The sequence below is a fragment of the Papio anubis genome, chromosome 5 (assembly GCF_008728515.1).
Source record: "Papio anubis isolate 15944 chromosome 5, Panubis1.0, whole genome shotgun sequence".
Classification (NCBI taxonomy): Eukaryota; Metazoa; Chordata; class Mammalia; order Primates; family Cercopithecidae; genus Papio; species Papio anubis.
The window spans coordinates 31445547-31567442 of record NC_044980.1 but is presented as its reverse complement, the minus strand read 5'-3'; the positions used below and the strand labels follow the sequence as shown (position 1 = coordinate 31567442).

At 44.8% G+C, this 121896-nt stretch overlaps 1 protein-coding gene, 1 non-coding gene and 1 pseudogene across 2 annotated transcripts; 2 read left to right on the top strand and 1 right to left on the bottom strand.

Annotated features, from left to right (window-relative positions):
* Positions 1 to 8226: 8226 nt before the first annotated feature.
* On the top strand, positions 8227 to 95688 carry MTMR12 (myotubularin related protein 12). Its single transcript, XM_003899536.3, has 16 exons — positions 8227 to 8473; positions 45971 to 46031; positions 48589 to 48731; positions 50487 to 50559; positions 51448 to 51578; positions 53589 to 53682; positions 59143 to 59272; positions 67714 to 67789; positions 74830 to 74936; positions 75584 to 75708; positions 80772 to 80850; positions 82235 to 82305; positions 85184 to 85356; positions 89610 to 89777; positions 91100 to 91261; positions 94647 to 95688. Exons 1-16 carry the CDS (start codon positions 8393 to 8395, stop codon positions 95214 to 95216), a joined length of 2244 nt encoding a protein of 747 aa, XP_003899585.1. The 5' UTR covers positions 8227 to 8392; the 3' UTR covers positions 95217 to 95688.
* LOC116275047 lies at positions 11471 to 11577 on the bottom strand. The gene has a single exon (XR_004184021.1). It is a non-coding gene; the product is annotated as a U6 spliceosomal RNA (small nuclear RNA).
* On the top strand, positions 89856 to 89968 carry LOC116275070 (annotated as a pseudogene).
* Positions 95689 to 121896: the final 26208 nt, after the last annotated feature.

The window sequence follows — 121896 nt, the reverse complement described above, 5'->3', positions numbered from 1 at the left end:
CTGCAAGGGCCATCAAAAGGCATCAGATCCCATGGCTCAGGGCAATGCTTATGCTGATAAGGCAGCTAAAGATGCAGCTAGTGTTCCAACTTCTGTCCCTCATGGCCAGTTTTTCTCCTTCTCATTGGTTGCTCCTATTTACTCTCCTACTGAAGTTTCCACATATCAATCCCTCTCCACTCAAGGCAGATGGTTCTTAGACCAAACAAAAAATATCTCCATCCAGCCTCACAGGCCCATTCTATTCTGTCGTCATTTCATAACCTTTTCCATGTAAGTTACAAGCCGTTAGCCCACCTCTTAAAACCTCTCATTTCCTTTCCATCGTGAAAATCTATCCCCAGTCCACCACTCTTGACTCCCTCTTAGAGTGAATAGATGATCTTTGCTAACAGGACACACTCCAATACTTTCACTCTGACGAAGCCCTATTCTTTGCTTTAATACTCACTCTTATTCTCGTTCCCGTTCTTATGCCTCCCTCTACCTCTCCCCAGCTATCTCCACCACACTATCGATCTCACTCACTCTCTCCTAGCCGTTTCTAATCCTTATTGCTGGCTTTGCATTTCTCTTTCTTCCAAAATTGCCAAGGACCTGACTCACTCACTGCTAAAAAAACGGGACTATATTTTTAAATGAAGAGTGTTGTTTTTCTCTAAATCAATCTGGCCTGGTATATGACAACATAAAAAAACTCAAGGATAGAGCCCAAAAACTCACCAGCCAAGCAAATAATTATGCTGAACCCCCTTGGACACTCTTTAACTGGATGTCCTGGGTACTCCCAATTCTTAATACTTTAATACCTGTTTTTCTCCTTCTTTTATTCGGGCCTTGTGTCTACCATTTAGTTTCTCAATTCATACAAAACTGCATCCAGGGCATCACCAATAATTCCATACGACAAATACTCCTTCTAACAACCCCCACAATATTACCCTTACCCCAAAATCTTTTTTCAGTTTAATCTCTCCCACTGTAGGTTCGCACACCGCCCCAATCCCACTTGAAGCAGCCCTGAGAAACATCACCCATTATCTCTCCATACCACCCCCAAAAATTTTCACCGCCCCAACACTTCACCACTATTTTTTTTTGTTTTTCTTAATATAAGAAGACAGGAATGTCAGGCCTCTGAGCCTAAACTAAGCCATCATATCCCCTGTGACCTGCACATATACATCCAGATGGCCTGAAGCAACTGAAGATCCACAAAAGAAGTGAAAATAGTCTTAACTGATGACATTCCACCATTGTGATTTGTTCCTGCCCCACCCTAACTGATGCCTCCCCCGCCCTTAAGAAGGTACTTTGTAATATTCTCCCCCACCCTTAAGAAGATACTTTGTAATATTCCTCCCTCCACCCCCAGTTAAGAATGTATGTATGCCAATCCCAAACCTAGAACTAATGATAATCCCACCACCCTTTGCTGACTCCTTTTTCGGACTCAGCCCGCTGGCACCCAGGTGAAATAAACAGCCTTGTTGCTCACACAAAGCCTGTTTGGTGGACTGTCTTCACACCGATGCATGTGACACTGCCAAATGGTGGTGCTAAAATAGCTGTAACACAAATAGGGCTGAAACATGCCCCTTACCATATTGTGGGCCACAGGGAGGAGAGAAGAGAGAAGGAGAGAAGAGCTGTGGCCCTTTAGGGAGCCTAGACCTGGGAGCTACCCAAGCCAGGGCTGTACTGTGACTCCTGCTTTGGGGCCCAGTGGTTCCTGGAGCCTCCAAGCTTCTGGGCACCACCGCATTCCCTGGTGCTAGCTATGGAAGCTGTTTGCGGTGCACCTGGTTCAGCTGCAGCCTCATAGTGAGCTGGCACGTGGAGCTGCCTGCCCCACTGCAGCAGCCAGCATGCCTGACTGTGCACAGTGGCTGGATCCCGTGTTCACTCACTCACACACCCCTGGCCACTCTGCTCCAGTCTTTTTGAAGGCATGGGATCCAGGCTAGTAGTGCGAGCCTCAAACAGTCTGCCAGGATGAGTGGGCACAGGGGCCCTGAACCGAACTCAGGCAAAGGTGCCACCAGCCACAGAGGCTTCTGGCCAGAAAAGCGACACGTCCAAGGATCCCATAATAGTGTCAAGTTATCAGAATCATGGCGTTGCAAACTAACCTGACCACAAATGGATGCTGAAAGTCAGGATAATTATATACCACAGGATGATCTGAAAGATGGTAAATTTGGTGTGGTGAATTAGAAATTTGAACTCTAGGACTGGGCATGGTGGCTTACACCTGTAATCCCAGCACTTTGGAAGGCAGAGGCAAGAGGATCACTTGAGTCAAGGAGTTTGAGACCAGCCTGGGCAACATAGTGAGACCTCATTTCTACAAAAAAAAAAAAAAAAAAAATTAGCTGGGCGTGGTACCATGTGCCTATAGTCCCAGCTACTTGAGAAACTGAGACAGGAGGATCTTTACCTGAGCCCAGGAGGCTGATGCTTCAGTGAGCCGTGATTGCACCACTGCACTCCAGCTGGGGCAGTAGAGTAAGACATTGTCTCAAAAACAAGAACAGGCCAGGCGCGGTGGCTCACGCCTGTAATCCCAGCACTTTGGGAGGCCGAGGCAGGTGGATCATGAGGTCAGGAGATTGAGACCATCCTGGCTAACACGGTGAAACCCCGTCTCTACTAAAAATACAAAAAATTAGCTGGGTGTGGTGGCAGGCGCCTGTAGTCCCAGCTACTCGAGAGGCTGGGGCAGGAGAATGGCATGAACCCAAGAGGCAGAGCTTGCAGTGAGCCGAGATTGTGCCACTGAACTCCAGCCTGGGCGACAGAGTGAGACTCTGTCTCAAAAAACAACAAAAAAACAAAAGCAAACAAAACCATGAAATTAGAAATCTAGTCCAATGTTCGGGCCAGAAGTTAAAAACAAAGACAAACAAACATCTTTCTTTAACAAAGTCCCATAGTTAATTAGCAGGGAGGAGTCACTTTGCTTTTCCTTCTATAATCCCTGAAACTGAGCAAGTTACGTTCTACTTGGTGAGATTATACAGAGGATAGCCATCACCTATTTAGTTCTTGCTGTATACCAGACATCACCTGAATCAACTTGTTTAATCTTCCAAACAGTCCCTGTGATGGTTAATACTGAGTGTCAACTTGATTGGACTGAAGGATACAAAGTATTGATCCTGGGTGTGTTTGTGAGGGTGTTGCCAAAGGAGATAACATTTGAGTCAGTGGACTGGGAACGGCAGACCCACCCTTCATCTGGATGGGCGAAATCTAGTTAGCTGCCAGCGCAGCTAGAATATAAGCAGGCAGGAAAATGTGAAAAGAGAGACTGGCCTAGCTTCCCAGTGTACATCCTTCTCCTGTGCTGGATGCGTCCTGTCCTTGAACATCGGATTCCAGGTTCTTCAGTTTTGGAGCTCGGACAGGCTCTCCTTGCTCCTCAGCTTGAAGATGGCCTATTGTGGGACCTTGTGATCGAGTGAGTTAATACTTAATAAACTGCTCTTTATATATATGTATATATTTATATATATTGCATTAGTTCTGTCCCTCTAGAGAACCTAATACAGTCCCCTGTATTAGTGAATACAGGGGACTACACCAGTGTAATACAGTGAAGTAGTTATTATTGTTGTTGTCACCCTCATTTTAAGGTGAGGAAATAGAGGCACAGAGAGAGGAAGTACTTTACCCAAGGACATAGAGATAAGACAGAGAACAGGCTGCACTGGCTGCATCATTTTCAGGGCCAAGCACAAAATGAGAATGTGGCGCTCTGGCCAGGGGGTGGGGAAGTCAACTCTCCTTCTCGTACTGGATGGGTAACCCCTAAGGGATGGTTGCTTCTGCTACCCAGGCCATATTTGGTACCTGGATGGGGGTGGGCGGAAGGCCCTGCCAGTCGCTGAGGCACTGTCAATCTAGGGCAGGGATAGCTGCCACCTTAACCCGGAGATACCAGAGAGGGTTGGGGAGCTATGCCTCACCCTGATCCTCTGCGAGACGGTGCCCAGGCACCTACTGGGAGGATGGATGGCGACGGCGGGACAGGAGACTCCACCCGCCCACACTCCTGGGCAATGAGACCTGGTTGCTGCCCTGGGTAGAAGTGGGCAGCAGTTGTGGAGTTGGCTAGGGAGAGCCACAGTGCAATGGGGTAGCAGGCACCCAAGAGGAGGGAGGAGGGGCGGGGAGGTGGGGCTGTGCATGAGCTGAGGCGCCAAGACCCGTTGTGTGTGCTCCATTGCTCATCAACCATTAATCTTCACTTAAAACACACACTCAAAGATAAAATTACTAAGAAGCTCAAGTCCGGCCAGGCACAGTGGCTCACGCCTGAAATCTCAGCGCTTTGGGAGGCCAAGGTGGGTGGATCACGAGGTCAGGGGTTCAAGACCAGCCTGGCCAAGATGGTGCAACCCCATCTCTACTAAAAATACAAAAATAAGCTGGGCATGGTAGCAGGCGCCTGTAATCCCAGCTACTCAGGAAGCTGAGGCAGGAGAATCACTTGAACCCGGGCGGCAGAGGTTGCAGTGAGCTGAGACCACGCCACTGCACTCCAGCCTGGGCAACAGAGTGAGACTCTATCCCCACCCCCCAGGAAAAAAAAAAAAGAAGCTCAAGCCAAAACTATAAAGGATTAAACTCCAAGCCCCTCTCCTTCCTTTTTTTTTTTTTTTTGAGACAGGGTCTTGCTCTGTCACCCAGGCTGAAGTGAGTGGCGTAATCATGGCTCACTGCTGCCTCCAGAGCTCAAGTGATCCTCCCACCTCAGCCACCCAAGTAGCTGAGACTGGGACTACAGGTGCATACCACCATGCCAGGCTAATTCTTTGTACTTTTTGTAGAGACCGAGTCTCCCTATGGTGCCCAGTCTGGCTTCAAACTCCTGGACTCAAGTGATCTGCCTGCCTTGAATTCTGAAAGTGCTGAGATTACAGGTGTCATCCCACTGCACTCGGCCTCTGAGCCTTCTTAAGTGTGAGATTCTGTGTGACTGCACTAGTTTCATGTCCAAAGAAGCCAGCCTTGGACACAGTCACATTTACTAACAACTATGGTGAAAGGTCATGGAAATTCAAAATACTTTGAAAAGTGAGAAAGGAAACATTTGCTCAGTGTCTAAAAATCTGCCCTGCCATTCTACTTCGAAAAGTGAAGACTGCTGCAAAATATAGTGATATTAGTCTTGACAATGAAATGTATTCTTTAACACTCCCATGAGGAATATCTTTTTTTATGAAGCCTTACTTTGTAACCATAATAGGTTTGTTGCCCAATGCACTGGACAAGTCAATACACCAAGACACCAGGTTACAGCAGTAAAAGAGGTTTAATTGTAGGGTTGCTGGATGAGGAGACAGGAGGAAACCTCAAATTCATCTCTCTGAAGAGTCAAGGAGTTTGGGGCTACGTGTTTTTTTTTTTTTTTTTTTTTTTTTTTGGTGACAGGATATTGCTTTGTCACCTAGGCTGGAGTGCAGTGACATATCAGCTCACTGTAACCTCTAACTCCTGGGGTCAAGCAATCTTTCCACCTCAACCTCCTGAGTACCTTGGACTACAGGCTTGCACCACCATGCCCAACTAATTTTTTAATGTTTCGTAGAGACAGGGCCTCACTATGTTGTCTGGGCTGGTCTTGAACTCCTGAACGCAAGTGAGCCTCCTACTTTGGCCTTTGAAAGTGCTGAGATGACAGGTGTGAGCTACTGCACCCTGCCTGGGGCTAGGGTATTTAAGGGTTTTGAAGTGGACCAAAGTGTGGAGATCATTGATTGGTTGAAAAGTGCAGGGCGAAGTCATGAGACAGAGAGATGAAGAAATTGTATTTTCACACTGCTTCGGTTTGCGTGTGTGTGTGTGTGTGTGTGTGTGTGTGTGTGTTGGGGTGGGGGCGGTCTTTAAACTGGTTGATGTCGGCTATTCTGCTGGAACTTAGGATCTGCCTAAGCAATTCTTAAACAAAACTCTTATGATTCCAGAGCCAGAAATCCTACCTATTGAAACAACAGGCATGCAAATGATCAGTACCTACTTGTTACCTGAAGTCGAGTTATCAATACGAAGAAGCAGGCCAAACTGCAGCCTGACTAACGCTTACTTACAATTCTATTTCTGTGCAGAATTCTCAACTTTGTAAGGATGGCTTCAACTTGGTCTTCCCAAATACAATTGACCACACTTTCATTGTGCTCCTTTCTAATTTGTGTAATTATAATGTTAAGAACTTGGGATTTCGAATGAGACAAACCTGGGTTGAAATCCCAGCTCTCTCGGTGACTAGTTGTGAGACCTGGGCAAATTACTTGCATCTCTGTTTTGTCACCTGGAAACAGGGATAAGGAAACTCAGTGGCGGCTGCAGCACAGTCATACCAAATAGGCTTACAAGTGGCAATCTAGCTGGAAAGGGAGCTGCAGGACTTGTGTTGAAACTATGTTTGCAAAAGAAGGCACATTTGTTTTCACTAAGATTTTATATTTATTTGAAGTGTATTTGGGAAGGGGGAGCACATGGAGATTAAGAGGGTAAAAATCAAGGTCACCAATGAGAGTACTTAGCACAGTGCCTGACACCTAAAAAATTAACTGCAAATTTTTATCAATTTTTTTCCACTAGATTGAATTTCTTAAGAGCTGGATTCTATCTTATTTATCTGCAACCAACAACGCTTGGCACCAAATGTAGAATTGAAATGAATTTTCTTTACAATCTTGACTAAAAAATGAGGGTTTTTTAAGATCAAGAAATCCACCCGCCTCGGTCTCCCAAAGTGCTGGGATTAGAAGCGTGAGTCACCATTTGTCTCATTTTTGTTTACATTTAATTTTTTTTTTTAATTTTTTTTTTTTTTTGAGACGGAGTCTCGCTCTGTCTCTCTGTCGCCTAGGCTGGAGTGCAGTGGCCGGATCTCAGCTCACTGCAAGCTCTGTCTCCTGGGTTTATGCCATTCTCCTACCTCAGCCTCCCGAGCAGCTGGGACTACAGGCGCCTGCCACCTCGCCCGGCTAGTTTTTTGTATTTTTTAGTAGAGACGGGGTTTCACCGGGTTAGCCAGGATGGTCTCGATCTCCTGACCTCGTGATCCGCCCGCCTCGGCCTCCCAAAGTGCTGGGATTACAGACTTGAGCCACCGCGCCCGGCCTCATTTTTGTTTACATTTAAAATAATAAACCTTGAGGTCGGGCGCGGTGGCTCACGCCTGTAATTTCAGCCCTTCGGGAGGCCGAAGCGGGTGGATCATCTGAAGTCAGGAGTTTGAGACCAGCCTGGCCAACATGGTGAAACGCCCGTCTCTATTAAAAATACAAAAATTAGCAGCCAGGCGCGGTGGCTCACGCCTCTAGTATTAACACTTTGGGAGGCCGAGACGGGCGGATCACGAGGTTAGGGGTTTGAGACCAGCCTGGCAAACATGGTGAAACCCCGTCTCTACTAAAAATACAAAAATTAGCCGGGTGTGATTATAGGCGCCTATAATCCCAGCTACTCGGGAGGCTGAGGCAGGAGAATCGCTTGAACCCGGGAGGCGGAGGTTGCAGCGAGCCGATGGTACGCCATTGCACTCCAACCTAGGCGACAGAACGACCAAAGAAAGAAAAAAATTAGCTGGATGTAGTGGCGGGAGCCTGTAATCCCAGCTACCCGGGAGGCTGAGGCAAGAGAATCGCTTGAACCTGGAAGGCGGAGGTTGCAATGAGCCGAGATCGCGCCATTGCACTCCAGCCTAGGCGACAAGAGCAAAACTCCGTCTCAAAAGTAAATAATAATAAAATAAAATAAAAAACCTTGAACGTCATCGATGTAAGTTGGGAACTCCTATAGCAAGATTCCACACAACCCATTTTTTGACGTTTTATTCCAAAGACACAAGCAAGAGGAAGAAAACGACTGCCGTGAACCACTGCTAACGACAACTTGGTGACTGCACGATCATTGGACGACGGTTATATCCTCGCCACCCAATCGTCGGAAAGTCCGGAGAGAAACCTCTCTGGATTGGTTAGAGGAAACATCTCTCCAAACTCACTCAAGAAGGGGTTGGGCGTGGGGGTTCGGCCGGCAACGCCTCTGGCCAGTCAGAGAAAGCATGAGGGCGGGCTTTGCCGCAGGAAGGTGGTGAATCTCCGCGGGTCAGACCCTCCTGCGGGAGGGTGGGCGTGGCCTCCAGTAGCGGTCTCCTGGCTCTGTGGGCCAGAGCGCGGGGTGGGCGGGGCCCACGGGCCTGGGCGGGGCGAGCGGTGTCAGCGGCGGAGCCGGATGCGGGCGGCACCGCGGCGGTCGCGGCCCTGGGGATGGGCGGAGCCCCAGCCGCTAGTGCTGGTGGCCGCCGCTGCTGCCCCAGCTGGAGCCCGAGCCGCCACCTCTGCGTCCGCGCGGCGCTGCTTCCCAGGGCGGCGGTATGCTGGGGAAAGGAGTAGTCGGCGGTGGCGGCGGCACCAAGGCCCCCAAGCCCTCCTTCGTGTCGTACGTACGCCCTGAGGTGAGGGGGCGCCGCGCAGGCGGGGCGTGGGGCAGGGGCGGCCCGGGAGAGGGGCGCCGGGAGCCCCTTCCCTGCCGCGGGGAGTGCCGCGGAGCGCTTCCTGCCCTTGTGCCGGGCGATGGGGCAGCCAGGCGGGCTGAGGCCGCAGGGGCGCGCTGGGGCCTCCACGCGGGCCAGAGTGGGGACCCTGGCGCAGGCAGGCAGGTGCCCGAGCGCAGGGCCCGGCCGCTGGAGGCTGGTGGAGGGGCCCGAGCCGAGAAGGGATTGCGGCCCGGAACGCCCCTGGGGATTCTGGCCAGGACCTGGGGTTGTGGGCACTGCTGGGAGGGGTAGGGCCAGGGGTCGGAGCCCCTAACGGGGCCTGCTCGGAGCCCGCGTGGGTCCGTCCTGCCTCTGGACTTTCTCAGTGAGCCCGGAGCCCGCCGGCCTCCGCTGCCGGCCTCTGAGTGCCTCGGGTGCCGCTGGCGGGATGTCTTGCACCTACGTCCGCCTCCCGTCAGCTCTGCGAGGAGAAACGGGGGTCGGCCTGGCCCCGGCCAGTCTCTGCCTCTCGCTTGGGAATTCTCCGATGTCGCTTCTTTCTCCTCATCCCCTCACCATCATCCTTTCCACCCACTTCTTACTGTTCTGAATCTTCAGGTCAAGAAGTTTGTTCATTCATTCAGATAATACTTCTTGAGCTCCTACTATGTGTCAGGCACTAAGTGATTGTGATAGACATCAGTGAACAAGACAGAGATCTCTGCTCTCCTGGAACTTATTTGAGGGGGAGAGGAGAAACAGGGTGAATTATAGATATTTAAGTAAATTATACTGTGTAGTAGGAGGCGATAAATATCGTGGTAAAGGAAAGAAATCTTTTTCCTCCGCGCAAAGGTGGCATTTGAGCCGAGACTTGAAGATGTGAGGGGTCTGAGAGAAGAGTCATCCAGGTAGAGAGAACAGCCCCCGGGAAGGTTGTGAGGTGGGAGTGTGTCTGAAGGGTTGGCAGAGCGTCAAGGAAGCCAGCATGGCAGAGGCCCATGGACAAGGGGGACAGTCCTAGGAGAGGAGGTTAGAGAGATCAGAACTTGTAGGCCTTGCTCAGGGCATCTTGAGTAATAGTTCTTAATCCAAATGCCTAATGAGATGCCTTCTCATTTTGGATCTGTGAAGGTTTTTTTCTGCTCTTCTCTCCAGCAGAAGTGCAGAATCACCGCCAAATTTGTTGCAGATGTCTTCCCACTTCTGTAATGCAGAAGCACATGGGCTGTGGATGAGAGATCTGATCAGGGACTGCTTCTGTAAGACCACCTGGGGCCTGAGGCATTTGCATATGTATCTTTAAAATCAAGATATGTGTGTTTTCTCCAGGGGAGAGTGCTCTTAAAATTGGTCTTATTTTTAGTCCTAGTTGTAAAATACAAACCATTTCCTCTGTTAGCACTTGACGTGGAGTCAGGGTCATCTTACAGTTTCAGCAGGCTTCCCTTGTAGTATCACATGTAAATAATATGGTCAGTTTCTCTCTGTGTCTTTTTAAAACATTTAAAATTAAAAAAAATTTTTGTGGGTATAGTAGGTGTATATATTTAATGGAATACATGAACTATTTGGGCTGGGCGTGGTGGCTGACACCTGTAATCCCAGCACTTTGGGTGGCTGAGGTGTGTGGATCACCTGAGGTCAGAAGTTCGAGACCAGCCTGGCCAACATGGTGAAACCCCGAAATTAGCCAGACGTGGTGGTGCACACCTGTAATCCCAGTTACTTGGGAGGCTGAGGCAGGAGAATCGCTTGAACGCAGGAGGCGGAGGCTGCAGTGAGCTGAGATCACACCACTGCACTACAGCTTGGGCGACAGAGTAAGACTCCATCTCAAAAAAAAAAAAAAGAAAAATCTTTGGATACAGGCATATAATGCATGAATGGAGTATCCATCACTGCAAGCATTTATCCTTCCTTTGTGTTACATACTATCCAATTATACTCTTTAAGTTATTGTAAAATATAAAATAAATTATTGTTGACTGTAGTCACCCTGTTGTGCTGTCACTTACTAGATCTTATTCTGTTTTTTTTGTACCCATTAAACATCCCCACTTTCCCCTTCCTAGCATTTGGTAACCATCGTTCTGCTATCTCCATGAGTTCAATTGTTTTAATTTTTAGCTCCCACAAATAAGTGAGGACATGCAAAGTTTGTCTTTCTCTGCCTGAGGTAGTTCACTTAACATAATGACCTCCATTTCTATTCATTGTTGCAAATGACAGGATCTTATTCTTTTTTATGGCTGAATAGTACTCCCTTGTGTATATGTACCACATTTTCTTCATCTATTCATTTGTTGATGATGGACACTTTGGTTACTTCCAAATCTTGGCTATGGTGAATAGTGTTGTAATAAACATGGGAGTGCAGATTTCTCTTCCATATACTGATTTCCTTTCTTTGTTTCTTCCTTCCTTTTTTAGAGACGGGATATTGCTTTGTTGCTTAGGTTGAAGTACAGTGGCATGGTCACAGCTCACTGTAGCCTCCACCTCCTGTACTCAAGCGATTTTCCCAGGTAGCTGGGACTACAGGTGCATGCCAGAGCACCTGGCTAATTTTAAAATTTTTAGTAGAGGTGATGTCTTGCTGTCTTGCCCGCCTGGGGAAACTCCTGCTGCTCTCAAACTCCTGGGCTCAAGCAATCCTTCTGCCTCAGCCTCCCAAAGTGCTGGGATTGTAGGCGTAAGCCACCACGCCTGGCCCTGATTTCCTTTCTTTTGGGTGTATACCTAGCAGTGGGCTTGCCGGATCATATGCTAGCTGTATTTTTAGTTTTTGAGGAACCTCCATACTGTTTTCCACAGTGGTTGTATTGATTTACGTTCCTACCAACAGTGTATGAGGATTCCCTTCTCTCCACGCCCTTACCAGCGTTCGTTATTGCTTATCTTTTGGATATAAGCCATTTTAACTGGGATAAAATGATATCTCATAATTTTTTTTTTAACATTTAAAGATTTGTTAAAAATATGAAGCGCTTCATGAATTTGCATGTCATCATTGCACAGGGGCCATGCTAATCTTCTCTGTGTCCTTCCAATTTTAGTATATGTGATGCCAAAGTGAGCACTCATTGTAATTTTGATTTGCATTTCTCTGGTGATCAATGATGTTAAGCACATTTTCATATACCTTTTTTGGCCATTTGTATATCTTCTTTTGAGAAATGTGTATTCAGATCTTTTGTCCATTTTTAAGTGGATTATTAGATTTTTTCCTATTGAGTTGTTTGAGCTTCTTACATATTCTTGTTAATAATCCCCTGTCAGATAGACAGTTTATAAATATTTTCTGCCATTCAGTGGGTTATCTCTTCATTTTGTTGATAGTTTCCTTTGCTGTGCAGAAGCTTTTTAACTTGATGTGATCCCATTTGTTCATTTTTGCTTTGATTGCCTATCGTTGTCGGGTATTCTTTGTGTCTTTTTTTTGATAGAGCCCTGGTTGAAGTGCAACTGATCCTTAAACTTTTCAGTGAAATTAAATTACAAGTGGAAAGTCTTCTGAAATGTGGCCAGAGTTCAAGAATGTTCAAATTCTTCATCCACCAAGTGCACATGTTGTAATTAGACATGTTTCCCTCTTAGCCTACAGTGCCTGATACATTTCCTTTGAGGGATAATTAGGGAAGGGGAGTGGTTCAGCTCCAAAATAAGCCTGAAGTGGTCACATTTTTCAGATCCTTGTAGTTGGCAGTTTTGTTTTCTTGCATTAAAATAATGCTGTGCAGACACTATGTCTCTTTGTTGTAGTCTGACTCTAAACATGTTTTGTAACGGAGGATAAGGCTCTGCCCTAAATTGTGGATGGTGTTTTAAAAGGTAAGGGTTAGGCCGGGCGCGGTGGCTCAAGCCTGTAATCCCAGCACTTTGGGAGGCCGAGGCAGGTGGATCACGAGGTCAGGAGATCGAGACTATCCTGGCTAACATGGTGAAACCCCGTCTCTACTAAAAATACAAAAAACTAGCCGGGCGTGGTGGCGGGTGCCTGTAGTCTCAGTTACTTGGGAGGCTGAGGTGGGAGAATGGCGTGAACCCGGGAGGCGGAGCTTGCAGTGAGCCGAGATCACGCCACTGCACTACAGCCCTGGAGAACGGCGAGGCACCAACTCAAAATCTAAAAACAAAAAAAAAAAAGATAAGGGTAGGAAGGGGTGAGAAGGCAATGTATTTTTAAGTATATAGATTTTGCCAGGTAATCATATGATGGGAAATGCAGGTGAGCAGCATCAAGGCATGGCTTATGTGCTTCTGAGAGCCCTGGGTCTGGTAACTTTCTCTTGGCTTACCCAGTGGGAGGAGTTCCTCAGGACACTTTTCTGAACTGTCCTCTCCTATTTCTACCCTGCTTTCCCTCATGTTGCCTTTCTCTGAACTGCCTTGGTGTATGTCATGCTGTTGCTTATTTCTTTTTTCTTTTTTTCTTTTTTTCTTTTTTTGAGATGGAGCCTCATTCTGTCACCCAGGCTGGAGTGTAGTGGCATGCTCTTGGCTCACTGCAACCTCCGCTTCCCAGGTTCAGGCAATTCTCCTGCCTCAGCCTCCCAAGTAGCTGGGACTACAGGCGCGCACTACCACGCGTGGCTAATTTTTGTATTTTTAGTAGAGATAGGGTTTCACCATATTGGCCAGGCTGATCTCGAACTCCTGACCTTGTGATACACCTGCCTCGGCCTCCCAGAGTGCTGGGATTACAGGCGTGAGCCACCCTGCCCGGCCAACTGTTGCTTATTTCTTTGTCTGGGTTTTGGTAGCTGGGAAATCTCAGTTTCTTAGACACCTGTTGCTGGTGGATGACTGAGCTGCCAGAACAACCTTTACACCTTATGATGTAATGATACCTGTACCTGGTGATAAGCTTGTTCTTGGCTGATGAGATAGGTTCAGCAGTGGTGACCTTCAGTATGCTAGAGAATCTGTCAAGAGTCAGCACTTTGTGTTAGAAACAAAAGTGCTTAACTGGATAAAGTATTTTAAGATTATGCTTTTAAACATGGTGAGCTTATTTTTTTTTCCTTGTGATCAGAAAGGACTGGCATCGGACAGCATAAAATGAGGACTGGTAGTTAACTCTGACTTTTAAAATTGGATTGCTGCCAGAGTAAAATGGATTCTTCTATCCTTGATTATTCTAAATCAGTGAATGTGACAGTTAAAACCTTAAACCATAATTTAGGACCTTTGATTATGTTTTGAAAACTCTGCTCAGAGGGTTACAAATTGGTAAAGCTAGTTAAGTGGGCAACTGATGGCTCTGAAAGTTGAGATGAACAAGAGGGAGGGATCTGGGGCCATCTTGATGGTACCTGATGACTGATACCTAAAAACATCACAGTACCCCCACTCCAGCCCAGCTCCAGACACAGGGTGCAAAGGATGTTGTTGCCTCTGGGGGACCTGCTGGGTGCTGAGCTCTGCTCTAGGGAGGGATATGGTTATCGTTTGGGCACCAAATCCATCTTTCTTGTTAAATAAAACACCTGTTTGAATTATTTCAGAAGCCATAAGCATTCTTTGTAGAAAAATAAGGTACAGGTAAGCAAAAACATTTTTTAAAGAAAGATTATAAACAACTAGGAGTGTATTCTGTACACTTTAAGCAGATATATGGGTAGGTATATATATATTTTTTAATCAAATTGGGATTAATATTGCTGATCATATTTTGTAATCTGCCTTTTTCACCAAAAATGTGTATTGTAAACATCTTTCCATGTCAGTTGCTATCCCACAATGGCATTTAAAATTAGACCTTTGAAACTGGCCAGGCAAAATTTAGCTTTCAGAGGGTGGTTGTACTTGTACCCATTTTGTGGATTTTCCAGATAGGGCTAAAATGTACTTTCTAAGAGTTTAGGTCAGTGTTTGACCTGAATGAACTAGTAATAGTTAATGGGCACTTATTTGTGGATTTTTAGCTTTGGAAGAGAATTTAAAGATAATATACTCTGCCTCCATTATACTCACCCTCCATTATACAGATGTGGAAACTGAGGCCCTGTAAAGTTTAATATCTTACCCACAGTTACAGTGTTATTGCAGAACAGAGATAAAAACTCTCTCCTAATAGCCAGCAGTGCCAGTACTAAACAAGGGTCGCAGGAGCTCAGGAATGGTTTTATATAGATGTGGGAAGAAAAGTCAAGAGAGATGAAGATTGAGAAGAGTAAAAAAATATATATATGGTGTTAATAGCTATTTTTTTATTTTTTCACTTATCCCTCAGGAAAAAATGCATTCTGTTGCCTAGTTCTTATTTAAGGCCATTTCTTTTGGTCAGGAGAAGTGAATATATGATCCTGTAGTCTTCCCAGAGATATGACTGTGGGTATATACAAAATAAAAATGAATAATTACTAGTATTTATTAGGTACTTCTGGGTTCCAGGAACTATGCATATCTCATTTTCCCCTTTCAGCAAGTTTCATGAAGGGAATATTACTATTACCCATCTTTTTTGTTTTTAGATATGGAAACAGACTCAGAGAAGTTAAGTACTTTGTTTAAGGTCATGGAGTATGTGCCAGGATTTAAACTAGAGCAGTCTGACCTCGGGGCCCATTCTGTTATCCTTACATTTATGAACGTAAGGAATATTACTAGTGAAACATGCTTATATCATGAGTAGCCTTTGCACACTAGAGTCGTTCCTTAGTAGTGTTCTCTAGTAGCAATTTCTTTTTTGGCTATTGCTAGATTGTCAACCAGGTAACTGCCAAACAGATACAGGGATCTCTTGGTGGTTTTTGTCTCTAGAGCTGGTGTTTTCGAAAGATATAATTAATTTAGTTCAGCACATATTTACTCAGCACTTGCGGTATCCCAGATTTTTTATTTTATTATTATTATTTTTTGAGACAGAGTTTTGCTCTTGTTTCCCAGGCTGGAGTGCAATGGCGCAATCTCAACTCACCACAACCTCTGCCTCCCGGTTTCCAGCGATTCTCCTGCCTCAGCCTCCTGAGTAGCTGGGATTAGAGGCATGTGCCACCACGCCCTGCTGATTTTGTATTTTTAGTAGAGACAGGGTTTCTCCATCTTGGTCAGGCTGGTCTTGAACTCCGGACCTCAGATGATCCACCTGCCTTGGCCTCCCAAAGTGCTGGGATTACAGGCATGAGCCATTGCACCCGGCCGTGGTATCCCAGATATGGTTCTAGGTATTGAGTGGGGATACATCAATTTACAGAACAGATGAAATTATTGGGATGATTTTTGTTGGACCACTAACTTTGATGTCTGGCAGATAGATGATAATAAGAAGAGATTAACTTGTCTTAAACAGATCTCCTGCCTTAGTCCTAGCAGGAAAAATAACTTCAAAAACAAAGTCTAGATCCTTTGCCTTCTCTTTTTAGGAATTCATTACCTGGCCGGGAGTGGTGACTCATGCGTAATCCCATCACTTTGGGAGGCCGAGGCGGGTGGATCACAAGGTCAGCAGTTTGAGACCAGCCTGGCCAATACAGTGAAACCCTGTCTCTACTAAAAATACAGAAATTAGCCAGGCGTGGGGGCAGACACCTGTAATCCCAGCTACTCAGGAGGCCGAGGCAGGAGAATTGCTTGAACCCAGGAGGCGGAGATTGCAGTGAGCTGAGATCATGCCATTGCATTCCAGGCTGGGCTACAGAGCAAGACTCCGTCTCAGGAAAAAGAAAAAAAAAAAAGAATTCATAACCTTTTCTCCATTCTCAACTAATTTTTTTAAATCTTCCAGAACTCACCCAGCTAATTTCTTAATTGCAGAATTTTCTCCTTGAGCTTGGATGTCATTGGTAGGCCATCAGAAGACATTAAAAGTCCCTCCTGAAATGGTCACTTTCTTAGCTGTGGCTTTAGCCTGATGATCTCTCCAAAGCTTCTGCTTTTTCTCTCCTGCCTGTGCTTCCTGCAGCATCTCCCTGAGTCTTATCCAACACCACACAATTTCTGCAGATGGAGCCTCAGAAAGCATCATGAGGCTCTGTCAAGCAGCACTTCCTGCAGCCTGATCAAACAGCTTCCACATGGACAGCCACTGTCTAAGAGCAGATACTTCTGCACCCTACTTCCAGCTCGAACGTTAAAATCAGGGCTGCCATCAGAATTTCAGGCTGTGGGGACTCCATATTTAGAAGTTTAAAGTTCTGGATCTTTCTCTAAACATCCTCAACAGGATGTTTAATGTTCTTCCATATTAAACCACCCTATGTGATGGTATGCTTTAGAGAAAATTCCAGTGTCATAGGGGCTAAAAAACTTTCTATTGCTACAAAAAAATGTATACCTTATTATGATAAAGACAATATAGTAAAGTGCAGAGTTTGGAAGTTAGAAAAATGAAAGTGCCAATGATGGTACCTTAACCAAAGCAATGATTCCATTTTTAAGTATGTCTGTGTTCGTGAGTGTGCACCTCATGTGGCTGCATTTCTTTTCTTTCTTTTTTTTTTTTTTTTGGAGACGGAGTCTCACTCTGTTGCCCAGGCTGGAGTGTAATGGTGTGATCTTGGCTCACTGCAATGTCTACCTCCTGGGTTCAAGCTATTCTCCTGCCTTAGCCTCCTGAGTAGCTGGGACTACAGGCATGCACCACCACATTTGGCTAATTTTTGCATTTTTAGTAGAGATGGGATTTTACCGTCTTAGTCAGGATGGTCTTGATCTCCTGACCTCGTGATCCGCCCACCTCAACTCCCAAAGTGCTGGAATTACAGGCATGAGCTACTGCGCCCGGCCTATGGTTGCATTTGTAATTGTGTAAAAATTTATAGCCTACATGTGGTTGTCATGTGTGAAGATGTTATGCTTGATCCATATTGGTAGATTATATAGGTTAAGTTGTTTTTCTAGTAAATACGCACTCTTAGTTTCTCATCAAGTTGAGCTTGTGACTTCTCATTTGTTTTTTTTTTTTTCTTTGGGATGACAAAGAGGGCAGTGGGTTTGCAGCCATTGATAAGAGAACATGCAGGTTCTGAAAAGGGCTCAAGCTGAGGTGTTGGCTTTGTTAGGATGATGCCCATAGTTGCCACCTGTGGGGGCCTACATGAGGTTTATAAAAAAGCAGCAGTAGACATCCCTGGTAGATGGAGTTTTGATCAACTACAAATTCAGCAACATTGATAAGCCAAAGTTGTCTCAGCCTAGCACCCTGAGTTTATTCTCACTGAATCAAGTTTATGATGGATGAGTGCTATGTAAAAATGTCTTGTAAACTTTCAAAATGAATCGTTTGAAGTAAACCTCTTGAGATTGAACTGAAATACTTCTTTTAACCTCTAATCCCCTGTTGGCTTTAGGAGGAAGAATCGGGGAGGTGGATATAGAGAGGGATTCTGGGAGGGAGTACAGTGCTGGGAGAGATGGAAAGGCACCAGGGCTTCACCCTTCCTTTAGTCTCCTTTGCTTAGCTCCTGTATTGCAACTCTAAGGAAAGCAAGAGCTTGTCAGTAGCTCTTCATACTAGCTGTAATGCCAGTTCCTTTAAGCTTCCTTATGTTTCTACCTCGAAAATGGGAATAATGATATGTCCATGTTATATAATAGACATGTATGAACATTTATTAATATCAGATGCCATTATGCATGTAAAGCCCTTAGTACAGGATACTTAGCATGTAGTTAACCTTTAAGAGATGTGGGTCGTTATTGTTGTTACTCAGAAGTTTCGTCAGAGCCACTTGGATGGTTTCAGAAAGTTCTTAATCATTAATCTTAAGAGTGCATAAATCTCTCCCAGCTAAGGTATTAATAAAAGGGGAGTATTTTGTTGTGATTGTTGCCATGTTGTCATGCCAGGAATGACAGGAAAGTTCACTGTGTGGTAACTCTTTCTTAGAAAATTTTTCACTATCAAAGTTTCTTTTCCTTGTTCCTTTATACATTTGCAAAAGATTTGGTTATATTTAAAATTCCAGGCCGGGCGCGGTGGCTCAAGCCTGTAATCCCAGCACTTTGGGAGGCCGAGACGGGCGGATCACGAGGTCAGGAGATCGAGACCATCCTGGCTAACACGGTGAAACCCCGTCTCTACTAAAAAATACAAAAAAAAAAACCTAGCCGGGCGAGGTGGCGGGCGCCTGTAGTCCCGGCTACTCGGGAGGCTGAGGCAGGAGAATGGCGGGAACCCGGGGAGGCCAGGCTGCAGTGAGCTGAGATAGGGCCACAGCACTCCAGCCTGGGTGACAGAGGAGACTCCGTCTCAAAAAAAATAAAATAAAATAAAATACAAAAAAATTAGCGAGGCGGTGGCGGGCCTGTAGTCCCAGCTACCGGGGAGAGGCGCTGAGGCAGGAGAGTAAGCGTGAACCGGAGGCGGGGGCTTGCAGTGAGCTGAGATCCGGCCCTGCACTCCAGCCTGACATGAAGGCCAGACTCGTCTCAAAAAAAAAAAAAAAAAATTCCCAACCTAATGAGAAGATTTAGTTGTTGACTTTTTTCATTATTAACATTTGGCTTTTGACATTTTGCTGAACTACCATTTGTGTGGGAGTTGTCTGATCAGGTTCAGTCGTTCTGCCTTAGCCTCTCCGGTAGCTGGGATTGCAGGCTCGTGCCACCAAGCCCAGCTGGTACATGACACAGTAGAGATAGGGTTTCACCATGTTGGTCAGGCTGGGCTCGAACTTCTGACCTTGTGATTCACCTGCCTTGGCCTCCCAAAGTACAGGGATTACAGGTGCGAGCCACTGTACCCAGCCCCTGTTTCCTAATTTCTAATGGTCTCTCTTCAAAGGTTCAATTTTGTCCATTTATCACATCTCTTTAGTGGTTCATTTAAGATATGAGTAAATCCGACCGGGCACGGTGGCTCACACCTGTAATCCCAGCACTTTGGGAGGCCGAGGTGGGTGGATCTCGAGGTCAGGAGATCAAGACCATCCTGGCTAACACAGTGAAACCCCATCTCTACTAAAGAATACAGAAAATTAGCCGGGCGTGGTGGCAAGCGCCTATAGTCCCAGCTACTCAGGAGGCTGAGGCAGGAGAATAGCGTGAACCCCAGAGGCGGAGGTTACAGTGAGCCAAGATTGTGCCACTGCACTCCAGCCTGGGCAACAGAGCAAGACTCCGTCTCAAAAAAAAAGAAAAAAAAGGATATGAGTAAATCAAATCAAGTAAAATCATAACTAGCATAAATAAAATCGAATTGTCTCTGAAACTAATACTCTTATGTATTTCAAAGGCAGTTATAAAACCATGCTGTTTTGATTTCACATTTAAATACTTTTCCTAAAATAATAGCCATTGCTTTTCCCTCTCATACCCTGTCCTTCATTTCCTGTAGATCTGGCTGGTGCACAGGCTTTCAGAGGTGGCATGTGAAACCTCAGTTGTTCTGGGAAGGGAGGGATTTCAGCCGTAAGATAGGGCTTATGTATGAGTGGGGGCAAGGGAAGCCCTGGCCACAATGATGAAATATGTTGAAGATGACCTTCGTCTTGTGACAGATTGCCAGCTTCTGTTTCAGACGATGTTTTTTGTTTTTGTTTTTGTTTGCTTTTGCTGAGAGTTTTGTTTTTGTTTTTTGTTTATTTTTTTGAGATGGAGTCTGCTCTGTCATCCAGGCTGGAGTGCTGTGGCACAGTCTCCACCTCCCAGTTGCAAGCGATTTTTGTGTTGTCTCAGCCTCCTGAGTAGCTAGGGTTACAGGCGTGCACCACCATGCCCGGCTAATTTTTGTATTTTTAGTGGAGACAGGGTTTCGCCATGTTGGCCAGACTGGTCTCAAACTCCTGATCCACCTACCTTGGCCTCCCAAAGTGCTGGGATTACAGGCATGAGCCACCGCGCCTGGCCTTTGCTAAGAGTATTGAAGTACTTGAAAATACTTGAAGTGAATGAGCCCTGGTTTTCAAATAAAAAAATCTATGTTCCTCCAAACATAAAATTGAATCTCTTGAGATTAACTTCCCAATGTGTCCCTGTACTTGGGAGCAGTAATGATTCTCTTTCACTCTTGGTCTCCCCATGAATATTTGCCTCCTGTCTATGCAAACCACTGGGAATAACACTTTCCCTAGGTGGTCAGTCAGTCTGTAGTATTGGGTATCTTGTTAGTTAAAGAGAGGAATCTGGGACCCAGATCCCAGGGATGAGTTGTTTGGCATCAGCAGGTATGCTGTTTTATCTCTGAGGGATTCCTGGGCTGGCCTCAGTGTTTATACTTTGTGCCTTCTCCTTTGATGCCCCAGTGTATTCTCTTGGCCCCTCTTTTTCTCACTCTTTACCTACCTACTTACCTGTCATCTGTCTGCAGCCCCCAGCTTGCCTAGTTTAGCTTCAAGATTGCCCTACAAATCTCTCTTTTTTTTTTTTTTTGAGATGGAGTCTTGCTCTGTTACCCAGGCTACAGTGCAGTGGCAAGATCTCAGCTCACTGCATACTCCACCTCCCAGGCTCAGGTGATTCTCCTGCCTCAGCCTCCTGAGTAGCTGGGACTACAGGCGCCCACCACCACACTTGGCTAATTTTTGTGTTTTTAGTAGAGACGGGGTTTCACCATGTCAGCCAAGCTAATCTTGAACTTCTGACCTCAGGTGATCTGCCTGTCTCGGCCTCTCAAAGTGCTGGGATTACAGGTGTGAGCCACTGTGCCTGGCCCCTACAAATCTCTTTATGCAGCTTTATGTTCTGGAGAAGAGAAGTGGCTGCTTTTTCCCTTTTTGTTTTAATGGTCACTTTCTGCTACCTGCTGAATAAAGATGATCCATGCTAAAAGGGTGACAGGAAGAACCTGGTGTACCTATAAGTAGTACCCGAGGAGTGCAGTAAGTATGGCAGATGCAATCTGGGTGGCAGACAGAGAAGGGATATGGGAGCTCTGGGGTGCATGAGAGAGGCCCTCAGTGTGGTGTGGTGTGGCTGTCCTGTCTGGTCTTGTTACAGAGGAGCAGCTGAGGAATAAACCAACCGCAATAGGAGTTTGAGGATGGGAACAAGGTGCATTGTGGAAGAGACTTTGATTTTGGAAAGTTCTGATCCAGACTCAGCCACTTGATGGTGACCTTAGACATGTAACTTTGCCTATCTGAGGCTTCCTTTTCTTATCTATAACATGTATAGGTGTCTTCCCTGCAGGCTTATTTTGAGGATGAGAAAAAATAAACCATATAAACCCAGCTAAGGACCTGACACGTGGCAGATACTCAACAATGGCTAGATGCTTTTATTATTAATAACTTGAACTGGAAGATTTGTTATTTAAGCAACATTTTTATGTAGCTACCATTTGCTAAGCACTATTAAAATTAGGAATGCAGAGAAACAGTCTGTGCACTCAGGAGCTTCACGTTCTGTTGGGGAGATGGCTGGGGTTCTCTGCACAGAAGTTGGAGCTGCCTACTTACGAGGGAGGCATGCCCAGGTGCTCTGGGGGCACAGAGCAAGACCCACTGCAGAACATGAGGCAGCATCCGCTCTTATGCAAAAGCTGTGTAGGTCTTGGAAAGGTCGACATTAAAGTGAGATTTGGTGTGGGGAGGAGGGGAATAATGTAGCAGGCAGGCAAGAGGGGTGTGAAAGGCTCATAGCTGTGTTGGGACTGGGTGGCATCTTTCCCCATCCCTTGTGTAAGGTGTGTGCACACGTGTGTGACGGTGAGAGAGAAGTCTTGAGGAATAGAATCCAAGGGGCGCTGCTAGGACCTGCAGGAGTATCTCCAAGACTCTATGAGGATTCCTTCTTTCTGTGACATGCTGCTGTACCATAGATCAGTCTGGCCCTTAGTGAGCCTGTGGGCACCTGTCATCTGTCTCTGGTTCCTCTTGCCTTCTTCCTGCTCCAAGCCTTTTAACTTCTCCCAGCTCTTCCCCTAACTTAATGTTTATAGAGCAGTTTTGGAGGCGGTGGTAGTAGGGGAGACACAGATGGCAATGCCATGTGTCTTTGCAGCTGCTGTCAGTCACATCCGTTAGCTTAAATCATAAAGCAGTGACAGCCCCATAACTGCCACCTGACACCTTTTTTCTGGCACTTGCACATATCCCAACACAACAATCTTTACTTTCAGTATAATGTGGTAGTTAAGAGCATGGCGGCGGGCACGCCTGTAATCCCAGCACTCTGGGAAGCCAAGGTGGGCAGATCACAAGGTCAGGAGATCGAGACCATCCTGGCTAATACAGTGAAACCCTGTCTATACTAAAAAATACAAGAAATTAGCCGGGCATAGTGGTGGGTGCCTGTAGTCCCAGCTACGCAGGAGGCTGAGGCAGGAGAACGGTGTGAACCCGGGAGGTGGAGCTTGCAGTAAGCAGAGATGGTGCCACTGCACTCCAGCACTCCAGCCTGGGTAACAGAGCAAAACTCCGTCTCAAAAAAAAAAAAAAAAAAAAAAAGCATGGCTTTGGTGTCACACAGAGCTTTGCTACTTGCTAATGGTGAATTTGGGCCGGGTGTTTAACTTCTCTGAGCCCCAGTTTTCTGATCTGTGAAATGGGAATAAAATAAAAGTATCTAGCCCATAAGGTTGCTGTTAGTCTTAAGTGATGCAATCTATGGAAAGCTGTTTACACAGTACCTGGCATGTAGTGAATATTTATTAAATGTTATTTAGTTGCTATTATTCCTCACCACCCCAGAAGCTGCAGCTGTGTGTGTGTGTGTGTGTGTGTGTGTGTGTGTGTGTTTTCACTTTCATGTGTGTGTTCTTTGGGCCACCAGTGCAGGTCCTGATTGTGGCAAGACTTGACCTCATTTCCTTCCAGCATTGTTCTTCCCCAGCACTCTTAAGTGTGTGTCTGGAGCCAGGCATGCTGTCCCTCTTATAGGACTGTGCCGTACCCACCATGGGTACATTTACAGTCTACCTAGAGGACCTCCCTTCCTGCACAGTTTTCTTTTTCAGTGAATTGTTTCATGGACTTCCTTTCTGTCCTGTAACAGTATCTTCATCTGTCTCAAAGGCTTCTAGGAGGACTTGGGGTTTGGGCAGTATGTTAAGTCCAGAGCTTAATGCCTGCGGTTCAGCTTGGCTTCCCTCTCCTTTCAAGTGAGCCTTCCCAGCTTCTGCCAACAGCACCCTTCTTTCCCTAGTCACTCATATGCCAAACCAGTCACAGCCCCCACTGTGCCCTTTGTGGGGCCCTCTGTGGTGATCTCTCTGTATTTCCATGGCCACCTTCTGTCTAGCATTTCCTGGTGCCTGCAACCACGTACCACAAGAGCTTGACTGGCCGTTCCACTTCCCACTGCTCCCCATCTGCACCACCCCCAGAGGCCCACACAGCACAGCCAGCCTTCTGCTGAATGCGGCCTTCATGGTGTCATCTTCCCATTTAAGAGCCCTCCACACTCCTTGCCCCTTCCACTGATCCAAATCCTAACCAGCTTTCAAGGTGCAGCCAAGATCCTGCCTGCTTCTGGTTCTGTTGAAGGAGCATTAGCTTGGATTTGGGAGGCCCCTGGCTCTAGCCATTTCTTTTCTGTGTGACCTTTTGCTTCCTGAGGCAGGTCCTTATCCCATCAAGCTTGCCGACCCCCTCTGGGAATGGTTCACAGATAATAAGAGAACCAAACCAGTTAGCTGTTTGGTGAGATCAGGTCTGTGGGGTCTGAGGCTTATATTGGTGTTTGGGTCTTAACATTTATTTTCTAATGTTAGTTTTAATTAATTAATTTATTTATTTATTAGGGAGAGTTTAATGAGGTGTTGGGATTGTTTAAAGGCCTAGCGAATGCCTGGTGAGAGTGATCCTTGCTAAGAATCATAAATGAGTAATGCTTTCACTGTGCTTCAAGAAATGATGAGCTGTCAAAACAGAGTGAAGAATTTAGTTTGCATCTTAATGAGCAGATACTCTCTTCCTTAAAACAAAAATAAAAACAAAAAACCCTGAGGTCAGGAAAAAATCTGTTTCTAAATGTGAAGAAAATGATTTAGAATGGCCAAATGAATAAGTATTTCTTAGCTGTTGGTAATGAATTGTCCAAGGTCATTGCTTGTTCCCCTGCCCTGGAGACTTGTTACAACTGAAAGGACATTTGTAGGTATTACTTTGTAATAGGAAAAAAGTTGAAGATTTGTGGTTGCCTAGGGTTAGGGGTACAATGTAAACAGAGGGATTAAGTGGGGAATAACAGGTCAGCTTTGGTATGAGGTGCTTTGCCTTAGAATATTCCTTTCGGGATGATGAAAATGAGCTAAAATTGATTGTGGTGATGATTGTACAACTCTGAATGTACTGAATACCATTTCAATACTTTATATTGTTAAACATTATATTAAATACTTTGGTGAATTATATGGTTGGTAAATTGCATCTTTTTTTTTTTTTTTTTTTTAAAGAGACAATGTTTCCCTCTGTCACCCAGGCTGGAGTGCAGTAACATGATCATAGGTCACTGGAACCTTCAACACCTGGGCTCAAGGGATCCTCCCACCTCAGCCTCCTGAGTAGCTGAGTCTACAGGCACATGTCATTGTCCCTAAGTTTTTTTTTTTTGGTAGGGACAGGGTTTCACTATGTTGCCCAGGCTAGTCTCAAACTCATGGCCTCAAGCAATCCCCACTCCTCCACCACCTCACCCTCCCAAAGTACTGGGATTACAGGCAAAGTGTAAATTGCCATGCCCAGCCAATTATACCATTTTTTTCCTTTCTTTTTTTGGAGACAAGATCTTGCTCCGTTGCCCAGACTGTAATGCAGTGGTGTGATCTCAGCTCACTCCAGCCGCAACCTTCCTACCTTAGCCCTCCAAGTAGCTGGAACTACAGGTACACACACCACGCCCAGGTAGTTTTGTTCATTTTTTGTAGAAACAAGGTCTCACTATGTTACCCAGGCTGATCTCGAACTCCTGGGCTCAAGAGATCCTCCTGCCCTCGGCCTCCCAAAATGTTGAGATTACAGACGTTAGCCACTGTGTCTGACCTCAATTATATCTTAATAACTTTTTTTTTTTTTTGAGACAGTCTTACCTCGTCGCCCAGGCTGGAGTGCAATGGCGTGATCTCAGCTAACTGCAATCTCTGCCTCCTGGGTTCAAGCAATTCTCCTGCCTCAGCCTCCCCGGTAGCTGGGATTACAAGCGTGTGCCACCATGCCCGGCTAAATTTTTTTGTATTTTTAGTAGAGACGGGGTTTCACCATATTGGCCAGGCTGGTCTCGAACTCCAGACCTCAGGTGATCTTCCTGCCTTGGCCTCCCAAAATGCTGGGATTACAGGAATGAGCCACCATGCCCGTCCTTAATAAAGCTTTTACAAAGACAGAGTTTAAAGTTCAAAAGTACTAAGCCTGGTGTCAGAACTGATACTGAGTTCTGGCGTTACCATCTATTTAGTTCTGTGAACCTGGGTTTATTATTTAAACCCTTAGCACTTCATTGGCTGTATCTGTAAAGTGGGGATGAAAATACCATACAGATTGTTGTCAAGATGAGTGACATAGGACATTGAAAGTGGACATAGTAAGCTCCAATGACATATTTTTATGTATTTAATTTAGGCATATATCATTGTGGATAATAGATGCTTAGTCTGAAATGTTTTGTGGAGTTTCCAAGTAGCCCTCTGAAATGAATACAGGTTGAGTATTTCTAATCTGAAAATCCAAAATCCATTCCTTTTGAGTGTCATGTTTGGATTAAGAATATTCAACCTGTATGTTTTAGGACTGAGAACTGATTTGCATAATGCGTAAACAGCAGAATACTGAAAGACCAGGTACCTATTTGGGTTTGTGTATGTGGTTTGTTACCTTGAGACCAGACGTTGCAAGATAGCCTCTTACTGCATGTCTGCCTCCCTGGCTTCAGATGCTGTTCTCTTGGTTTGTTGTCAGAGTAATTGTTGCTTGTAACTGCCAAAAGTACATAGCTAGTGGAATAGAGCTGTGGTCAGCAGCAAAGCTGCCTCCTGTCATGCTTTCAGAAGCATGGGGAATGAGCCTGCTAGTCTGGCCCGCTTGGAGGGAGCCAAGCCCTCTGGCCAGGAGTGGGGTACCAGCAGCCCTGGGAATCAGCTTCAGGAAACAAATCCTGTTTTGGTTTTTAGCTTCCTACGGCTGGATAGTGGATGGATCCATTCAGTCTTTAGTCTGTATTCTCAGTGAGAAGACTCCAAATTAAAAGTCTGACCTTGACTATGCCCCTACTCTTATTAGTGAGACCAGAATGTATTTCCGGAAGCCAGCTAAGGGAAGAATGTGACAATAGTTCAGTGATACTTGGCACTAATACACTTAGGTAGGAATTTTTAATAGAGCAGTTTCTTTAACTTCACAAGAGCTGTGCATAGGATTGAGGAATATTATCAGGATCAAGAATTATTGTCTCTATATGTTTTTATGTGTCCGTTCTTTCAGGAGACTTACTGACAATTTACTGTCTGTCAGGAATTATATGCTAGGAGTTGAGGCTAAAAATCCATAAAGGTACAGCCTCAGCCCTCAGTTTGTATCATTGGTTGGCAAGACAGACAAGGTAAGAGACTCTTGCAGTTCAACGTGAAAAGTGCTATGCTTGGCTGGATGTGGTGGCTCACGCCTGTACTCCCAGCACTGTGGGAGGCCGAGGAGGGCAGATTACTGGAGGTAAGGAGTTTGAGACCAGTCTAGCCAACATGGTGAAACCCCGTCTCTACTTAAAAAAAAAAAAGAAAAAAAAAATTAACCAGATGTGATGGTGGGCACCTGTAATCCCAGCTACTAAGGAGGCTCAGGAATGAGAATCTCTTGAACCTGGGAGGCAGAAGTTGCAGTGAGCCAAGATCGTGCCACCGAACTCCTGCATGGGTGACAGAGGGAGACTCTGTCTTTAAAAAAAAAAAAAAAAAATGGATAAGTGCTGTTCTGGAGGCATATACAGAGTATGGTTTGGGTATCCAGCAAAGGGGCACCTCAGTGTTCTGATGGAGAGAGTTTGGACCACAGAAAGCCTCACAGGACCTGAACTGTGTGGACAGTGGATTGGACAGTGAGTTGGATGGACAGGAGTGGAGACAGTGGGTTGGGTGGTCCCAGTGCATGCAGTAGGTGCCAGTTGGAGGCAGTGTGACTGGCAGTCGGGAGCATGCGAGCTAGGAAATGATGGTGGCTCAAAGTCAGAGTGACCACAGGGATGAATAGACATGGGTGATTTGGAGCTATTAAGAAAGCAGAGCACAGGGTGTGAGAGGTAGGGAGTAGGTAAGAGTGACTCCCAGGTTTCTGGTGTGGCCAGCTGGGTGGCTGGTCCTGAACCAGAGCTCAGAGGAGCAGATTTGGCAAGGGGTGGTTATGAGCTGATTTTGAAATGTCAATTTGAAGGATCTGAGGGACATATTCTGGTGCAGGTGGCCAGGAGGCTGTTGAGGTGTCCACGCCTGGAGCTCTGAAGGCAGATCTCGAGTGAAATACCACTTGGGGGTCATCAGCCTATACTGTTGAAACACCTTTGAGTGGGAGAGCTCATCCAGGGAACACAGGGTTTGTGAGGAAGTAAGAGGACCCTGCCCGGAAAGGAGACTTGACCAAGAGGAGTCCAAGAAAGTGAATGTTGGCCTGTATTAGGATTCCCTAGAGGGACAGAACTAATAGGAGATATATGTATATGTCTCCTATATATATCTGGAGTTTGTTAAGTATCAACTTACATGATCACAAGGTCCCACAATAGGCTATCTGCAAGTTTGAGGAGCAAGGAGAGCCAGTCAGAGTCTCAAAACTGAAGAACTTGGAATCAGATGTTTCAGGGCATGAGGCATCCAGCATGGGAGAAAGATGTAGGCTGGGAGGATAGGCCAGTCTCGCCTTTTCACCTTTTTTGTGCCTGCTTTATATTCACTGGTAGCTAATTAGATCATGGTCACCAGATTAAAAGTGGGTCTGCCTTTCCCAGCCCACTGACTCAAATGTTAATTTCCTTTGGCAATACCTTCACAACCACACCCAGGATCAATATTTTGTATCTTAAATTCAATCAAGTTGACACTCAGTATTAACCATCACAAGTCCACCCCTTGTCAACTTGAACCCATACACATCTCCTGAGATCATACATAATCTTCAAATAAAGACAATAATAAGGTCATAATTACACCTAACATAATACAACTATCCTTCATACAACTGGAAACTCACCAATCTCCAACCCAAATACCATTACAGAAAGTTAACAATACTTAAATGCTAATATGAAGTCAATAAATCTTATGTCACATGATAAAGGAAAAGGAAATAAATGTATATATGCACAAACATGTTTGTAACAAAAGAAGGAGGAAATACTCATGACAATTACCATTCTCATTTCTGCAGTTGGTCACGTAGTCGTAGCTGGTATTGATGACTACCTTCTTCTACTACTTATTCTGTATTCCTTTTGCCTTCAGCAAACACCTCAGCAGGTTGTGGTTTTTTCCCTAGTGGAGTTAACCAAACCTTTATTCCTGAGTGGTCTGGACTGTTTGTAGTCCTGCCTGGATTGGGCTGTTGTAGTTTCCCATTGACCTTAATCATAGGGCATGGTAATACTAAGAGACACCCTAATGGATCTCCTGTATTCCATGCATACTCTTCCTTACCTCCATTATGGAGAGTAGACTGATTTCATTTTGATAGTCCAGGTCAGTCAGCTGGGCCAACACTGTAACTCCCTTCTTAGCCTATTGACTTAAAGGTAGGGGGAGCCCAAAGTGTCCAGGTAGCAATCTCAACTTCCAGTTTAATGGAATTGTTGTGTCTCCTGGTGGCGGTGTTCCTCCCTCTGGAACTAAGACCTCTAGACCAGCAGAATATAATGTCGTGGGAACAGGAAGCAAAAATTTTGCTAGTGGATCACTAGGGGTGATGGTGAGTGGTGCCATTTCCACTTCTAACCTTTAATTCCTGGACCCGTGAATCCTGGCTATGGGATAAAGAATACCATATATTGAAAGCTGATTCTGAGCATACATGGCCTTCTAGAGAACTTTGCCCCAGCCCTGCAAATTATTGTCACCTAGTTGGCATTGTAATTGTGACTTCAAAAGACCATTACACCATTCTGTCAATCCAGCTGCTTCAGGATGATGGGGAACATGGTAAGACCAGTGAATTCCATGAGTATGAACCCACTGCTGCACTTCTTTAGCTGCAAAGTGAGTGCCTTGGTCAGAGGCAATGCTGTGTGAAATACCATGATGGTGGATAAGGCATACTGTGAGTCCACGGGTGGTAGTCTTGGCAGAAGCATTGTGTACAGGATAGGCAAACCCATATCCAGCGTGTATATTCCAGTGAAGACAAGCCTTTGCCCTTTCAATGATAGAAGAGGTCCAGTATAATCAACCGACCACCAGGTAGCTGGCTGATTGCCCTGAGGAATAGTGCCGTATCGAGGGCTCAGTGTTGGTCTCTGCTGCTGGAAAATTGGGCCAGTGGCCATAGCCAGGTCAGCCTTGGTGAGTGGAAGTCCATGTTGCTGAGCCCAGGCGTAACCTCCATCCCTGCCACCCTGGCCACTTTGTTTATGGACCCATTGGGTGATGACAGGGGTGACTGGGGAAAGAGGCTGAGTGGTGTCCACAGAATGAGTCATCGTATCCACTTGATGATTAAAATGCTCCTCTCCTGAGGTCACCCATTGGTGAGTACTCACATGAAGATACAAATATCTTCACAGTTTTTGACCACTCAGAGAGGACCATCCACATACCTCTTCCCCAAATTTCTTTGTCACCAATTTTCCGATCATGCTTCTTCCAAGTCCCTGAACATCCAGCCAGACCATTGGCTACAGCCTATGAATCAGTATATAATCGGACATCTGGCCATTTCTCTTTCCATGCAAAGTGCACAACCAGGTGCACTGCTCAAAGTTCTGTCCACTGGGAAGGTTTCCCTTCACTGTTGTCCTTCAGGGATGTCCTAGAAAGGGTCTGTAGTACTGCAGCTGTCCACTTGCGGTGGTGCCTGCATATCGTGCAGAACCATCTGTGAACCAGGCCCTAGTCTTCTCTTCCTGTCCAAGTCATGAGACTCCCAGCAGGGTCTGGTGCAGGCTGGGAGAGGCAGGAGTGGCAGGAAGTGAAGACCATGGGTATTTGAGCCACTTCCTCCATGTAACTGCGCCAGGACCTGTTCGAGCCCAATCACATCATAGCCATCGTGGAGACCATGGTGTGAGCCACTTCCTCATGTAACTTGTGCTGGGACCTGTTCAAGCCCAATCGCGTCCACCATCATTGGAGACCATGAATTATTTTAGGCCACTTCCTCCGTAGCTTGTGCCTTCAGGACCTGTTCAAGCCCAATCACGTATATACCACTTCCATCTGATGATGGAATGCTGCTGTGCACGACCCACTTTATGGCTAGATGGGTCAGAAAGTACCCAATTCATGATGGGCAGTTCAGGTCGCATGGTGACTTGACCCATAGTCAAACATTCAGTTTCTACCAAAGCCCAGTAACGGGCCAAGAGCTGTCTTTCAAAAGGAGAGTTGTTATCTGCAGAAGGTGGCAAGGCCTTGCTCCAAAGTCCTGGAGGCCTCCACTGTGATTCACCTATGGGGGCCTGCCAAAGGTTCCAAACAGCATCCCTATCTGCCACTGACACCTCAAGCACTATTGGATCAGCTGGGTTTTATGGCCCAAGTGGCAGAGCAGCTTGCACAGCAGCCTGGACTTGTTGCAGAGCCATCTGCTTTTCTGGACCCCACTCAAAACTTCCAGCCTTTTGGGTCACTCAATAAATAGGCTGGGTGGAGTAACACACTCAAATGAGGAATATGTTTCTTCCAAAATACAAATAGGCCCACTAGGCATTGTTCCTCTTTCTTGGTTGTAGGAGGGACCAAATGTAGCAACTTATCCTTCATCTTAGAAGGACTATCTCGACAGGCCCCACACCTAAAAATTTTACTGAGGTAGAAATTCCCTAAATTTTAGTTGGATTTATTTCCCATCCTCTGGCATGAAAATGGCTCACCAATAAGTCCAGTGTGTTTGCTGCTTCTTGGATAATGTCATCAATGTAATGGACCAGTGTGATACCTTGTGGAAGCAAAAAGCGATCAAGGTCTCTTCGAATAAGATTATGACACAAAGCTGGAGAGTTGATATGCCCCTGAGGTAGGACAGTGAAGGTATATTGTTGGTCTTGCCAGCTGAAGGCAAGTTGCTTCTGGTGGGCCTTACGGACAGGAGTGGAGAAAAAGACATTTGCCAAGTCAATGGCTGCTTACCAGGGACCAGGAGATGTGTTAATTTGCTCAAGCAATGAAACCACATGTGGTACAGCAGCTGCAACTGGAATCACCTCTTGGTTAGGCTTATGAGAATCCACTGTCATTCTCCAAGATCCATCTGTCTTCTGCACAGCCCAAATAGGAGGGTTGAATGGGGATGTGGGAATCACCACCCCTGCATCTTTCAGGTCCTTGATGGTGGCGTTAATCTCTGCAGTCCCTCCAGGGATGCAATATTGTTTTCGATTTACTATTTTTCTAGGTAGAGGTAGCTCTAACGGCTTCTGTTAAGCCTTTCCCACCATAATAGCCCTCACCCGACCAGTCAGGGAGCCAGTGTGGGGGTTCTGCCAGCTGCTAAGTATGTCTATGCCAATTATACATTCTGGCACTGGGAAAATAACAGCATGATTCTGGGGACCCACTGAACCCACTGTAAGTCAGACCTAAGCTAAAACTCCATTAATTTCCTGACCTCCATAAGCCTCTACTTTAACTGGAAGACCACAGTGACATTTTGGGTACCCTGGAATCATCAGCTCAGAACCAGTGTCCGTTAGTCCCTGAAATGTCTGATCATTTCCCTGTCCCTAGTGCACACTTACCCTGGTAAAGAGGTCTCCTTGGGGAAGGATGAGAAAGTCACTGAGTCGGTAATGTAGTGGGGTCCTTCCTCAAGGGGACCCGGCCTCCCCTTCCTTCAAGGGGTTCTGGGTCTGTAAACTGGCTCAAGTCTGGAAATTTATTGAGGGGCCATGATTCTCTGTTTTTATAATTCAAACTAGTCTTTTGTCCATTTGACCTGGAAGTTTTCTGTTTATATAAATTAAGTAGGAATGCAATAGACTTCCTATCAGTTTCACTTCTAGGAAGAGCATGGTTAATTAGCCAATGCTAGAGCTCTACACGAGTCAGACTATTCTGATTGCTGCTTTGTCTCTGCTGTCCATTACAGTAGCTGCGGGACACCTTGTCTTTGACAGTTGAGTGCTGCCACTTGGCCCCTGCCACCTCGGCATCCAGTTATTCCCATTGTATTTAAATTTTATAGTTGAGTGATTGCAGTTCCCACTGTTAGATCTGACATACAGAGAAGAGCAATTACAGGGCTCTTCAAAGATGCAGGTGCTGCCCTCACAAATCTGTTTTGCAAAGCATTGGTCAAGGATATATCTTCTGGACCCTCCCAGCTGGGATGAGTAGGTCTAAAGTGACTAATCCACTCCACCATCCCAATCTCCCTAAGCCTTTGGATCCCTTCCTCTACATTAAACCAAGGGAGATCAGGCATTTCCAGCTCACTCATAGTGGGCCATCTTTTAATCCATATTTCAGCTAACCAAGCAAATAAACTATTAGAACCTTTTTTAACTCCCTGAGCTGCAACATTAAAAGCAGAGTCCCTGCTTAGTGGGCTCAAATCAATAAATTTAGCCTGCTCCAAATCTATGCTTCTTCTACCATTATCCTATACCCTTAATATCCATTCCCATGCCTATTCTCCAGATTTCTGTTTATATAAATTAGAGAACTCAAGCAGTTATTTTCAAGTGTGCACCTCATCACGGGTCACAGTCTCAACCTCACCTCACCCGCTGGGACTTTAGTTATAGATCTAGAAACAAACAAGGGTGTTGGGGGTGGGTCCTGAGGAGAATCAACATTATCTTGCCTGGCATCTGCCTCAGGGGAGGCCATCAGTGTTGCCTCAGGCAGTGCAGAGTTTATCTCAGACAAAGGTGGAAAGGCTGATGGCAGTATGGGTCGGGGAGGGGATGTTGCCACTACTGGGGATGGGAAGCTGTTCCTTCTGGCAAAAAAACGTTCATCAGAGTTTACAAGCTCAGTGTCCCCAACTTCATCAGGGTCCTCCCACACATTCCCATTCCAGGTTGCAGGATCCCATTCTTTTCCCATGAACGCCTTCACTTTAGCAGTAGACACCTGGTGAGGCTGTGCATGCACCCTTCGTTGCAGGTCAGCCACTCCCATGGTAAGAGCTTGTGTCTGTTTTTCCACAATTTCAGCTCTTTCTCTGCCAGAGATGAGACTCTCACTCAGGACAGTCTTAGCAGATTGGAGGCTCAGTATCTGCTTCTGAAGCTGGGAGATAGAATCACTGAGTTCATCATTTTCTTTCATCACTTTGTCCACTGAACTTGGGAACAACCAACCAGCTTCATTATGTTCCTTGGTTCTCCACGTATGGTCAAAGGTATCATATATAGAGTCATTGAACTCCTTGCCTTTCATGAGCGATGAATCAGAAGTGTCAAATGCATTTGTTTTGCATAACTTTCTAAACAGTTCATGCCAAGGACTATCAGTGTTCTCTACTTCCATTAGCAGTAGAGTCCTTAGCATTTTGGGGTCTAATCATATTAAGCAGCCAACTCCCGAAACCCCACTACGAATGAAAGAACGCCATCCTTGATATTCTGTCTTCTAGAACCACTCCTGGTACCAAAATCTGTATTAGGGTTCCTAGCTGGACAGAACTAACAGGATATATGTATGCATGTGTATATATATAAAGGGGAGTTTATTACATATTAAATTACATGATCACAAGGTCCCACAATAGGCTATCTGCAAGCCTGAGGATCAAGGAGAGCCAGTCGAAGTCTCAAAACTGAAGAACTTGGAGTCTGATGTTTGAGGCCAGGAAACATCCAGCACAGCAGAAAGATGTAGGCTGGGAAGCTAGGCCAGTCTCACCTTTTCATGTTTTTCTGCCTGCTGTATATTCACTGGTAGCTGATTAGATTGTGCCCACCAGATTAAGGCTGGGTCTGCCTTTCCCAGCCCACTGACTCAAATGTTCTGCAAGATCAATATTTTGCATCCTTTAATCAAGTTGACACTCAGTATTAACCATCACATGGCCATTCTGCCTGGAACTAATTTCTGTTCATTTTCAGGTCTCTATAAATGACACTTCCTGAGTGCAGCAGTCTTGTTTGACCCTTTCTGAATGTAGTTCAGTGTTTCAAAGTGTTCCCATTGTACCCTGTATTTCCTCTAACATAGCATGTTTCTATCAAGGCTGTCAGACTCCTGTGTTCTCTGGGGACTTAGGTGCTGTGTGTTGTGTTCATTCCTGTGTTTGCTGTGTGTGGAAGAGAGCAGGTGCATAAGAGATGATCATTCAGTAAATAAAAGAGCATGTGAACTCAAGGAGAGGAGCAGTGCCCAGGAGGAGGAGGCATGGTCGGCAGCGGGAGGCAGGTTGTATTGTGGTTGAGAGTACAACCCTCGTCAGATGAACCCTTGTCAAGTAAAGCCTTTTGGGTAAAGGCTTGAGACCCACTTCTCTTTACCTGGCTTAGTCTCATTTTCCCCATCTCTAAAATGAAACAATAATAGTAGTTAACTAAGCTCTGAGGAATAAATGAGATGATGTGTAGAGATAGAATCTTTTGTAGGTTTCTAGTACTTACAGCACCCATTACTCAGTATTTATTCAGTATTCTAGTTATTTTTTGTCATCTGAATTTCATGAGGGCAAAAGTCAATCTTTTTTTTTTTTTTTAAGATAGGGTCTCACTTTGTCGCCCAGGCTGGAGTACAGTGGCACAATCATGGCTCCCTGCAGCCTCAACTTTCAACCAATCCTTCCATGTCAGCCTCCTGAGTAGCTGGGATAAGTGTGTGCCACCATGCCTGGCTAATAAAAGTCAATTCTTATTCATCATCTTATTACTTATTTTTTGGAGACAGAGTCTTACTCTGTCACCCACACTGGAGTGCAGTGGCATAATCACAGCTCACTGCAGCCTCCACCTCCTCAGGTTCAAGGTGATCCTCCTACTTCAGCCTCCTGAGTAGCTGGGACTATAGGTGCATGCCACCATGCCCTGCTAATTTTTATATTTTTTATAGAAACAAGGCTTCGCCATGTTGCCCAAGCTGGTCTTGAACTCTTGGGCTCAAGTGAGCTACTTGCCTTGGGCCTCCCAGAGTGCTGGGATTATAGACATGAGCCACTATGCCTGGCCTTATTCATCATTTTATCCTTAGTGTTTGGTACTTAACATGTTCAGGAGCTATTTGTTGAAATGAATTGGTATATATTAGAGATGGGTCATTTGCAACTCTGAGTAACCAGATACACAACTTAAGTATTGACTGAGGCCCACTGGAGCCCTTGATTTTGGGCCACTCCTCAGAAACATAGTTCTGAGAAGAGATCAGGTTGGCAACTTTTTTGATGCTGTACCAGCTGTGTGATACGGGTTCCAGTAGGTGTGTCTCCTTTGGGCCATAAGCTTGCTAAAGAATGGGTGGCAGTTCTCAAATTCTCATCTCTTGTCTGGCCTAGACATTGCCAGAATGGGAGTGCTTGTGGCTCAGCATGGGCGAGGTTCTTAGATGATGTGAGGGTAGTCGCAGCTGTGGATTCTGGGAATTGCTGATACTGACAGTGGGATCCAGAACAGATGTAGCCAGTTTCTTTTGATCTGTAGGGGAAAACTTGCAGAAACTGGAATACTTATTTTTCATGTCTTCATCTTTTTTTAAAAATTAAAATAAACAAATAAAAAGTAGCCTTAACATTGGAGTAAATGTTGAAATAAGGAATTAACAGTGGCCGGGCAGGGTGGCTCATACCTGTAACCCCAGCACTTTGGGAGGCTAAGGCAGAAGGATCACTTGAGGCTGTCATGCTTCTGTTCTGTTTTTTTTTTTGAAATGGAATCTCGCTCTGTCACCCAGGCTGAAGTGCAGTGGCATGCTCTCGGCTCACTACAACCTCCGTCTCCCAGGTTCAAGCAATTCTTCTGCCTCAGCCTCCCGAGTAGCTGGGATTACAGGTGTATGCCACCACACCCGTCTAATTTTTGTAATTTTAGTAGAGATGGGGTTTCACTATATTGGCCAGGCTGGCATTGAACTCCTGACCTCAAGTGATCCACCTGCCTTGGTCTCCCAAAGTGCTGGGATTACAGGCGTGAGCCACTGTGCCCAGCCCATGCTTCTGTTCTAATTGAATTTAAGCCCCACTGAGATATTCTAGTTTAGAAAACCTGGACGTGCTGTGATCCTGGTGCCAGCAGTTTTTGCCTTTCCTTTGTGCCACAATGGCAAGCTTTGTTCAGATTCAAATGGAGTAGCAAGAGGTGCTATACAAAGCACGTAGACCATTTTTAACTAATGCATTTGTTGAAAATTTGCATAATTTTCAGAGTTAGTTTTTTAAGAAAAGTCTGTCAGCCTAACCAGTAGAACCAGTTCTGCTTGAGTATTAAAGAACTATACCTTTTCTGCCTTTTTGCTGCACATTGAACATGATAGTTTATGGAATCAGTGAGGAATGTTACCTCATGTTTTACAGCTGCAGAAGTAAGGTTGTCAACATCTGCTAACTAGGCAGTTGGTAGGGAGTGTCAGAGGTCAAGGCACAGAGGCTTAAGGGCAACTCTGGGCCCTTCTCTAAAACTGGTTTACGGTTTAAGAAGCTCCCACCACCCCAAAGAACAGGGATAGTACACAGGCAGCTCTCACTGGATGCTGGTTGAATTGGCTGTTAGATCCTGTGATGTGCTGGGCCTTTCCACTGCTCTCTCTGAACAGGCTCCACGAGTTATAGTCTTTCCATTAAGCGTTAGAGGAATCCTCCCTTTTCCAGTATATTGCAATATGAGTAGAACATTTGGTGATGCCATCCATATTAGTGGCTAAGCCTAGCTATTGTTTCTTTTCTATTCTTTTTTTTTTTTTTTTTTTTTTGAGACAGGGTCTTGCTCTGTCACCCAGGCTGGAGCGCAGTGGTGCAATCATGGCTCACTGTAGCCTTGACCTCCCAGGCTGAGGTGATTCTCCCACCCCAGCCTTCTGAGTAGCTGGGACTACAGGCGCATGCCACCATGCCTGGCTAATTTAAAAAAATAATAATAAAAATTTGTGGAAATGGGGTTTGGCCGTGTTGCCCAGGCTGGTCTCGAATTCTTAAGCTCAAGTAATCAGGTCGATCCACCTCAGCCTCCGACAGTGCTAGGATTACAGGCATAAGCTACTGCACCTGGCCAAGATTATATACTCTTGAAAGGAAGCAAGAATTGCTCAGGCATACATACCAGTGTTATTCATGGTTAGAGCCTTTCCTGGAGTCCCACTGAACTCTCGAGTCGGTTGGGATGAAAATTAGAGACTCATGCCTCAGAGGACCAGTGGAGTGAGTCCTAAGAGGTAACTCTTTCAGTAGGCGTTGAGGAGCCTCAAGGTTCTTCTCCATGCAACTGGCCAGTGTCACTTAGGTTGGTTGTAGGTGTCTTTTGTTCTTTTCCCTTTAGCTTCCTTTGGCCTCTCTATAACTCTCATTTGAGGCTTTCCCTGGTGACTTTGTGTTGCTCGCTTTGACCTGGTTTCAGGTGGATCTAGCAGGTACTTCACTGATCATTCTGCCTTGTTCTTCCTTTTTCCTTTCATTCCTTCTTTCCACATGACAGTGTGGCATCGAATAAGAACGCAGACTGGGCCAGGATACCTGGGTTTGACTTTCACCTGTGCCACATACTAGCAGGGTGTCTTCATCTATAAAATGGAGACAATCATGGGTATAATAACTCTATCGCAGAGGTTTGCTGTGAGGATCAAATGAGTTAATAAATAAATATAAAGCTTTTTAGACAGTAGCTGGCACTTACAGCCCGAGAAATGTTTGTTGTTATTCACTTCTCAGCCTCAGTAAGGGCTGGCCCAGTACCCACTTTGGAAAAAGGAACAGTAGACTTTGACATTCACAGATTGGACATCTGTGATTTCTACAGTACGCAAGTGACTCTTGGTCACAGTGTAGTAATTTGTAATGCTACTAAGGAAGAGATTATATTTACTCATTCAGTTATAAAGGTTGGACAGCCTTTAATCACTCGTCCAACAAATTTGCCAACGAAGACAACAGTTTATACACATTCAGAATACAGCATGGTTAGGAGTAGGATGCACATAGGGGAATTCAAGGGGAACCCACTCCAAGATCCACATGTAGGACTCAGCACATCCAGATGCAGGTGCTCCTGTACCTTGTTGGTATCCACCTCTCCTCTCCTTCATTCAACTATGTTCATTCTCGTGGGATCAACAAGCAAAGAATGGTACATCTGTTTTCTCCTAAGAATATTGAAATATGTTAGCTCCATATTTGTCAGTTCTTTCTTTGTTTTTCTTGTGGAGTTCAAAAAGCAATTGTGAAATATAGGGATGAAGAGACTATAGACATTGCCAGTGAATACGCTCTATTCCGTCCTTCCTACCCACCCGAACAGGTAACTTCTGAAAACCAAATTCAAAGAAAAACTCCAATTAAATATATTTTTGAGGAGAGGATTTCTTTATGATTCTTATTTGTATACCCTGATTTTTTGGAGTCCTCTAGGTTATTTCTTTTCTTGGGACTGGTATGGATTTTTGTTTGCGAGGGGAAGCAGTCGATAGTGGTGATGATGGTATTTGTTTTTTTCCTGAGTTGATTTATCTGTAAGAATTGCATAGTGTATATTTATAATTTTTTGAAGTATTAATCAGAGAAGGATTAGATACTCGTGATGGTTTTTTTTTTTTTTTTTTTTTTTTGAGACGAAGTCTCGCTCTGTCACCAAGGCTGGAGTGCAGTTTTGTGATCTCGGCTCACTGCAGGCTCCACCTCCTGGGTTCACGCCATTCTCCTGCTTCAGCCTCCAGAGTAACTCGGACTACAGGCACCCGCCACCACACCTGGCTAATTTTTTGTATTTTTAGTAGAGACGGGGTTTCACCATGTTAGCCAGGACGGTCTCGATCTCCTGACTTCGTGATCTGCTCGCCTCGCCCTCCCAAAGTGCTGGGATTACAGGCGTGAGCCACCGCGCCTGGCCTGATACTCTTGATGACTGAGTACAGTGTGGCACTTTAAATTCCAGTGCTCCAGTGCTTATATAGGTTTCTATTCTCAATTTGTTACCACCTTTTTGCAGCTTGATCTACTGTCAACAAAATTAATAGCTGAGAAAGCTTTTTTGTGTGTGCATGCCCAAGCAAGTCCTTCCTCGGATGTGGTCTCTTTTTTTTTTTGAGACGGAGTTTCACTCTGTCTCCTAGGTTGGAGTGCAATGGTATGATCTTGGCTCACTGCAACCTCCACCTCCTGGGTTCAAGTGATTCTCCTGCCTCAGCCTCCTGAGTAGCTGGGATTACAGGCATGCTGGTACCACCATGCCCGGTTAATTTTTATATTTTCAGTAGAGATGGGGTTTCAGCATGTTGGTCAGGCTGGTCTCGAACTCCTCACCTTGTGATCCACCTGCCTCAGCCTCCCAAAGTGCTGGGATTACAGCCACCACGCCCGGCCCGGATGTGGTTTTTTAAGAACCATTGTTCTACCCTTTTGGTCTTGTAGAGGGTTCAAAGTGCCTTCTATTGCGAAAGATAAGATGCATAATGACCAGACATAAATCATGGTGTGCTGCTAGAAGATAAATCCTATTAATAGAAAAATACTATTTCCTTTTCCATGGCTTTGGATATTCCTAATGTAGTTAAAGTCTTACAGGTTGAGGGCCAACTTCAGTGTTGCTAATTTCAGGAATTCCTGATCCACAGAAAAAAGAATTGCGAGACCTCCTGAGTAGAGTCAATTTAGTTTAATATGGGAAACAGGTTTGGGAGAAAAGTAGAAGTTATTGGTCTCATGTAACAGATTTTTTTTTTTTTTTTTAATGATAGAGTCTCCTTCTGTTGCCCAGGCTGGAATGTAGTGGCGCAATCTCAGCTCACTGCAACCTCCACCTCCCGGGTTCAAGCTATTTTCGTGCCTCAGCCTCCCGAGTAGCTGGGATTACAGGCATACGCCGCCACACCTGACCAATTTTTGTATTTTCAGTAGAGATGTGGTTTTACCCTGTTGGCCAGGCTGTTCTCAAACTCCTGGCCTCAAGTGATCACCTCAGTCTCCCAAAGTGTGTGTGAGCCACCACACCCTGCCAACAGATTCTTGAATAATTCCCCCGCTCTTTGTTTACTCATGAAAGGAAATCAAGCAGAAGCACAGATCCTGCTACCCCAGACAACTATAACAAATTACATTACCCAGTACCTGTGTCAGGAAGTTGAAGTGATGTATGTATCTCTTAAAGCTCTCATGCTAGGTAGTATTGTTTCCATTTTATTATACTGGAGGAAAGTGAAACTGACGCTCAGTTAATTTAAATGACTTGACCAAAGTCATGTCTGTGGATGCCAGAGCCATGTTTGGGCTGTGGCCCCAGGTCAGTATTCTGTTTTTAGCGCATGCACAGAGAAAATATTGGAGAAACATACAGAAAGACAAAAACTTAAATTATTAGTACTATGCTGCATAAAAAATACAACTTTCTACTTTAAAAAATTTTGTTTTAAGATATACATGGATACCTACCTAATATGTAGATGCAAATTCATTTTCTCCCTCAGATTTTCTACTTAGCTGGAAAAAATGAGTATTAAGTGTTCATTCTAGAAAAGTAGGGTAATTTTTAGGAAATGAAATGTCTGTGTTATGTCCTTTTAGCACTTTGGTGTCAAATGCAATGGAAATAAATTGTTTTGGAACCTTTAGAGATGTTGCTTCTTAGAATTTGTCCCTCTGGCTAGATAAAATTAATCTGAGAACAACAATTTCAGTTTTTGATTTAAAGCTGATAGGAGCATTTCTAAGCATTTTGACCTATGAGAGCTTCATTGTACCCCCACACACCGCACCCCAGTTCTTTTCTACCTCTCCTAAGGTGCCCCAGGATCATCACACATTTGAGATGATGTGCACTCTGAATGTGAACTTGGTAAGAATCCAAAGAATTGGCTTTTCAAGAACCAGTGAAGTAAAAACCACCAGACTGCCTCTCAGCAAGTCCTCAGGAGTGGCAGTTGACTTTAACGTCCATATGCTTTTGTCCTGTATGTCCCCAACCCCCAGACTGTGGACTGGTACTAGTCTGTGGCAGCACTGCAGGAGGTGAATGTAGGAGTAGGGGGCAGCAGCTTTACCTCCTGAGCTCCACCTCCTGTGAGATCAGTGGCAGCCTTAGTTTCTCATAGGAGCGTGAACTCTATTGTGAACTGCACATGCAAGGGATCTAGGTTGCACACTCCTTATGAGAATATAAGTAATGTCTAATGATCTGAGGTAGAACAGTTTCATCCCAAAATCATCACCTGCCCCCCTGCCAGCAACCCCAGGTGCGTGGAAAGATTGTCTTCTGTGAAACCAATCCCTAGCTCCAAAAAGGTTGGGGACTGCTGCTGTGTGTGACAGATCCTTGAACGTGAAGTACAGTTCTCCTAACGGAATTTTTCTTACTTGTTCTGATCAATTTTGTAGTAAGAGTTTCCTTTACAAGCAATGGATGCTACACTGATTTTCTCTTTTGCAATGGGAAACTGGAGACCATGTTTGTTAGAATGGTACATAGCAGTGAAGAGTGTAGGCCGTGAGTTTAATGGGGCTTGCAGATCCTTGGTTAGTAACTTTTTTTGAGATAGGGTCTTGCTCTGTTTCCCAGGCTGGAATGCAGTGGTGCAGTCATGGCTCACTGCAGCCTTGACCTCCTGGCCTCAAGTGATCTTTTAACCTCAGCCTCCCAGGTACCTGGGACTTCAGGCTTTTGTACTACCATGCCTGGATATTTTAATTTTTTTGTTTGTTTTGTAGAGACGAGTCTCACTGTATTTCCTAAGCCCGTCTCAAACTCCTAGGCTCAAGCAGTCCTCCCACCTCAGCCTCCCGAAGTGTTGGGATTATAGGTGTGAGTTGCTGTGCCCAGCCATAACTTGTTTTTTTTTTTTTTTTTTTTTTTTTGAGACAGAGTTTCGCTCTTGTTGTCCAGGCCGGAGTGCAATGGCGCAGTCTCGGCTCACTGCAACCTCCGCCTCCCAGGTTCAAGCGATTCTCCTGCCTCAGCCTCCCGAGTAGGTGGGATTACAGACATGTACCACCACCCCAGCTAATTTTGTATTTTTAGTAGAGATGGGGTTTCTCCATGTTGGTCAGGCTGGTCTGGAACTCCTGACCTCAGGTGATCTTCCTGCCTCAGCCTTCCAAAGTGCTGGGATTACAGTCGTGAGCCACCACGCCCAGCAAGCCTAGCTCTACTAAAAATACAAAAATTAGCTGGGCTTGGTGGCAGGTGCCTGTAATCCCAGCTACTTGGGAGACTAAAGCAGGAAAATCACTTGAACCCAGGAGGCAGAGGTTGCAGGGAGCCGAGATCACACCACGCCAGCCTGGACAGCAGAGCAAGACTGCATCTCAAAAAACTAAAAATAAATAAAAATAAAATTGTGCTTTGCTGGCTGCAGTGGCTCACACCTGTAATCCCAGCACTTTGGGAGGCCAAGTGGGTGGATCACCTGAGGTCGGGAGTTCGAGGCCAGCCTGGCCAACATGGAGAAACCCCGTCTCTACTAAAACTACAAAATTAGCCGGGCATGGTGGTGCATGCCTGTAATCCCAGCTACCTGGGAGGCTGAGGCAGGAGAATCCCTTGAACCCAGAAGGCGGAGGTTGCCGTGAGCTGAGATTGCACCATTGCACTCCAGCCTGGGCAACAAGAACGAAACTCCGTCTCAAAAAAAAAAAAAAAAAAAAAAAAGATGTGCTTTAATTTAGTTCTTTGTCAGTAACATGAGGAAAACTCTCAATGATAATTTTTTTTTTTTTTTTTTTTTTTTGAGACCAGGTCTCGCTTTTGTCGCTCAGGCTGGAGTGCAGTGGCACGATCTTGGCTCACTGCAACCTCTGCCTCTGGGTTCAAGCAATTCTCCTGCTTCAGCCTCCCGAGCAGCTGGGATTACAGGTGCCCGTCACCATGCCCGGCTAATTTTTTGTATTTTTAGTAGAGACGGGGTTTTGCCATGTTGGCCATGCTGGTCTCAAACTCCTGACCTCAGGTAATCTGCCCACCTAGGCCTCCTAAAGTGCCGGGATTACAGGCATGAGCCACCACACCTGGCCAAGAATTTTTAAATTACCAAAACACTCATCGCTTTTAACACGCAACAATAATTCCTCTTGCTTAAGCTCCAGACCAATACCTCAGAATCATCTGGGGAGCTTTTTACAAAATCAGAGGGCCAGCCTGCATCCCTGCCCTGTAAGTCCGCAGGCTTATGGGTGCCGGAGAGTGTTTACATAACAAGCTCCCCATGTGATCTGACCACACTGCCTCAGATGGACTTGGTTTATTGGCATCTTATCACCTCCAATTTACACGATGCTCAAAAATGGGTTCTCAGGAAAAGCCATAACATTCTTCTTCAACCTCAGGATAGGCTGTACCCAAGTTTCTTCTAATGCCATATTTCAGTCTGAATTAACAAATTCAGAAAACTTCCCACCCAGGGCCTTCTACCAAAAAAAAGGAAAAAAAATCTGATTTTATTTGTTGACAAAACTGGTTGTGTCTTTTAGAATTTTCCACAATCAGAATTTGACTGATTATATCCCCACTATTATTTAACATGTTTCTCTGTCCCAGTGTTTCTGATATATTGGCTGATTGCCATGGAAGTTCAAAGAGATTGAGGTTAGATATTTTGGCAAGAACGCTTCATGGATGGTGCGGTACACTTTATTAGGAGGCCTATGGTGCCTCTCTTTGTTATGTTAACAGCCATATATGATCATTGCTTTGGTCTATTCATTCATGTTTGTAATTAATTATCTTTGAATATCCAATAAATACTGAGCCCCAAATAGAGGCACTTGAATATATTTTTACTGAGAAGCAGTGACACAGAACCTGGCCTTGATTCTCTATTAGAAATGATTATATCTCTTGGCACTGTCTTGTGGTTTTAGGTAACTTTGAAGGGACAAAGAATGTTCCAGCTCTCTTTACTGAGCCCTGGTGTGCTATAGATTAGCTGGATCAATACTGACTCAATACATTCATGTTTTCCTATTTTTACCTTTGGGCCTTATTCATATGTCCATATTCTCTCAAGAACACATCATCTTTTGCTTTCAACCCTTGATCCTCACTGGGAGGAGAGGAGATCATGCTGTGGCATGTTGTCTCCTTTCTTTCTTTTCTTTTTTTTTTGAGACAGAGTCTCACTGTTACCCAGGCGGGAGTACAGTGACATAATCTCGACTCACTGCAACCTCTGCCCCCGGGATTCAAGTGTTTCTCCTACCCCAGCCTCCCAAGTAGCTGGGATTACAGGTGCCCGCCACCATGCCTGGCTAATTTTTGTATTTTTAGTAGAGTCGAGGTTTTGCCATGTTGGCCAGGCTGGTTTCAAACTCCTGACCTCAAGTGATCTGCCCATTTCGGCCGCCCAAAGTGCTGGGATTACAGGTTGAGCCACCACGCCGGGCCATCTCTTTTCTTTTCTTTTCTTTTTTTTTTTTTTTTTTTGATGCAGTCTGGCTCTGCCGCGCAGGCTGGAGTGCAGTGGCGCGATCTTGGCTCACTGCAAGCTCCGCCTCCCGGGTTCACGCCATTCTCCTGCCTCAGGCTCCTGAGTGGCTGGGACTACAGGCGCCCTCCACCACCCTGGCTAATTTTTTGTATTTTTAGTTTCAGTAGAGACGGGGTTTGACTGTGTTAGCCAGGATGGTCTCCATCTCCTGACCTGGTGATCCACACGCCTCGGCCTTGCAAAGTGCTGGGATTATAGGCGTGAGTCACCACGCCCGGCCGTTGCCATCTCTTTTGTTTGTGATTCTGCGTTTGAGGAACCTTGCTTTGCTGTGTGACACTTCAAGTTGTTCCTTAGATAAGGAGAGATAAGAAGCGCCCGCCTTTCCACCTCTACTTGGGACAGCTACTAGTTATCGGTCCTAAATAATTAGTTTAATACATTAAATATCCATAACTTGGAGTTTTCTGTCTTCCTTTAGTTAAAAACGTTTTTAAAAAGTATTTAGCTTGGGCCCGGCATGGTGGCTCACACCTGTAATCCCAGCACTTTGGGAGGCCGAGGCTGGCAGATCACAAGGTCAAGAAATCAAGACCATCCTCTCCAACAAGGTAAAACCCTGTCTCCACTAAAAATACAAAAAGTTAGCTGGGCGTGGTGGCACACACCTGTAGTCCCAGCTACTCGGGAAGCTGAGACAGGAGAATCACTTGAACCTGGGAGGCAGATGTTGCAGTGAGCTGAGATCGCACCACTGCACTCTAGCCTGGCGACGGAGTGAGACTCTGTCTCAAAAAAAAAAAAAAAGAAAAAAAAGTAGCTTGTAACATAAAGGAAAAGTTCCTGAGGATATGTGATATTTTAGTGTGTATTCTGAAAGCACAGCTTAATGTTATTCATTTTAAACCCTTAAACAAAGAAAAATATCCTTTGCTCTTCTCTTTTAGGAAATTCACACAAACGAAAAGGAAGTAACAGAGAAGGAAGTAACTCTTCACTTGTTGCCAGGTAACTGTCATGTTAGCATAGTAACTCCTATGCAAGGCAAGGCCAATGATAAATTACATCATCCCTAGCCTTGCTATATTTAAACTCCTTTGTTTTCATCCTCCCACATATAACAGTAATGAATTGAACAAACATATCAAGGTTTTTAGTTCAGTAACTACACACCTGGGTCTGAGTGTTACAACATCTGCAAATAATTTTTCTTGTTTCCTCTTCCCCCAAGCTGATGAAAATAAACCTGGGATATTCTCACTGCTTTCACAATCTAATGTGGCCTTTTTCAGGCCATTTTAATATGGCCTTTTCCAGTATGCTGATCCCCAATCTGTAGGAAATTGAGGAAAACAATTCAACTGCCATGGCCTCCCAAGGCAACTATTGGTGGGTGACTTTACCTTTTGGTCCATACCTACTTGTGCATGTGAGCACGTGTACTGGGGATGCTGGGGTTTACCAGCCCTGGGGCTGCCAGCACTTCACCCTGCAGTCATTGTGAAGGAGCCTGGATTGGTTGAATATTTTTGAGATAGAGGACAGTGACTTTAGCTTAAGTTAAGTTTTAATCATTTCCATGTTCAGGAATAGAAACTACTTGGTGGTGTATCCTCTCCATATATGGGATATTCTGTGATCCATGTATTTAATTCTTTTTCTACTTTCTTTTTCCTAATTCAAAATAGCTTTTTCAAAATAAGTTTTTTTAGGTACATTTCCCCAAAACAATACAGGCTTTATTCTGCTGCTTTTTATTTTATTCCAGTTTATTGAGGGGATATAAATCTGTGCAAGTTTCTGACTGATCTACCTTATTTGCTAAAAGAATTCTGTAACTTTTTTTGATGTTTTTAAATGTCAAAGACTTTTTTTCTATAATGATGACTTAAGCCGTCATCATTAAAAAAAATCTCCTCTTGTTTTGCCTCTTCTTGGGGTTATAGATTTGGAAATTTTATTTTTAGCTTAGCATTATGCATATTCTCCCCTCCCCTGAATTACTTCACAGTCTTATCTAGGTGTAGGTGTGCAGTGGTGAGTTCAGAGTTAACTTCTCTGAGTCTAGTTTCGTAAACTAGACAAAGATCATTTCTAGCTCCCAACTCTTGTGCTTCTAGACTCTGATCTGGTATAAACCAGCTGATTATGGCACAGCATGCTATGTTTGCAGAGGGCCTCACCAGGAATGTTGTATTAGCTAGTGCATGCTAATTTCTGGTCTCTAGTACATGAGCATGGGATGGGGCTGGCCTGGTCTTGGGGAGAGCCTCACCATTAAAAGGTGTTTCATGTTGGGAGTTGAAAGCACAGGAAACCTTGCTCACATGTCTTCTCCCATGGACTTGGCAGAGACACTTTTTCTGGGACTATTTTAAACCCTAATGAGGCCCTGTCTTCATTATTTCCTTCAAACTGTGATCTCTCGAGAGGCTGACCTAGTGACTGAACCATCTTCCGGTGTTTCCTTAGTGTTTCAGCCCGAGGTAATTAACCCCTTGAAAGATGAGGGAACAACACCATAATATGTGTCCCTTCTGAGTGTCTGAAACTGTTCGTTTTCATATTGAAAGATAGACTAAATAAATTTTGAGCTAAAAAGTAAATTTAAAGACCTTGAAGGAGCTATCAAGAGGGAGATTCCAAGGAGAAGATGGTTGTCTGTTGCATGAGAAGAAAAATCTTTAGGTTTTTTTTGTTGTTGTTGTTGTTACACAACATTTATACTTAGTTTTTCATTTCCCCCATAGTCTTCTCTTTGGCTCCTCTGCCTCCAGGTGGCAGAGAATACTGACCTATTCCCTAATCCTCATCTTTTTGACTGCAAGGAGGGATACTTTCTGTCTCCAGGGACTGCAGTTTCTCATATCAGCTGGGTGCTGCAGATGGAGCAGGAGAGGTGACGCATTGAAAGGAAATACGCTTAACTAAGAAAGAGAGGAAACACGTTTTTTCCCCACAAACCTCTGACCTCTGTTTTCCTCCCAGCGTGGAGCCAGAACAAGGGTGGTCATGCTGTGGAAGGCTGCAGCACCTTTTGGATCTATAGAAGCTGCCTGGAAGCCCCATGGCCAGGAAGGCACTGCCAGTCTCTCTCAGCACTTCCAGTATTAGAAGCCGCCCCCTTTCACAGGAAAGTGGGCTTGGGATCTGTGTTTTTTAGGGCAGATTAGGGCAAGGCCATCTGTGTTCACTTAGGGTATTGCTTCTGTGGAACATCTGCTTGGGTCAAGTAATGAAAACACTAAGATTTCTGCATGAAAGTGCAGCTCAGATCATTAGTACCTATTTGGACATTTCCATTATTCCCAGTGAGAAGATAGAAATGTCCTGCATGGAGGTGTATCTGAGCCATTTCAATTTCACTTCTTGGTGGTTTCCACTCTGCCTCATCTTCTCTCCTATGTTTTTGCAGCTCCTGCCATGCTGAAAAGTGTAAAGTTCTGAAGCCCCGTGTTGTATTGTGTGTTTGTCCATATGTAAATAGGGCTGGAAAGCCTTCAGTGTTTACATGTTGTGTGTTCCCTGAGAACTCTTAAGGAGGACCTGTTTTGGCTTCCATCAGGTGAACAGCTGCTTTGTGAAGCCAGCACAGTACTGAAGTATGTCCAGGAAGATTCCTGTCAGCATGGCGTCTATGGGAGGCTTGTCTGCACAGACTTCAAGATTGCCTTCTTGGGCGATGATGAATCTGCATTGGATAATGATGTATGTATGGGCTGCATTTGGCAGAGTTTGCGGGCAACAGTGCAGTTGTGGTTCTGTTGTCTTTTTCTCCCAGCTTCTCAATTACTCTACCCCCTAACACACATAAACACAAAGAACAGAAATCCTGCATGTATGAACTGCATCTGGTGAAGTTTGCGGGGAATAGTACAGTTGTAGCTCTGTTGTCTTTTTTCCCCCTAGCTACTCAGTTACTCCACTTCCCACCATGCGCACCCTCCCCACCGCCCCACATAAATAAACACAAAGGACAGAGTCCTTCTCATCACTGGCCTGCTCTCTGTCTTTCAGGATCTCCTTTCAGTGGCAGGACCGTTTAGAAATTTCTCACCTGTGCCTCATGTCATACTGGCTTGCTTTTGACTTCATATGTTGACACTGTCAATTTTTAATTTTATTCTGTATTTCAGTGCAATATATACCACTCACTGGAATAACATCTTCCAAATGTACTAGTTCCCCAACGTTTTCTCTATACTAAGCTCTTCCTTAAACCTAGGAACTGAGTCAGTAATGAAACCGATGGTGAATGTAGCCTTTGAACTTAGGTTCACTCTGTTTTTGTTGTGTTTTTAAATTTTTTTTTTTGAGACAGGATCTCACTCTGTCACTCAGGTTGGAGTGCAGTGGCACAGTCATGGCTCCAATAATCCTCCCACCTCAGTCTCCTGAGTAGCTAGGACCATAGGCGTGTGTCATCACGCCTGGCTAATTTTGTTATTTTTGGTAGAGGCAGGGTTTTGCCATGTTGCCTGTGCTGGTCTCGAAGTTCTGAGCTCAAGAAATCCACCTGGTTTGGCCTCCCAAAATGCTGGGATTACAGGCATGAGCCGCCTTACCCAGCTCACCTTATGTTAAATCTGAACCTGTAGCAGTGGCCTTGTGAAATTTGTTCCTACTCATGAAGAATGAGCAATTAAGTAAGGAGAGAACTGCCCATACCACTAGGAGAGCACCATATGTTAGTGGAAACCCAGCCAAGGCACGTCCTGGTCCCAGTGTGCCAACTGTCCCAGATCACCCTTGGTTTTTAAAAAGTAGCACCAGTGCTGCCTCTTCCATCTGGCCTTGGGCTTGGTTCATAGTCCTGTACAAAGAGCATTCACCAGAAACTTGAATCTCTTGTTCTTCCTGAAGCTGACTTCAGGTAGCTCTGTCAATCCCCTATTCACATTTGTGTGGAGAAATGTTAACCTGTACATAACTTCCCCACACTTCTCAAAGTGATTGTGTGTGGCTTGGTGGGTTTGCCTAGGAGGAGCCCAGAGATGGCATATTCTGGTCCAGGCGCGGTGGCTCTTGCCTGTAATCTCAGCACTTTGGGAGGCTGAGGCAGGTGGATTGCTTGAGCTCAGGAGTTCGAGCCTAGCCTGGGCAACATGCCAAACTCATGTCTCTAAAAAACCACAAAAATTAGCTGAGAGAGGTGGTGTGTGCCTGTAGTCCCAGCTACTCAGGAGGCTGAGGTGCAAAGTTAACTTGAGCCCAAGAAGTGGAGGTTACAGTAAGCCAAGATCGCCCCAGTGCACTCTCGCCTAGCCTGAGTGACAGAGCTAAACCCTGTCTCAGGATGAATCTCAGGAGCTTTTCTCACACACTTCATTGTCCCTTTTTTAGGAATGTCGCTGCATTTCCCCATTTTTCTTAATATCCAGATAGAGAATGGTGATTTACTCTGCCTACAAATGTCTAACAGTATGCAGAGGAGTCACAGTTGTTTCCTTTTGAATCTTCTAGGAAACTCAATTTAAGAATAAGGTTGTAGGAGAAAATGACATTACACTCCACTGTGTTGATCAGATTTATGGAGGTAAGTATCTGTTTTCCCTTGGGGTGTTGGCAACCTTTGAGAGTATAGCTGATAATGATGATAATATTTTTATGACCATTTATAATTAAAAAAAATTTTTTCACATATATCATCTTGTTTAAATCTGTTTTATAGATGCTAAAATTGAGATGTATAGTGGTTTATATAGGGTCACTTAGCTAGAGGAGCTTGGATTTGAACTTGGAACCTGTTCTTTCTAATATTTCACACGATGCCATTATATGCTAGATGTTGATCAGACTTTCTGAAATCAGAGTTAGCTGTATAGGTTTTACTTTATAGGCTGCTGTGATTAAAAGGTCTGTTGTATTGCATTAGGATGTCTTTTCTGCTGACTAAACAAGCCTCTCCTGCCAAGCCTCTCTCTGTTCCACTTCTCTATTTTTGTATTCGGGGCATCTTCAGAAATCGTTCAGTGATCATTTATGATATTCTCAAGACTACTAGGTGCTGAGTGGGTCCAAATTCTAGGACAGTGAGGGGGTCTTAGGAGGGGTCCTAGCTGTAAACCCAGGAGCTGACTGTCATGAAAGCATGTCTCTAGTCATTTCCCTTTCATCTTTTATAAGATCAGCTTTCATAGTGGGTTTTCTTTGGGCCACTGGATTCAGTTCTGCCAACAGTGGCCAGTCTGTTCGTTCTTGTGCTTACTCCAGAGGAGTGAAGCACCCTGACTGCTCTCAGAGAGCCAGGGCCCCTGCTGGAAGAGATTGGGCTTCCTTTGGCAGTCACTTAAAAGGCAGGCAGCACATTTCCTCTCATTCTTGGGAAGTATCCCTAGAAATTGATCATCGACTTCGTTTCTTTAGCATTCACTTATTGCTGTGTAACATAATTTCCCTTCCTGATTTCATTGCTGATCTGTAGTGTTTGATGAGAAAAAGAAAACTCTCTTTGGACAACTGAAGAAATACCCTGAGAAGCTCATTATCCACTGCAAAGACCTTCGAGTGTTCCAGTTTTGTCTGAGGTACACAAAGGAAGAGGAAGTCAAAAGGGTAACTAGTTGCATGTGTTTTTAGGTTTTATTTCCCATCAGGTTTTCCCCACTAGCTCTAGTTTTTGCTTACGTTGCATGAAGGTTAAAGGGAGGCTTTCACTCTGTGAACTTGAAATTGGTTGTAATCCCATATTCTTTGATTAGAATGTGAAAGGTAGTTTGATAAAGCATGCCTGTGTATCATCTTGGCACATGGTACCTTTAATACTTCAATTCATAATGTTTTTATTCCTGGAGCCACTAAATGGTGGGAGGTGGTAAACCAGGTCAAGAGGCGGTAGGGGAAAATGAAGGAAGGATGAGACAGCTAAAAGTTTATCCCTATTCTCCCACTTATGACAGTCTTTCCACAAGACAGTAGTGATGGAGAATTCCAACTTCTATGAGTAAATGAGTTTACCTGTGGGAGGTAGTGGTTGTGCATGGAAAGAAGGAAGTATACAGGTCAGATGAGCAAAGCCAAATAATCAGATATGCTTTTGGAGACTAAGTAAACTTAATATCCTGGTTGCCACAGCAAGTTGAGATATGCAGCTGGGTGAACTCAGAAAGTAGTTGTATCAATTTGATATTTGTTGTAATTTCTAAGATTTTTTTTTTTTTTTGGAGACTGAGTCTCTATCACCCAGGCTGAAGTGCAGTGGTATCCAAGATTTCTCTTATTAAGATATTGATCTCAGACTTTTCCCTCTGATGGTATAAATACATCAGGGGAAACCTAGCAGGAGGCCTATTCATGTATATTGTCTTGGCCACAGTGAGTTTGCACACTTAGTGGTAACTCCTTAATTTTCTTTAAGAGAGTGTGGTAGTTCAGTTAGAATAATAAACATGACTGGTATCTATTCTGAGCAAGAAAAGAATAGTATAGATACAGAAAATTTCCTGAGAAGACAGGAACTTCAGTTCGAACAATGGTTTTAGTCACTTTTCCAAATACACTTTAGTTTCACATGGTAGACAAACAAAGTGTGATAGATTGATTTCTTTCCCTTATCTTCCATAAGAAGGTCCTAAAGGCCTCAACAATGGATCAGAACAGCTGTGTCTTGGTTATCATCCGATATCAGTTGTAAGTCTTTGACATGTCAGAGTTTTGGAGTATCTGACTTAATGTGGCACTTATCTTTTTTAGCACTTTGTTTTTGAGAAATTAGACTATGTTTTAAAATTTTCCCTAGAAATTAAGAGTTCTTAGAAAACCTGACAAACGGGGCTGGGCACGCTGGCCAATGCTTGCAATCCCAGTACTTTGGGAGGCCAAGGTGGGTGGATCACCTGAGGTTGGGTGTTCGAGACCAGCCTGACCAACATGGCGAAACCCTGTCTCTACTAAAAATACAAAAAACTAGCTGGCATGGTAGCACATGCCTGTCTTTGCAGCTACTCAAGAGGCTGAGGTGGAAGAATCGCTTGAACCCAGGAGGCGGAGGTTGCAATAAGCAACAAGAGTGAAACTCTGTCTCAAAAATAATAATAACAATAATAGGCCAGGCAGGGTGGTTCACGCCTGTAATTCCAGCACTTTGGTAGGCTGAGGCAGGTAGATCAGTTGAGGTCAGGAGTTCGAGACCAGCCTGGCCAACATGGCGAAACCCCGTCTCTAAAAATACAAAGATTAGTCGAGCATGATGATGCAGACCTGTAATCCCAGCTACTCTAGGTGAGGCAGGAGAATTGCTTGAACCCAGGAGGTGTAGGTTGCAATGAGCCAAGATCGTGCCACTGCACTCCAGCCTGGAGCAGAGTGAGACTCTGTCTCAGAAAAAAGAAAAAAATAAATAATAAAAATTTTTAAAAAAGAAAGAAAACCTGACAAAATGGTAGCGTCCTGTTGATTTGGCATTATTCCAAAAACTAATGTCATAGATACAGATCTCAAATGAGAATTAATGTGTGATCCATTGGAACCCCTTTGGCATGACTGAGAACCTAGACACCTTGACTCTTGTCTCTTAGTGTTTATCTGTCAAAAGCATAACTATATCCATTGTTCAATTTTTTTTAGATTGTCAGTGGCATAATTCATCATACCCAGGCTCCTAAACTGCTTAAACGATTGTTTCTGTTTTCCTATGCGACTGCTGCACAAAACAATACAGGTAAATATCTTCTGGGTTCTAATTTGAGGGTAAGCAGAAGCCTTCCAATTCCCACCTGAAGCCAGTGGGGGAAAACCGATCTATGGGTTGTTTTGTTTTTTCGTGTCTCCTCTACCAGTTGGTCACCCCTTGCTTGAGTGATTCATTCAGATATCTACATTTTCTTTCCTGTGATTTTCTTTTTTTTTTTTAAAGATGGAGTCTTGCTTTGTAGCCCAGGCTGGAGTGCAATGGCGTGATTTCCGCCCACTGCAATCTCTACCTCCCAGGTTCAAGCAGTTCTCATGCCTCAGCCTCCTGAATAACTGGGATTACAGATGCCCACCACCATGACTGACTAATTTTTATATTTTTAGTAGAGATGGGGTTTTTCCATGTTGGCCGGGCTGGTTCCAAACTCCTGACCTCAAGTGATCCATCCACCTTGGCCTCCCAAAGTACTGAGATTACAGGTGTGAACCACTGGGCCAGGCCTCCTGTGATCTTTGTTTACCTTCTTTTAGGTTTGTTTGCTTGCTTTTTGCAAGGGATTGTTTGATTGGTTACATCTTAAGAAAGATTAGATCAAGGTCTGGGTACAGTGGCTCACACCTATAATCCCAGCCCTTTGGGAAGCTGAGGTGGGGGGATCATGAGGTCAGGAGATGAAGACCATCCTGGCCAACATGGTGAAACCCTGTCTCTACTAAAAATACAAAAATCAACTGGGCATGGTGGCGTGGGCTTGTAATCCCAGCTACTTGAGAGACTGAGGCAGGAGACTCGCTTGAACCTGGGAGATGGAGGTTGCAGTGTGCCAAGATTGTACCACTGCACTCCAGCCTGGCAATAGAACGAGACTCCGTCTCAAAAAAAAAAAGAAAAATAAGATCAATATATTATAACTAGGAATATGAGACTATAGGGAAACAAAATTGAGAAACGTTTAAAATAACCATGTTTGTCCCTGGTTTCTTTTTTCTATTTAAATATACTTGATTTTATTTCATAAGACTATAGAGAATTTCTTGCATTCTAGGAAGTTTTTAAACAACCAGAGCATACTTTATAGCAAATATTTTAGGGGGAATGGGACAGTTATACATAAGAAAAGCACATCCAGCAACTAATTTAGTAAGACAAAACTTAAAGTTCCCAGTGTTTTTCATTCAGTTTGGTGAAAAAGAGAGCAATCTTTTAAGAACAAAACTCTGGGTCATCTGAATTAGCCATTAACAATGCCTAGCATTGGATGTGTTTTCACAGATGTCTGTTTTCTTCTTGTTCTTTCACCTCAGTCTGTTCACTTGTTCTGTCCATTATTCTTTTTTTTTTTTTTTTTGAGATGGAGTCTCCCACTGTCGCCCAGGCTGGAGTACAGTGGCGTGATCTTGGCTCACTGCAACCTCCGCCTTATGGATTCAAGCAGTTCTCCCACAACAGCCTCCCAAGGAGCTGGGATTACAAGCACACACCACCACGCCCGGCTAATTTTTGTATTTTTAGTAGAGACAGGGTTTCACCTTGTTGGCCAGGATGGTCTTGAACTCCTCACCTCAGGTGATCCACCCACCTCAGCCTCCCAAAGTGATGGGATTACAGGTTCAAGGACCTGTTCGTTATTCCTTTTTTTTTTTTCTTCAAGACAGGGTCTTCCTCTGTCGCCCAGGCTGGAGTGTGCTGGCATGATCTTGGCTCACTACAACCTCTGCCTCCCAGGTTCAAGCAATTCTCCTGCCTCAGCCTCCTGAGTAGCTGGGATTACAGGTGTGTGCCACCACACCCAGCTAAGTTTTTTGTATTTTTAGTAGAGATGGCGTTTCACCATGTTGGCCAGGCTGGTCTCGAACTCCTGACCTTGTAATCCTCCTGCCTTGGCCCTCCAAAGTGCTGGGATTACAGGTGTGAGCCACCTCGCCCGGCTCCTTCCATTACTGTTAACATGAAGTTGATGTTGAATGATCCTGAGTCCTATGTAGTTTTTGTCAGGGAAGTGGCAGCGTTTTTTTTTTGTTGTTGGTTTTTTTTTTTTTTTTTTTTTGAGACAAGTCTCACACTGTCACCCAGGCTGGAGTGCAGTGACGGGATCTCAGGTCACTGCAACCTCCACCTCGCAGGTTCAAGTGATTCTCCTGCCTCAGCCTCCTGAGTAGCTAGGATTATAGGCACATGCCACTACGCCTGGCAAATTTTTGTATTTTTGGTAGAGACAGGGTTTCACTATGTGGGCCAGGCTGGTTTCGAACTCCTGACCTCAAGTGATCTGCCTGCCTTGGCCTCCCAAAGTGCTGGGATTACAAGCATGAGCCACCATGCCCAGCCTAGCAGTTTCTTTTAAAAGCACACAAGGCTTTGTCATAAGGCTTTCTGGGTAAGGTAGAGTTGCTTTGTCACTATCCGTTCTTTTAGTAAATATGTATTGACTGCTTGCTGTGAGCCAAGCTCTGTGGGTATATGGAGATAAACAGGACTAAATCCCTGCCCTCAAGAAGTGTAAAGTAAAAAAAAAAAAAAAAAAAAAGCGTAAAGTCATATAGGAGAGGAAGCTGAGTGATGTGTCCTCTGTGGAGGCACCCACCCTCTGGGGGTGGGTGGACTATTGGGGGAGAAGCCTGGGCCTTAGTAGATAGTGGAGCATCTGGTAGGCTTAAAGGAGTATTTTGGGCAGAAGGATTGGCGTGTACAGAGATGTAGCTATCTCATAGAGCATGCTGCATTTTGGGAGCTATGGTGATATCATAGAAAAGGTATAGATAGGTTTTGGTGTCCATTTGACCTGTGTTCAAATCCTGGCCTTGCTGCTTTCTAGCTGTGTGATCCTGGGGATGACACTTAACTCTGTTAAGATAAGAAAACCTCTGCTTTATTTTAAAAATAGCAGCATTAAGTCTTGTGAGAACTATAAATTGTTAATGGATGGCACATAAAGTGCAGTCATTAATTGGGAGTTAATTGAGAGTAAAACTGCATATTACTGAGGACGGATTATGCTCAGAGAATTAACACTGACATAAAATACACTTCCCAGTAATTTTAGGTTGAACATAAAATTTGTCCCTTAATTCATTAAGTTTATCTTTGTGAATGACAGATTTTTACTGTAGTTATGTAAACAAGTGCTGATTAACTGGGTGCTGACTTAGAGTTTGTGGCAGTAAGACATATACAAAGATGACTTGTTGATTACTATAATTTGTATAAACATTTATTGAGTGCAAATTTGCAAAATCATGTTCTCCTTTCAGGAATTCTGATTTTCCTTGTATCCTGATTTTTGTTCTGTACCCAGCATAGGACACTTTCTCAGCCTGCCAACGTATGTGGATCAGCATGCCAAAACCCTTACCTCGATCGACCTTGGCAGTTTCATTACTTTCTGGTGGCTTTTTGCGCCAGAGGCCCAGGACATGTATTAATAGCATCTTTCATTCTGATTTAGTTCCACTCTTCTACTTCCTTCCAGTCCTCATTTTTTTTGAGAAGTAAAGGTTATAACTCATAGATGCTAATTGACCAAATAGCTTTTTCATTGAATAGGGGTTTGTAGAGGTGGGTGCTTTGCAATTTGATGCCTTTAATTATTCCCTGGCTTCATAATTCACAAATGTGTTTAGGTTGGAAGGTCCTAAATGCTTATGACATGGCATTTTAGGGAAGGACTTGCTTGTATTGCCTAGAAGATGGCCTACTGTGGTAAATGGGAATGTGATTACTACTTTATATCCATGGGGAATTTTTTTTTTTTTTTTTTGGTGGGATTTGGAGGGGCAGGATTAGAACTTCACAGAAATTTCTTCTATAGTTTCCTGGGTTTGAATCCCAGTTCCATTACTGCCTAGCTTTGTGACATAGGCAAGTTACTTGACCTTTCTGCACCATATCTGTAAAATGGAGGAAATGATCATACCTGTCGTATTATCTATTCTATAGGGTTGTGAGGATTGAGTTAATGAAATGTAATATAGGCTGGGCACAGTGGCGCATGCCTGTAATCCCAGCACTTTGGGAGGGCGAGGTGGGTGGATCATGAGGTCAGGAGTTCAAGACCAGCCCTACCAAAATGGGGAAACCCCCGCCTCTACTAAAAATACAAAAATTAGCCAGGCGTGTTGGTGGGTGCCTGTAATCCCAGCTACTCAGGAGGCTGAGGCAGGAGAATCGCTTGAACGTGGGAGGCAGAGGTTGCAGTGAGCCGAGATCGCACCACTGCACTCCAGCCTGAGCGAAAGAACGAGACTCCGTCGCGAAAAAAAAAAAGGTGTTATGTTCAGAACAGTACCTAGTAAGTGCTATATAAGCACTATTATCATCATCATCATTATTCTTATTTTTGCTATGATCTGGTTTTATTAAAAGGAGCTGGGGTAATTTTTGTAAACGCTTTGTTTTTCCCAGAAGGCTTGGTTTTTTAGATGTGCAAAGACTTGAACTATTTGTGATAGAAGTTGTGTATATACTCAAGACTATTGTGGTACATGTGTAAATACCCAGCAAGCAGTGCTGTGGCTTGGGAGAAGACCAAGGACAGTCTGCTAGTCTGCAAGAGCAGTGTTCCAGGGCATTTTATCCTAGTAGGTAGTGGCAGGGCTGGGTTGGGGATAGAAGTATGTGCCCATAACCATGATTCAGCCCTTGGCTAGCAGGCCCTGATCCTCACCATGGCTATCATCTGTTTATGACCTTCAGTGACCAGTTGTCACACTAGACAAATCCTCTTACAAGCAGTGCATCTTCAAACTGAAGGAGGATTTACATTGAAGAGCCTGAGATACTATTCAAATTAGTTGGCCATCTTATGCACACATTGGCAGGGCTAAAAATATTTTGTCACTTTAGCATTTGTGCCAAGCCTATATTTTAGTGCTTCACATAATCTTCTTGTGTTATATAAATTAACTCATGATCAGATGACTAGAAATGGAGCTATAAATTACTTTTCCAAGGAGTGGAACTCAGTTCCTACAATGTAAAAAGACTGAGCTGGTCAGGTGTGATGGCTCACTCCTGTAATCCCAGCACTTGGGGAGGCTGAGGCAGGTGGATCACTTGAGGTCAGGAGTTTGAGACCAACCTGGCCAACATGGTGAAACCGCATCTCTACTAAAAATACAAAAATTAGCCATATGTGGTGGTGCGTGCCTGTAGTCCCAGCTGCTCAGGAGGCTGAGGCAGGAGAATCACTTTAACCCAGGAGGAGGAGGTTGCAGTGAGCCAAGATGGCGCCACCGGCCACTGCACTCCGGCAGGGGCAATAGAGTAAGACTCCATCTCAAAAAAAAAAAAAAAAGACAGAGACTCAGTCATAATTTTGGAGTCATGACAAAAAATGGAACAAGGTTGGGATTAAGCAATCAATTTATTCTGCTTGGATAAAAATGGGCTTAGTGGAGGAAACCAAAACCTAAGGAGGGACTGTCACATAATGAAAATACCAGTGCTTCATGGAAGGATTTTATTGTCTTTTACATTGTGTTCTTTTAGTCACTGATCCCAAGAACCATACCATAATGTTTGACACACTTAAGGACTGGTGTTGGGAACTGGAACGGACCAAAGGCAACATGAAATACAAAGCAGTGAGTGTCAACGAAGGCTATAAAGTCTGTGAGAGGTAAGCTTTCCATGCTGGGCACATGCTGTACAATTCACCCATTGAAAGTGTTCATTGTTTTTTAGTATATTCAGAGTTGTGCAGTCATTACCACAGTCAGTTTAGAACATTTTCATCATCCCAAAAAGGAACTCCATACCCATTGTCTGTCACTCCCCATTTTCCCTGAATGCCTCTCTGTTCCTCCCCAGCCCTAGACAACCACTAATCTACTTTCTGTCACTATAAACTTGCCTATTGTGAACATTTCATATAAATGGAATCATATCATATGTGATCTTTTGTGACTTGCTTCTTTCACTTAGCATGATGTTTTCCAAGTTTATTTATTTTGCAGCTTGTTATCAGAATTTCATTCTTTTTTATTCCTAATATTCCATACTGTGGATATATTTAATTTATCCATCTATTAGTTGATGGACAATTGGGTTATTTTCACTTTTTGCCTCTTTGAATAACGTGTTTTGGTTTTTTGTTTTTGTTTAAGACAGGGTCTCGCTCTGACACCCATGCTGCATCATGCTGGAGTGCAGTGGTGCCATCTCAGCTCACTGGAACCTCTGCCTCTGCTCAAGTGATTCTCCTACCTCAGCCTCCTGAGTAGCTGGGACCATAGGCGTGCACCACCATGCCTGTCTAATTTTTCTGTTTATTGTAGAGATGGGGTTTCACTGTGTTCCCCAGGCTGGTTTTGAACTCCTGGGCTCAAGCGATCCTCTTACCTCGGCCTCCCAAACTTCTAGACTTACAGGCACGAGCCATCGTGCCTGGCCATGAATGATATTAATATGAACATTCAATTACAGATTTTTGTGTAGATGTATGTTTTTATTTTTCTTGGGTATACTACCTAGAAGTGGACTGCCAGATCCTGTGGAAATTTGTGTTTACCCTTTTGAGGAACTTACAGACTTTTTCACAGAGACGGTGCCATTTTACATTCCTACCAACAGTGTATGAGAGTTTATTTCTCCACATCAATACTAGCTTTTTATTACGTACTTATTTATTTATTCATTTTAAGACAGGGTCTCTCTCTGTCCCCCAGGCTGGAGTGCAGTGGCGTGATCACAGCTCACTGCAGCCTCTACCTCCTGGTATCAAATGATCCTTGCACTTCAGCCCCCTGAGTATCTGGGACTACAGGTGTGCACTACCAAACCCGGGCTAATTTTTGTATTTTTTGCAGAGACTGGGATCTCGATATGTTGTCCAGTCTGGTCTCAAACTCCTGGACTCAAACCATCCTCCCACCTCAGGCTCCCAAAGTGCTGGGATTACAGGCATGAGCTACTGTGCCCAGCCATTCTAGGTTTTTAAAGAAAATCTTAAAGTGTCTCTTAAATACTCAAAAATGAATTTGTATATTTGTATCTTTTTATTGTTGTTGCCATTATTGTATCTCTAAGTGTAAAACTTAAAAAAAGCATGTCTGAATTTATATTGTATATTTTCTTCCCTGTTTTTTTTTTTTTGAGACGGAGTCTTGTTCTGTCACCCAGGTTGGAATGCAGTGGTGCGATCTCAGCTCCCTGCAAGCTCCGCCACCTGGGTTCACACCATTCTCCTGCCTCAGCCTCCCGAGTAGCTGAGACTACAGGCGCCCGCCACCACGCCCGGCTAATTTTTTGTATTTTTAGTAGAGACGGGGTTTCACCGTGGTCTCGATCTCCTGATCTTGTGATCCACCCACCTTGGCCTCCCAAAGTGTTGAGATTGCAGGCGTGAGCCACCGTGCCCTACCTTTTTTTTTTTTTTTTTTTTTCGGAGATGGAGTCTTGCTCTGTCACCCAGGCTGGGGTGCAGTGGCGCAATCTCAGCCCACTGGAAGCTCTGTCTCCCGGGTTCACGCCATTCTCCTGCCTCTGCTTTCTGAGTAGCTGGGACTACAGGCGCCTGCCACCACACCTGGCTAATTTTTTGTATTTTTGGTAGAGACAGGTTTTCACCCTATTAGCCAGGATGGTCTTGATCTCCTGACCTCGTGATCCGCCCTCCTCGGCCTCCCAAAGTGCCAGGATTACAGACGTGAGCCATTGCACCCGGCCTTTTTCTTCCCTTTTATTGAGCACTTCTTTTATTCATTCAACAAAAATTTTTGAGTGCCTACCATGTACTTGGCAGTGTCCTAGCTATTAGAGATGGCAGCAATCAACAGGGCACCTGAAAACCTCTGCCCTCCTAGAGCTATCATTCTGGAGGGAGGAAGATGATGGTAGAATAAAGAAGTAAATTATAACATGTTAAAAGATAAGTGCTGTGGAGAAAAACAGATCCAGCACTTGGTTAGGGAGTGCTGGAGGTGATGATGGGAGGGTCAGTCGGGAAGGTTTTGCATGGTGGGAGTAAGGTTTTGCGTGGTAGCTCGTGAGCATAGGAAAGTGAAGGAAGTGAAAGGCTGAGTCAGAGGACACCCGAGGGAGGAGCATTCCAAGTGAAGGGAGGAATAAGGGCAAAGGCCTGTGTGAGGAACAGCAAGTAGCCCAGGGGTGGAAGAGGAGCAAGCAAAGGAGAGGAGTGGGAGATAATGGGTCCAGAGACTTTGTTGGGAGGACAGTGAGAGGGAGGCTGAGCAGAGGCAGATATGATCTGACCTACATTTTTTGTTTGTTTGTTTTTAAGACTAGAGTCTCGCTCTGTCACCCAGGCTGAAGTGCAGTGGCGCGATCTCGGCTCACTACAACCTCTGCCTCCTGGGTTCAAGTGATTCTCCTGCCTCAGCCTCTTGAGTAGCTGAGATTACAGGCACCTGCCACCATGCCCCGTTAATTTTTGTATTTTTAGTAGAGACGGGGTTTCACCATGTTGGCCAGGCTGATCTTGAACTCCTGACCTCAACTGATCTGCCTGCCTCGGCCTCCCAAAGTGCTGGGATTACACGTGTGAGCCACTGCGCCTGGCTGACCTACATTTTTAAAGCATGACTGTATAATCTGTTTTCAGAAGCTTGAATATTATCATTTTGGAACATACTCCCTAACACCCTATTAACAGATTCATACAACTTTATATTTTTGTGGAGCTCTTTGTATTATGGTTCTGATAGGCCTCTTCAGTAATCAGTTTTGATTTTGATCATTCTCAACATTTACAAGGTTGCTGCCACTGGCCCCCCTCGCCGCTGCCCTGCAGTCCCTTCACAATGTGAGCTGTGGTGATGGTGGGGAAGGGCCTGCCAGGGTCCTGACCCCCACCAAGGACCTCATTATCAGCCACACCCTGTTCTTTTCTCTTTGCCGGTTTTAAAGCTTGAAAGGATAAAGCTAGCCCTTGCTCAGAAAGAAGTTAGAAACCCCTGCTCCTAGGAGATAATAGTTTGTAATAAGATGTTGATACTAACATAAGTTCCCAGAATTGTTTTTAAAAAACATCCTGGCACATACTAATTAGTTGGCGTTTGCATAGGTGTTAGCATGTTAGAAATATACAGGAAAAGCTCTGTGATTTGTTTCCCCCTGGACCACTGTAGTCTCTGCTCCATGGTGTCCCCCATCCACTGGTGCTCCAGCATCCATTCTCCATGTCGCATGCCAAGCAGGCTACTCCACACACCTCTCATGGCACTTGTCCCCAGCTTCAGTGGCTTCCTGCTGTTCTTGGTATAGAACAGAGCCCTCAACAAGCACTCTCAAGGCCCCTCATGGTTTGACTGCAGCTTTGTGTCCCACCCCTCTGGCCATACTGACCTCCCTGCCACAAGTCTTGCCCGCAGGCTCCTGTCTGGAAGTCCTTTTTGCTTCTAGCTGCACAAGTATAATTAACTCCACTTCATCAGTTGGATCTTACCCCAGCTACCACTTTTTTTTTTTTTTTTTTTTTTTTTTTTTTGGAGACTGAGTCTCACTCTGTCACCCAGGCTGGAGTACAGTGGTATGATCTCGGCTCACTGCAACCTCCGCTTCCCAGGTTCAAGCGATTCTCCTGCCTCAGCCTCCTGAGTATCTGGGATTATAGGCGTGTGCCACCATGCCCAGCTAATTTTTGTATTTTTAGTAGAGATGGGGTTTCACCATGTTGGCCAGGCTGGTTTTGAACTCCTGACCTCAAGTGATCTGCCCGCCTCAGCCTCCCAAAGTGCTGGGATTACAGGCTTGAGCCACTGTGCCCAGCCCCAGGTACCACTTTCTTTGCGAGCTTTCCCAAGACTAAGTCAGATGTCCTTCTGAGTTTTCATTGCTCTGTCTGCCCCTCTTCACAGCACTCCCTGCAATGGCAAGTTTGTTGTTATTTTGTATCATTTGGTTAATGTGAGTTTCTGCAGCCTACAGCTCTGTGAAGTTAAAGGATGCTGTTTTTGCACATTGTTATATCCTCAGTACCCAGCCCGGTGGCTGGCTTCTAAGAGGAGCTCAATAAATAGGAGAAAGAAGGAAAAGCCCTCTTTGTGTTTAGAGGGGGACCTGCAGTCAGTCTGGGTAAGAACAAGGAACTATCTACTTCACTTTCCCACAAGGTCAGAGCTGGCTATTTCGGTGCCACAGGTGTCTTCTCTTTCTCATTCTTCTCCTAACCGTTCTCTCATCCCACTTCCCTGTAAACGCATAGGATGGTATGTGGCCTTGTGGAGTGTGTACCACACAGAGGGACCTAGGAAGTGTTTGCAGGCACAGGAAGACATTGCTGTTCTGGGAGGTTGTGCCTGAGTAGATACACAACTTTCCATGAATAAAGTCATCTTGTATTTGCAGGGACTGTTTACTTTGTGTTCTAAACTCATCTTAATGACTGAAATGACTGCTTTCCAAGGAGGGAGGATTAATTGCTTTATCCAATGGGAATCTCACAGTGGGGACTCCATGGAATCCACCTGGAATTAAGTAGTCAGGAGAGGACACCTTCCACACCCCTCACTGACTGCAGGATTCTTCGTTTCTCTACAGCCTTCTCTGCTGGGTGATGAATGGGATATTTGCCAATACATTTGGTTCTTTTTTTTTTTTTGGTGAAAGACTATCTGTAAGAAAACCAACCACTGAACTAATAGTTTAAAATATTCAACCTCACTAGTTGGGGAAGACATGGAAATTTTTTTAAAACCGTGGGGCCCCAGTCCAGCTTTGTAGCATGAGCCACTGAGGAAGGAGCTCAGGATCTGGTTTGAACAACTGCACAGTTGACTGTCCTGAAAAGGTTGAGAAACAGTGGCCTGTTTGTAAGTTACCATCTAGAGCAGTGTGTCTCCGTTTAATGTGTATCTAATCACTGGAGGCTCCTGTCTAATATTCAGAATCTGACTCAGTAGGTTGAGGGAGGCTGGAGCGTCTGCAGTCCTCATCAGCTTCCAGGTCATGCTGCTGAAACTATGAGTAGCAGGATCTTCTGGAACAACAGTGTTCATCCCAACTGCTTACCTGGAGAGCTTTTAAGCTTCTGATTTAATAGTTCTTGGATGGAGCCTGGACATTGGTAATCTTTTAATCTTCCCACTTGATTTGAATGAGCAGCCCGAGTTTTAAGAGCGGTTGATCTGTGGAGAGGTTTTTACTTCAGTGACTACACCTGAAAAAGGGATGCCTTACCAGTCACCCATTCAGGCAGACTTACAATAAATATTTCAAGTGCTTCAGAACTTCAGAAGGCAAACATTCTTCACAGTTTTGATGGTTTGAAGTGTCTTAGTGACCATTAGTTCCCAAACCTGGTTTTCCATCACAATCTTATTGGAACTTTTTTCTTCATTAATTACTTTTAAGATTTCTTGGTTTTGGATTTTTTTTTTGAGACAAGGTCTCGCTGTGTCACCCAGGCTGGAGTGTAGTAGCACAATCTCTGCTCACTGTAACCTCTGCCCCCTGGGCTCAAGTGATTCTCCCGCCTCAGTCTCCTTAGTAGCTGGGACCATAGGTGCCCGCCACTATGCCCGGCTCAATTTTTTATATTTTATATGACTATAAAAAATTTATATCTATATTTTATTTATATTTGTATTTTTATATTTTTAGTAGTGAGGGGGGTTTTGCCATGTTACCTAGGCTGGTCTTGAACTCCTCAACTCAGGTGATCCACATTCTGGGATTACAATGTGAGCTACTATGCATGCCCAGCCCAAGGTTTTTTTTTTTTTAGACAGAGTTTTGCTCTGTTGCCCAGGCTAGAGTGCAGTGGCACAATCTTGGCTCACCGCAACCTCCATCTCCTGGGTTTGAGCGATTCTTCTGCCTCAGCCTCTCAAATAGCTGGGATTACAGGCGCCCACTACCATGCCCGGCTAATTTTTGTATTTTTAGTAGAAACGAGGTTTCACCATCTTGGCCAGGCTGGTCTCAAACTCCTCACCTTGTGATCCACCCACCTCAGCCTCCCAAAGTACTGGGATTACAGGCGTGAGCCACCACACCCAGCCGATGTTTTTTTAAATGCAAAATTTCAAGCAGTATAAAAGGAAAGAAGATATGATGAATTCCCATTTACCCTAAAGTACCCAGACTCAACCGTTATCAACTGATGGCCAATTTTGTTTTCTCTATACCCCCACCTCCTTCACCTTCTCTTGGATTATCTTGTTTTAATTTTTTAAAGACAGGGTCACCCAGGCTTAAGTGCAGTGGCACAGTGATGGCTCATTGCAGCCTTGAATTCCTGGAGGCTCAAGTGATCCTCCCAAGTAGCTGGGACTACAGGTATGTGCCACCATGTCCAGCTAATTTTTTTTTCTTTTTTTGTGGAGGTGGGGTCTCACTATGTTGCCAAGGCTCATCTCAAGCTCCTGGCCTCAAGCAGCCCTCCCACCTTGGCCCCCAAACTGTTGGGATTATAGGCGTGAGCCACCATGCCCAGCCAGGATTATTTTGAAATAAATTCCAAAGTTTGTGGCATTTCATTCACAAATATTTCAGTATATATTTCTAAGAATTAAGGACTCTTTATAAATATAACCATAAGACCATTACCACACCTTTCAAATGTCCCATTAATTTTTTAATATCCAGTTACTGTTCAGATTTTCCCCAGTGTCTTACAATTTTTTTTTTTTTTGAGACAGAGTCTTGCTCTGTTGCCCAGGCTGGAGTGCAGTGGCGCGATCTCAGCTTACTGTAAGCCCCACCTCCCAGGTTTACACCATTTTCCTGCCTCAGCCTCCGGAGTAGCTGGGTCTACAGGCGCCTGCCGCCACCTCCAGCTAATTTTTTGTATTTTTAGTAGAGACAGAGTTTCACCATGTTAGCCAGGATAGTCTCAATCTCCTGACCTCATGATCTGCCTGCCTCGGCCTCCCAAAGTGCTAGATTACAGGCGTGAGCCACTGTGTTCAGCCGTGTCTTACAGATTTTTAAACCATTTCTCTGTCATCTTTTTAATCTTTTTTAAAATTAAGATTCAGTGAGATTGGTAGGTTTGGTAAATTGCTTCATCTGTAGATTTTCAAACCATCATATTTTTCTTGCAATGTGTTGAAGAAACTAGACTGATAGTTTTCCACACCTTAGGTTTTGATGATCACAGCCCCATGGTAATATTTATTTGTTGCTCCATCTCCTATGAACTGATCTACATCACACATGCAGCTTGTATGCAAACGCCATTATTTTCCACTGTAACTTAACACCATAAGCACCTTACTTCTTGTGAGTCTTTATTTCAAGCTTTTTGAGGGAAAGATGCTTACAGATTCTTACAGATTCACAGTGATAGAAACTTAGGCAGTTTTCTTATTAACAGAAACCTGCATCTGCTGCCTAAGAGATGATGTCCCCATGTAACTTTGATCTTTCATTCTGCCATGTCCTACTACTTAACAAGTTGGTTCTTTTTAGAGACTAAATTTTCTCCTATAGAAGTTGAAGTCCCACTGCTTGGGTTCAGGTCCCTGCTTCACTGTATGCTAACTAGTTGTGTGACCAGGGGAGAGTCTTAGCAGCATTGTGTCTCAGTTTCTTTATCTGTAAGATGGAAATAATATTACATATCTCATAGAATTGTTGGGAGGATTAAATGGATAATGTTAAGTAATTAGAACAGTGGTTGGTACACAGTAGCACTTAAATGTTCTTGTCAGAGCACTTGATAAAATGTCTGGGCAGCAACCATCATAATTACTGTTTTTCCTATTAGTTTAACTGAAAACAACACAGATGCTTATTCGGCTACTATATGATGAGAATAATACTCCCAATTTCATAATTCTATGCTTTTAGGTATCGTATTTTCCTATCCCTTCATTTCTGAACAAGGAAACAGACCCAGAGAGGTAGAATAACTTACCTGGGGTTGTACAGAGTCACAGGCAGAGCCACAGTTTGGACTTAGATTCCCCACTGATTTGTCCAGAGTGCTTTATGCCACACCGAGAGCAGCAGTTCCTCTGAGCTGGTTCTCAACAGGGAAATATGGTCCCGTCTGCTTAACGCTTTGCTTGTATTCATCGTATTCATTGAAATTGAGCTTTCCTATTTTGTGAATTAAGTGTTGTACTAAAACTTGATGACGTTTCTTTTTTCTAGATTGCCAGCATACTTTGTTGTCCCCACCCCTCTTCCTGAAGAGAATGTGCAGCGCTTTCAAGGTCACGGCATACCAGTAAGTGCATCTGGGAACCCTAAGAGATGTGGGTCGTGCATTGGTCTATCCTGGCAAAAATGATCCTACTGAAAGCCCGTGGCTTTGGTTCTAGAGTTTGTTTTCAGTCCAAGAGCAATCCAAAAATATCTTAGGGACTCCCTAGAGGAGTCTCTTAAACGTGATTGGGACAGAGTTCTAAAGTTTTCACAAATGCACTTGAGTTTTTAGAAGAGACATTAATGGAGCTTTAAGAGGATCATAGATCTGTCTGGTGTTGAAAGCAAGCCTGGTTTAACACCTAAGTCATTTTGAACCTGAGCCAAACCACACCAAGGGTAGTAGGATTTAAGCTTCTTTTGGCCCACGCCATTAATCTTTGTTCGGGCATGGTGGTGTTTTCTCCCAGAGAAAACATGGAGTGCTTCTTAGTTTTCACAGAATTGAGTGGGATTGGAGCCATATTTAATGTGTCACTGATCAAAGAAAGCAAGACTCTGGCAGTTACTCCAGTTTCTAATTGGCAGTTGGGAATTGCCAGACCTGCAGGGTATTTAGTAAGGAATGAGAATTATAAATAAATGCTGTGCTGTGCGCACAGCTGGTTCACCAAAAGGGTCACTCCCATATGGGTGGAGGTATGGTTAAGCAGGGTCACATGCCCAGAAGCCCTTGGAGGCCACGCAGGTAATGAGTATGACCTTGCAGTGAACCAGAGGCCCTCTGCCTGGTCTAGGGGGACATCTCTTCAGTGCCAGCCAGTATGTGCCACATGGGAATATGAGCCAAGTGTTGCCAGATGTCCTGATTTTTCAGGAGAAGCCGTAGATAACAGATTCTTTTTTTTTTTTAAACGAAGTTTCACTCCTGTTGCCCAGGCTGGAGTGCAGTGGCCCAATCTCCGCTCACTGCAGCCTCCGCCTCCCAAGTTCAAGCAGTTCTCCTGCCTCAATTCTCCTGCTTAACACTCTGCTTGTATTCATCATATTCATTGAAATTGAGCTTTCATATATTGTGAATTAAGTGTTGTACTAAAACTTGATGACATTTCTTTCTTCTAGATCGTCAGCATACTTTGTTGCTGTAATCCCTGAGTAGCTGGGATTACTGGCGCCCACCACTAGGCCTGGCTAATTTTTTGTGTTTTTAGTAGAGACAGGGTTTCGCCATGTTGACCAGGCTGGTCTCGAACTCCGGGCCTCAGGTGATCTGCCTGCCTCAGCATCCCAAAGTGCTGGGATTATAGGCGTGAGCCACCACGCCTTGCCTAGGTACAGATTTTAATGAATATATGCCAGATTCAGATGTTTAAAAGCATGTTTTTGGGCCAGAGTTGGTCACAATGAATAAAATTCATAATTTTTGGTTCTTTATTAAGGACATTCTCAAGTGAAACTTGTTTTCTGCTGGTGTGGCAGTAAAGAATACAGTGAGCATCAGTACAGTTGAGTGGCCCTGCCTTGATTGGTACTCTCACCAGCAATTTTACCACCACTGCTTTTGTACCATCAGTACAAAAGTCACCATGGTACATATGACAAAATTATATCTTAGTATTATTATGAAAATATCTGTGGCCTCTCAGACCACCTGATAGGATCTTGAGACCTCCCAGGGTAGTGTATACTACACTTTGAAAACGAATGCGTTAGAGGAATGAAAATAAGAGTCTCTGTCTTTCAGTCTTTCATAGAGGGATCTAGAAAAGATAGTTTGCTTGCTGGGCAAGGTGGCTCATGCCTGTAATCCCAGCACTTTGGGAGGTCGAGGCGGGCAGATCACGAGGTCAGGAGATTGAGACCAGCCTGGCTAATACAGCGAAACCCCGTCTCTACTGAAAATATAAAAAAAATTAGCCAAGCGTGGTGGCGGGCATCTGTAGTCCCAGCTACTCGGGAGGCTGAGGCAGGAGAATGGTGTGAACCCAGGAGCTGGAGGTTGCAGTGAGCCGAGATCACGCCACTGCACTCCAGCCTGGGCGACAGAGCGAGACTCCATCTCAAAAAGAAAAAAAAGAAAAGAGGGTATGCTCTGTGGGAAGAAACAGAGGTGAATTGTTCACATATATAAGAATAGGCTGCTTCTCCATCCCTGCAGTGTGTGAAATGTAGATGCTCTGCATTCTAGTGAGGCCTTGGGCCTGAGAAGTAGCAAGTGTTCTGATAAGATTTGAGTGAGGAGCCTGAGGCATTACTTTGATAGAAACTGTGGCATGTACAGGGCACAGTGACTCACGCCTATAATCGCAGCACTTTGGGAGGCCAAAGCAGGCAGATTGCTTGAACCCAGGAGTTTGAGACCAGCCTGGGCGACAGAGTGAGACTCCGTCTCAAAAAAAAAAAAAAAAAAAAAAAATTAGTCTGGTAAGGTGTCACATGCCCATAGTCCCAACTACTCTGGAGACTGAGGTGGGAGGATCCCTTGAGCCAGGAGTTCGAAGCTGCAGTGAACTGTGATCGTTCCACTGCACTCTAGCCTGGGCAACAGAGTAAGACTCTGTCTCAAAAAGAAAAGAAAAGAAACTGTGAGAAGGTGTTCTGATTTCATTAGTTATTCCTATATTTATACGTCCCAAAAGTTACAGTGGAGTTTGTGTGAATGGACGGCAAAAAAGTATTACACAAGATGGAATTTGTACATCTACCCAGGAAACATAGAGCCCCCAATCTCTCTCTTTCTCCCTCTCTTTTCTTTTAACATAAAATTTTCATTTGACTGGAACATGAAGATCACCAGAAATGGTCTTAAGCAAATAAAAAGATAATTTATTTTATATTTGGAATGGGTGAAATTACCTACCTTAACCTAGAATACTCAATCCTTTTAAATGTACACAGTACCTCTTTAGCCTCTTGTTTTTAGTTTTGTTTAAGACAGGGTTTCTCAACCTAGGCACTATTGATATTTTAGGCCAGATAATTCTTTGTTGTGGGGGCCATTAAATTCTTTGTTGTGGGGGCCATTATTGTAGAATATATAGCATCAGTACTGCCAGTAGCGTTTTCTGAGGTGCCAGTAGCACCCCTGCCCTGTGAGTTGTGACAACCAACAAATATGTTCAGACATTGCCAAATGTCTCCCCTTGTGGGTGGGGTGGGGGGTACAAAATGCAGGTTGAAAACCCCTGCTTTAGGTGATCTGGACTGTTTTCTGTTTAGCATATGTCTCCTCTGACTCTTAAGAGACTTACAGAAAATGTGACAACTAGGTAATGTGAGTGTCTGTAAGCCCCTCTGTGGCTTGGTCTTTACCTGTTCTTCTTTCTGTCATTCCTATTGAACCTACTCGTATTTACACTTATTCTCCATGCTTATTTTTATTGTTAAGCAGGTAAGAACATCCAACTATTTTCTCTTAAACCATATGTTTAAGAGATTTGCAAAAACACAAAACAATGCCGTTTATCTTCCTATATGTTTTTGGTTGGAAAATGTTATTTACAGTAACAGGTAATTGGTAATTACTGTTTTAAAATGAATTAGTATTTTAAAAGTTTCTCAGTTTTAATTTCTAATGTGGTAAATATCAATAGCTATAGCTTATGTAGACACAAGCTCTTCAGGGTCCTCTATAATTTTTAAGAACATAAAGGGATCTAAGACCAAAAAGTTTGAGAACCACTGATCTGCAAGATTGCACATACATATATTTTCTCTAGGACCTGGCATATAAGCACTCAAATCAATAGTAACAGGTAATTTGCCGTAGGTGAATAGGAAGCTAAGATTGAAGAGATAGTTTGGGGCTAGATTATGAATGATCGATCTTTCGTTCACAGAATCTTTAAAAATTGTGGTAAAATACACGTAACATAAAATTTCCCATAGTGACATTTAGTATATTCTCAATGTGTTGCAACCATTACCACAGTCTGTTCCAGAACATTTCCACGTCTCCATGCTGTCTACCCTGGCTTTTCACCCAGTCTATTCTTTCCTGCCTTCACTTCTTTTCAGGGAAGACCTGTATAATTTGTCAGTTTATTCATGTCCTTGCTGCTATTCTAAAGGCTTTGGCTGCTGTTCTTCAACCCTGAGTATCGTATTTTTTTTTCCTCTGGGGCAAATGAACATTGCTATGGATTATTCAGACCAAACAGCAAACTGTGCTTAACGGGACCTGTGAAAACCACTGGTGATGCTTTGTCCTGCCCAGCAGTATGCTATTTAACTGCTTTTGGTTCCTGTATCATTGTTCTCTGCGTGAACAGGTTTTCATCCTCTTTAAGTTTTTTGTATCATTCTTAACTTCCAGTGACGACCTTTCCCCTAGTCCAGCGGGATCCAGGACAGCGACAAGAACTCCCTCAGCTTCCTTCTATTCAGCCTCCTGTTGTTACTCTCTGGGCTTCTGTTTCCTTCATACAGAATCTGGGTATCTGTCTGGGCTCTTGATTGCCTCGTTTGGAGCCCAGTTCCGTTGGCCTTCCCTCTTCCATGGTTGCCTTTCCCAAGTCTGTTCTGCTGTGTCTGTTCTTGAAGACACCCTTCTGTCTCCCTTAACCTGAGGCACTTCCGTAGTGATCAAGGGGCTGTCTTGTTCTGCCTGTACTGCCAAGCATATTTAAGGAGTCTATACTTGTTTTCGCTACCATTTTGTCTTGCAACATGACTTCTACTCCCCACACACTGTGGACGTTTCCCTCCCAGAAGTCCTTATGCAGTGTGCAGCCCCAGTCCCCCACATGACTGCAGTGTTTGACTCCGATGACATTGTCTTTTAAGTTCCTTCCCTGGCTTTGGAAACACTATACTCCCTTGGCCTGCTGACCTCCTTCATGGTCCTTCACTGCTTGCTTACGCTGCCTTCTGCCTCAGATTGTAGATGTTCTCTTAAAGCTCTGTTTTTGACTCTATTAAGAGAGGGGCCAAATGTCCCTCTCTTAAAATGTACCAAATAATGAGTATTCCTTTTTTTATAAAAACAAGTAAGATTAACAAACTGTGATTCTTGTCTGTGAAGTCACTCATACTAAGAATTCTGGCCCTCACTGTTACCAGAGAGAAATTGCAGCAATAGAAGATTTTTTGCTAAATTTCTGTGAGAAGCCTCTCTGACCAGGAACTTTGCTTGTTTCTATTTACTGTTTCACGCAGATAGTAGTAAGGGAGTTGGCCCTTCACGCCTCACATGAAATGAGACAGTTATGATTGGAAGTTATTACATGTGCCCCAGATGGAAAATGAGTTATAGTTGGAGATCACCAAGGGACTATGCTTTCTGCCCCTTCTGCTCCAGAAAAGGAGATAAAAAGGGTTAAGAACACTTAGTTTCTTAGGACTCACCATCCAGTCATGGCTAAGAGTATCTCCCCCTTTATCCAAGTGAGCTGCGCTAACTAAGGGGGGCACAATGGCCTGGGCACCAAAATTTTACCACCTTAGGCAGAGAGCTGAAAACTGTGTGGTGATTTCTGCATATCACTTAGCATGGCATTGAGAAAGGGAATACACGAGCAGCAAAGGGCCCTTTGATTATCTTAGTGTTCTAACACTTCCGCCTCATCATGAATCTTCAAGTATGGCTTGGCCCCAAGAGGGGAGTTGTTGCTGTTTTCAGTAGTTCCTAAAGCAGTTCTGTGTCGCTCTGTCCTTGCTTTCTGGGTGGGCTCATCATCACCCCCACTGCAGCAGGCCATCAGCTCCCATGTCTAGAGCTCTAGGCCTGTTTTCCTCTCATTTTAGGGGCCTCCTGAATATCTACACATGGAGGTCCTGTTGGTACTAGACAACCAATATGTGCTGATTCCATCACCTTCCCTGGAAATCCCAAACCAGGTTCCCTTTGTGATTTTCTAAGTGCAGTGCACAATATCACCTGGATTGTTTTGCTGATCTCTAACTCTTGGTCTAGGCCACTGCTAGCATATCCAATGCATGGTTTATACCTGGCAGATGAATGGCAAAAAGGTGTCGCCTTTGGGCAGCTGAATTATAAAATGTCTTTCTTTCCTCCAGGTTTACCTTTGAGCCCAGGCCAGTGGCTTGCTCAGCAAAGCAAGGGCTAGACCTTAGCCACCCTCAAGCACTTAGCCAGGCCTTTAAGCAGGACTCAAAGTCCACAACTGTACTCACCTGTCCAACCAGTCTGTCTGGCTTCTCCAATCTAGGCTCCACTGGCAGATTACTTTGCCCCAAGATCCGTTCTAATCTCCTTTTGTTCCTGAAAAACAAACAAACAAAACCCCCCACTGTATCCTGAAAAAAGCCTGAGCACCTTAACCTGTTGCCAAAGCAGAAGAAAGCCTAAACGGCCTCGCCTGCCACTCTTGGTCACTCATGTGACTTCTTTCTCCTTGCCTTGTTTGTGTTGTTCCTTGAAATTTCTTTCTTCTGTTATATAATACATTGTACCTTCTTTTTTATTCCTAAGCTTATTTCCCTTTTGAAACTAAGCTCTGAAGGAAGACACAGTATCTTAGTATCTTTGTGCCCTCTCGCAACCTAATGTAGTGCCTTGCATGTCGCAAGTCTTGAATTCAGTTATGTCAAATAGCCAACATTCCATTCTTCCTCGTGTGGATTTTCTCTAATGAGAGTTGCCCCCTTTTTGCCATCCGTATACAACACAGCCTTTAGAGTCACACTGTGGCTACTTTCTGTACAACTTGGGAAAGTTCTTCCATCTCTCCAAGCCTCAGTTTCTTGCTGTTAAGGGGGATAAATAATTATACCTATCACAGAGAGTTACTATAACAATTAAATGAGTTAATTCATGTAAAATACCTGACATGTAATAAGCTGCACTTGAATGATAGCTACTATCCTAATAATAATAATAATAATGTTGTTGTCATCATCTGGGTTACCAGCTGATGATAAGTCAAAAGGTATATGTTAGACCGTAAGTCTGTGTCTGACTACCTAGACCTGTTTATTTTTTAAAACTAAATCATTCTTTTTTGTTGTGACTAAATACTCCCAGGCTTAATAAAGTTGAGTATGTCCAGCCATTTGATACTGAAGTTACAAATTTCCATGTATGCATTTAAATGCTAAGCTTAAGTGTCGCCTGTTGGGTTGTGTTTATTATATCTGGTAAATCTTTATTTGTTTCTACAGATATGGTGTTGGTCCTGCCACAATGGAAGTGCCCTTTTGAAAATGTCAGCACTGCCCAAAGAACAGGATGATGGCATTTTACAAATCCAAAAGAGCTTCTTAGATGGGTCAGTACTAGTTCTACATTTTGTTCTTGTTCAGTTCGTATTTTCCAAGAAGCAGGGAACAGATCTTAGTAGTATGTCTATTTCTATTTACCTACTGGTAGCTTAGTGCTAGGGGAATACAACTTACAGTGATCGTTTTGAGTTAATTTGAAAGGAGTCAGTATAACATAATAGTTAAGAATGTCACCTGCGTTGTTTTTAGAGGTGCACGCTAAAGTCTTCAGCAGGGAGGTGACATGATGTCTGTAATGTTAACAATTGTCAAATTTAGGTCATGGTACATGTCTCTATACTATTCTACTTTCTGCATGTTTCAAATTAAAAACAAAAAAAAAACAAAAAAACCCAAAGTAGATGAATTAAAAAAAAAAAAAGAAGGAATAGACTCAGAGTTACATTGCCTTGGTCCAGATCATGGCTCTATCAGTTTATAAATTGGATAATCTTGGGCCAGGCAGTTTTACTCTGTGCACCTCCATTTCCACACCCATTGACTGGGAACAGGAGTCCCGCAGCAATTGCCTGGTAGGTGAAGATTAAATGGAAGAATGCCTACTGAGCCCTTAACACAGATTGTGGCACATAGTAAATCCTTAGGCAAAATTTGTGTTTGCTCTTCTAATCTCATATTCCTTTTTGATACCTAGAGTTTACAAGACCATCCACAGGCCACCCTATGAAATTGTTAAAACGGAAGACCTGTCAAGCAACTTCCTATCCCTGCAGGAAATCCAGACTGCATACTCTAAATTTAAACAGCTATTTCTGATAGGTGAGAAGAATACTGAGCAAAAACTTTTGTGTCATGGGGAAAGACATACCAGGCAGATCGGGTGAAAGTTGGTGCCTTTTCCCTGGGTTCCTTAAGGTAGTATGCAGAGCCCAGGGCTGCGATGTCATGGAGCCCGGGGTCTGGCTGCCTTTACCACGCTTCCCTCCTCATCTCTCTCCAGGCTTTCCCCCACTGCCTCCTTATTGTGGCAGTGATAACACGGCCACCCTCCTCTTCTCCCCTTCCTCAGCATACCAGTTGCCCAGTGGTGAGCATTTTGGTTTCTTCCTTTAAAAGTTTTTTATCTATGTAGCATTTATATTTGTTGACTTGCAGTGATTTATAAAGTGAATAATGTTCATTTTCCTGTGTAGACTTTTTCCCAAAGTGGAAATGCTTTAATTTTTCCCCCTGATTGGGAATATACAGTTTCTAACAATATTAAAAGTTTTATCAAAAGTGTACAAAATAGAAAATGAAATATGCCCATCCCAGCTACCCCCATTTTCCTGCCCAGGCTGCCTACTGGTGCCTCATATTTAACACTGCTCAGTCACTCATTGATTCTCTTCATTCTAGAATGAGACTTTACGCTCTGAGATTTGTCATGCCTATAGGTAACTTTTCCTAACTTGGACATTTTTTTTTTCTTTTTTTTTTTTTGAGACAGGGTCTCACCTCTGTCATCCAGACTGGAGTGCAGTGGCATGATCACAGCTCACTGCAACCTTAAAACTCCCAGGCTCAAGTGATCCTCCCACCTCTACCTCCCAAGTAGATGGGATTACAGGCACATGCCTCCTCACCTGGCTAATTTTTGTATTTTTTGTAGAGACAGAGTCCCATAATGTTGCCCAGACTGATGTTGAACTCCAGGGCTCAAGCGATCCTCCACTTTGGCCTCGCAAAGTGCTGGGATTATAGGCATGAGCCACTGCCTGGACTAACTTGGACTTTTTAGCCTAGCAAATGCTTAACTATTTTGGGATTCATTCCGTGACATTTTTTGAGTTTCCATTGAACAAGGGGTGTTCAAAAAGTTCATGGAAAATGTATATTATGAAAAAACTATGCATGAATTCCCAAACTTTTTTACCCCAAAATAACTCTACTAACTTATTATAATATGCCTGAGCAGGATCTGGTCTGAGGAGCTAAGAAGGGTAAGAAATTAGTTTGAAAACAGCCCCTATTAGAGCAACATGAATTCTGCTGAAATTGAAGCAAAAACAAATACTGAATTTATGGTGAAGCTTGGGTGGAAGAATGGTAGAATTATTGATGCTTTATGGAAAGTTTACGGAGACAATGCCCCAAAGAAATAAGCAGTTTACAAATGGACAACTCATTTTTAAGAAGGAGCAGATAATGTTGAAGATGAAGCCTGCAGCAGCAAACTGTCCACATCAATTTGCAAGGAAAAAATTAATCTTGTTTCTGCCCTAATTGAAGAGGACCAACAGTAGAAGAAACAATAGTCAATTCCATAGACATCTCAATTGGTTCAGCCTACACAATTCTGACTGAAAAGTTAAAGTTGATCAAACCTACTCACTGGGCGTAGTGGCTGATGCCTGTAATCCAGCACTTTGGGAGGCTGAGACGGGCCGATCACTTGAGTTCAGGAGTTTGAGACCAGCCTGGCCAACATGGCGAAACCCCATCTCTGCTAAAAATACAAAAAGTAGCCGGGTGTACTGGCAAGTGCCTGTAATCCCAGCTACTTGGAGGGGCTGAGGCAGGAAAATGAACCTGGGAGGCAGAGGTTGCAGTGAGCCAAGATCATGCTACTGCTCTCCAGCCTGGGTAATAGAGCAAGACTCCATCTCAAACAAACAAACAAACAAACAAAAAAACCTTCTACTCAGTAGGTGCCAAAACCATTGTGCCCAGATTAGATTCAGATGAGAGCAGAGCTTTCAACAGAAATTTTAAACAAGTGGGATCAAAATCCTGAAGCATTTCTTTGAAGAATTGTTAACAGGAGAAGAAACATGGCTTTACCAGTACGATCCTGAAGACAAAGTACAATCAAAGCAATGGCTACTGAGAGGTGGAAGTGGTCCAGCCAGGGCAAAAGCAGATGGGTCAAGAGCAAAGGTCATGGCAACAGTTTTTTGTGATGCTCCAGCCATTTTGCTTGTTGACTTTCTGACCAAACCTCTCTGCTTATTAGGAGAGGTTTTTGGGTTTTTTTGAGACAGATTCTCTCTCTGTCGCCCAGGCTGGAGTGCAATGGTGTGATCTTGGCTCACTACAACCTGTGCCTCCTGGATTCAAGTGATTCTTATGCCTCAGCCTCCTGAGTAGCTGTAATTACAGGGGTGCACCACCACGCCCAGATAATATTTGTATTTTTAGTAGAGGCAGGGTTTCACCATGTTGTCCAGACTGGTCTTGAACTCCTTACCTCAAGTGACCTGCCTTCCTCGGCCTCCCAAAGTGCTGGGATTATAGGCATGAACCACCGTGCCCAGCCATAAGAATGTTTTAAGAAAGTTGGCCAAAGCTTTAGTAGAAAAATGCCCAGGAAAACTTTGTCAGAGGGTCCTTGTGTACTGCTCATTCCTCCTATCAAACAAGGGCAATTTTGCAGGAGTTTTTTTGTCTTTTTTTTTTTTTGGAGATGGAGTCTTGCTCTGTCGCCCAGGCTGGAGTGCAGTGGCCGGATCTCAGCTCACTGCAAGCTCTGCCTCCCGGGTTCACCCCATTCTCCTGCCTCAGCCTCCCAAGTAGCTGGGACTACAGATGCCCGCCACCTCGCCCAGCTAGTTTTTTGTGTTTAGTAGAGATGGGGTTTCACCGTGTTAGCCAGGATGGTCTCGATCTCCTGACCTCGTGATCCGCCCGTCTGGGCCTCCTAAAGTGCTGGGATTACAGGCTTGAGCCACTGCGCCCAGCCTTTGCAAGAGTTTTGATGGGAATTCATTAGGGATCTACCTTAAAAGTCTGATTTGGCTCCTTCTGACTTCATTTTCTAATCTTAAAAAATCCTTAAAGGGGGCTGGGCGTAGTAGCTCACGTGTATAATTGCAGCACTTTGGGAGGCCAAGGTGGACGGATCACCAGAGGTCAGGAGTTCGAGACCAGCTTAGCCAACATGGTGAAACCCCATCTCTACTAAAAATACAAAAATTAGCCAGGCACGGTGGCGGGCGCCTGCAATCCCAGCTACTCGGGAGGCTGAGACAGAAGAATCGCTTGAACCCAGGAGAGAGAGGTTGCAGTGAGCCAAGATTGTGTCATTGCACTCCAGCCTGGGTGACAAGAGCAAAACTCCATCTCAAAAAAAAAAATCCTTAAAGGGAACCCATTTTTTTTTTTTTTTAGTTAATAATGTAAAATAGACTACAATAAATAGACTACAATAACGTGGTTAAATTCCCAGGACCCTCAGTTCTTTAGGGGTGAACTAAATGGCTGGTATCATCTCTTATGAGAGTGTCTTAAACTTGATGGAGCTTATGTTGAGAAATAAAGTTTATATTTTTTATTTTCATCTTTTAATTCCATGTTTTCACATACTTTTGAAGTCCCCTTGTATATGCTAACTATGCTAGGTGTTGGCGATAAAGAGAAATATAACACCAGGAACTTACACTCTTGCAAGGGAAACAGCAATGTATGAGTCTAACTCAAACTAAAACATTGCAATACATGTTTACTGTTTAATCAAGGACATTCATTCTAGTTTTATTTCAATCACTCAGGACTTTCAGGGATATCTGTCTTTTATTGATTTGAGTTTGCAACTTTTTCTTTTTTTTTTTTTTTGAGACGGAGTTTCGCTCTTGTTGCCCCGTCTGGAGTGCAATGGTGTGATCTCAGCTCACCACAACCTCCGCCACCCCGGTTCAAGCGATTCTCCTGCCTCAGCCTCCCAAGTGGCTGGGATTACAGGCATGCGCCAGCACCCCCAGCTAATTTTTTTTGTATTTTAGTAGAGACGGGGTTTGTCCATATTGGTCAGGCTGGTCTCGAACTTCTGACCTCGGGTGATCCACCCGCCTCGGCCTCCCAAAGTGTAGGGATTATAGGCATGAGCAACTGTGCCCAGCATTTTTTTTTTTTTTTTTTCATTTTTTAGAAACAGGGTCTCACTCTGTTGCCAAGGCTGGGGTGCAGTGGCGCCATCATAGCTCACTGCAGCCTCAAACTCCTGGCCTCAAGTGATCTTCCTGCTTCTGGGATTATAGTGCTGGGATTATAGGCATGAGCCACAGCACCCAACCTGAGTTTGCAACTTTTAAATATATTGGATTTCTGTAAGATTTAAGGGGCCGGGCGCGGTGGCTCAAGCCTGTAATACCAACACTTTGGGAGGCCGAGACGGGTGGATCATGAGGTCAGGAGATCGAGACCATCTTGGCTAACACGGTGAAACTCCGTCTCTACTAAAAAATACAAAAAAAAACTAGCCGGGTGAGGTGGCGGGCGCCTGTAGTCCCAGCTACTCGGGAGGCTGAGGCAGGAGAATGGCGTGGACCCGGGAGGCGGAGCTTGCAGTGAGCTGAGATCCCACCACTGCACTCCAGCCTGGGAGACAGAGCGAGACTCCATCTCAAAAAAAAAAAAAAAAAAAAAAAAAGATTTAAGGTTCTCTGTTTTATAAGGCATGTAGGGGGAGTCATGTCATGGTATGCTGGGTGTCTAATGAAAGTCCAGTCTGACCCTTAGGCTTCTGTGGCATCAGGATGGATCCAGTTGCATTTTCCACTTCTAGAATTAGCAGCCTAGATGTCAACTATTTCTGCCTAAAGCATGTTACTTTCTGTCGACTTACAGGATGAACCATGGCTTTGTGTATGCATTGTAGGAATTTCTTATTTCAGCAATAAAGATCTCTTTTTGACCACCAAAACCTCCTAGGGCCCTACAGCTCAGAAACCGTTTCAGCTGAAGTTTTGAAATGACCCTTACTCATAATAGAGTCCTGTGCCTGGATTCTGCAGTTTGAGTCAGGACTGTTAATCTGAATGGCACAGTTGAGGAGCACAGGATTTTTGTGGCAAGTATGTCAGTGAACAATGACCTGACGTCTTTACTCCTTTTTCTTTTTTTAGATAACAGTACTGAATTTTGGGACACAGATATAAAATGGTTTTCTCTGTTGGAAAGTAGCAGCTGGCTTGACATAATCAGGTATTTCAAACCATTGTTTTACTCTTGAATTTTATAATTGTCTAACTCAGGGTAGTAGATCAAACTGACAAATAATTTAACTGTTTGGTATTTCAAAGTTAAATATTCTTAGATCACATGTTCTACAGCTAGATTTTATATTTGCTACTTATTTCTGTGCACATTTGATAGGAATTTATGAACATGCCACCTGCTTACAAGGAGGTGTACTCTACAGACAAGGCATTGAAAAACCACAGAAAGAGTGTGACAACCCAGAATTATTATTGAGGCAGCAGTGCTGGCCTCCAGGGAGGAAATTGAGGGTGAGAACAGGAGTGATACTGACTTTTCACTGAATACCTCTTTTAATCTTGTGTCTTATGCATATATTATCTGTGTTTTTAAAAACCATGATTAATGTCAGTTATTCGTGGTTTGGGAGTTAGGTTGAGAGTTCCAGAGAACAGTTATATTGCGTTTCCTACTTTCTATATCGAATAGCTCTTCTCTGTTGCCATTAAATAGAGGATATGGCAGAGAAAGGTGCAAAACAGAAATGATCAGGGTGAGACAGTAGGTCTAATGCTAGGCTACATTTCAGGAGGGAGAGCAATGCTTCCTGCTGCCTCACACACATTCTCCCTCCATTCTGAAGTGAGTACTATGGAAAGGAGCCTTGGCCCTCCAGACACTGAACTGTGCTTCAGACATCCTGCTACACATCTTATAATTTGAATATGTAATGGGAGACAGGGATAAATGTTGTAAAAGCAAATAACCCTTCTTTGTGTGGAGTGGGCAGAGAAGGGTGAGCATCTCTAGCCAGATGAAGGGTTGGGGTGTGGGAAGGGAGGGTGGCTGGGGGGTAGGAGAGGACACCTCTGCAAGCAGAAGACAACATACATGAAGGCCCCCAGTTATACAAGTCCAAGCTGGGAATAATGGCAACAGTTGCAAAGGGAATAATGTGTAGAGAGAGACAAAAAGGATTTCGGAGCATATTGGAGCTTTTTAGCCACTGTGATACATTCAGCAGGTCACCTTAAGTAAAGTAATCTGGACATGTCTCGCATTCTGCAGATATGTTTGATTTTTATGAATCTTGCTCAGCAGCAGACTCAAGCATGAGTTTTTAATAAGAATGTCTAGTTTAGAAATTACCTAGGAGCATTTTCACATCAATTTTAGGATTCCCTTCTGAAAATTTTCAGTTTCTAATGGGCAGGAATATATCCTGGTATCTAAATAATGTAAATGGAAGTTAGTTTCTTTTCTGGAGGATTTTAGCATGGAAAAAAAAAAATAAGAAGACTGAAGATCAAGTCAGACTATCTCTAAACTACTTAATGTTTTTGTTACCAAGCTCATGAACTAATGCCCCTTTTTCTTGTCTCCTATTTAGACGTTGCCTGAAAAAAGCAATAGAGATTACAGAATGTATGGAAGCACAAAACATGAATGTTCTTCTTTTAGGTAATATATAGGAAGCACAAAGGGTGATTTCCATTTTCCTTCACCTGAGATTCAATTTTTATATATATAGCTTTGTGTATTTGGAAACAAAAGGAGTGAGTTAGTGTAGAAATCCTTCCTATTCCTTTCTCCCTAACCTTGGAATCCTTTGCCTTGGATTTCAGTGTTAGAGTTTAAAACAAAATTCTTTCACTTCGAACTTGGCAGACCTATTCACCATCCATGAAGGAATTTTTTGGTATCTTTACCAAAGCTCACATTTCTTAATGTTTTGGATTTTGTTTTATATTAACTGAGGTTGGTTAAAGTTAAAATCTTTTTAGAATCCTTCTTATATAAAGAGATCCATGGATGACTTGGTTGTTATTTTTATATCTTTGTGGTTGACAACTTTATACAGTTACCATAGAAACTTGGTGGCCTGTGAGTTCCTTTTCCTCAGTGGGCTTAACTTGCTGTACATGATGCAAACATTCAGAATGTGCGAAAGCAAGTGTAAACCACCATGCAGCGAAGACTGGTGCTGTAACTAGTTACATATGAACTCAAACATTACCTGCTGTTTAGAAATATTAAGTTTCGTGTAGCCCCACACTATAAATTAAGTAGATTGTCTCATGCTTATACCCCCAAGCTTTTATCATTCTCTGAAACTCTCTGTAACTGTTGGCCCTAGGTTCTAAGGGCAGCCTGGAAAATGTGTCTTTCTGTGGCTCTGTCCGTCTGACATTGGCTGACCGACTTAGATTTGAATACATTTATTGAGCCCCTGCCATGTGCAGGGCTCTGTTCTGCCTTCTAGAAGTTTGCAACCTAATGAGAGAGTTGCCTTAAGTGTGCTATTGAAAAAGACCCAACCAGCCGTGACAGAACAGAGCATTATTTGAGTACTGAGCAACTAGTGAAAAGGAGGAGGGATAAAGATTGGAGGTCTAAGAAATGGAAGGATTCAGGGCCAGAACACATTAATCACAGAGCTGCATAAAGTGAAATCTGAATCTTTGACTGATAGAACTAAGACGTCCTTCACTCCTGGATGGACTGCTGAATTGTCTCATCTCTGAAATCTCTGTTAGTCCCTCATTCCATTACCCACAGGAGTATCATTAACACCCTTCAGATCCAAGAAGAAAGAGTTCCTTAAAAATGAAACTTGTGGCTGGACACGGTGGCTCACACCTATAATCCCAGAATTTTGGGAGGCCAAGGAAGGCAGATCACTCGGGGTCAGGAGTTGGAGACCAGCTTGGCCAACATGATGAAACCCTGGCTCTACTAATAATACAAAAATTAGCCGGGCATGGTGCTGTGTGCCTGTAGTCCTGGCTACTCGGGAGGCTGAGGCACAAGAATTCCTTTAATCTGGGAGACAGAGGTTGCAGTGAGCTGAGATTGTGCTGCTGCACTCCAGCCTGAGTGACAGCGTGAGACTGTGTCTCCAAAAAAAAGAAACTTGTTTTGAAAACCGGTAGCACTAGAAGACAAAAACAAAAATTTGTTTCTCTGTAACCCATGTCATCCCATAGTTGAGGCTTGTTTCCTGGAGGGAGAAGTGTAAGCTTGGACCCATAGTGCTCTGTGATTATAGCGGTCAAGATGAAAGAGTTGTCACAGTATGAGCACCTCCCTAGTTACAATTTATTTATTTATTTTTTTAAAGACGGAGTCTCCCTCTGTCGCCCAGGCTGGAGTGCAATGGCTCGATCTCGACTCACTGCAACCTCTGCCTCCCAGGTTCAAGCGATTCTCCTGCCTCAGCCTCCTGAGTAGCTGGGATTACAGGTGTGCGCCACCACACCCGGCTAATTTTTGTATTTTTAGTAGAGAAGGGGTTTCGCCATGTTGGTCAGACTGGTCTTGAACTCCTGATATAGTGATCCACCTGCCTCGGCCTACCAAAGTGCTGGGATTACAGGCGTGAGCCACCGCGCCCAGCCTACAATTCAGTCTTAAGTTCCTCTAACGCCAATGATACTAGCACCATCCTCCTCATGGACATTTTTTAAAAACAACTTGAGTTGTACCTGTTTTTGTGAAAGGGAAACTATGGGGCTGTAGACCCTGACTTTTAGGATCTTAAAACTCTAAGACAAATGCACGGATAAAGATGTGTGGTGTTTTGCTCTAAGTGATGAATGTTAAACAAGTATGTGAGTGAACTTTTCATCAAATGAGTTTTGGAAAGTGCAGCAGGTGGGCATGTGCAAGCAGACCAAGAAGGGTTTGTCTCCTAGGCTAGGCAGGAGAAGCAGGCACCTCTATGTTCCTCAAACAGAAAAGGACAAAGCCTTAGAGCTGAAAATAGAAATAATTTTGCTACAGTCAAGAAATATTAAACTTTCTCCAAAGTAGAGTTAGTGGAGGACTTAGGAGTGGAGGAAGGGATGTCTGAGGTGAATCTGATAAGCAGCTGAGCCGTGAAACAGTGAGTTCAGTGATGGAGGCTTCCACAGCCCAGGAGGAGTTCAGTGATGGAGGCTTCCACAGCCCAGGAGGGAAGAGCTTTAGTCTTGGCCTGCGGAGCCTGGCAGGTCATCATGATGTAGGCAATTCTGTTGTCTCTGTGTGGCACACCTAGACCCCCACATGCTGAAAGTAGCTTTGCAATGCTGCATTTATTTATTCAGTATGCAAATCCATATTTCGTACCAGCGTGTGCCAGAACCTGTACTAGACATGCTAGAGCAGTTCATCTCTCAGTCTGAAAACATAACCCTTTGTTATTGGCCCTTGCCTTTAGGGAATAAGAGCATGACCGTTAATAGTAGACCTTGGTGTTGGGAATCCTACTTTTAACTGTTTAAGTGAGAGCATTCTGAAACTTTTTAACATTTTATGCCCTCCTTCCTCCTTGCACTGCTACTGGGGCCTCTCCTAGAGGAGAATGCATCCGACCTCTGCTGTCTCATTTCCTCTCTGGTGCAACTGATGATGGACCCCCATTGCCGAACCAGAATTGGTTTCCAGAGCCTCATCCAAAAGGAGTGGGTCATGGGTGGCCACTGTTTCTTGGATCGCTGCAACCATCTCCGCCAGAACGACAAAGAGGAGGTGAGTTCCCTCACTGCAGACTGTTTCCGTCATGGGGAGAACTAGTGAATCTCTTATTTAATACCTGTCATCAGATGTAGGGTTGCTGCTTGCAAAGTGTAAGCCAAACAGGTTTGTTAAGAAAACTAGGATCATTTCATTGTGTGATGACTTTGAATACTTTAAATAATAGTGAAACCTTTCCCAGAGGAAAGAGATTAACAGGTATGTTCAGAGTTTTCTAAATTGTGTACACCAAGGGTGTATACATATTTCATAGTGGGAATAATATTTATTAATGAGACTTAAATATAGAGTAACTCAGTGAGGGAGACTCCTACCTTTTCTATAAAATTAGTCTTTGCAATAAATAGATATGCAGGGTGCAGGTTTTCTACAAAAAATATAGGTTGAACATCCCTTACCTGAAAGTCATGGTACCAGACGTGTTTCAGATTTCAAATTGTTTTGGATTTTGGAATAATTGCACTCCACTCAATTACTGGTTGAGCATCCTTAATCCGAAAATTGGAAGCCAGGCATGATGATTTGCGCCTGTAATCCCAGCACTTTGGGAGAACAGGAGTTTGAAACCAGCCTGGGCAACATAGAGAGACCTCATCTCTACCAGAAATAAAAATAAAATAAAATAAACTGGGCATGGTGGTGCCTGACTACAGCCCCAGCTACTAGGGAGGGTGAGGTGAGAGGATTGCTTGAGCCCGGGAGGTCAAAGCTGCAGTGAGCCATGATTGTGCCACTGTACTCCAGCCTGAGTGACAGTGAGACCCTATCTCAAAAAAAATAAAGTTTTAGATTTTGGAACTGAATGATTTCAGATTTTCAGAGTCAATTTTTTTTTTTTTTTTTTTTTTTGAGACAGAGTCTTGCTCTGTTGCACAGGCTAGAGTGCAGTGGTGCAGTCTCAGCTCACTGCAGCCTCCGCCTCCTGGGTTTAAGCTTATCTCCTGCTTCAGCCTCCTGAGTAATTGGCATTACAGGTGTGTGCCACCATGCCCAGCTAATTTTTTCTATTTTTAGTAGAGATGGGATATCACCATGTTGGCCAGGCTGGTCTTGAACTCCTGACCTCAAGTGACCCACCTGCCTCAGCCTCCCAAAGTGCTGGGATTACAGGCGTGAGCCACCGTGCCCAGCCATTCAGAGTCAATTTTCCTTACACATAAACCTTTTTGAAATAAAGCACAGGGCCAGGCACGGTGGCTCACACCTGTAATCCCAGCACTTTGGGAGGCCAAGGCAGGCAGATCACAAGGTCAGGAGGTAGAGACCATCCTGGCTAACATGGTGAAACCTTGTGTCTACTAAAAATACAAAAAATTAGCTGGGCATGGTGGCACATGCCTATAGTCCCAGCTACTTGGGAGGCTGAGGCAGGAGAATCACTTGAACCCAGGAGGCAGAGGTTGCAGTGAGCCGAGATCGTGCTACTGCATTCCAGCCTGGGTGACAGAGTGAGACTCCGTCTCAAAAAAAAAAAAAATGAAATAAAGCACAGGATTATGTTAATGCCATCTGTTACCAGGCCCTTAGTGGTAGCCTGGGTGGGACTGTGCCCACAGCCTCTTCTGCTTGTGTCTGGATTAATTGCTCCAGGCCTGGGCCTCCAAGTTCAGGCACAGGAGAGTTAGCATTTTAGGTCACTTGGTGAAAATGAGTCCCCCAAATTGTGCTGTACATGTCTAGGTGACAGCTGTACACACTCCATTGGCTGCCTTATTGATGATTGGTGAAAGGAAAAATGAAAACACACAAACTTTCTTTAACTCATCTGCAGAGCTGACGTGTGCTAGCAGTGTGACTTGTGGTTTTTCATAGTCCGGGTAGTCAGCATGTCTGTCTGTGGTGCGGAACAGCTTGACACAGAATGCTGTGGGTACACAGAGCCATGGCTCCTGATCGTAAGGGCTTGGCAGGTTCCTGGGGTGATCCATGTCTCTCTCACTGAGCAAGATGGTTTCTTTCAGGCCTGGCCTGTACTCACCTGTGTCCCATTGAGCTGAATAGAAATCACATCTTTCAGTCCTGGAAGGGACTTTATGGAATTAATTTGAAAGGGTGACAGCATTTACATAACATGGTAGGCAGAAAGAGCTGATACTTTGTGGAGATAAGTATGGTGTTTTTTTTTTCTTTTTCTTTTCTTTTTTTTTTTTTTTAAAGAGAAGGAGTTTCACTCTTGTTGGCCAGTCTGGAGTGCAATGGCATGATCTTGGCTCACTGCAACCTCCTCCTCCCAGGTTCAAGTGATTCTCCTACCTTGGCCTCTTTAAGTAGCTGGGATTATAGGCATGCCCCTCCATTCCTGGCTAATTTTGTATTTTCTTTTTTTTTTTTTTTTTTTTTTTTTTTGAGACGGAGTCTCGCTCTGTCCCCCAGGCTGGAGTGCAGTGGCTGGATCTCAGCTCACTGCAAGCTCCGCCTCCCGGGTTTACGCCATTCTCCTGCCTCAGCCTCCCAAGTAGCTGGGACTACAGGCGCCCACCACCTCGCCCGGCTGGTTTTTTGTATTTTTTAGTAGAGACGGGGTTTCACTAGTCATCCTGGCTAACATAGCCAGGATGGTCTCGATCTCCTGACCTCGTGATCCACCCGTCTCGGCCTCCCAAAGTGCTGAGATTACAGGCTTGAGCCACCGCGTAATTTTGTATTTTCATTAGAGATGGGGTTTCACCATGTTGGTCAGGCTGATATCAAACTCCTGACCTCAGGTGATCCACCCACTTTAGCCTCCCAAAGTGTTGGGATTACAGGCATGAGCCACAGTGCCTGGCCTTGTTTTGTTTTTGAGACATGGTCTCTCTCTGTTGCCCAGTCTGGAATACAGTTGCACAGTCATAGCTTACTGCAGTTTCGACCCCCTGGGCTCAGGCAATCCTCCTGCCTCAGCCTCCTGAGTAGCTGGGACTATAGGCGTGCACTACCATGTCTAGCTAATTTTTGTATTTTTTGTAGAGATGGGTTTTGCCATATTGCCCAGGTTGGTCTCAAACTCCCGGGCTCAGGCGATCCATCTGCCTCAGCCTCCCAAAGTGCTGGAAATACAGGCATGAGCCACAGCACCTAGCCATATGTTTTTGTATATCTTGAGAAAAGGGGGGACTGGCAGGCACCATGTCTAATGGGGAAAGAGTCTAAGAAGAGACCTGATCTGCTGTTCACCCAGTCCTTGGAGAGGTCACCCGTATTTTCTGAGCCTATTGCCCTGCCTATACAGTGCAGTTCAAGTATTTTCCACTCTATTTAATGATATTATGCATAAAGTGAGGTGTGAAATAAAGTTGCTGTACAAATGTTTCTTAGCATCTCAATGTGGACATATTGGAATTTTGAAGGAAAATTGGGTGGTCATATTTGTGATAAGATTGAAGCGGCACTGCGCTTTAAGAACTGCATTCCCACGCATCTCTCTCTGTCATGAGCCCTGTGTGAGACCCTGGGGGCCGGCCTCTGGGCATCTCCAATCTTCCGTTTTCTCCTCTGAAAGGGAGAAACTGTAATATAGCTTGTCTTAGCCCCCTGGCAGGATCACTGGTGAATCAGGGAGGATAAGCGCTTTCTAAATGATAAAGCATACTAGAAACTACTCTCCCTGCTCATCAAGGGCTCACCTCTGGGAGCTAATAAATGATGCTTGTGGATTTGTAAAGATACATTTTGAAAACATTTTGAAACTCACTTTCACTGCTTCTCCCTTGTCTCCCATCCCCGTTGTCTTCCTGGCCCTCACTGTGGGGTGGGCAGGAGGCTTCTTCCAGGTTGGTCTTCAGAATCAAACCCTGTCAGTCAGTGTGTGGGAGGTGGGGCATGGAAGTTCCCTCCCACCCCCTGTAACTTTGTATTGACAAAATTCAAAGTAGCACTCATAATTAAGTACATTTTTTGGTAATATGGTATTACTAGTGGAAGAATGGAATTTTTTTGGAGGAGATAACGTTTTGCTTAATTGAGGTTCTAAGTTAGTGTTTTCTATTATCAGAATCCATTGCAGATGCTCATCTGTAACACTGATCCATAATAAGTTTTTACACATTTCATCTTTGAAATGTCTTTGACACAGGTATATAAATCGCAAGCATGTGATTTCAGTTGAGCATATTTCTCACTTGGGATGGAATGGAGTATTCTGTGTTTCCCAGAGAATGAAGTCCCCAGAAGTGCTTATTTCACAGCTGTTGAGGTGCTGTCCCCTGAACTCAGGATGGCTTGCACTGGGCTCTGCCCACCAAGTAACGTATCTTGTTTTCATGCAGGTTCCTGTGTTCCTGCTTTTCCTAGATTGTGTCTGGCAGCTGGTGCACCAGCATCCCCCGGCATTTGAATTCACAGAGACTTACCTGACTGTTTTGTCAGATAGCCTGTACATACCTATTTTTAGCACCTTCTTCTTCAATTCACCTCATCAAAAAGATACTAACATGGTAAGAGTCCCTCTTAGGAACGTGTGTATTAAAGAGGCTTCCTCTCACAAGTAGGATGCAGTAATACTGATGCTAAAAGTGGTCTTCACTTGACAGCACATACACTAAAGAAAGTTGGAATGATACAGAGAAGATTAGCATGGCCCCTGCGAGAGAATGACATGCAAACTCATGAGACATTCCATATTTTAAAAAAGTTATTGGGCCAGGTGCGGTGGCTCAAGCCTGTAATCCCAGCACTTTGGGAGGCTGAGACGGGCGGATCACGAGGTCAGGAGATTGAGACCATCCTGGCTAACACGGTGAAACCCTGTCTCTACTAAAAAAATACAAAAAACTAGCCAGGCAAGGTGGCAAGCGCCTATAGTCCCAGCTACTTGGGAGGCTGAGGCAGGAGAATGGCGTGAACCTGGGAGGCGGAGCTTGCAGTGAGCTGAGATCCGGCCACTGCACTCCAGCCTGGGCGGCAGAGCAAGACTCCATCTCAAAAAAAAAAAGATACTGAACACTATATACCAAGCATTGTTCTAAGACTTTCTTAGGTATTAATCCTTACAGCACCCTATGGCATATGCATTTTTATTATCCTGGAGGAAGCTGAGGCAAAAAAAGGATAAGTAACTCACCTGTGGTCACATGGTAAATATTGGAGCTAGAAGCAAGTGTTGAAGCTGGGGAATTAAGCAAAATTCAAAGCTGTCTGTTTTAAAGATAGTCAGACCAGATGTCCTCCCATCTGTTTGCCTGATGCCTGGAATTCCTCTGTAAAAGAATGGGGACCAGCAGAGCAGGGAAGCTAGGCTTTTCCTTCCATCTTAACCCTTTTGGCCCCTCCTGGGCTGTGCCCCCAATTAGATAATCTCAGTGCTTCTGAGCAGCCTCCTGAGGGGTACAGGGTTTCCTTGAGCTGGGAGGATTACCAAATCCCCCAGTGAAGTAGGAGCAACAGCCCTGCTTTCAGAGCCCAGCCTTGTGACTCACCAGCTTCATGACCTTGGGCAGTTCAGTTTTCTGAGCCTTGGTTTCCTCAAATGTAAAATTGGAAAAGCACCAGTTACCTCGCGAGGCTGTGGAAGCACCCAGCACAGCGGCTGGTGTGTAGACTGCTGGAAAGGAATTGTCCTTGTTCTTGCACTCCTCCCCCACCAAAAGCTTGTAGCGAATAACCACAGGTAGCCTCAGCCTGTAAAAATGAAGTGCCCACGATTCTTCATTCTCAGGGCAGGGCAGGAGCACACTTCCTGGTGCCTGTGTCCAAAAGTATGTGTTTGCCTTCCTCAGCCCTCCCTGGAAGACAGCGTGACCTGTGCTTGTTTTGGCAGGGTAGAGAAGGCCAGGATACACAAAGCAAGCCTTTGAATCTGCTCACCGTGTGGGATTGGTCGGTGCAGTTTGAACCCAAAGCCCAGACATTGCTCAAAAACCCTCTCTATGTGGAAAAGCCGAAACTGGACAAAGGCCAACGGAAAGGAATGCGCTTCAAAGTAAGATGTCCACATGTCTAAACCCCGTTCAGCTGCCCAGACCCCATGTGTGTAGTGATAAAAGATACTTATGGATTCTGTCTGCCAGCATGTTCTCCCCTCAAAGCGGTCTGCAGAGTCGAAACTTGTGATGGTCAAATTGTCAAGGACCATTAGAATCCTTTGCTTTCAGCAAATCACCTTTGCCCTTGTGCAACAGGGCCATTTGCCAAATGTCACAGTGGATGCTGCTGCCCTGGTCATACTCCATGGAATCGTACCTCTTGTCCTGCCTGTGTGTGTGTGTTAGTAGAGTAAAAGGACCACTGAATGTATGGGTTTTACTTGGCCAGTACCGGTTCATTTATTATAATAAATAGTAAGACTTTTCTTAATGAGCTGTGCCTGTAAACCACGGGTTGCACAACTCTTTCTGTCAAGGGCTGCAAAGTCTCTGTCACAAGTACCCCTCTACTGTTGTAGTACAAAAGAAGCCTTAGGCTGCTCTGCCCATGGAGTAGCCATTCTTTATTCCTTTACTTAAAAAAAAAAAAAAAAAAAAGGAGCCTTAGTAGGCGAACAAGTAGGCATAGCTGTGTTCCAGTGTTTACGAGAACAGGCGCCAGTCCAGATTTGGCCTGAGGGGTGGCCAGTTTGCTGACCTATGCTATGAACCACAAATGTCAGAAACTCATTTTAGTTGATAATCCCAAAGTTGCCTAACTGATGAATTATTTAACTGACATTTCCTAGCTCTGTCTTCAGACCCAGAATTTCTCCCTCACAGAGTCCACAAAAGAGAGAGCAGTGATGGTAAGTCCAAGTCGACACATGTCACTGCCTTCTCCATGCCATCCTTATCCTGCCTGATCTGGAGGGGCTTCAGAAAGCCTGGCCCTTTCTGGTGTCAGAGTTGGTTCCATTCTAAAGAGGACTGGAGACCTGGGTGAGCCACAGCCAGCAGAGACAATATTGGCTGCTGAACGACTCAGAACGGCCACTCTGCCCTTTTAGGGGCCGCAGGCCCACGGTGGAGTTTCCCCTTTCTGATGAGCGTCTCCTGCTAGTTTGACCAGAATTGCCCTGAGCCCCAGAACAGCTCGGCCAGAAATCGGTTTTTCTTCAGTGTGTTGTGCCCCCTGGTGGCTGCATGCACATTCTCATGAGCACCGGATTGACACCACAGAAACTGCCCTGTGCCAGAGTGGCAGGGGACCTCAGAGACAGCGAGGACAACCCCTTGTTTTATAGAGGAGAACCTGAGGCTCTCCCTTCCAATAATGGATTTCATGTCTCTCCTCAGACCCGGCTTTTCTAATCATCTCTTTTCCTTGGGAGATAGAGACAGACAGCCTGAGCTCCAGGAGTTGGCAGGTGGGAAAGGACAGAGCTGAAAGGGTGGAGAATTTCAGGTCCAAATAGCTAAATCACAGTTGGGACGGGGCCGAAAAGAAGCCTTGAAGCCTTTGGGTAAGGAAACCAGATATCAGGTGGGGCGACGCACTGAGCAGCCTGGTGGCCTGGGGGAAGTTCTGCAGAGACTCTGAGGAAGCAGGGGCTGAGCAGCATGTGGTGCTGCCATGCGAATGCCACACGGGGAGGGACCCATTTCAGTGTGCAGCCTCGGTGTCAGCCGCAGGCCCAGGCCAGGCTTTGGCCTGCGGAGCTGCTGGCATGTCAGCTGCTCTTGAGTACTCTTTTCGCTTAGGAGATAGAGGGGGGCTTCCATAACCAAGGAGAGCTCAGTAGAGAGCCCAGGCTCTGGAGCCAGACTATTTGAACCATCACCTTTGGCACTGAGCAGCAGTGCCTTCGGCAGATTGCTTACCCCTGTGCCTTAGTTTCCTCACTTGTAAAATGGGGCAATAATGATGACTTGGAGAATGATGTGCTCAGTGAATGTGAGTACTGAGCACAGAACCAAGCAGGCAGGAAGCACTGGGTGATGATGGTTCAGTGTAGTCCCTGCCCTGCCTGGCACATCTTCACGATGGAGAAAAGAGAGGCCACTGGCCTTCATCTCTCCTGAGCCTGGATGGAAAGTCAGATCCTGGTCACCGCCGAGTTGTGGTCTTGTGGATGGTTTTGCTTTCTTTTTAATATTTTTATTTTTATTCCATATTTCATAATAAGGTAATAATTTTCTTTACAATAAAGAATATTTTTTTACAAGGAAGAAACACTGCTGGAAATATGTTAGAGTTAGAGCAAGCCTGAAAGTTAAGTTGTTATCTCTTCTTCAAATGAATAGGAGCAAAAGAGCTGGACAAACAGCTTCTCCCCACGTTTTTTTACTTCTCATTTGAGCACTGGGGAACCCTCATGACCTTCTGACCACATCCATCTTTCATAACCCTTTCTTTCTTTTTTTTTTTTTTTTTTTTTTGAGTCGGAGTTTCACTCATTGCCCAGGCTGGAGTGCAATGGCATGATCTCGGCTCACTGCAGCCTCTGCCTCCTGGGTTCAAGCAGTTCTCCTCCCTCAGCCTCAGGTGCCCACCACCACACCCTGCTAATTTTTTTGTATTTTTAGTGGAGATGAGGTTTTGCCATTTTGGCCAGGTTGGTCTTGAACTCCTGGCCTCAGGTGATCTGCCTGCCTCGGTCTCCCAAAGTGCTAGGATTACAGGCATGAGCTACTGTGCCCAGCCTCACAACCCTTTCACAGTGCACCCCCAAATATAATACTCTGCTCTGGCCACAGAGATAATTACCAAGGGGGGAAATAGGAAAATGTGAAAATGTTCTCACATTTTCTACTCCTTGCAGGTTGCCAGACAAATCTGGTCAACTTAGCTAGCTCATCAAATTTCTTTGCTCTCACCTGCCTGTTTCTTTATCTAAAAGAATCTTTATGACTTAGGCTTAAACTCCCACTGGATGTCTGATAAGCTGCTATTTCACCCATGCGATACCATCTTCTGGTAGTCAGCAGTGCCTGCTTGCAGTTGTTGAGAAGATTGTAGTGGTTAACAGCCTGAAAGTTCTCAAAGAGGAAACATCTTTTTCCCTTTAGAACACAAATAGGCCTGAGCCACAGGTTCCTCTCAATCATTAAACTATCTTCAGTTCAACAGCTTTTTCAGAAGTACTTTGTGTCCTGTGGAGCTCCTGTGACAGAGAAGGAGGGCACCGAAAGCTCCTTTCTCTGTCCCAGCATGCCTTTCTGCACAGCTGCCACATGCACCTGCTTTCCCATTGGTTTCTGGTACAGTGTGCACCATGAGAATACACAGGAACACTCCACCTCTGGATGTCACCGTGTGTTAATGAGTGTGCATTCACATGGCAACGCTGATGTCTCTTGGAACTTGTTAAAGCAGGGTTATGCTCTGTTTTTTATGGTAACAACTGTTAACTGTGCCTGTGATGTTAACCAGCAATTTTTATTTGTTTCCTCTCAAAGCATCAACGACAACTTTCTTTGCCACTTACGCAATCTAAGTCATCTCCCAAAAGAGGATTTTTCAGGGAAGAAACAGATCATTTGATTAAAAACCTTCTGGGCAAGAGAATTAGCAAACTTATTAATTCTTCTGATGAGCTCCAAGACAACTTTCGAGAGTTCTATGACAGCTGGCATAGCAAGCCCACTGACTACCATGGTTTGTTGTTACCGCATATTGAGGGGCCCGAAATCAAAGTCTGGGCCCAGCGCTACCTGCGCTGGATTCCAGAAGCCCAAATCCTAGGTGGTAGCCGAGTGGCCACTATGAGCAAACTCTTGGAAATGATAGAGGAAGTCCAGAGTTTACAAGAGAAGATCGACGAGAGACACCACAGCCAGCAGGCCCCCCAGGCTGAGGCCCCCTGCCTGCTGAGGAACTCTGCCCGCCTGTCCTCTTTGTTTCCTTTCGCTCTGCTCCAGCGACATTCCTCTAAGCCGGTCTTACCCACCAGTGGCTGGAAAGCTTTGGGAGATGAAGACGATTTGGCCAAACGAGAAGATGAGTTCGTGGACCTAGGGGACGTGTGACCTGTTTATTGAGTGACTGTGAAAGAGGAATGTGGGAGATTGGGACAGCTGATCCCCGGATTCATGTCACGCAGCAGCTAATGCTGGCCGGGTCCTTAGCCCGGCACTCCGTTGGAGTAAAGCTGGGCCTTCGGGAAAAGAGGTGGCTCTCATTATCGTTTCATGGTTCTAAAAGACTATGCAATTGAAACTGCATCTGTAGTATTATTAATTGGAAGGAATTATTACTTGACCCGTGATAGGGTTGTGGCCGTTTTCTGATGCCTAAGTATTATACAGAGCGTGCAATGGCCAGTTTACCAGAAAGGGCTTCAGTAAGATATTCTTGGACTTGATACTTTCTTCAGACCCTCTTTGTGCCAAGATAATTTATCCAGTCATTGGAAATAGTAAGTTTCTGTGTAACCCATCTCAATTACAGAAGCAAGTTCAGCTTTACGTATTTGTATGGCGAGTTGAAGATTCAGATAGAGGTATTAAGATGTGTGGCATTTACTTAAACCATCACATTTTTTCTTTCTATGCCCCTTTGCCTGTAAAACACCTGGGAAGTTCCACTGGTGTCATCCATCCTGATGCTTTGCCTGTGGGTGGGGGCTAGTCAGCCACCACCCTCTTTTCTGTGCTGCCAGCTCCAGGTCTTCTTCCTCCTGCTCCACACCACTCGCCACTGTCCCTCTGCACTCCCTGCCTTGGTGCGCGTAGTCCCAGTGTCTCATTGCCAAACCTCTTGGTTACGCTGTGGGGATCTGTTTCTTTGCCTGACATCCTTCCTGAGGAGCTTCCATTCCTCTGGAGCCTCTCGTTGTTTGGAACAAATCGCTTCGCCTTTTTCTACTTGCCTGCTGAGGATTTGGAGCACTTGTGATTGTGGTTTTCTGCCGCAACCCCTGAGCCAAGTTCCTCACATTCTTTCACCTTTATGGACTGATGGGATTGGGTCACTTTTGAATGTGGCTTTCATAGGAAAGCAGTTTAAACATAAGTATCAGAAGTGATGATTATCATATGATACCTCAGTGATTTTAAAAGCCATAGAAGAAACTTGACTATGCCTGGTCACCTTCTTGGATCTGCTGTCTAAATTATATATATATATATACACACACACACACACACACATATATTTTTTTTCTTTTTAATGCAGGAAAGTGTACTTTGTATGTAAGGAGCAGTTTTTTTTGTTTTTGTTTTTGTTTTTTTGATTTTTTTGTTCTCAGTGGAACCCTGTCAAATCCCATAAAAGAGGAAGAAACCAAAACTCATTACAATGTTTTAAATTGAATGTTTGCCTTTTTACATATATTTGCTTTTCAGTATGGATCCCAATTTGAATGTTACGTGTTTAGAAAAATTTTCTTTTTTTTTTTTTTTTTTTTTGGAGACAGAGTCTGGCTCTGTCGCCCAGGCTGGAGTGCAGCGGCAAGATCTCGGCTCACTGCAAGCTCCGCCTCCCGGGTTCACGCCATTCTCCTGCCTCAGCCTCGCGAGTACCTGGGACTACAGGCGCCCGCCACCTCGCTCCGCTAGTTTTCTGTATTTTTAGTAGAGAGGGGGTTTCACCTTGTTAGCCAGGATGGTCTCAATCTCTGACTTCGTGATCCGTCCGCCTCGGCTTCCCAAAGTGCTGAAATTACAGGCGTGAGCCACTGTGCCGGTCCAGAAAAGCTTTCAGTTACTCAAGGGCAATAAGAAAATTTGAGGCCAGGCGTGGTGGCTCACGCCTGTAATCCCAGCACTTTGGGAGGTTGAGGCGGGCGAATTGCTTGAACCCAGGTGTTCGAGACCAGCCTGGGCAACGTGGCAAAACCCCATCTCTACTAAAAATACAAAAAGTAGCCGGGTGTGGTGGCGCATGCCTATAGTCCCAGCTACTTGAGAGGCTGAGGTGGGAGGATCCCGTGAGTCCGGGAGGCGGAGCTAAGATCGTGCCACTGCACTCCAGCCTGGGTGATGGAGCAAGACCTCGTCCCAAACAAAGAAAATTGGGAACTGTTGGAGGAGTTTCTAGGTTTGCACTGAATTGTCTTTTGTGCATACGGTGACTTGTTTTGCTGTTCTCCCCACTCCGTATTAGTGCAGGAGCTAAGTTGGTCTGTTAAGATGAACAAAGGTTGAGGGGAGAGGAGGATTCGTGCATCTAGGGGCCAAACACATGTTCCGTCTTGATTGCCTTAAGAGTTACTAGCAAGGTCAGTATTAGGCTTGCAATAGGGATTTTAAAATACACTAACTAGTTCCTTAGCTACCTTCACATACATTCTATAGGCCTTCTAAAATTAGCACTAACCTCCACTTCCTTCTCTGCCCCATTGCCTCCCAAATATGCTATGGAGCTATTTTTGTTACCACATTATAACATGAATATTTATACAGTAGCCTCTTCAGGCTTCGTAATTTTCATTCCAAAAATGCCCGGTGTGATGCTTTACACTCTACAAAGTATGGTTTAAAGGCACAAGGTCATGGCCTTTGTCATAGCAGTTGAATGTGCATTGAAATATTTTTCTATGATTTTTTAAAAATTACAATAGAAAAATAAGCTGTTGTAACGTGTAAGGTCATGACAATTTTTGTATTTATATTTGAAATCAGATTTCTATAACTTGTATTTGTGTACAGAATTCTCAGTGGGTTTATATATTGTGAAATTTTTATCCGAGATTGGGACGTGGATTATGCTTAACAGTGAAAGCTGAAATGAGACCATTTACTTTGTTTAAAATGCTGTACTGTGCAAGTTTGGAAATGTAAAATAATTTACTGTATATAATTATCTTGAGTTTGTTTATACCTCCAGGTTTTTACACTGAAGATAAACTAACTTTAATTAAATTCAAAACCTTTTTCTTTATAAGGGAATAAGCTGCTGAGCTAAACCTGTATCCATGTGCTTTGTATTTTCTGGATGCACAATGAAAGTTTTTACTTGTATCTCACTGCATCATATCTGATTGCAGAAATTAAAGCACAATTTACAAGCAATGCTCTACTTGGTGTGGTTGGTATAACACATGGAGTAATCCTTTTCATTCTTTCAGGAAATATTGAGCATGTACTGGGTATTTGTCAGGGACAGTGGGGACAGCAGTGAAGAGTGGAGTTTGTGTTCTTGTGGGGCACAGGGAGTTTTGGTGGTGGGAACCAATAGCCAAACAAATATTTAAAATCTCAGGTGATTTGCAGTTACATGTATATCACAGCACTATTCACAATAGCAAAGACATGGAATCAACCCAGGTGCCCATCAGCGATGGATTGGATCAGGAAAATGTGGTACATATACACCATGGGATACTATACAGCCATAAAAAAGAATGGAATCATGTCCTTTGTAGCAACATGGATGCAGCTGGAGTCCATTATCCTAAGTGAATTAATGCAGAAACAGAAAACCAAATACTGAATGTTCTCCTAAGTGGGAACTAAACACTGGGTATTGGACATAAAAATGAGAACAACAGACGGGACTCAAAACGGGGATGGAGTCGGGGAAGGGCTGAAAAACTACCTACTGGGTACTATGTTCACCGTTTGAATGATGGGTTCAATTGAAGCCCAAACTTCAGCATCACGCAATATACCCATGTAATAAATCTGCACATGTACCCTCTGCATCTAAAGTAAAAATAAAACATATAGCCAGGCGCGGTGGCTCATGCCTGTAATCCCAGCACTTTGGGAGGCCAAGGCGAGCGGATCACCTGAAGTGTTGGGAGTTCAAGACCACCCTGGCCAACATGGTGAAACCCTGTCTCTACTGAAAAAATAAAATTAGCTGGGTGTGGTGGCGCATGCCTGTGCTCCCAACTACTCAGGAGGATGAGGCAGGAGAATCGCTTGAACCTGAGAGGTGGAGGTTGCAGTGAGCCAAGATCGTGCCATTGCACTCCAGCCCGGACGACAGAGAAGGGCTCTGTCTGGAAAAAAATAAAAATAAAAATCCTGGGTGATGATACAATGCTGAAGAAAAAATAGGGTGGGGATAGGGTGATTAAAAGAAAAGAGTTTTTAAAAATCCTGAAGTATTATTACCTCTTTGCTTTTTGTGGGGGTCTGTAAAATTAGAATTCTGTTCCTCCGGAATAAGAATTGCTGGAAGAGATCTGAGTACATTTAAACCATCTCTGGTTTCATTTAAACCATGAAAGATAGAAAAAGGCTTTGTTTTTGCTTCCAGAGAGGATAAGTGAGCGAGCACAGGGTGAGATGGCTTATGAGAGTAGGATTTGTTTCTCGTTCGTTTTGTTTAATGCTTAACTAGATTGAGACATAGCACTTTGTATGTTCTGAGAAACAAGGCTCATATTTCTTTGACCTTTCCTACCTACAGAGGAGGCTTCCTACTCTGCTGCTTGTCCCCATCCCCCTTTCCTATCTGGCCAGGCCCGCACTACTATGTCCAGAAAGCTAGCTCTGAGACATCCCTGGAATTTAATAAGCTCTCATGAATGCCATGTGCTTTTCAGATGTTTTGCTGCTTTGGTGCTTGTATTAAATTCCCAAGTAGTGGTTGTGACTGTAGAGTTTAGCAGCTTCTTGTCTTATTTTCCACATGTGTTTAGCTCTTGTACTTTTGGTGGACTCAGCTGTCTCTCACTCTTGATTTTACTTGTTCCTTGATGTCCAGGTGAGGGCATGGAGGGACTTGGGGAGTAAAGAGTGGAACATTCTCCGTCCAATGTGAAACAGGGTGGGGGGTCGGTTCCTGTCGGGAATTAGCCCCTGTGCCTTCATGCCCCCTATCATTAAGGGAGTTGGGGGCAGAGGGGGTCCTATCTAAAGCCTGTTTTCTGGCCAGGCACAGTGGCTCACACCTGTAATCCAGCACTTTGGGAGGCCGAGGTGGGCGGATCACGAGGTCAGGACATCAAGACCATCCTGGCTAACACGGTGAAACCCCGTCTCTACTAAAAATACAAAAAGTTAGCCAGGCGTGGTGGCGGACACCTGTTGTCCCAGCTACTCAGGAGGCTGAGGCAGGAGAATGGCGTGAACCCGGGAGGCAGAGCTTGCAGTGAGCCCAGATCACACCACTGCACTCGAGCCTGGGCAACAGAGCAAGACTCTGTCTCAAAAACAATAAAAAAATAAAAAATAAAAAAGCCTGTTTTCTGAGCTGGGCTTGTGTCCCACTGTGGCTCTAGATTATTTATAAAGGCGTCCCTGGGGCAGGACAATTTGGGGCTGAGCATGCAGCAGAGACAAGATCTATAGAGATGCATGGCCTTATTGGGTCCACCTTACACACACACACACACACACACACACACAAAACACCCTGAAAAGTACTAGCAGGAGGGTGGGAGAGGCAAGACCCTGTTTGTACCGCGGGTTCCAGTGTAACCAGGGACGTGTCCAAGTGCCTACACTTGAGTTTGTTGATAACCAGGCTAGCTGTGGGTAGTGCAAAATCAGGGTTTTAAATATCATATATTGAAAAGTAATTTGAGTGGTTTTATGTCTAAAAACAGGCATCTCAGCTTGTTTTGTGGTTCAGACCCAGGTTCTTTTCTTTTTAAATCCCCTATTACACTGTCTGCCCTTAGCAATTAAAGGATATGAAGTGTGTCATCATATGAAAATATGCACAGTAAGCTTTTTTCAATATATAATCTGTAGGTTAACACACAGTAAGCTTTTTGGACTTGTTTTTTTAAAAACTTTCGTTTTGCTAGCCAGTTTCATAAAGGGCTGTCTGGACCTGAATGTTTTTATGAAATCCTGAATGGAGGACTTTTCAAATTGTCCTCGCAGAAGTCTGAGACGCAATGAATGTCGTGCTTACTCATCCCCAGCACTGAAAGGGCACAAGTGCATGCCATTCCTGGGAAAGAAAAGAATGCAGACAGATGGCATTTCATCCTTGGATGGACCCTGAGGACTCTGCTTGGAATGCTGCTGCAGTAGCCTCCAGGAGAGGATGGAAAAAACCTCTCCTCTCTCCCTGGCTGATGGGGGTGGGGTGGGGTTGGGGGGAAACAGTAGAGATTGGTAGGGGAGGGGCAGGGGTGGACTGGGAAGGGGCACAAGGGAATGTTCTGGAGTGATGGTAGATAGTAGCATTGTATATCTTTTTTTTTTTTTTCTTTTTGAGATGGAGTCTCACTCTGTCGCCCAGGCTGGAGTGCAGTGGCGCAATCTCGGCTCACTGCAACCTCCGCCTCCCAGGTTCAAGCAATTCTCCCACCTCAGCCTCTCGAGTAGCTGGGATTACAGGCGCCCGCCACCACATCTGGCTAATGTTTTGGTGTGTATTTTTAGTAGAGACGGGGATTTGCCTTGTTGACCAGGCTGGTCTTGAACTTCTGACCTCAAGTGATCCACCTGCCTTGGCCTCCCAAAGAGCTGGGATTACAGGCATAGGCCATCGCACCTGGCCAAATCTTTCTATTTTTTAATTTAAAAACTTTTTTTTTGGACAGGGTCTCCCTCTGTCGCCCTGGCTGGAGTGCAGTGGCGCGATCTTGGCTTACTGCAAGCTCCGCCTCCCGGGTTCACGCGATTCTCCTGCCTCAACCTCCCAAGTAGCTGGGATTACAGGCACCTGCCACCATGCCCGGCTAATCTTTTTTTTTTTTTTTTTTGTATTTTTAGTAGAGATGGGGCTTCACCATGTTAGCCAGGATGGTCTCGATGTCCTGACCTCGTGACCCGCCCGCCTCGGCCTCCCAAAGTGCTGGGATTACAGGCGTGAGCCACCACGCCCGGCCAAAAAAAAAAAGAAACATTTTTTTGAGACAGATCTTGTTCTGTTTCCGAGGCTGGTGTGCACTGGTGTGACGACAGCTCACTACAGCCTTGACCTCCATTTTGTACAAATGGAGTCTCACTATGTTGCCCAGGCCAGTCTTGAACTTCTGAGCTTGAGTGATCCTCCTGCCTTGTCCTCCAAGAGTGGTGGGTTTGGAGGTATGAGCCTCCGTGCCCCGTTCTGGCTCTCTGAAGCCAGACTGTCTGAGTCTGAACCCCTGCTTTGCAGCTTACAAACTGTAGGATAACATCCCTCCATCTCCGTTTCCTCATCAGTAAAATGGCACCATGCCCGGAACCCACCTCACTGGAGAGTTGGAGGGTTAAGGATAAGTGTCTATTATAATGTAAATATTCAGTGCATGGAGCTATTATTGTGTATGTGTTTGGTCATTTACATACATCATGTAAACAGAGGGGTGTGTGTGTGTGTGTGTGTGTGTGTGTGTGTGTGTGTTTAAACTTAATCTCCACCCCAGGAACAATTAACATTTGAAGTATCCTAAACAGGAACCTAAGTTCCAAAGGTGGCTACATAAGCACTTCAAATGTTTTCAAAATCTATCCCAGAAGGTTTGTTGAGCAGCACATGGAATGTTAAAAATCATCTTTCAAAGGTGCAGTGAGTGGGTACTTGAGGTATGTGGTTAGCTAGAAATATCAAAGAGGCCTCACTCTCACACCTACAGGATATACAAATCCATCAGGCCCAGCAGTATAAATGCACCAGAGCAGAGAACGAGGCCTAAAAACCCTCCACATCACCAGACGGACTGCAGGGTTAGCTGGTCCTGCTGTCTCATTGCATCTTTTTGTTTTTGTTTTGAAACAGGGTCTTACTCTGTCACCCAGGCTGGAGTGCAGTGGCACAATCATGGCCCACTCAACCTCTGCCTCCCAGGCTCAAGTGATCCTCCCACCCCAGCCTCCCTAGTAGCTGGGACTATAGGTTCGTGCTACTGTGCCCGGCTAATTTTTGTATTTGTAGTAGAGACAGGGTTTTGCCATATTGCCTAGGCTGGTCTCTAACTGCTGAGCTCAAGTGATCCACCTGCCTCAGCCTTCCAAAGTGTTAAGATTACAGGTGTGAACCACCACGCCCAGCCTGTATCTAACTTAAGAGTAAAATTTTCATGCAAGGTATTGTGTGGGGGCCTGAGGACAGAGAGTGGGAATCCTCCACAAAGTCTAAGAACAGGAAATATGACTATTTTGCTTTTAATTTTGAAGGACCAAACAAAGCACCTCCAAACTTCTCTGCAGCTTCTGAAAAGGAACCACTGGCAGAGCCTGCCTGTCTCCCTATCTCTCTCAACTTGACCTTGGCCTCTCTGGCCGGGCCTTGTGGATGCAGAGCAGGCCTCCAAGATATCCTGATGGATCTACAGTTTTCATTCAAGGGATATCCTCTAGAGTACCTGTGGGGCATTTAGGTGATTGTAGTTGGTAAATTTCACATGTCACATGGGCGCGTGTGGCCTGGGCCTGTAATCCCAGCACTGGGAGGCCGAGACGGGTGGATCACGAGGGCTGTGAGATCTGTATCATCTCATGAATACGGAAACCCCTGCCTCTGCCCTAATTAAAAATACAAAAACTAGTCAAGGCAGTGGCGGGAAGTCTGTCCAGCCATTTGGGAGGCTGGAGAGGCAGAGAATGATGAACCTCCGGGAGGGCGGAGCTTGCAGTGAGCTGATCCGCCACAGGACCCAGCCCGGCTAGAGCCAGACTCCTGGCCTCAAAAAGGCCCGGGCGCGTGGGTGGCTCAAGCCAGAATCTCAGTACTTTGGGAGGCTGAAGGATCACGCAGGGTCAGGAGATCAGACCATCCTGGTTAACCCGTGAAACCCCGCTTCTCTACTAAGAGACATACAAAAATAGTCGGGCGCAGGCAGGTGGCAGCTCTGTAGTCCCAGCTACTGGGAGGTAATATGAGAATGGCTATGAGGCCGGGAGTGCTGAGCTTGCAGTGAGCTGAGATCCGCCATCGTGACCCAGCCTGGCGAGCATAGCGCTGAGACTCGGCCTCAAAAACTTTCACAAATGACTTGATCTTTGACCTCCTGGCGATCTTCTTGCCTGTGGCAGCTGTCACTTTGTGGGGCTAGCGGTCAATTCCAGCCACCAGAGCATGGCTGTAGGGGCGATCTGAGGTGCCATCATCATTGCTCTTCACAGTGACGGCTTTGCGTCCAGAGTAGCGTCCAGCCAGGACAAGCACCACCTTCCCAGGTTTCATAAATTTGCCCATTTTGGCACCAACCACTCGGGCCTACAGCAAAAAGGCAGAAATTTGGGGCTGCTAACGAAAGTCCAAGGCACCCACTGTCATTGTGAAACACCACTGCTGAGGAGGTGGTGGTGATGGAAGCAGGGAGCTATAACCCTGCCTGCCTCTAACTGCCAGAAGCTACTGACACCAGAAGGATATCACCATTGCCGAATGGCCAAGTTGACTTAGGTCAATCTGTGACTTCCTACCAGATTTACTGGAAATTCTATCATAATTACATTATAGTTGATTTACTGGATATTCAATCATGGTTATATCTGGGGGCCTCCTTGAGGGCATATGAATTCTGCCGGTGGCCTTCTGTCCACCATGGCTCCTGCCTAGGAGCTCTTTGCCTGAGGTCTGTATGTCTTATTTTGGATTCCCCCAGAAGCAGGCTCTAGATCAAGGATTTGGGTGCAAGTGGTTTATCTGGGCAGTGTTCCAGGTACGACTATGAAATGATGGGGAACGGAGAAAGGGAAAACAAAGAATAACAAATACAGTAATGAATGAGTGATTACTGTGGGCAACTGGGGCCAGCCCCCCGGGGACTCCCGAGAGACCATGTGGAGCATGTTTGGAATAGTCCCACAGGAGAGTGAGGAAGCTGGGGTACTACTGACAACAAGTCCTCTCCCATTAGTTGAAGGCGGGTTGCTCCTGGGAATCTGTTGGTGTATGCAGGGACTGCCAGGGATGTGGGCAAGGGACCGCCTACTGCAGTCCATAGCATGGGCTGGGAGATGGACAGCCTTCCTGCCACAGCAAGTTTGGGGACAGCATCTCTGACAAAGCCCCCAAGCCAGGGCACTTGGCTGGCTTGGGCTTAGCCAAGCACACTGTGTAACAATCCCCCACCCAGGGGCCAGGCCTCTGCAACATGAGGTGATGCCCAAATATTTAGCTGCTCATCCAAGGGGGTGGTACATCAAAATAAGAAAACAGCCAGGCGTGGTGGCTCACACCTGTAATCCCAGCACTTTGGGAGGCTGAGGCGGGCAGATCAACTGAGGACAGGAGTTCGAGACCAGCCTGGCCAACATGGTGAAACCCTGTATCCATGAAAAATAGAAAAATTAGCTGGGCATGGTGGGGGGGTACCTGTAATCCTAGCTACTCAGGAGGCTGAGGCAGGAGAATTGCTTGAATCCGGGAGGTGGAGGTTGCAGTGAGCTAAGCTTGTGCCACTGCATTCCAGCCTGGGCAACTCCGTCTCACACACACACACACACAAAAATTATGGGAGGCCACTATTTCAGACTGAGCTCCTGCACTAGGCCCCAACAGAAATGGAGTCACTAACCAAAATGGAGTCACTTCTGCCAAGTGTCATGTAATTAAACTAAAACTTCAAGGAAGCAGGAAAATCCCCAAACAGACTTTTTTTTTTTTTTTAAATATAAACACAAGAGATTCACAGCAACCAATCTAACAGGGCCCAGTCAACCTGAGCTGCTGTAATAAGGATGTCCCCTATTTTTTACCCTTTACAAGGAAACTAGCCTGAAGTAACCTGACATTAACCAATCTGACTTTTGTATTATTCTGTTCCTTGTTCCTGCTCAAGCTACCTTATTAAAACCTACTGTTCTGCCCTGCCCAGCAGAGCACCCTACTTTCTATAGATGGCTTGCTGCCTGATCATGAATCACTAAAAATTAGATATTTAAATGTGTTGAAATTTTGTCTTTTTTTTTTTTTTTTTTTTGAGACAGAGTCTCCCTCTGTCCCCCAGGCTGGAGTGCAGTGGTGTGATCTCTGCTCACTGCAAGCTCCGCCTCCCGGGTTCTCGCCATTCTCCTGCCTTAGCCTCCCGAGTAGCTGGAACTACAGGCACCCGTCACCATGCCTGGCTAATTTTTTTTTTTTTTGTATTTTTAGTAGAGATGGGGTCTCACCATGTTAGCCACGATGGTCTCAATCTCCTGACCTCGTGATATGCCTGCCTCAGCCTCCCAAAGTGCTGGGATTACAGGCGTGAGCCACCACGCCTAGCCTTGTCTCATTCGTTTGTTTGTTTGTTTGTTTGTTTGTTTTTAATATAGGGTCTCGCTCTGTCCCCCACGATGGAGTGCAGTGGCATGATCATGGCTCACTGCAGCCTCTACCTCCCAGGCTCAAGCAAACCTCCTACTTAAGCTTCCAGAATAGCTGGGACTACTCTCACGTCCAGCTAATTTTTAAAAAGTTTTTGTAAAGACGAGGTCTCATTCTGTTGCCCAGGCTGGTTTGATTATTTATTTATTTATTTATTTATTTATTTATATTTTTTTTTAGATGGAGTCTTGCTCTGTCACCCAGGCTGGAGTGCAGTGGCCTGATCTCGGTTCACTGCAACCTCCGCCTCCCGGGTTCAAGTGATTCTCCTGCCTCACCCTCCTGAGTAACTGGAATTACAGGTGAGCGCCACCAAGCCCAGCCGATTTTTGTATTTTTAGTAGAGACAGGGTTTCACCATGTTGGTCAGGCTGGTCTTGAACTCCTGACCTCACATACTGCCCTCCTTGGCCTCTCAAAGTGCTGGGATTACAGGTGTGAGCCACCACGCCCAGCCTTTTATTTTTTTGAGATAGGATCTCACTCTGTCACCCAGGCTGGAGTGCAGTGGTGTAACCCATAGCTCACTATAGCCTCAAACTCCTGGGCTCAAGCAATCCTCCTACTTCAGCCTCTTGAGTATCTGAGACTACAGGTGCACATCACCAGGCTGGCTAATTTTTAAAAATGTTTTGTAGAGATGGGAGTCTTGCTACATTTTCCAGGCTGATCTCAAACTCCTGGACTCAAGCAGTCCTCAGAGTGCTGGGATGAGCTACTGTGCCTGGCTGAAAATTTTTTTTCTTTTTTTTTTTTTATTTTTTTTGAGATGGAGTTTTACTCTTGTTGCCCAGGCTGGAGTGCAATGGCATGGTCTTGGCCTACTGCAACCTCTGCCTCCTGGCATCAAGTGATTCTCTTGCCTCAGCCTCCCGAGTAGCTGGGATTATAGGTGCCTGCCACCACACCTGGCTAATTTCTGTATTTTTAGTAGAGACGGGTGTTTCACCGTGTTGGTCAGGCTGGTCTGGAACTCCTGACCTCAGTTGATCTGCCCGCCTCGGCCTCCCAAAGTGCTGGGATTACAGGTGTGAGGCACCACGCCTAGGCAAAAGTTTGTCTTTCTTAGAGAGAAAAACTAAGACCATAGGTCTTGATGCTCTCTAAGAAGATAACTTAGTTAAGCTACAAAATAGTGAAATCATAGGTCGTAAGTTACTTATTTAAAAGTTGGCGGGTACAATCAACCAGTATGACAAACATAATTTATAACTTTAAACTGTTTTCTACAACAAACATTTTAACAAATGACTTTCAACAAATCCAGTGGCTTCTCTGGGGTCGGGGAGAGGAGGGGCGTTGTTCTCCCTCCCTCCCTACTCCAGCAGATATGTGGCAACGTCCGGAGGCACTTTTGATTGTCACAACTTGTTGGGGGGCGGGGTGCAACTGTCATCTAAGAACTAGGGGCCTGGGAATGCTACTAAATAACCCACAATACCCAGGACAGCCACCCACAGCAGAGAAATATCTGGTCCAAAATATCCACAGTGCTGTAGGTCAGAAACTGCTCTATTCATTCCGTTTTTGATCTCTAGGTTACAAGTCAAACCCTCCTTGGATCTTGTAAACTTTTCAGAATTACAGAAAGCACTTTCCCTTATGTAGTAAACAGACTTAGACCGGGACCTGTTTACAATAAGTACAGATTTAGCCTAGATTTTACAACTGGTGTGCAAATCTAACGTTTTTTCCTTACCTGTTTATTTTTAAAGTATCGTGGTGGGCCCAGCACAGTGGCTCACGCCTGTAATCCTAGCACTTTGGGAGGCCAAGGCGGGTGGATCACGAGGTCAAGAGTTCGAGACCAGCCTGGCCAACATGGTGAAACCCTGTCTCTACTAAAAATACAAAAAAAAAATTAGCCAGGCGTGTTGGTGGGCACCTGTAATCCCAGCTACTCAGGAGGCTGAGGCAGGAGAATCGCTGGAAACCGGGAGGTGGAGGTTGCAGTGAGCCGAGGTCGCACCACTGCACTCCAGCCTGGGCAAGAAGAGTGAGACTCCGTCTCAAAAAAAAAAAAAAAGTATCACGGCTAGTTCAGGGCCTTGTCTTTTTAAAGCAATTGTGTGAAAAGGCTATCATTTTTTTAGTCAAGGCGGAATTTTTTAATGTGGGGCTGATAATTTTCGGTTTCCACAAATTCTAAGTAATAATCTCCCTCTTCTTTTCTGAGGCAGCTACAGTTTCTTAACTGTTTATGTTTAAAGGGATTATAGTGGCTCATGCCTGTAATCCCAGCACTTTGGGAGGCCAAGGCAGGTGGATCACTTGAGGTTGGCAGTTTGAGACCAACCTGGCCAACATGGCAAAACCCCACCTCTACTAAAAAATACACGCTGGGCGTGGTGGCTCACGCCTATAATGGGAGGCCTAGGCGGGCGGATCACGAGGTCAGGAGATCAAGACCATCTTGGTTAATACGGTGAAATTCCGTCTCTGCTAAAAAATACAAAAAAAAATTAGCCAGGTGAGGTGGCGGGCGCCTGTAGTCCCAGTTACTCTGGAGGCTGAGGCAGGAGAATGGCGTGAACCCGGGAGGCGGAGCTTGCAGTGAGCCGAGATCACACCACTGCACTCCAGCTTGGGCGACAGAGTGAGACTCTGTCTCCAAAAGAAAAAAAAATTAGCCAGGCGTGGTGGTGTGCATGCCTTTCTGTAGTCCCAGCTACTTAGAAGGCTGAGGCAGGAGAATCCCTGCGCCTGGGAGGCGGAGCTTGCAGTGAGCCAATACGGTGTCACTGCACTCCAGCCTGGGCGACAGAGTGAGACTCCATTTCCAAAAAAAGTAAAATAAAATAAAAATATGTATATATATATAAGATTCCCAACATTTAACCATTTTGAACCAATACGACACTGCCAACATTTGACCACTCTTTACTACAAAAATGACATTTTCATGGGGTTCAAATTAAACACATGAATTTGAGGTGGGGCAGGGGTATTGTTTATACCACATGTCTTTATCTTGCTTTTCTCAGTCTGCACTGTCTCGTGGAAATTGCTCTGAATTGAGGTGGAGTTCTAATACATTTCTTTATTTATTTATTTTATTTTTTGAGACAGGGTCTTGCTCTGTCACCTAGGCTGGATTGCAGTGGTAAAATCAGGGCTCACTGCAGCCTCAACTTCCCAGGCTCCAGCGATCCTCCTACCTCGGCCTCCCAAGTAGCCAGGACTATAGGCACGCACCAGCAAGCCTGGCTCATTTTAGTATTTTTGGTGGAGACGGGGTTTCACCATGTTGCCCAGGCTGGTCTTGAACTCCTGAGGTCAAGCAATACCCCCCTCCTCGGCCTCCCAAAGTGCTGGGATCACGGGCGTGAGACCCCCAGCCCAGCCTCGAGTGCATTTTTCCCTGCGGCTTCTCAAAGGGCATGTTCAGGGAATTGTGACAGGCTCATCTCAAGCCCATTCCTCACTGATGCTTTCAGCTCCGTCCTACCTCAACAGAAACTGCCTGATTTCTGCCCAGTCCTGCTTGTGGACTGCCTGTGCCTCCCCTTTATGAAGGGGCATCATTTTTAGATTCCCAAAGCCTGGGGGCCATGTGTAAAATGCCCTTCCTACTTCCACCAGGGAATCGAGTTTCTTCCCGTCTTGGCGCTTCCGGGTATGGGGCTGATTTCCCAGAACTCTTAAAGATTTGACCCACACTGCCCCTTGCTTCACAGGAAATGGCAAAACTAACTAGATGATTATGTGATTCAATCCTTAATGTGGAGTTGGAGTTTTTATAAAATTTTTAAAAAACCCCGCACAATGCCTTGAATATACAAAGCACCTCTACATTCATCTCCGTTCAAGAAGGTCCTGCGGAGCCTTTGAAGCACAGTAACATTCTCAAATGTGCAACGCCACCCCCAAATCATTCCCACTACAGAACACTATTCAAGAAAGAACTGTTTCGTGAATTTTTTTTTAAAAAAAAATGAGTGAAAAGCTAAGAAATTAAACAGCCTCTGTTTATAGTAGGTGGTAAGAAAAATGTAACATAACATACCATTCCCTGCCTTTTGCATAACCAGTTTGATGTGTAGTTCTACTGTGCGAGCAGATTCAAAACTTGCTGGTTTTCTTCGTAATAACATAGCACATGCCAGGGAATAAGGGCTCAGTGTGTTCTAGGCACAAGGAGAACTTATTCTGGACTGACTCAAGCCGAAAGGAGCCAAATTGTCAAGACAAAGAGCAGCTTAGACGCGTGAATTCCAGCGCGACAGCCATGGCTGCTCCGTTCAGAGATGTAGTTCTGTGGTGAGGCCCCAGCGGCTCACATGGGTGCTCCTCTGCTTAAATCAGGTGGTTGAAGGTATTCGTGGCTCTCCGAAAGAACAGGCTGGGGAGAGGGAAGTTGTCCTGCAGCTGCACGTTTCTTCAGGCCTCTCTTTCCATTTTGGCTGCTGGCCAAATACTCATTTGAACTGGGAACCTACTGTGGGACACAGAAGTGATTGCCCCGGAGTGGTAGCCCTGCTGTCTAATTTTCACTCCGTGAATACATGCCAAAGAAGCTAATTCAGGAGGGTGAATTTAAACCATTAGGTTCAAGATTTGTTATATGATTATAAAAAATCATCTTTAATATTTGTGGCTAGAGCCATCACCAGAGATAAAAAGGGCAGTTTGGGCCAGGCATGGTGGCTCATGCCTGTAATTCCAGCACTTTGAGAGGCTGAGGTGGGAGGATTGACTAAAGCCAGGAGTTCGAGACCAGCCTAGGCAACATAGCGGGATCCCATTGCTATAAAAACAGAAACAAAATTAGCTGGGTGTGGTGGTGCAGGCCTGTAGTCCCAGCTACTCTGGGAACTTGAGGTGGGAGGACTGCTTTGAGTGCAGGAGATGGAGGCTGCAGTGCACAGAGATCACACCACTGCACTGCAGCCTGGGGGACAAAGCAAAACCCTGTCTCCCAAAATAAAAACAAATAAAAAATAGATAAAAGGGCAGTTTTATAAATAGAGAAGATAGGAAAGAAACTCCTCCCGAGCCCTGTGGATCTAACCGAGCACCATCAAAGGAGGCTGTGGCTCCGGCTCCTCTCTCCACACCAGTCCAGGCTCCATGGCCCATGGCCCACCATTCTCCCGAAGTCCTACCTGTTCCAGGGGAAGTCTCAGCCTCCTTCTCCCCACACCTAGGCCCTGTACCTGTGCCCGCCGCCCTCCCAACCCCTCCTCCGTTATCCCTCAGGAGCCTTTTGCTGTCTATTATGTTCTGTCTCCCAGTCCTTTGGTCTCTACAGACCCCGCCCGTTCAATGTGCCCTGGTCTAGCCTATCTCAAAATAAAATGCATGCCTGGATTCTACCTTCCTCTTCAAGCTACACTCCCCCATTCCCTGTCTTCACCAGCCGGCCAAACTTATTTTTTATTTATTTATTTGTTTTAAGAATAATCTAGTCAGATGCAGTGCCTCATGCCTGTAATCCCAGCACTTTGGGAGGCAGAGGCTGGTGGATCACCTGAGGTCAGGAGTTTGAGACCAGCCTGGCCAACATGGTGAAATCCTGTCTCTACTAAAAATACAAAATTAGGCGGGTGTAGTGGTGCATGCCTGTAATCTTGGCTACGTGGGGGGCTGAGGCAGGAGAACTGCTTGAACCTAGAGGTGGAGGTTACAGTGAGCCGAGATTGTGTCACTGCACTCGAGCCTGGGCAATGAGAGTAAAACTCTGTCTCAAAATAATAATAATAATAATATTTTTTATGTGTTTATTTTTAGAGATGGGGTCTTGCTATGTTGCCCAGGCTGTACTTGAACTCTTGGGCTCAAGGGATCTTCCCAGCCTCCTGAGTAGGTGGGACTACAGGCATGCACCATCACGCCTGGCCAGCCAAACTCCTTAAAGCAGTGGTCCTCAACATTTTAGGCACCACGGACTGATTTCGCAGAAGACAATATTTCCACAGACCAAGGAGGAGCAGGGGTTGGGGGTGGATGGTTTCAGGATCAGACTGTTCCACCTCAGATCATCAGGCGTTAGTTAAGATTCTCATAAGGAGCATGCAACCTAGATCCCTCGTGTGCAGTCGACAACAGGATTCCTGCTCCTATGAGAATCTAATGCTGCTGCTGATCTGACGGGAGGCGGAGCTCAGGCCGTAATGCTCCATCACCCGCTCCTCACCTCCTGCTGTGTGGCCCAGTCCCTAATAGGCCACGGACTGGTGGTGCCTTGAAGAGTCACTTTCATTTGGGTTTTAACTGCCCCATGTCACACTCACTTGTCAGTCCACTCCAGGCCACCAAACCCAAAGGACAGTGTTCAGGACAAGTTCTCAGCTTGTCTATCAATTAGAACTGAGTGTGGCAAACCAGGAAGGAGACGATAGACACGGGAAGGCTCCTGTCAACGTCTGTCAGACCCGGCTTGGCTCCCTCCGTGGCCAGCTCTGTGGGCCACTGCCTTCTTGCACGGCTCTCTTCTCCTGGTCTCCATGATCTTGTACTTGCTGGTTTCCTTTCCGTCGCTCCGGCTGCTCCTTCTCGGCCTCCCTGGGAGAATGGTCTTTCTCCCGCCCTCCGTCGGTCTCTGTTCACTTTTTTTTTTTCTTTTTCTGAGACAGAGTTTCGCTCTTTTTGCCCAGGCTGGAGTGCAGTGGTGCCATCTCGGCTCACCACAACCTCTGCCTCCCAGATTCAAGTGATCCTCCTGCCTCAGCCTCCCAAGTAGCTGGGATTACAGGCATGTGCCACCACACCTGGCTGATTTTGTATTTTTAGTAGAGACAGGGTTTCTCCACGTTGGTCAGGTTGGTCTTGAACTCCCCCCAACCTCAGGCGATCCGCCTCCCAAAACCTTGGCCTCCCAAAGTGCTGGGATTACAGGCATGAGCCACCGCGTCTGGCTGTGTTCACTCTTAACCCTCTTCCTGGGGGAGGTGGCCCTCATTACTTTGTGTCCACAAATGACCTCCAAATTCTTACCTTCTGCCTATACACAGATGACCAACAAATCTCATCTCCTGCTTCAACCCGTATCACAAGACTCAAATGTCTAAAAGCACTGCAAACTCAACACATCCAAAATTAAACTCATTTTGTTCTCTCCACACTGGCTTCTCCTTCAGAACTCTGTGTCTTATAAAATATGTGTGCCATTCACTCAGTTGTCTAAGCTGGAGATCTGGAAACTGTTCTAGATGTCTTGTTTCCCCTCACTCCCTATCCTTAATTGACCCCCAAGGGCCACCGAGTCCCCCTGCTGCCTGTCTTGAGTCCTTCCACTTCTCTCCATTCCACTGTCACCCCCCTGCACCCTGCCATCCTGTGCTGTCACCTGGACTCCTCTATCAACTTCTCTGATCACTTCCTTCCTGTTTCTCTCCAATCTGAGCCCCACTTTGCAGCCACAATCTTTCTAAAATGCCAACCAGATCATGCCACTTACATACAATTCTTTAAGACCTCTAGTTGCCTGCAGGGGCCTTTGAAAACAGTATGCTGAGAATAGATAGGGCTCAAGGACAGTATCTCCAATTGAACTTTTAATGAACTCCCGTAGGCGCCAAGAAGGCGGGCAGATAAGGAAGAGCATAGAAACAAAGAACTGAGTAGAAGGTTACATCTGGGAAAAGAAAGTTTGTTTTGCATTGCATTCTTTCTGCTGACGTGGGGTTTATGGGGTATAAATAAAGTGAGGCGGAGGCTCTGAGCACGGCTGCCATGTTCTCTGTGTGTCTTTGTCTTTTGTGTGTTCTTTCATTCTCCACCACCCCCCGCACGGACCCCAACAGTTGCCCTTAGGATAAATATGACTCCTCAGTGCCTCAGGTCCCAGCCTAATAGGACCCTTTATCACTTGGCCCCTGCCTGCTTCCACATAATAAAAGCGATGATTAGAAAAAGCTTGAGAAAGGAATCCAAGGATAGAAGCTACAGTGCATTGTTCAGCATCAGTTTTCAGGCAAGTAAAGGGGGTCTCATGGTAAAGCAATGTAATCGGACCTTGGCTTTGACCTTGTACTTTATCTCAACTTTTATATTAATATAATACTAGTTTTATTATAAATCTTTTATCTAGTTTATTGCAGCACTATTTATAATAGCAAAGACTTAGAACTAACCCAAATGCCTATCAATGATAGACTGGATAAAGAAAATGTGGTACATATACACCATGGAATACTATGCAGCCATGAAAAAGAATGAGATCCTCTCCTTTGCAGGGACTTGGAACGAAGCTGGAAACCATCATTCTCAGCAAACTAACACAGGAACAGAAAAACCAAACACTGCATGTTCTCACTCATAAGTGGGAGTTGAACAGTGAGAACACATGGACACAGGAAGGGGAACATCACACACTGGAGCCTGTTGGGGGTTGGGGGCAATGGGAGGAAGAGCATTAGGACAAATACCTAATGCATGCGGGGCTTAAAACCTAGGTGATGGATTGATGGGCGCAGCAAACCACCATGGCACATGTATACCTATGTAACAAACCTGCACATTCTGTACATGTATCCCAGAACTTAAAGTAAAATAATCATAATAATAATAAACAAATAAAAGATTTGGGAACCAAATAACTAACTGTTAGGACCTTCAGGATGCAGACATGTAATTTTCTATGTGTCAATGAAGCATGCATAAAAAGACAAAGATGAGACAGTGCATAGTATTACAAAAAATTGTCAATATGACGCAGCAAAATTCACAAAAAGAAAAGAGAGAAACTGATTATTTGGTTTGTACTGAAGTGGACTAATTGTGGGTTATTTATATAAACTGCCAGTCATGTCTAGTTACCCTATGGCAAAACAATGGTTATCATTAAACATTAAACCATTAAAAATAAATAAATATTTTATCTATTGAGAACCCCTATTTTATTTATTTGTTTATTTATTTACTTGTAGAGATAGGGTCTTGTGATGTTGGCCAGGCTGTATTCGAAGTCCTGGGCTCAAGCAACCCTCCCACCTTGGCCTCCTGAGTAGCTAGGACTATAGGTATAGTCTAGCTATGCACCTGGCCAGCAAAACTTATGTTGATGTCATTTCTCTTGCAGTAAGTATCAAGAGGGGAATTTGAAATACCCATTTGTTGACTAGATATTACATAAAATACTTGAGTATTTTAAAAAGTAGCTCATGAAAGGTGCATAGTACAATGCTGGTCATAGGAAGTGCTTAGTAAATGTTGCTTAGTAAATGTTGACTTTTAGTAAATATAAAAAAAAGAAAATATTATGGGCATTTTCTTATGTCAGTTAATATACTTCACAATATAATTTTTATGATTATGACAATTTGTGTTTATGAGATTTTTGTAAATGTAGTAAGTATGAGGGCAAAGAAAAATTCAGTTAGATTTGATCTGAGAATAAGATCTGTGATGTAATTAATAGGAAAGAAAAAATGGCTAACATGGAGGGGTGACATTGATTTCTACTAAATGAAATAAAGAATAAAGTCTTTGCATAATGTAATTTCCTTGGAAAACTGATCATTGATAAAAGCCACTCTTTCTCCTTTACCATTTACCCAAACACAAAGAAGTAGTTCTAGAAATACAAAGTTTTTAGAAAAAACAATTAGCCAGACGTGGTGGTGGGTGCCTGTAGTCCCAGCTACTCAGGCGGCTGAGGCAGGAGAATCACTTGAACTCGAGAGGCGGAGGTTGCAGTGAGCCGAGATCATGCCACTGCACTCCAGCACTCCAGCCTGGGCCACAGAGCGAGACTCTGTCTCCAAAAAGAAAAAAGAAAAAAAATCAAAATTCTAGTTTAATTTTCATAAATGCACAGAAAAGTAGCAGGAAAACATTCCAAAATGTTAAGATAAGTTATCTCAAAGTGATGGATGCGTTGGTATTTTTTCTTCTTTTTATATATTATTTTATTTTTATTGACACATTAGATGCTCATATATTTGGGGTTCTGTATGTGTGTATGTATATATGTGTGTGTATATATATGTGTATATATGTGTGTGTGTATATATACTGTGTGTGTATATGTGTGTGTGTGTGTATGTATATATATATTTATTTATTTATTTTGAGTTGGAGTCTCGCTCTGTCATCCAGGCTGGAGTGCAGTGGCTTAATCTCGGTCCACTGCAACCTCTGCCTCCCGGGTTCAAGCTATTCTCCTGCTGCAGCCTCCCAAGTTGCTGGGACTACAGGCACTTGCCACCACACCCAGCTAATTTTTGTATTTTTAGTAGAGATGGGGTTTCACCATGTTGGCCAGGCCGGTCTCAAATTCCTGACCTCAAGTGATCCACTCCCCTCAGCCTTCCAAAGTGCTGGGATTACTGGCATGTGCCACCACACTCGGCCTCTTTATATATTTTTTAATTGAACTTTTTCCCTACAATGAACTTGTGAGTTAGCTATTGGTTTTTTTCCCTTTGGTCAAAAGACAGAAACCCAAATTGATTATGCTTTACCCAAAGGGAGAAGTTATCATAAGGATCCTGTTCTATCTCGGAAACTCAATGACAGGAAACAGCAGGGCCCCCCCAGTTACTGGAACCAGAAATGCAAATGCTGCCTACGTTCTTTCTCCATCTCAGAGGCTTCTCTCAGTTTGTTTACTCTGTTTCCTCCCCACTTTCTCTCTGGATCAGTTTTCTTTGGTCCAAGTGAGGGAAAATGTGCGTCCTAAAGCCCCTGACTTAAAAATTTATAACCCTGGGACTTTCAGATCTAAATCTCCAGAGTAAAGATTGAGAGCGTCTCAGCTGGGACAAGTGCGCCGTCCTGAGCCAGTCACCTGCAGACGGGCAGAATCATGGTGCACTGACATGGCAGCTTCCACGGTAATCATGTGTGGTGTGCATGTGTGTGTGTATGTACTCTTCTGTACACACACATACATGTACTGTTCACACACACAGGTACCCCCCACACTATTTACAAAGCAATAGTCTTCACACCAACATGGAACTTCATTAAAATTAGAAAAACATTTAAAAATCTTATAAATTGTTTATGGTAACATTGTAAATCAGCATTTATTTCTACCTCTCATTTTCAAACACCTAAACTCAAAATTTTTTTTTTTTTTTTTTGAGATGGAGTCTCTCTCTGTCGCCCAGGCTGGAGTGCAGTGGCTCAATCTTGGCTCACTGCAACCTCTACCTCCCAGGTTCAAACAATCCTCCTGCTTTAGCCTCCTGAGTAACTAGGATTACAGGTGTGCACCACCATGCCTGGCTAATTTTTGTATTTTTAGTAGAGATAGGGTTTCACCATGTTGGCCAGGCTGGATAATATACTCATTCTTAATTAGTGGTCTCACAGATTCTACTAGTCACAAAGCATGGAGAGTATCTTCTTCAACCGTGTCATTTTAGAGAGGATAGACTCGAGCCCAGAGGGGTGAAATGACTTGCCAAGCTCCCCCACCGGGGGGTTCACAGAATGTCCTCTCAGCAGCTTTTGTGCCAATTGCATTTCTTCTCCCCTACCCAAACCACCCATCCTTCATCCACCCTCTCCACACCGAGCTCGGGCCGCAAGACTATTCAGAACAAAGTGTTGGAAGCACAGCAGACCTGGTGGTCCCACCGCACTGCTGCTCTATTCAGCTGCATTTCCTAGACCTGGACGCCCACTGGGTCTCTTCAGTCTCTTTTCATGCATGATTAGCTCTAACTCACAGATCATAGGCAGGGCAAAGGTATGCTGGAGGGGGGCAGGCATGTTCCAAACAAAGGGAGCCTCCTACCTCCAAATGTTACAGATTGTTCATCTGGGAGTCCAAATACCTGAACATATACCTCCTTGTATGTATTTTTAGTAGAGATGGGTTTCTTTTTATTACAACATTTTATTACAACAGGATGGAGACCAGGTGTGGTGGCTCACAACTGTAATCCCAGAACTTTCAGAGGTCAAGGGAGGAGGATCGCTTGACCCAGGAGTTGGAGACCAGTCTGGGCAACATAGGGAGATCCCATCTCTACAAAAAATTAAAAAAAATTAGCTGGGCAGAGTGGTGCATGCCTACAGAACCAGCTATTCAGGAGGCTGAGGTAGGAGGATTGCTTGAGCCCGGGAGATCAAGGCTGCAGTGAGCCATGATCACGCCCCTGCACTCCAGCTGGGTGACAAAGCAAGACCCTGCATCAAAGAAAAAACAAACCAGGATGGCAAAAATGCTAATAAACGGGAAGAAAAAAATTACTCGGCAGGGCAGACAGCCTCTAACATGGCTCCCCGGGTTCATGGCTGTGTAATCTTCTCTATCTTCTCTCCTTGGGTATGGGTGAACCTAGTCACTCGCTTCTAACAAACAGGACATGGCAAAAGTGATTAGACCACAGAAGACTGTGACACCTCTCTCCCTTTTGTGGAGCCCTTGGTTTGAGAAAGGGAAGCTGCCATTTTGTAGAGCTGCCTCATGGAGAAGTCAGTGTGGCATGAAAGTGATGCCTCCGACTGACAGCCATTGAGGACCTGAGGTCTCCCGATGGCCGCATGAATGAGCTCAGAAATGGATCCTCCCCGATTTGAACAGTGCGCCAGAAACCTGGTCTACAGCCCCACACCAAACCTTGATTGCCGTTTTGTAAGAGATCTAGAGCCAGAGGATCTGGCTAGGCCATCCTGACCCACAAAAACTGCCCCACAGAAACTGTGAGATCATAAAAACTGCTTGGTTGTTTCAAACTACTAAATTTGGGGGGTAATTTGTTATGTAGAACAGTTGGCTAAAACAGTCAGCAGCTGCCTCAGGTTGCGAACATGTCGTAAATTTCACGCACTGAGGTTACTTCTTGCTGAGCTGGAGACTAAGCTGAAAGCGAAATTTAAAGTGGAAAGATCTTGCAAGAGCTCACAGATCTGGCAGAGCTGTGCCTACACATCTGGTGCTGGGTGATTTTGCCACAGTCCTCAGTAGATCACCAAGGATTTCCTAATACAAAATGTAATATATTTTTATTTTATTTTTCATGATTCTTTTGGAAACATGGTTCTTTTTAAGGAAACGGGTGTGCATTGAAAATTATTTCTGTTTTGTCAACAGAATTATTAAATAAAATATGAGTCACTAGGCATGGTGGCTCATGCCTGTAATCCCAGACAGAGGCGGGAGGATCATTGGCGTCTAGGAGTTCAAGATCATTCCGGCCAACATAGTGAGACCCGTCTGTACAAAAAAATAAAGTATTAGCTCGGCATGCTGCCTCATGCCTGTAGTTATTTCCAGTTACTTGGGAGGCTTCAGCCCAGGGAGGTTGGGTTTGCGGTGAGGCATGATCACACCATTGCACTCAGCATGGGTGACAGAGTGAGACTCTGCCTAAAAAAAAAAAAAAAAAAAAAAAGAAAACAGAAAAAGAAAAAAAAATTGTGAGCCTATATCTGTAATTGTTTAGAAAAAATGGATTTCCTCCATTTTCAGCTAACACAGATGTTTTTGAGCATAGTAGCATATTGTAGTTATCAATAACATAAACTCAGACCCCAGACTACCTAGGTTCCAATCCTGGCTTTGTGACTTTCTAACTGTAACTCTGGGAAATTAATTAATCTGTCTTTACCTCAGTTTCTCCATCTGGAGAATGGGGATAATAGTGGTATGTACCTCATAGGGATTTTATGAGGATGACATGAATTAATACATTGAAAGTTAGCCTGGGCAACGTGGCAAAACCTTGGCTCTACAAAAAATACAAAAAATTAGCTGGGCATGGTGGCACACGCCTATAGTTCCAGCTACCTGGGAGGCTGAGGTGGGAGGATTGCTTGAACCTGGGAGGCGGAGGCTGCAGTGAGCTGTGATTGCACCACTGCACTCTAGCCTGTGCAACAGAGTGAGACCCTGGGTCCAAAAAAAAAGCTTTAAACAAAATAGTGTGCAGCATATAGTTAGTGCTATGTGGTTAGCTGCATGTTAGGAGAAGGTCAGAGAGGTGCACTGGGTGAACCAGTTTGCAGAATCTACCCTAGGAACACTGCACCCGCTGTGAAAGTTCGTGTGGCAAACACCCTCCCTTCCAAATGCCGGGCAGACTAAGACCTAAACGTTTACACAGAAGAGAAACCGTGCTTCCTCTGATTCCAACTATTGGAAAAACTGGATCGTGAGTATTTTAAATAGTTAATGTGGCCAGGCACAGTGGCTCATGCCTGTAATCCCAGCACTTTGGGAGACCAAGGTGGGTAGGTCACCTGAGGTCTATTCAAGACCAGCCTGGCCAACATGGTGAAACCCTGTCTCTACTAAAAATACAAAAAAAAATTAGCAGGGCATGGTGGCAGGCACCTGTAATCCTAGCTACTTGGGAGGCTGAGGCAGGAGAATTGCTTGAACCTGGGAGGTGGAGATTGTAGTGAGTGGAGATCGTGCCATTGCACTGCAGCCTGGGCAACAAAGCAAGACTCTGTCTCAAAAAAAAAAAAAAAAAAAAAAGTTAATGGATGTGATTTCTTTCCCGTGTAATGCTTTTAATTTGTACACCATCATAAAACACACTACAAGTATTTTTTGTTTTGCTTTGCTTTGTTTTGTTTTTAAGACGGAGTCTCACTCTGTTGCCCAGGCTGGAGTGCAGTAGTGTGATCTTGGCTCCGCTGCAACCTCCACCTCCTGGGTTCAAGCCTCCACCTCAGCCTCCCAAGTAACTGGGACTACAGGTGTCCACCACGCCTGGCTAATTTTTGTATTTTTAGTAGAAATGGGGTTTCCCCATGTTGGCTAGGCTGGTCTCAAACTCCTGACCTCAGGTGATCTGCCCACCTCGGCCTCCCAAAGTGCTGGGATTACAGGCGTGAGCCACCGTGCTCAACATAAGACACTGCAAGTATTAAGAGCAGAGCAGGGCCCTGAAGGACTCCTTGTTCCCTTTCCCCCACCTCCCTTTACTGAAGCTCCTCTGGGAAGAAGAGTCTGGGGAGAGCAGGGCAAAGGCAGAGCCCCCTGCTCCCTTAGAACATCCAGAGGAATGTCAGCATTCCTGCCCTGCAATCCATAATGTTGACTTGAGAATCTGAGAATAGAGGAGACCTATGTCTCACTCCCCATTGGTAGCCCCCAAAAAAGCACATTTCATAGAATTCCCCACACACCATGGAAAGGGCTGGTAGGGTAGATGATGGGGTGGCAGGGCCAGGGGGCATATCATAAGAGAAGTCTGAGGTGGTCTAGAGTGGCAGCGGAGAAGAACAAGATGGTTTCCATACCCCTAAGAGTGGTCTGGAGGAGCGGAGAGAGGGTCAAGGAATCCAAAGGGTCTTGTGCAGGATGGGGGCATGCAGCCGCAAAGGCCAGGGGAGCCACCTTCTACTTTTCTCTCATCTGGTCCTGAAGTCTCCCTCCGGAGAGTGGCTGTACACTCTAGCCAAGCCCTGACGGGTCTTCAGGAGATTTGATCACAATGTTTATGATGTGCCTTTTGAGGGACTCCTCTCAATCTTAGCAGATGACCTGATGCCTGTGTCCAACTCTCTACCAACTGTCCCTCTCACAGGATAGCCTTGTTTATCCTGGCAGACACCTTTGCGGCTCTTGTCTGACCTTTGTCCGGTTTATTCCTGCCAAGACCGCCACTCTCTAGGAGAGCCCTGGCCAGGGAAGAAGCTGGGTTC

Coding starts and splice junctions, on each gene's coding strand:
- MTMR12 (XM_003899536.3), top strand. CDS start 8,393: ATGCTGGGGAAAGGAGTAGTCGGCGGTGGCGGCGGCACCAAGGCCCCC. Junction 46,032..48,588: donor AACTCTTCACTTGTTGCCAG/GTAACTGTCATG, acceptor GGCTTCCATCAG/GTGAACAGCTGCTTTGTGAA. Junction 75,709..80,771: donor TAAACAGCTATTTCTGATAG/GTGAGAAGAATA, acceptor TTCTTTTTTTAG/ATAACAGTACTGAATTTTGG.